The sequence below is a fragment of the Aplidium turbinatum genome, chromosome 9, assembly GCF_918807975.1.
Source record: "Aplidium turbinatum chromosome 9, kaAplTurb1.1, whole genome shotgun sequence".
NCBI classification, from domain to species: Eukaryota; Metazoa; Chordata; class Ascidiacea; order Aplousobranchia; family Polyclinidae; genus Aplidium; species Aplidium turbinatum.
Genome location: NC_137480.1, coordinates 18,146,703 through 18,262,118, shown reverse-complemented (window position 1 = coordinate 18,262,118; position 115,416 = coordinate 18,146,703). Strand labels below are relative to the sequence as shown.

Sequence of the window (115,416 nt, the reverse complement as noted above, 5' to 3'; positions counted from 1 at the left end):
AAAAGAACAGTTGACCTATACTACCACATTCTAAAAAGCTGCAATTGTTAAAAATGTTGTTGATGTGACTCAACATCGGATTTGGTTTTATGTCGAAGGTTTTTCGTCTTATAGGATAGCTGCTATCCTATAGGACGAAAAAGCTTCAACACAAAAGCCGATAGCTGGTGTTTATGTGAGCAAGCTTACGAAAGAAGTGTTGAAACGTAAATAGACAAAATTGAATTTAAGACCTTCTGTTTGGTTTGGGTTAGTTTTCCGGTTAAATTGAGCATTTTATATTCTAAATAGATTCATTAGCCTAACCTACTGTACAGTTGAAGGTGTAGGGAGGGCCGCAACAATTTTTCTAAATATTCAATAAGGGCGCAAATTGTGCTAGTGTAAACCAGTAAATTTTATTGTCGTGGGTTCAAGACCTAGTAAGTTATCATATGAAAAATAATGATGGTAAGCTACTGCGTAAGGTAGCCTACCATAAAATAAAGCGAAATGAGAGAACCAGCTTTCACGCTTTGATGGTAGCAATTTCTTCCTGGGTGAAGAACAAGGGTGTATTGCTGCAGCAACAAATCAACTCCATGCTTTTCCGCATGTTTTCGATATTCTTTCTTGGAAACTAATAATTAAAACATTTTTGGTAAAGATGTGATTTTCTTGAACCATAGACAAATAAAACCTAACAACCACACAGCATTTAACATTACAATAACGTAAACAAATGAAAAAAACTTGCAAACGTTTTCGGCCATACTTATGTTAGCCCTTATAAAGTAACCAATTGGCTGATGTTATTACCCAGGTTATTACATAAATTCAATTGATGTAACTGTTTTATTTGTCTATAATAAATGAAAACAACAAAGTAAGTTGTTTCGAAGCTCTAAATAACGGTGCTTCTGGAATTTTGTGGGCTATTAACTTAATGTTTTTTTTTACCTTTCTAGTGGATTAACACTTGGCTTAGCAAACAAAGTAAGTTAGCTGTAAAATTAAGCAAAGATGACCCAACTTTGGGAATGAGTGCAGTTATGCAAGGTATTTCAAGGACAACTGTGTATTGAGTGTTCATCACTAACTGGTGGCTGGACCCTAGGAAGAATTTATAGGCAGCAACAATAAACGAAAATTTTATATTCCCAGTATTGACGACTGATAATGAGCTTCAAAGCTTTTTCAGTTAAAAAATAATCAGAATTCAGCAACCAAAAATATTTTTTAGTCCGAGAATGAAGATTCCTCTGATGAATCAGTTAGCCTATACATCTACAGGCAAATCTTTTAAGGTTTTAAAGAATTACATAATGCAAAGAACGTTTTGTGTTCATGAAACAGCGTTCTTACCACCGACTAATAATATTGGTGCCGGTAGGCTATCTTTCAAAAAAAATGTAATAAGAAGGTAGTTTCAAAGTTAACCTACCTAAAAGATGCAAAGGTTTGCCACTGTCTTTGTGAATGTGGTGGGCAGCATTCCAAATGTATTCTCGTTGGTGATCCTTCCATTTCTCCTCAGCTTTTATTGTACATTGTATTTACAAGTAAACAAGCATCAGTTAGTTTATTAAAATTATCTTATCATGATGTATTTTTAGATTAATATTTAATCATGCGCCAAAGAAGATTGGCGTTTCATATAAAGAAAACCACTTTACTGTGTTGATCATACACTATGTGAGCCCGTATTTTGAGATTGGATACGGATTTTCAATCGTACAAGATGAGAATCAGTGTCCTATTTTCAAATTTAGTGACTGCAGCCTCGCATTTACCATTTTTCACATTAACAAACAATATTTTTTGGCTGTTCGTCGTCGTCGTCGTTTGAGCTTCTGGGGCCGAGGGTCTATCCTTTTACCACCCCAGATTCTCGAAGTTCCCGGTCTACACTGGAAGGCTGCTAGAGAGCAGCCAGTATTTAGTTTCATCATCCATGACGCGCAGACCTTCCACTCCGTTAGGTGGCTGGCTTGAAGGCGGCTTGAAGATGGTACAGGTTTGGCTGTTAATTTGCGCCAATAATAGAAAGAACGGTGAAAATAACGGACACCTCAACTATTTACTGGTTAGATTCTAGCCAGTTAAGTCAACGCAAAATATCAGTTCAGCTTACCACTTTTATCGGCTTTGTGCTTCTCACTTTGGTGATGAATATTGTAATCTTTATGATGATGTACCTTGTCATGAGGAACATGATGAAGATCATAATTACTTTTGTCTTGATGATCGTGATGTGTCTTGTCCACATTATCATGATGATTTTGATCATGAAAATCTTTGTTAAAATGGCGAGGATGGTCATGCTGATCGAAATGATGATGCGCATCGTTGTTATTGTGAAAATCATGATTGTGAGAAGGAGGATGATGAGTTTTTTCGAGTTCACTGCTTTTGTGATGTAATCTGTTATTCTCTTCATGTCCAGCGTGTGACTCGCTCAAGGAAACTTTATGTTGTGTTGAGTGATCATCTGAAAAACAATAAGTTTTTTGCTAGGCGTCAATCGAACTTAACAACACAAATAAAAAAAAAAAAAATCATAAAAGTGTTTAAAAACATTTTAGAACAGGCTGTAAACTATTGCGTTGTAGATATACAATAAATATAGGCTAATATCGTCGCATTATTACGCAGTAAAATTGTAAAAACAAAGCTAATGGGGCTACATTTTGATGGAAGATAAAATATAGCTTACCTTCTTTCTGTGTGGAATTTGTGTTATGAGTTTCGTTTTTGTTGTGGTGGTCTTTTGCGTAAAATATATGATGTTTCACAGGTTCGTTGTGATACAAATGATGATGTGGTACTCCTCCACCGTGAAGCTCATCATAATAATCATCTTCATGGTCAATATGATGATGATGATGTAGTTTGTCAACATGACCGAGAACCTTGTGGTCGTCTTTTTCACGTTCATGTAAATGTTTATGAACGTGATTCCAGTGTGAGTGATCATGATGTGGATTCCAATCATGATGCATGTTTTGATGGCCATGATGGCGTTCATAATCTTCCAGTTTGATATGTTCCAACGTTTGTACAGTTTCGTGAAGTAGTTTTTCAAGTTTTTCTGCACGTTCACGATCAGACAATTTGTCTTGTTTCTTAGACAGTAACTGTTCTTTATGGGTTATTTTAGTATGTTCTGGTTTATGTTCGTGATTGTGTAGGTGATTGCTTCCATCATGTTTATTGTTTTCATTCTGATTATATTTGTGGTCATGGTTATCATGATAATGCTCATCGTAATGTTGACTCTCATGAACATGTTTATCATGGTCTTGAAGATGTTCACTGTGATGCCTGTTGTCATGAACAGGTTCATTATGATGTTGAAAGTGTTCATCATAATGCTTGCTATCATGTGCATGTATATTATGATCATGAAGATGTTCATCATAATGCTTGTCATCATGTTGATGGTTATGATATTTGTGATCATGTGAATGTTTATCGTTGTCATGGAAATTATGAACCGTTTTACCAAAATGATCGTGATAATGCTCATCGTGATTGACGTCATGGTGGTCAATGTGATGTTCATTGTGTTGCCAATTCTTTTCGTGATTATGATAGTCATGGCCGTGATGCTCAACGTGCGTATGTTCATGGCCATCGTCATGAGAGTATTTGTGATGATGGCTATCCATTAGAACACCGGAAATACAGAAAAAGAACAAAATATAAGACTTTGTTTTAAAACAATAACAATTCATGTTTTAATATTGAAATACGATTCGTGTGTAAGTTATTTTGAACAACGAAGTTTCGCCTCAATTACAATTTTAGACCTAGAGTCTGTTGAAATACCATGTTACGTTATTGTACTTTTGCTTTTCATATGATACAAAAATATCACATAGCCTATGTCATTAACTATAGCCTAAATGCAATATGACGATTTTGACACCCTCCGCGACATCATTTCAATTTGAGCCTAAACCAGGGGTCTCCAAACTACGGACCGCGAACTGATTTCATCCGGCCCGCCGCATGCTGCGGAAATAACAGCTGCATTTCAACTGTTCAGGAAAAAAGTTACCAAACTTTTTGTAAAGGACTGGCGTTGCTGTTGAGCTACACGCACAGGCAACCAGGGCCGGATTAAGGGTTTATGGGGCCCTGGGCTGAGCTGAAAGTGGGGGCCCTTATCAAGTGACATTTTTCGGTAAAAATGAATGGTGGAGTGGGGTTACGACACGGGCCCAGTTGCATGTATTCTGTGGCACCGAGCCCCAAATAGCGGACCAGTGGCGTAGCCAGAAAAAATTTTTGGGGGAGGCAAATATTTGATGAATTGAAGAGAACAACAAAGTGTTTGATTTAAAGCCATTGTCACTTGATGTGCAGTGGCGTATTCTGGTGGGTTGAAGCAATAAAAGTGGTAGGGGGGTTAGAGCGTGCCGAAGGCACGCGTATTCTAGGGGGGTCTGGGGGCATGCTCCCCCGGAAAAATTTTAAAAAATTACACTCAAATAATGGATTATAGCGCTTTCTGAAAACACTTTTAGGGTAATATTTGCATGAAATTTATTAGCAAATAAACAGCTATTAACTTATTAAAGATAGCTCTTACACACGAACGGGCAAAAACTGCGGCTAAAATTAGAGAACACTAAAAACTCAGCTACACAAAAACTCAATAACTACACAAAAACCCAACAGAGTAAGCCATTCTGAAATTGCTTCAACAAATTAGTTCAAAGAAACGTAAATCGCGTAAATTTTGCGCGATGTACAATTTGAAAAATTTATGGGCATGGCCTCTTTCGCCCCCCCCCCCCCCCTGGCTACGCCTATGCAGCGGATCACCTTCTTGTTTGCCCTCGGCTTGCCACCCGGTGCAGTAGGTGGGACCTGCTAGTGTAAACTCCGTGGCGGAAGAATGTGTCAACTTGTGGTGTATCAACGAACTTTATAGAAGACTTGATAGAAGAAGAACTGCATCATATCTAACTGACCATCTTGTATCAGATAATGTCTTCATAACAGGCAAACCATCTAAGAATTTTCGATGGACTTGCCAACGATGAGTAGACGAGACGAGCCATGAATAAAGGCTTTGCAACAATTCAAAAAGCTCAGCGGTAGAACGGCATGTTTCTACAGGACATTTAGGCTACCGATTAAATTAAGTGAATGTGCTGTGCAAGGGACATAATGAGCTACACTACATTTCTCGCGCAGAAGAGCTTGAAGACCGTTATACTTGCCACTCATATTGGCAGCATTATCATAACTTTGACCCGTAATCCGTACCATTTTCGGATATGAAAGTATCAAATAAATATGTTTTTTGTGAAAAAAAACGAAGAAGAATTGAATAACTGGGGTTGGGCAGGGGTGCTGCAGCACCGCAGCACAAATGGGTGAGCCGCCCTTGCTTGTTTGAGATACGAATTAAAGCAGTAATCTCCAGCAGTGCAACTAAAAAAATTAGTAGATTTTTTTCTTTGAGGTGGGGGTCCCCAAAAGTCGGGGCCCTGGGCTTCAGCCCAGTCCGCCCCCCCCCCCTTAATCCGGCACTGCAGGCAACCTACATATTAGGCCACCACAAATGGGGACAGCCTAGGCCAAATTTGGAAAGATGTAATTTTTTTTCAAGAGCACGATGCCCTGTAGTGTATCACAGCAGGGGATAACTTTTCCAGCAACCTTTCGATTTTCATCACAACTTTGCTATTCCACCGTTGACTTTGTTATTTATTGTGCTCAATTCAGGTCAATGGAGATTCTAAATAGTGGTATATCTTTTCGTAATTTGCATCTGCCCCGCAGCTGTTAATCTCGCAGCAATCCGGCCCTCAAAGAAAAAAGTTTGGTGACCCCTGGTCTAAACAAAGGCTATAGATATGACTGAAGTAGATGTAACTAGGCTAATAATCTCATTCAAAAAAGCTCTAGTCGCCAAAAGTAGCCTGTCGTTAATCGAAGCAAATCTAATTAAAAAAATCCACTATTTTAGAGCTTTATTTGCAACAAATCAAAATTCTCTGTCCTGGTAAATATTGCTGATGCTATCTTCAAATCTATTTATTATTTTTTCATTTAGGCCTAATTTTGCACAAATGCCACATAACCTACCTATCCGAATAGGTAAGCTATGTACATTCTCCTTAAATTTTCCTTGCCGGACCTTAGCCTACTATCAATTATATTCATGCAGCAGTTAAGCTATGGTAGCCTACTACATAATACTTTTTAAATTACAGAAGGTTATGTTGCTGCGCTGATTTGCCACATTCTGGCTTGTCGCTTGCAACGTGGTTTGTTTTTACAATGCAAACGAATCGCTTGACTTTTCATCTTCACCAAGCAACTGACTTTGGAGTTGTATTAGCAACATCTATTCTCTTACTCTTCCTTGAAACAGTAGGAGTGAGACTTCATTTTTTGCTCTTGTAAGTATTCATTTAATCATTTTAAGCAATGAATACTGCTAATGTCTTATGTAGCCTACGGTGACTTGTCTTTACAGTCAGCAAAATTGAGCTATTTTGATAACGCAGCTTCTCATTGTTTTTACAGGAAGGTTTTAAGTGTCAGAATCATGCCTAAAGCACACGTGGCACAATTTGCTCATTACAGCTCATGGTAGTTTCAGCTTGAACTACCTTTTTGTGAACTGCAGAGATTTTGTTACATTTGAGGTTTTATCATGCAGTTAGAATCAAGGTAACTATATGAGCAAATTGTGTCTCACATAGGGTTTTGATAAGGCTAGAAATGTAATTTTACGTGGCTATAGCCTACGTTTACGCAGCTCGGAGTTTACTTAAAATGATTGAAGTTATTCGAATAAGTAGATTTTGTTTTAGTAGCTGCGCAACATAATTGAAAGTGTAGCTTAGAATAGAAAATAAAGTTGTAGAGAAGTTAACTGTGGATCCAGAAATGAAGTTTGAGGGTAACCGTAGCCTACATAAGTTTCTTTGAACCAATATAACTTAGATGAGAAAGAGTGACCAATTCAAATAACTGAAACTTCAATTTCCAAAAACGTGGCCTAAATATTTACGTGAATGATTTTAGAGAGTTTGCTTCCTTAAAAAGATTACTTTTTGCATAACTTAACATGATATAGGCTATACGTTCTTCTGGTGTAAGTTAAGCCGAACTATCACAAGATGAAGATGTTTATGTAATTAAGAAAAAGGTGATAATCTGCTTTTATTCCGACGTTTCATTAATCAGACACGGCTGACTTCTCCAGGGAGCTATAGGCCAGGTAGTGACTATAGGTCTACCTGTCTAGCATGGCAAAACACAGAACCATGTTGCTGTAAACCAACCACACATGCAAAATGAAATTCAATTTTCCAAGCAATAAACTGCCATGTGACTTTATAGCCTACAGACTAACCGAATTGTCATATATGGTTTCTTATATAGGCTAGATTATAAAATTATTCTATAAAATGAACATAAAACACTTCAAAATATGTTTGGTAATGATGTTCTGTCTTGTAGCTCTGTCTCGTGGTGAGATAAAGCCGCCCGAGCCAGAACCTGAAGATGAAAACAAAGCTTCTGCAAAACCCCATGTAAGAAAAGTATTAATTTTTTATCTGAATTTTTATGCAAAAACTGTTTTTTAATGTTGTGCATTGTAAATTTGTTGAAAAACCTATTAGTTATTTTGATGTTGTTATTTTTTTAGGACTACACAAAAGAAGAACTCGCGTTCATAGAACAGATGCACAAAGACATGCCAGAGCTTCATCCTGATACTTTCAGTAATTTAATAGATGAAACTCCAACAACAGCAGCTAGTTACATTTAACAATTTTTTTGTGCAGATTTGTATAGTCCTACTGTGCAGTGTTTTCTGTTTATATTTGGTGTTTGGTCCAATCGTTTTTTTGGTGTCCAGTTAAAATAGGTTTCACAAATAATACACGTAGTCTACTGTTGCTTATAAAAAAAGTTTGTAGGCTAAATTATTTTAACTTTAACGACCAATTAGCGTTGTTCAAAACTTATTTTTTTCCCTAAATGTCTATCAAATTTCATGAAACTGCTGTGACATCTCTAATTTGACAAAAATGTAAAGGTGGTGAACAATGGTAAGATAAAACACTTTTTCATCCCCGGATTTCACTGTTTATTGTTTTCACTTTGTTTTTCTAGAGGTCGTAGAAACAAGTTTCCGAAAGAAGCTTACTGATGAAGAAAAAGCAGAACAAAAGCGTAAATGGGGTAAGCTATATTGACTGCTTAGCTAACAATTTAGGCTACCGAGGAAAGTGTTTCTTCCTCAAACAGAATATTGCAAGATTTTGAAAATGACGAATTTTCAGTGGCAAGCATATTTTATAGACAATCGTTGGCTAGGCCAACTCATTGGTGTCCAGATATTATGCGATAAGGTTTAGATTTCAATACAAATAAACTGAAATGGAGAAAAGGGATTAAGACAATTGCTGCGCGGAAACAATCGGCCACCCCCACTAGTGGGGAACAAACCGACGATGGATTATGATGATGATATGGAGTGCCCGATGTCCAGCAGCAGTCCCAATAAGCTTTAAAAAAAGTAACGTTTAAATTATTCTGTTAGCAAACATTTTGCAATGTTAACCCAACACTCCCTAGCCTACAGCTTCTTCTCCGGGATTTTGCTACGGGACGAAAAGCTCAATTTTTCCGCCCGGCGTAAGCAGGGTTATCCATGCTTTTTGTTTAGCTTAGTTGACGAAATAAAAAGTCCCGATTCTTCTTGCTGGCATATTAAAGTTTCTTTGAAAGTTTCAGTGCTGAAGTTATGAATATCTGTTGTCGTTCCGATATGGAATCGAACTAAAATCAAAATGGATCTAAAACTCTGGGCAACCGCAATGAGAAATATAGGCTACCGATGGAGTTGACATTGAGCATCTTTAGGCTATTTTTCATGATACATTGTATTAATGAAACCTTTCATGAATAAATTTTGTAAAGAAAACTTTGTTTATAATTTTAGAACTAAAAGAGGCATATGAAAAAAAGCGATTGGAACGTCAAGCAGAGGAACAGCAAGAACAATCTGAAAATTATCAGGAAAAATTAAGTAAGATTACAAACAGATTCATCCATGACTTGCTGATTGGTTAAGATTGTGTTTTTTGTAATCAGTTAATGAAGAATTTAGTTTTGTATTGTTTCGAAATAAAAGCAATGTCGTGGATAAAAAAAAAAAAAAAATTCACGGGAACCTTCAAATCTAGAAAAGACGTTGAAATTGAGAGCAGCTGGATTTTGCGGTAGGTTCTTTACAATAATATCACGAATTCCTACTGCTGGAAGTTCTTGAAAACCAAAAATTACGAAAATTTCTTGAAACTAATTAGTTTAATTTTGACACAACATTTCCTTGTCTTGATTTCATTTTAAATAGGTTCTTTGAAGAACTTTATTTGTTTTAAAACAAACATTTTTGTGTCACACATAATTACTACCGAACTGTAGGCTATTGGTTACGGTTGTTGGAAGGCTTACAAGCAGTTGCGTAGCGAGCGCAGAGAGGGGGAGGGCTTTGAGCTATGAATTTAATATTTGCTTCTTTAACAGTGTTATCCAAAACATATTAAATGCCTTAACTTACTCTACTTTTGTTATATTACTAAAACATTTCTTATTAAATCGGGGGTAGGCCTATAGACAAATGCCCCTTCTGCATACAGTAGGCTATATCTAGGCCATTGCTTACAGGTGTTCATTTAGAAATATTTTTCACCATGTTGGGTTTACAGCTAGGCTTCATAATTAAGATTTGTTTTTATCGTCTAAATAAAGTTCGGTTATTAAAGTAAACCGTCCTTGTTATTGTAACTTAGGCTACCAGTCATCGCTTTAGCCTTTTTCTACAATCAATCAACTTTTGTAGATGTTGAATCATCCAAGTGAAAAAAACTGTTTTGTGATTCAGCAACTATGGTCGCAATTTTACACTTGATTGACTACAAAACCATTGTTTTTTTGTTTTTTTTGTTTTTTTATAGAAAACATGACCGCTGAAGAACGTGAGCAACTAATAGGAAATCTTAAAGTTGAATTGGCTGACGTCGAAGAAAAACTGAAAAATAAGCAAGAGCTATGATAGAAGTTGAACTACAAGCAGTAGGCTGAATTGTTTGTGCGATGTTATTGTTTATTCCTCAAGACAATATTGAAGTGGATTCTCGTTACACCAAAATGTTTTTTGTTAATTTGTAGGCTATTTGTACATTTGCATTTATGTCTTGAAATGTGATAGCCTATGAGCAACTAGGCCTACTATAAAAATCCACTAGATCAGTAGAATAATAAAAAAAATGTTTAAGAGTCAAACTTGTTTTGAGAGCATTGATATTTTTCTGTTAAATGCCAAGATCTTTTCAGAAACTTAAGCTGCTAGACAGTATCAATTACGTTAGTAGGCTATAATATCCTAGACTTGAGGTGTTGTGACCGTGTCATATTTTAAACTGACTGTCCTGTTTCTGTATCGTTACATTTAGATATCGTTATACTAGGATAACAAAGCACGTTACAACGTTCGCGTTATGTCGATTCTACTTTTTTCTAGACCTCTGCTATGTTCGGCATGCATTGTCTTTCGTTGTGATGGTCAGAAATAAAAACAATCTGGATTGAACACTTGAACAACTGTCAACTGACGCAAGGCCGTCACTAAAATTAGCAGTTTTAAGTTTCCATCTATAGGCCTACAGTAGAAGTAGCTGATGAAGTTATGTAGCATGTCACTTTGTAGAGCTCGTAGTTGTCCTAAGCCAGGGGTCACCAACCTTTTTTGCATGCGGGCCACTTTGGCACTAAGGAGAGCTGTGGCGGGCCGCACTAATAAAATGATAGGTAGGTTGACTCTTATGCTAGAAAAGAACGCATTTTGTACCCAGTATCCAGCGTTACATGTTGTTCATACTTATGTTCGAATACCGCAGCAACAAAATTAATCGAACAACGCTACTGCCAGGCCAAGCTCCTTTTACAACACTTTTGACTTTTTTAACAATGCCTAATAAACGAGGCCACTTGTTTTGTGCACTTATAGCGAGGCGAGCGGTTTCATCAGAATATTCATCGCCAAGCAAGAGTGGTGTTGTTACTTTACTTCGCAAAAGATATCTTGCAATTAACAGTTTCAGACTTTCAGTGAAAAAGGAAATGTTTGACACATCGCAATACAGGCAACAATAGTGACCTGCAAACATATCAGCGAAAAATAGGCTCCAATAACAGGGAAAAAGAAACCAGGTACCATGAAACAAACGCTTGTAGAAATCACCAAAAAATCGTAATTTTATCGTAATTCATGAACAGTCTTCCCTCTAAAAAAGCAATGAGTTGGTTTTTCATCCTTTTTGTGAGAGTCAATAAAACCGTCTTTATTTTATTATTGACAACTCTCACTTATGGTGCTTATCAGCATGGCAAGAATTGTTGATTAACAACATTTTGCAGTACTTGCTTCGGCAGAACATATACTAAAATTGGAACGATACAGAGAAGATTAGCATGGCCCCGCGCAAGAGTGACACACAAAATCGTGAAACGTTCCATATTTCTTTAAAAAAAAACGTTTTGCAGTACTAAGCTAAATATTTTTATAATACAATCAGAAAAAGTCTTTAAATCTATATATAATATTTTGCCAATTTATTGTAAATTGAGTTGGCACACCGACCTATTTTGCCAACAAAAACTTGCATACAGGGAATACTGCTCATGAAACACAATAACGGTAAAACGCACACTAATGTTTACTGTACATGACATTTGCAAACTTAAAATAAGCAACCCTATGCTCACAGACAATTTCGAAATTCGAAAAGAAACGTTTTAATCAACCACTGGATCAGTGTGGCTGGACATCGCATTGGAATAACTTTAAGCAACCCCCACCTAAAACTTTAATCTGATTGGTCGGTCGGTGGAATCGTATGCAAAGCGAAAATATGCTTCCCGGAAAGTATTTTTTGCCTTCGTGCTCATTAACTCCTCAAGAAAACTATTTTTTGTTATACTTGTACGCTGATACCTTCCGCGGGCCGCAGCGATGCAGCGTGGCACTCCGCATGCGGCCCGCGGGCCGCCATTTGGTGACCCCTGTCCTAAGCTATGAGTTTTGAGGCCGAGAGTTTATTTTAGTTGTATTTAACCTACCGGCTCACCGGCCGCACACGGATAATAGAAGCTTTGAACCACTAACGCAGTCCAGGTCACCGAGCTTTAACAGAGTGAAGTTTCCAATTGTGGAAGTGTTGTAGGCTAGTCTGAATTATTCCACCAACTAGTAGACCTTATGGAGAGCAGTCCTTGGAATAAGATGCTCAAGTAGCCTACAGTATAGCCTATACACCCCGAGAGTCGAATCAGCGCCGCTTAATCTTGCAGTGAAGGATTTCAGCCAGATTTTACTAGCTAACTTGGAATCTTCTCAAAGAGCCATAGTATTGTAGCGGACGTCGAGTAGTCCAAAGCATCCAGTGACGTTCGGTGGCTTAAACCGTTGGGAAAGCAACTTGGAAATATGCTGCAGCAAGGTAGTAGGCACGAAGGGCGTAACCGTCGGGCGAAGCCCGAAGGCGTGTTGCCGAAGGCAACACTTCCAGCGGGGGGTCTGGGGGGCCTCCCCCAGAAATTTTTGAAAAACACTTCCAATGTGGTGCGCTCTGAGAGCATTTCCAAAACAAATCAAAAATAAAAATCTGTCAAATTGTGCTTCGCCTATGTCGTGATCATACATCCATTTAATGTTTAGAAGTCATGAACAATCTTAATTTTAACGTTGCAGGACCAAAATCCTGTGTTAGACATGGAATAATAGTTGTCTAAATGTTTAATTCGTCATGAATGTTCATTCTCAGATATTCAGTTAAGCCTACACTACAAAACTAACACTTAGGCCTAAACATTACAACCGCAAGCAATTTGTACAAAAAGCTGGATAAGTTTGCCTCCTGCGTATAGAAGCTTAACAAACTAAATATTGCACCCGCACCTGAACGTTCATTGGCGAAGTAACGTATATCAACGCTGTAAAAAGGGCAAAGACATGACTATGAAAGCTAGTACAGTAGGCTAAAGTAGGCTACATGGCGAGGAGACATCAAAAAACAGCAACAAGCTTTTTGGCATTATGATGCTGTGCGTTTACCGTGACGAGATACCATTCTGACGAGTTAGTCTAGTCGCTTTAGCGAATGTACGCATTGACGTCACTGGGAAAGCACAACTAACCTACCATAACCATAACACATCTGATTGGCTAAACAGCTGGTGACGTTTTGCAAAACGGGTGAGGATTGGTTAAAACGAAGGCGTTTTTTGACATTTTTGAATCTGGAAAAGCAAGTTTGATAGTTGCTTACCTGGAGCCTCAGTGATTGTTTCTGACAGAAGCGTTTGCGTCAATTGGCATTTATAGGCAAGACATGCGGTTTGGTGAGGACTTAGACTACTCACAAGCGTTACGAGTAATTCTAGTCACAAATACAGTAATTTTCAAGTTAAAATAGACGTGATAAAAATAATAAGTTAAACCTAGAATTCAGTCATTATATTTTGCATCGTTTTTGCTAAGGTAAGCACTGCTTTCCTTGCTTTCCCTCACCGATCGTCACTGAAAGCATCATACCTAGCTTTCAATTATTGTAGCAACATCTCGAGCACATTGGTGGTGGAGATGATCCGAGAATGATGTCTAGATGTCTACATGTATGAGTTTATTGCAGAAAACCATCAGGACGCAATGACTCAAAAGGTTGCAACCGAAAAATGCCTAAAAGAACGTGGTGAACTGAATCAAATCATGACTCGTAACATAAATTAAACTGACACCACAACTGAACTGGTACCATAACTGCAAAGTGCAAACAAAGCGTGGTGAACTGACTGAAAGATGCCACGACTAAATGATTGAAGAAATCGTAATAGCCTAAATGAAATTCAACGCTAGACGAGTTGGTTTTAAGAGAAAACCCAGTGTACGGTAGTTAATTGGAATGCTTCAAGCGATGCACTTAATCACGACACACAAACGCACTGTGGCATGCAGCAGATGGACAACGCTAAACAGACGTAAAACTATGTGTAGCTTATTGCAAGAATGCGCTCAAATTATTAGTTAGCGTTCCAAATTCCTAAGAAGCACACAAGGGAATACAATAATGCCGCAAAGAAAAACCCGTAGGAGCTACAGTAGGCCTATCATCCAAAAAATTAACTTTTAAGGCGTTTTATCAATTATAAAAGGTAGAAAAGTTATGAATTTATCGGCTATTGATTTCTTAATGTCCCAGATCTAACTGAAACAAATGTTGCTCCCTTGCTCTGTTGCAAAGTAAAAGTTAGGACATGACCAATGATCATCGATTTAGCAAAGAAGAAAACGAAGCAAAAACTGTTGAAAAAAAAGAGTGTGGTTTACGAAGCAAGAAAATAACAGGAAACTAATGTTTAAGAAAGAGAAGAAGAAGCAGCAAGAAAAAACCACACTCTTTTTTTTTCCGTGCAGCTTGTATGCCTATCTTTCTTGTTTGTTACATCTATGTATTTAGTCATAGTTGAGGTTGTAGGGTTCTGCTTGGTTTTGCGAGGTGTTGCAACCACGCCATAGATTAAACTGATTGTCCTGCTTTGGTATCATGCACGTTATAACGTCCGCGTTTTGTCGCTTCTACCCTTTTCTAGACCTCTGCTATATTTGGCATAGTATTTTTTGTTGTGATGGTCAGAAATAAAAACAAACCGAACTGTCAGGGGCTAACCTTTACCCTATTGCAAATTTAAATAAATTTTCATGACACATCAAAGATTGTATCCTGGAGCTGATTCACTATTTACGTGTTACTGATCATATCGCTGCAGCGAAATGCAATACCCGGTAACATGGATTGTAAGCAGGTCCTCTTGTATTTTGTTTCACTGTTATTATCTTGTCTATTTGAACTTGCATTTTGTGAAAAAGATTTCAGGTTGAAATATGAATACAAATACAGTTTCAAAGGACCAAATTTATCTCAGGCTGATCATGGGATTCCTTTTTGGAACATTTCATCAGGTTAGTAAGGCCTAAGGGGCTAGGCCTATAGCTTAGTGGTGTGTGCTACCATAGCTAAACTTCAAAGGTTTTGTCATGTTACTCCTCAATTTAGAAAAAATGAGATCACGTTGAACACCATCGGTTTTATGCAAGATATTATTTGTATTTCAAAAGAAAAGATTAGGCTAATAATAATAGACGAGCACTTTTAAACATACTTTGTTGGCAACTTTTCATTAAATCAACTACGGTAGATTATGCAAAGTATCAGTTCTCATAGAAATAATAATAAATATTATGAAAATTGACCACCGTAGAAAGTCTTACACTTAGCCTGGAAACTTAGTTGCAAGATTTTCTTTGTGTTTAGCTGATATTTTTCATTTTATTTTTTGGAGCTGGTATACAAGTCCCCCCTTGGTAGCTCATGACAAAGACAAGACTCCACCAAACATATAGGGTGAAACTACTTTACCTTTGCTTTACTGTTCACACACTTCAATCCACATGTTTTGGTCAATTCCTCTTTGTCATACTCGTGAGTTACCGTACTAAGGGGGGTGGGGGGACTTGTATACCAGCTCCCATTTTTTGTATGTTTACCGTACCATATAAATCAAATATAATATAGTTATTACTATCTGAATCCTTAACAGCCTGTTTCACCTTTAACGGATCATCAGAAGGGTCTTACTATATATATAAATTGTGATTTGTAAATATAGCCTCTGAGGCTATACTTCCCTGTTTACTTAAGCCAGACGATAACCTCAATTATGCACTCAGGCATATTATTATGTAGGCTCCATATCTTTTTGTGCATCCATAGCTTCAAGTGTGAAATGTGAAGTCGCGCATGCTTTAATGAAAGTGGCAGCATTAAGAAAGTGGCAAAACTAAAACTTTTAAATACTACATGTGATAGGACTATTTTCTTGAAATAACATACTAATAGTATTTTATCTCAAGATGCTGTTGCTGGAGCAGACCAAGTTCGAGTGGTTCCTTCTTTAAGAGCAAAAAATGGTGCTGTTTGGTCTAACAATCCGTTCCCATATGAAAATTGGCAAGTTAATATATCGTTTCGGGTCCATGGGCGTGGACGAATAGGAGCTGATGGTTTTGTAAGTGATTTTTAGCACTTTGTTAAATGCTGAAATTTAAGTGTTGGTGTCAAAGATTCATCTCAAACTTTTTGATAGGTTTTCTGGTATACTGAAGTGCCGAATGCAAATGGGCCTGTTTTTGGGTCCATGGATAATTGGAATGGTTTAGGAGTCTTCTTTGATTCGTTCGATAATGATGGAAAGAAGAATAACCCCTTTGTGTCAGTTATTCTTAATGATGGAACACTATCATACCATCATTCAGAGTATGTTGATTAGAAATACATTTCTCCCTTGAAACCTACTGTTATTTAAGTTGATTAGCATGTTTTTTGTCTTTTGGTACTGTATATATATACTGGGAAATTAGAATAATAAAATTTGAATGTTTTCATTGCAATTTGTAGAAGTTGTTAAGCACAAATCCGATTTGTGATTGCTGAGTTTTGTCTATACTTTTACTAACAATGTGAAAGCTAAAGTGCTATTGTAGTATAATTTACAACGTCAAGTGTTCGGCTGATAGCAAACTGTCAGTACTCACTACCCAGTTATGTTGAAAACAAATTTCTCTCTATGAACATAATTATGTGCTGCTTTTGTGCAATGCTTAAAGTTGCATATAAAAAAGAATGTGCAAAAGTAACGAACTAGCAATGAGGGTTGTGGAAGGAAAATAGCTTAACTTTCTTAAGGATTTGTAAAAGTTAATTGCAAGGTGGAAGGTTTTATTTACATTTAATTTTGATATTTACAGCGACGGCGCAGAGCAACTCCGAGGTGGCTGTCAAAAAGATTTTCGAAATCGTCCTTACCCTGTCAAGGCGTTGATTACTTATTATAATAAAAGTTTAAAGGTGAATCAAGCAACATTCTTCAGCAGTCGTAGTGGAAAGTAGCTAAGCTGCATTTTGGAATATTGTCAAAAAAATATGAACTCCGTACATATTGCACCAAACATGGTTTGCTTTCTACTTCATCACTTGTTTTTGCAGGTTTCTATAACATCTGGAAATACCCATGTAGATGATTTTGAAACTTGTACAGAAGTAAGCAACATTGAACTACCAAAAGGATACTATTTTGGTGTATCAGCTGCAACTGGCGGCTTGGCAGGTAAATATTTTAATGCTAACAAATTTCATTGAAGATGAATGTTTCAATTTATTGATATTTTATATTGTTTCAATAAATGAGCATTATTTCTCCTGCAGACTAATCTTCCGATATTTTTCAGATGACCATGACATACTCAAATTTTTAACTTCCAGCTTGCTTCCAATAACACCGGTAAGATGATAGCTATTCACACACCCTAGGTCTGTAACCAATTTTAAAACAAAACATTTATTTTAAGGAATCTAATGATGTTTTTACGAAATCAGGAAGACCCAGTGGAAACCATCGACGATGCGAAGCAGCGAGAGTTGGAGGAACAAAGAAGACTTGAAGAAGAGTATGAAAAGAACCTTCAAGAATTTTATTCTGATCAGGAGAAATTCAAAGAAGAGCACCCTGACAAAGTGAAGTCTCCTGAAGTTGATCCAGACGACTTGGTAAGTTGGTTTGGCGCATGTTAGGGATCACTTAGGCTCAATGTTACAACTCACTGTGTATTATGTATAAAGTTGGCAGTAGAGTTTATATTTGCTTTTTTTCTAAAAAATAATGGTGTAGCACTGTAGCTATTTACTGTCACGACTTATTCCACAATCCAAGTAGTTAATTTCAGAAACTCGATGTTTCTCTCTCAAACACGTAACTTTATTTAGCCTGTTAAAAACATTTGATAACGTTGGGTTGAAAAGGTGTTATCATGTGGTCTTTATGGATTGTAAAAAAAGTTACATTTTTATTGATATTTTTGTCGTAGTCAGGCTATTGCTGTAAAAGTTTCACATGAGATTGATAGAAAGGCAACAAAGCCGTTACTGCGTCCCAACGGATATAAGATATTAAAACAGACTCAATTATTAGCCTTGAACTGCTGAGTGACAATTTTACCGGATCAGAAAACCTATTACACCGGCAACACTGAAATCTGCTTGTTTTTCAGTATCAAGGAGATTCGAGTGATGAACTGCGAGCCGTGTTTGAAGTTCAGAGCAAAATAAGCAAGCAGCTGAAGTAATCATCAAAATCTACCTTTTTAATCTGCTAATGCTGATTTTTTTAGCCGCTCTTGAAAAACTAAAAGTTGAATTGCTTATGTTGGACGGTTAGAATCAGATGATGAAATTATCGTTCTGAAAAAAAAAAATACATGAGAGCTTTGTTGATTGAAAGTTTTCATTTGTTCTTTTTCAGTGACTTGGCGTCAACAGTAATAATGGTGAAAGAGAAACAAGACACATTGGTTTCCAAGTTGGAAGACACCCGTCCACCAGAAGCGGAGCTTGCGAAATCTCACGAGATCGAAAACGTTGTTAAGATTCAAAAGACCACCTACGATTCCATAGTTGAACTGCAGTAAGTTGTTCGGCACCCATTGTAAAGTCATAATGGATATTCCGGTAGATTTTGTAAAACTGCTGATTCGCTACGTTAATTGACTATCTTTCGTGACAAAACTTCGATAACGACTGGATGGCTTGGTGTGTCCGCTTCTGCATTGGGAGAAGTGGGTTCGATGCCCTATCGGATCGTATCGAAGACTTTTTAAAAGTGGTGCTGAATCTTGTTGCTGCTTGGCATCCAGTAAATGAATGGCTTCAGGATATTAACGTACTCGGCTGCACCTCTATGGGGGCTGCATTGACACTATCCGCTTTCTAACGCGCTGAGGAGCAACACAATATTGATGGATGCAGCATTATAACTTGGCGAAACGTATTCTGGCTATCGAATTTGACAACTCTTCACTGCCATTGTACCAATAGTATCATTTTTCATCACCAGAAATCACTTAAACATCTTAAAATCGACGGCACTGACACTTTCTGAAAACATTGCGCAACTGGGTACCACTGGTGGCGCTGGGAAAAACGACGCTGGTATAGCGAGCAAGCAATACGAGTCACAAAAGCAGATGCTTAACGTGCAAGAAAAACTGGAGCGAGTACATCAAAGTGTGAGCAACTTGGAAAGCAAAGCGGTGAGTTGCGCATTAAATTCCGTTTGCAAGTTAGTTCTGGAAAAAAAGCATTAAAAGTTATCGAATTTTCTAATAACTGTTTCGGAATTTTATTTTAGTTCAGAAGATCATTTGTCATGCCTACTCGAAACACCAGGTCAAACATGTAAAGAAAAATCGACGTATATTTGCAACATATTTGCGGCATTATTGTTACAATGTTGATTGTATTGTTTTTGATAGAAACAGCCCCCAATATTAACCTGTCCCGAGCCAGACGTGCCATCATGTGTCCCACTTTCAGGGCTTATCGTTGTAGCCATCTTACAAGTCGTTATCCTCGTTGCATTCCATTCATACCAGTAAGTCCACTTTGGTTGCAATCGTTTTAAACACGATTGCCTTGTACTTTTACAGCTGCTCACACGAAACATTTGGTTTTCATTCTGAATTACAGGGATTTCTCGACTACAACGGTCATTTTTCTTTTTTCGGAAAGTAACCGAGACTATAAAACAGTACCGTAGCATTTTTGTAACTTTATGGTGCCGGTATTATTATTATTGCTTAAAACTATGTACTTGAACTAATATGGACTTTTGAGTCCACCCCAAAGTTTACAGATCAGTCGTCTGGTCAAGATTGCTTTGCCTGAGCTATTGCCAGGGATTTAGAAAAGTACGTAAAACCATTTCTTTTTTCAGGCAATCCCGATCGGACGCCGCCGCAAAGAAATTCTTTTAATTCTTGCCAAAACTAAAGAATATTTATTTGTCAACTGCCAGTTTGAAGCAATCGTTTCCATGGGTGTCATGCAGGCTTGGTCTTAGCCAATGCTTTAAGTCAGAGTTGTGCAAACTCGCATCATAACCTCGTTGGTCTGGACTCTGGAGGCACATACTTCTCACAACGAATCATGCGGTTTTATATCTATCACCAAGCAACCTTCCTGGCAGCATAGCTCGGGATTGTTGAACTTGTCGGGTTATCAAAAAAATGAAGTTACCCAGACGTTACATAAAAAAAAATAAAAATCGTCGCGGCACTCGAGTCATTTCTGGGGCGACGTTCTATTTCAAATCCCCAACTTTGGCCATAAAATTTTGGATTAAGGCCGGCAGTTTGCACACCCCTGCTTTAGTTTCATCACATCACGGTGTTGGGAAGGAGAACGTTCGTACTTAATTATTTGCTGTTGTGTTATGCTCGACCGTAAAAAGACGTCAGTGGCGTGTGTGGGTTTCGATTCAACCGTACAACATCACATCTAGTCATCTTTTTATGGTCGTATTTTAGTCAATGTTAAACTTTTTCGTGCGCAGGATGCAGCCAACTTTGTCCTTGAAGCAACAACTTTATTTTGTGCCAGTTAGCAAGGTGTCTGCCTTAGATTGAAACACACCATTCGCTTTGGCTGTTAACTTAATCGTTTTTTTTTTTCTACGACTCAAACATTGCGCTTTATTCAAGACAGTATTCACTAGCAGAATGAAGTGAACTTAAAACTGAACGAGAACGGTCTTGTTTGTATTCATGCTTTACTCTATTCAGATAACCGAGACAGCCAAATGCGTCATTTTATCATCAAGATGACGGATTTTGCTACAAATCAGTTTCCCGCTGAAACATTTGATCCACCTCGATATTCGTTCAATCAGTGTTTTGCAATACAAATCGTTATTTTATGTCGTGGGCGAAGGAGTTTTCTCATTGCGCGTATGAAGAGCTATCTGGCCTCTAGACAGTTCCTTGCGTGTGAAACATCCACACCTTAGCAGCTGTTGATCTATCCCACAAGACCGAAGTGACGTCGAGGGGCAGCCTAGCGAAGTTCTCCACAATTCCTACAAGCTTTCCCTGTCATGTTGTAATGGCAGGAATAATAGTAGTAGAGGCACCGCGAGCGAAAGTAGCACAGATTTCTGAATTGAAAGCCATGGAGTAGCAGCCCAATGCCATCGACAGAAAGATAAACGAGGCAACTTTATTAAGAAAAAATATAAATATTGCATTTACGATTTGTGTTTTTTCTTCTTCCTTTTGTGATCGTGCTTTTTATGCTGCAAAACAAAAACGCGCATTTTAAAGATTACAATGCAAACCATATCTCAACCACCACAGCATTAGGTAATCAAAATGCTTCTTTTCACGAACTTTTCCCCGTACTTTAGGTGGAGATGCTTTCACGTTTGGTACTGACAAGACACGTAAATTATATCGCATATCTACGTGCATGACATAACGTAGCCCACGCTCTAAACTCACTTTCACACACAACGAGGCAGAATTTTCCCAATTATGCCCGTTCTTTTACGCGTTGATCAGTTTTTTTTTTGTGATACTGTATTGGAAAGCAGCAAAATAATAACACTTTGAAGAAACGCACAAGCCTGTATCAGCAAACAAAAGCTTAGTTTGAACTGGTGAGAACCTAGCCGGTGCTGCAATCACATAATTTTAAATGTGATTGAACAGTACATTGCAATGAAAGCTGAGAGTCCACAAACCTTTTTGTGCTTGGAATGGGATTTGTGACGATTGCACTGGGATTCAGAATTATAAGTTTGATCTGAAACGTAAGTCAACCATGAGATCACGTGATTTCAACGAAAGCAATCACAAACTATAGATTTGGGACCAACATCAAAAATTCGCTTATGGCTCCCGAAATACTCACTTTCAGACAGAAAATCAGTCGTTTTTTTTGCACCGATTCAACGTATGTAGACGTTGAATCAACGTAAAAAACGACTGATTTGATGTCTGGTTTGCTTACTTGAAAGTTTCACTGGAGGTAAAACAGGTCCAAAACACTCTTCATCCACTTTATTTTCCTGTACATTGTTCTGTGATTGGTTCGAGGGTGGGCTCATTTCATTTGATTTGTTATCATCGGGCTCTGAACGATTTAAGGTCATGGTTAGAACACAGCTGGAGATGCCGATCACTGAATCTGTTTGCAAGTTTATTCTGGAACCGTCACTAACCAAATTCGTCATTTTTACATCGATTCAAGGTCTGCAAATGTTGAATCAATGTAAAAACGACAGATTTGGTTGTGTGGGATACGCGCGAATAACCGCACCTGGTTGGGGGATCGCTTCGTCTCGGGTTATTGGGATCGGTTTCATGAAAACTTCGGCTGCCGACTTTCTTTCCTCTGACGAACCTGCAAAAATGTTTTGTAAGTTCTGGTTAAAAATTGAAATTCTGGTTGCATCAGTTTATTGAAACTTGTCCAAATGCGAGCGACACATACCTCCCGATATCGTTTTGCGAGGCCATTAAAACAACATATGTAGTAATATGGCTAGTCCTTTGAAAGCATAACAACGTACAGATAGGAATAGAATTCTTGCAGTTATGTTGGTTTATTTCTCGTTTTTAAGAAGAACAAGTGGCTATCGTTACATCATGCCTCTTCAAAACTTCATTGCGCCCTTCATGAGAAGGTTGAACGAAGAATTTAACTTGTTTTTCGGTGCTTTAGTAGGCAAACGTTCTCACTTCTGACACGCACGATACTTACAATTTATAAAAATGCCCATAATTCTGAAACTGTTCAGTGTTCAAGTTACGAGTCTATTGAGCTTGATAAAGCTCCGATAAACGAACACATGCGCAAAGAAAGTGCTCGGTCATCAACGGATTAGAGGAAAACCTTACCAACAACAGCGAAGAAAACTGCTGTAAAACAAAGACATTTCACCAAAGGAGGTTCCCAACTGACCTGAAATGCCAGCTTGAGATTCTCGAGAATTTGCGGCTTCTGTGACGTCATCATCTTCATCGGACGACGACTCTTCTTCACTTGAAGCAAAAATTGACTTAAAAAGTTCCATGGGAGGCCGTTCAGTAGGCTCGTTTGTATCCTGAAGTCGTTGAGCATAATAAATCGGTACAAGTAACGTTAAATCGACGTAAAACTGTACCAGAAACAGAAAGTAGATTTTGAACAAATTCTGATATAAAGTAGCTTTAGTTGCCGATTTGCTTTGCTGTAACGTAAACACAAACAACACAAGGTGAAGTAGGATATGAAGAACTTATTTTTCGCTTTTAAGAAAGCTGCCTATTTTAAACTTCAAATAGTGTACAAGTGTTCCGGTTAAAAAAAGAGCATCCCAGACAGCATATCAACCAAAAAAGCGGTTGATTTGCTCTCTGCGGAGCGTTGCTGCTTCCAGAATTCAACTTAAATCTTTTACTGTTGGCTGCTTGGTCAAGATATTGCGCAATCACAGCGGTTTACAATACAAAATTGCCGATGGGAGTTACCGCTTTGGACTGGGCCATTTCTTGGTTTGCTGTCGAGTTTGAATCAGCGTTGTCATCTGGCATTCTGTCAAGCGGCCCAACAAAATCGGGTTCTTTGTCCCATCTTCGCTTCGTGAAGGGGCGTGACTTTTCGAACATTGGAGGTCGCACTGTGTCGCTTATTATTCCACTATTATTCTGCGCAATACAACAAATGTTGCACACAAAAAAAGCGATGGTAATCAGCAATCTCCAATTGCCGTAATTATTTGAAGAATCTATTACCGCGTAAGACTGCACATGAAACGTTACCCTTACTTTGCAAACTAGAAAAGAAAACCCTCAATACAATAAACAAGATATAACCTTACCGACACTAAATCACCGGTGACAATAACTTCATTGGAATCAAAAACTTGGAGAGAAAAATTAACCAATTTGCAGTTAACAATCGTTATCACATGATATATGAGCACCAATTCCCAACCATTACGAATGAAAGATAGAAACAAACCGATATGAACGCAGGAGCTACCTTCAATTCTTGAACTCTTGCCTTGTCACCGTCTTTTGTGGGTTTCGAACTCGCTTCATGCGTAAGAGGCAAATAGGAAAGATATTTCGAGCCGGATGGCACTGAACTCCCAACATGTTCGGAACTGCACAGTAAGAAAATGTCAGAATGAGAGCTAGTTGACAATGAAGTTATGATGAAAATATACACTCATGAATATTTCAGACAAGAAAATCCGTCATTCTTTCATGATTGAACGTCTGCAGACGTTGAATCATGAAAAAAAAATGATAGCCTACATGACACAGTTGTAAAAGAGAACAAAATTATATGTAGAAAATATTACGGCAAGAAATGGGAAAAATTTAGGCTAACAGTTTAAAACCATTTACAAAGTGTTGTGTTGCTTGCATGATCTTACTCGGGATATGGGTCCGGCACGTTGAACCTCTTACATAAGAGCGGGTCCGGATGCCACTCCCCAACACTGTGCGTCATGATCCCAAACATCTTCATCTTGGCAGCAGGTTCCGCGTCACGATCGGTGGAGACCTGAAGTTACAAATATTATCGTTACACGCTGCAACAAAAAGTTAAAACTGAAAAAAAAACGAATCACTTTCTTGGTATGTATGGTAATCCAGTTTGAAAGGTTGACACAGGAATTCACTTTGTTTTCTCGCCTCGCGCATGCTCGCACGTATGAAATTTTACAAAGTAACCGTGTGCGCACGTTAGACACAAGTTAAAAAGTGTTTTATGATCAAATTGTTAAAAACACGTTATAAAAGTTAGCTCTCATCAAAAGCACTATTACTATGAAAAGCTAAATTTAAACATCAATACATCTTGAAATCGGACACACTTCTATCTTATGGAGTTAGATTTAAGCTAAGCATGGAGTCATGTTTAAAATCAACCTCCACCTCTTCCGATGTGTCTTCAGTACTTTTAGTAAACTTGGAATTGATATTGTTGGATAGGTGAAGATAAACTTGAGCCATCCTCGCAAACTCGTCCCGTTCATGCTTCCGTTCCCATTCTGTTAAGTTGCTTTGGATGGACGAGTATGGGTCTGCACAAGCGAGTGGTCATGTACATCTGGTAATTTCGTGGCTTTATCAGCATAACATGTGGGAGTGCACCTCATGGAGCACAAGATTGTAGATAAAGTATAAAAACCTTGAAGAGGTACTAAAGCCATAGGTTGATGTAAAAACATGAATGATTCAGCTTGGGTCAAAGTAAGAACTTATAGTTTTCGGTCAGGTAAAATGGAAGTGTAATTAACCGGATTTTTTAAAAGTATATTTCAAATTTTTTAAACCATTTTCAAAGTACTGTACCTTACTCCGTCATTTCGTTTCGAAAAAGATTTGTTTGTACAACTTTGTTTTGACCAAAGATAGTTTGACGCAACCAAAACTACGAAAAATTGTATTGTGCTTACAACCATAAAGTTGCAACAAGGTTTAAAGCCAGACCTTTCTTCCTTTGCTTGACAGCTTCTTCGTATTGATTGTAGCGCCGAAACTTTTCCGGATTGTTAGAGAAAGGCCTTAAAGTTTGAGGCTTGCAAAGAGGGCTACTTTTGTCAATCTGAATGAAAGAAAGAAACGCACTGATTGTAGAAACAAGGAATTTGTTTGATTCTTTTAAATTTGAAGTACTGCGGGAAGAGCAGAAAAATGCGAGTCCGGGGTGTTAGTGTTATGAAGTCAGTTTGCTGGTCAGGGTCTCAAAGAGTTCATGATAAATAGCGAATAGAGCACACTGGTAACAATCGGGTTTATTTTCTAGTGATAGCAGCTTCAATTTTTTCAAACAACGCACAAAAGCAATTTCAATTTGACCAATAGCTATATAACTGTTTTTTGCTTAGTGAACTTATTAAAACTACAAACGCTGTATTCAATAACAAAGAAAGGTGTAACAAGTGAGCTACAATGGTATATTTACTTAATTACATGGGTTTCTGGCGGAATTTCTTGAATAGTTTCAGATTTGTCTTTGTGGCCGAGTTCAACGGGTTTCTGTTTGGCAGCTTCCATCTTCTGACGATCCTCGAACGATATGAAATCAAAGACAGACTGAGACTTTTTCGACGAGCCATCATCGAGCTTGCCACCATCCAGTAAGACAGCACGATCTTGGGAGGTAAGGTGATGAGGAGGAGCAACTGCTGCTGGAGGCAAACTCTGGCTTGGCATCTGTTGAGACACGAAACATATCCTTGAGGATGTTTCTCAACTCCAAACACACAGTAGCTGCTTAAATAGCACATTTCAACAGCGTAAAGTAAATTACCGATTCTGGCAATGCCATGCCAAGCACAAGAAAGCAATGTTGACAGAAAGCAAGGTAATGACGTTTCTTAGTGAAAGTCGCGGTTGATCAATCATGCGTTAAAGAAAAAGCTGATTACTTGTTTCGGTAAATTCATTTCCTTGATTTTCTGCGTACCCGTTCTCAGTCGTAGCCTCCGATTAGGGTCAAAGTCTGCAGGTAGGTTGGGAGCCGGGTAGACTTTCGGGTAAAGTTTACTTTGCTTTTTTGCGGCAACGAAAAAAACCTTTGTGGTTTCTCCGAATCCAATGGCTTCCATCGTGTTTCCGCCTAGCAAAAAAGAAACGAAATAACCATGCACGAAGTCGAGAAACCGGTTGCTTAACCGAAGATAAATTTATAGCCTACCTGTGATAGCACGAGGTCTTGTCCATCCGTATGTACTGTCCGGGTTTCTCTCTTCCCCCATGATGGAATCATAGTTACTCATGCTGTCCTGCGCGTAGATGTCATCGTCTTCCTCCTCGTAAGCACCGACTCCGAACGCCTAAACAAAACTTGTACTTAAGTTGCAAGTCCTTTTGAATTTGCATTCGAAATAAAATGTGTCACAACTTCTGCCGCACTGCATGTCGAAAAAACATAACTTTTGAAAATCTGCTACATTTTATGTACTAGACTAGTAGAGTACCGCTCAGTTTTCCTAAACCAAAATCTCACGTTTACGAATTTAGAAATTTAAAAATAAACAAATATGTTTAGTTGCAGTTTGGAGCTAGGTAAATTATAAATTTTGGATCTTTATTCCCTGGATAGGTCATGGTCCTAATGGTAGGTGATAGACAGAGTCAATCACTTTTTAAGCGGTTTTACGACAAAAGCCTTTGAAATACACAAAATCAAACTAGGCCAAACAAGAACAATGGTTGTAAAGTGAGATACACATGAGGTGTGTAATGTGTATCCAGTGTTTGCAACTTTAAAATCTAATACATTCTAAATTAGAAAGCTTTTAAACCGTACTTGTCCAAAAAATGATAATTTGCTTCCAGATTTAGTCTTTGCTTTGACCGCACTGGATTTCTTCACTTTCTTATGCAAGGCCGCAGTGGGGTCCAGGCCACTATAACCAATCCCGTGATGATCATCTTTTACATTGATGGATATTGGCATCAAATCCTTTGGGGCAAATTTAAAGTCTTCAGGAACATATTCGTTCTGTAAAAGGAATTGAGATCTAAATAATAATGGGACAAGATTTTGATCAAAAAAAGTTAGAAATTCAAAACAAGAATAAAGTTAGGAAAAAAACTGACTGTTCCAGTCGGGAAAAAATGTTTTTATATCTTTTCAACGTCAATCTTTTTTTTTGCTGGTTTGGTTGATCACTGCATCACCAGTGCTAACTGGCAACACTTGTAAAGCACGTGACTAACATTGTTCATTCAACCAAGATAATGATAGTTGTTATTATCACATTAGATTAATGTTGCTAAACCTTGAAATAATCCAAAATGACATCTTTATAAGTTTTCTACATAAACTTGACCTTGCAAGGAATGCCGCTATTTGGGGTACGATTGGAGTGAGGATAACCCAGACAACAAGATCTGTCATTTTTATGGATGCTGCTGTCTGGGGGTCATCTGCATGTCACAAACGATCGAAGAACAAGCACAACTTGAAGCCGTAAGCCTCGGTGAGTGAGCAGAATACGATGGTTCGAAACTTCTATCGTGCACCTACAAGTATGCGAAACTGCTACAGTGTAACTTTCGAAGTGATTTTACAAACATGAAAATAAACGTACTCGAACATTCGATTACCAAGCTTAACGTTTCAACATACAATGGGTGGATAGGGCAACAAAGAATAATGCAAAAACCCTTGCACTCAGTGGCGCCATTGCCAACAGTAAGACAGACCACAGAATGATGAAAATCTATTTTGAGGAAAAAGAAATAAACTTTCGGACGTGACATTACAGGACATGTAGCTCGGTTTTTGTGACCATAGAAGAATCACTTCTCAATTTTTCACGGCTCGTTACAATCTTGTCTTCAACAAACAAAAAATTAAATCACTGTAAAACTAACTTCACTATTCTTATTAGTTATAAAAAATACAATGCTATATAAGTCCACAAAGTACGCTAACCCTTCTGGCGCGACGGATAAGCCAAAAACGGATATGTTTTGGCATCCTTTTGATCTAAAATCCCTACTTCGACTCTACAATAGCTTACGTCACTATCAGAATCTCCAGCTTTTCTCGGCAAGCTGCACCCGTATGTCTTTGTGGCAGGTGGTGACTTTATGTCTGTTTTCTTTTTCTTCTTTTTCTTGACGTGGGGACCAAGGCCTTGACCTTCCCTCCAACCCATATTGCGCAACAGTTTCACTCCAATGTTACTTCTACGTAAAGAAACATTGAACAATCCACTTTTACAACATCTTTCAAATCGCATCAAATTTCAAAGTTCACGCAAGGAAAAAATAATACGCAATTTATCAATGATGAATGAACTTGCCTCACTGGAACAACAAGTGATTCGATGACATCATTTCCGAGCGGGAAAGCCAGTTTGTCTTCTTGGAGTTTCTTTTGTTTCTCCTGAATCGCATTTCTCTTCCTCTCAGATGTGAAGTCAGCTTTGGTGGAAAGCATTCGCGGTGCAATTCCAAAATCACCCAAATCCTACATCGTCAAAAAACAACAACGCTGAACCAAGCAAGAAGATTAGGCTCTAAGTATGAAAATTGAATAACAATGCGCTTTGTTTCTTGGCAGTCGAGTGTAGCAAGATGTGACAGAGATAGACATGTGTTTCGCCCATGAGGCTGGGGCGTCAGCATCGCTCCATTAATTCATGTCAGAGAGTTATCCACCGCTGCATTCGCCAGTCAATTGAATTCTATTGTTTTGCTAATACTGGCCCTTTGACCAGAGAGAGTCATGCCTTGTATATTTGGCACTAGCCAACACTGCTTTCGTAACGATTCGAATCTCTGCTGTTGTTGCATAAAACATACTTTTTTAATTGCAAGTAACAATAGATTCTTAAAATCCCGCCACAAAGAAACGAGTCAGTGCAAGAACGGAATGTAGACAGCAGGTTTGCGACACATTGCACAAAAATTTATTTAAGTCAAACATAAAAGCTATGAACGAAAGTTTTCCTGACATTCAAGGCACATTCATTTACCTCTTCATCCATGAAATCTTCCGCTTTGAACGACTTTCTGTCGGATTTGGTGGATCGAGAAGACTTAAATTCAGAAGGTTTCCAGCCTTCTTTTGTCCCGACAGTGTTGTAATAACCCGCTGAAAAACCTCCAGTAAAAGCCCCATGGAATCTGGAAAAATGGTAAAAAACATTAAATGAGATGATTTTCATACCGCAAAATGATAAACCAATTTTCTTGACTGATAAAAGTAGTATAATATATATCACATACATAGGCGTCGATTTTTTCTTAGAAGAGAGGAATTCTGGGTGGGCAAGAGTTTTCAAACAGATTTCATTGAATGTGTGTTTGCAAATTCGCAATGATTCAGTCTTCGAAATTAGCATATTTTTACTTCGGCAAAAACGTTGCCGAGGCCAAACGGCAAAATTTGAAATTGCCTCGGCAATTACTGTGAATATTTATTAGGAAAAGATTGTACTAAAACACGTAAAACGAGAAGCGAAAAATATACTAGAGTAGTCTATTACAAATGAATTGTTTGATTTGTTGTGATGTAATAATACCAAAAGTAGTGATAAAGCGAGCAACGCGATACGCACGCTGTTACGGTAATTCACGTTAAAAAACTCACCGGGAGGGGAAAGTAAGTTAATTTTGGGTTGATTCAACGTTCGAGTCAACACAAATCGATTTAATTTTTCCGGCGGGTTATATTGCGTAACAACAATGCCCAATAAGAAATTTACGTTTGTTTTACATTAATTCGACATCTAGCAACGTTGAATTATCATAAAATAACGTTAATTGCTTAACCAGGTACAGGTAACATATTAATAGCTCCCTGCGAGAAGATCGCCTCGATTTACGTAAGCTTAGGCTATAAGCCAACATAATTTCAACAAGGAGTAGATGCTTAGAATAATTTGACGTCTACTGGAGTTAAATCAATGCAAATAGCAGGCCTTGAAACAACTTTTTTTTCCGGCGGCCAAACGTGTCCGACTGAAGCAAGCTGTTCGGCGGCCAATCACAAGCACATGGCGGCCATCGGAACTTCGACACGCATCAACATACAGTCTTCGAAATTAGCACATTTTTACTTCGGCAGAAGCGAAAAATATACTAGAGTAGTCTATCACGACCTCACTGTTTGATTTGTTGTGATGTAATAATGCCAAAAGTAGCGATAAAGCGAGCTACAAGATACGCACGTGGCACGCTGTTGCAGTAATTCACGTTAAATAACTCACGGGGAAAAGTAAGTTAATTTTGGGTTGATTCAACGTTCGAGTCAGCACAAATCGATTTAATTTTTCCTGTCGGTTATATTGCGTAACAACAATGCCCAATATGAAATTTACGTTTCTTTTACATTAATTCGATATCTAGCAACGTTGAATTATCATAAAATAACGTCAATTGCTCAACCAGGTACCGGTAACAAATTAATAGCTCCCTGCGAGAAGATTGCCTCGATTTACGTTTACACTAACATAATTTCGGCACAATTGGGATACTGCGAACAACACAAAGTCTGTTTGATAAAGAACTAGCTGTCAGAATCGGAATCATCAGATGCTGTATCGGAGCACGAGGTTGTCGCGTCATCACTGGAATCAGACACATCAAGAGGCTCATCGCTTGGCTGTAAATCTATACCGTCTTTGCCGTTCGCAATGAAGCATCCACGTTTTGCGGCTTTCGGGCTTTGATACCACTCCACAGGCCTCTTTCTTTTTCATAGAGGTTCATCAGGGTGTTGACTAGGGAATAAATCTATGGCTGTGCCATAACGACTGGGAGGAATGTCTAACCTTAACGTTACAAGCGCTCGTGTGGCCTCGACATTTTTATTGCCGACGCTAATGCGCCATTTGCCGACGCTAATTTCGAAGACTGAATATATCGCATCAATAAAGTGTATTGTGGTGTCACTTGCATCCAGCTAATCGTCAGACATCAGCTGCTTGATCACTCAATAATGTTAACAATTCAAGCATAGACAGGGTGTATTGTGATTTATCGAGTGCTTTCACTCTTTTCTAGTCCTTTGTGATTATAAGTGGCAAAGTAGGCCTACTTTATTCACAAGGCCGCTTGTGTAAAATTTTCTCGGAACTTCACGGCAAACAAATGCGGCCGACGGAAGGGCGAGACCCGGCGGACAAAATGTCGGTTTTTGTAGGTTAATCGCCGCGATGGCCGCCTTCAGTTTCGAGGCCTGCAAATAGGATATTTTTATAAAAGATTCTCCCAGCTGGGCACGTGTCTAAGCGCCGGCGAAGTAGGAAGTAACCCAAATAAAACATCCAGCAATAGTAAGATTGAATCAACACTCTAGTCTGGTGTAGTCTAAGAAAATTAGTTTTTTCTTGTAATCTTGTTGTCCTTACAATCACCTCGGCAATTGCCGACGCTAATTTCGAAAAGTGTGGTTAGTCTTTCTCACAAAGACTGCGTTTAGCGTCGCTGCAGCAATTAAGCATTAATAAGAGAATGTTTTCTTTCTTGCATCTTGCGATCTTATGAGCGCTGCTAAACTAAGCAAACTTCTTTTATGTTTTCCTTTGCGACCTAAAAAGCGCGTGACTCGTGACCTGTTAGTGTTATCTTTAAAGTGGCGCCTTCGGATTTGCTGCATTTGTAAAAGCGATTGCTTTAGTAGGTCTTTAGTTTGTATCGGTTATTTTATTGTCATGTTCATTATGATGTCATATTCACATTCCCTTACGCTGACCGGGAACTGAAGTTTGATTGTGACGTAACGAAAGTGAGACCATTCGGAGAAAAGATCAAATTGCCGACGCAAATTTGGAGAAAAGATCAAACGTGGCTTTCTCTCACCAGGAATTGCCAGCTGTGGCATTTGCCGTAGCAACAACAATGCAGTGAGTAACGCCTTTTTTTCCACGCAGCGTTGTTGCGGAATTGCTTTGTTCTGTCGGATACCTAGCGAGAGACATAGCGTAAAACAAGAAGTTGCGCTGCAGTTGGTTGGATAGTCCAGCGTTTAAGAAAAACGGAAATAATTGTAACGAACACTTCATAAGTGTCATGAAAACAGGGTGGGCGAACCATATTTTGCCCACCCTCGTTTCACGGCAGGGTGGGCGTCGCCCACCCTGCCCACCCTATTTCGACGCCTATGATCACATATGTCATTTGGTTTTCTTACGTATGCTATCATTTTTTAACTTTCAATATTAATTTAAACCATACAAAAATCTATTGAACTATTTTATATGCTGGAAAATAAAAGGCAAATTGTCTTTAAAGCTTAAAAATTGCGTATCACCACATGAATGAAAAATTCAAAACATGGAAACGACACCAAAGAGGCTTTCTTCATCCGAGGATAGAGATTTGATCAGTCAAACCAACCTTCTTCTTCCTTCCTCATCAGTGACCACTTGTTCAAATACAGGAACACCGCTTTTGAGTGACGATGGTTTGATGGAAAGTTCTGCCATAAGTATTGTAATTTAGATTGTATGATCAGGTAATGAACATTTTATTCAGTGCAAAAACTTGGTGTTTCCTAAGTTGAAAGCATTTAACACTCAATTTGAAAAACTACTTTTTTGCTTTGAAGTTTGCGCAATTGAATTATTTTATTTTAACTACTGTCAACCGTGTGTCAACAAGAATGTGTCAACTCAAGTGAGTTTGTAGGGATTTTACGTGTCTGAAGCCCCTAGTGTAGGGATTTGTCCAGGGATATCTATAACTACGGGATTGGAAACTCTGTGGAACTGAAAACCATTTTATACACCAGTAGGGTCACTTTTCTTTGTGCGCTGCTGTGATAAATATTCACATAAATTGACCTCAAAGGGAAGCAAATAGTAGGCTAAACGAACAACCAAAAGTGTAATCATCAATTCACCTGTAAATTGTAAGGTCTATGCTTGCCTGGTTTGTTTATTTGTTTGTATTCCATTAGTGCAGCTATGTTGTATTTTCTTTGTTGCTTAAAAAATTTCTAGAATGACTATTGGTTTTAGTTCTGATGACATCGTAAACGTATTGGTTTCGTATTGGATCGATCAGTGAACAAGTTGATGATACAACAGCATATTTCACTGATTGCTGAACACTCCTCATTTACTTCTGATCCGATTTGCAGTACGCAAAATGCGAAAGAACAACAGTAGGCTGTTTTTGGAGTTGTTGCATTCATTCATATTTTGGATTCATTGTATTTTTTTCTAGCAGCGTAAATGTACTTCTATACATCAATTAAGTTTCATGTGAGTGTACATTTTGTATTATTATTGCAAAATCTAACTTTGTATATCTTATAGTCGGTAATTTATTTTGTTAATCTTTCTGTAGTCCTAGTAATGCGATGACCCTACTGATGTATAGCACTGGATAGAGTTTCCAATCCCGTAGTTATAGATATCCCTGGATTTGTCTAACTTAAGTCCCCAGCGTAGGGTTTGGCTGTCTAATTATTGTCGTAAATTTTTTTAATAAAAAGAAAATAAAAAGGATACTTTAAAAGGATATTTTAGGCTTCTGGCTGTCTAGTCTATTTTCGAATGCCAAGTCTGAGTGTTTGCATTTTTCAATTCCCCGTTTATATCATAATATCCCGGTAGAGCCTTTTCATCAATAATAGCTATCGTAAGAATCAAGGGAAACGCTATACCGGTTTCATAGTTATGTCGCATTAGAAATACAGATGTGTTGAGCTAGATTCTGTGTGAGTGGCGTTTGTTAACAGGAAGCGTGACTTATGTTCTGTGAGAACGTTAGGTTTTGAATTTGCAGCATTGAAATGCATTTTGCAATAATGATAAATTTCGGTCAAATGTTAAAATATAAATTTGTTAATTAAAAACATGGTACATGTTACACACTTCCCTCCTTACGGCAAAATAACAGGTAATTCATATCACAATAAGCGGTTATACAAGATGCAAACTATGTACAAATGTACAGATGTGTGGTTATAAGTAGAGATGTACCGATATATCGGTATCGGCATCGGTATCGGTGATATCGGCCATTTTTTGAGTATCGGTATCGGCATCGGTATCGGCAAAATTTGGCCGATACTGTGGCCGATACTAAACGTGTAAAAAAAGGCGTTTTTTGCGGATTTTCTGCAGAAGCAAAGATATAGATTTTTTAAAGTAGTAACTAATGTCATCACATTGAAGTAGAAAAATAACAACCTGATCAAATTTTTGATACCTTACACTCCCATGACTTCATGGGCGCACCTTTTGGCATTGTTTGCTTACAGTGATTCTTTCACTCAAACAAAACGTTTTGTTTCAGCAGTTTTGCGTTGTTCGATTCTTAAGTTGTGAAGGAGACTCAATTTCTCCAATGTTTATCATTTGCGTTTCTTTTTTACTCTCAGCAGAGGATAAAACCAGGCCAAGACTACCCAGTAGGCCTACCCAGGTGGCGGGAATGTGTAGTTTTGCATCGTTTTTGCATTGCTGGACGTTTGAGGGACCCGTGTGGCTTGGTTATTTTTGGTGGGCTGGTTCTGTCAGTTTGTGATTTGGTTTCCGCCTTTCGTTGTGGTGGACTCACCAGGCTTGAACAATGTCGTGGCGGATTGGGTGGGCTCGGGGTGGGGGCGGTGGTACTGCAAATCCTCACTGAACTAATCAATAAGTGGTCTTGTTGCGCTTGGGATGGCGGCCTCATTGTGGGGGGAAGTGTCTTTCCCTGCTGTCGGCACGGGGCTGGGCGCTTACTGGTGCGGCGGGCTGTTGCGATTCGCTGGCCATAATGGTGTGGCTTCCACACTAGCCATTTAGACCATCCAATCAACTATAATATATGTTTGTCGGCAGCCGTTTTGTAGCAAGAACTGACATCGACAAGAATTGAAATGGCTAGTGTCGAAGCTGCACCGTTGTGGTTGGCGGGTCGCGGCAACTCGCTGTGCTGGTGAGTGCTCAGCCTTGTGCTGGTGGCCGGGGGGGACGCTCCTTTCTTCGCAATGAGGTTGTCATCTTGGGCGCAACGGGACCATTTTGATTGTTTTTTTGAGGATTTGTGGCCCCATTGCTTTCTTTTTGGGCCTACTTATTCTGCTGTGACATTGTTTGGGCTTGGTGATTTTGTTGCGGCTAAGGGTGCAAGTTGAATTGCCGACTGGTGGAGCCGGCTTGCTGGGGGCAGCCGAGTTGCACAGGATTTTTGAGCGTTTGGCGGGGTGGGAGCGATGCAGAATTGTGCATTTTTGCTACCTGGGTAGTCTTGGCATGGCAAAAGCTTTTCAACCAAACGACAAGCGCCCTTAGGTTGCACATTACTTGTCGAGTAGTTTTTGTACGACTACACAAATCACTTGGTTTACATTTTACATCTTATTATCAATTATGATAGCCTTATTTGGAGAGTTTGCGCAAACATTTTATTAATTTTTCAGAAACCCCAATTATGATGTAATGTTTCTTCCCTTATACCCCAATCCTCAATTACGGTGGCCTTTTATTACTAAAACCTACTATTATGACACAACAATGTGGTTGAGATTGGATTCTTGAATCTTTAATAAATTATGCCAATCCAAAGTTTTTTTTAATAGTTTTATGCAAATAAGGTAAAACTTAGCATTTGATATATTTCCTTGCAAATACCAAAATTGCTTCTTTTTGTAACACCAAAGTATCGGCCAAAATATCGGTATCAGTATCGGTATCGGCCTAAAAAAGTGATATCGGTATCGGGATCGGCCAAAATATTGGTATCGGTACATCTCTAGTTATAAGATACTTTACAACAAAATTGACAATTTTAGTCTAACAATTGCTAGGGGAAGACACATGACCCCCCTCCTTTCGTGGGTACATATTACAAGTTTCTCGCCTACCATCTGAAAGATTTGCGTACCAATGGTGGTACGCGACTAGCCGACTACGCGTACCACAGTTTGGAAACCACTGATTCATTTGGTTGAAATTGTTCTATTTAACATTGAGAGCTCTCATTGTGACACTACTACCCATCAGTGCCACTGAAAATTTTGAGAGGTCCCAGTCGTCCCACTTTCCCAACAAAACCCCACTGAGCAGTTGATTAAATCACGAAATTATATAGAAAACCGTTTTCCACTTACCATCAAGCTCTTGCAAAGGCGTGCCATATTTAACATAAGGGTGATCTTCATCAGATGAATCTGACATGTTAGCAGAAATGCCACAGCTTTAAGCCTCTTAATATGTTAGTCGTCTCCGAAACTATATTACCATCATAAGAAGAACCTACAAGGCATAATACAAATCGTAAATCGTTTTTATTTACACTTGCCAAAGCATAACTTTAACTGCAGATAAGCTAATGAAATGTTGATTATAGCAAACAGTTGTACTTATCACCAACTTGACATAAATTTTACATTTTCAATATTCAAAGAACAAAATTGCAGAAACCGATTTAAAGCAGAAAATTCCAAATTATTAAGGCAGTCATTTATTTGTTTTAACCGAGCTGTAGCAACAATGCACAGAGCAGATTTACCGGTATCTGTTCAAACATGTTGAAATTCTACATATTATTTATATGTAAGATTTAAATTAACCAACTATTATCTTTGTAAATTTAGGTAATTGCCTACTTCACCAAAATGTTTTCCGTATACAGTTCACAATGTGATGGTAGTCAACAAAGTCAAGTTATCATAATTTCTCACAAAAATGTGACAATTCAAGCAGTTGTTGAAATCTAAACTTTGTTTACATGTACAATGTACATCAACTTAAACAAATTCTAAGAACACAAATGTGTGCAGTTGATCAATTTCTATTGTTCACGTACAATAGAACACCAGTGACATGATGTAATATATATTACTTGGAATACTCAAGCTTTGGAAACAACAATATGAAGTATCAGAAATGCTTCTCTTTATGATTTTTAAACATAACCATTAACCAAATTTTAGAATGCAATGGTGCGGCAGACACCAAACACTCAGTCATCATGCTTAAGAAAATTTATGCTTTGATTTGGTGCAATGACGTTGAGATCTTTAGTGTGACACGGTTATCAACACAAATGAAATACATGTACATTGTACAAAACCACTGCGGTTTGAGTCAACATAAAGTGTTTTAAGTATAAACAATTTAAACATCGTATGTACAAACTTAGGGCTATGCTTTGGCTTAGCATTCTCTAGTAGTCTAGTCCAATGTTCATTGTTCAATGTTCAGTTTATCCTTGTAAAAGAAATGCGATAAGTTTTTTTCTACAGTCCCACAAACGTTGCAATTTAAGAGTTGTGGTGTAGCTCTCTTCGATGTTAAGAGTCAATACAATTGGCAAGCAACCAGATTTTGTTGTTGCATACCAAATTAGTGCCTTCTTTCTCTGCGTTCTTTTGAACCACCTCTTCTGCTTCTTGTGGGAGGAGAGCGTGATCGACGCTTTTTCTCCTTTCTTCCATATAGTCTTCTCCGCAAATCTCTTGAAATCGGTTTCAAATGCATGAAATTGCAAAACCCTCCTCTCGTACATTCGCCCATTTCATACTGACGACAACATGCTTCACGAAAGTCAGTGACTGTGCTGAGCTCAGCGATTATTGGCTGGCCATTGAACCAACGATTGTTGCAATCATTCACAGCAGCTTCTGCATTTTCTTCTTTGTGAAACTTAACATACACATTCCCCACCAGATGATCACCAAGATTATCGCACACGTTCATTTCTTCTATTGAACCATACTTTTCTTCAAGTTCGACAAAGATTTCTTCAAAAAAATTATCATAATGTTCTTGCATTTCAACATCACTGAAAGTCCCAGCTGCAGTATTGTTGATTTGCGGATTTTGATATAAACCTTGCAGAACGATAGTTTGGCTGAATGTTGGTTTGTTATGCAATCTTGAGCAACGTTCACCGTGGCGACAGGCTCCAATTTTAAAATAAAAAGAACAATTAACCTTATCTTTTTCAGTACCAAAGATTGAAGCTAGATATTCTGCCATTTTAAAATTATTTGAGTAACTCTCTAAAAGATAAAAAGAACATCAAAGTGACTGCCCGTACAATCTTCAATTCTTATGTACAATAAGCCTTGGGACTGAGTAACAAGATTACATAAACAAGTTTTTATAAAAACAAGCCTAGAAACTTCCAATCCATACCTACTACCTAGTGTTGCTGAAAGTAAAAATACCAATCCATGCAATGCATTAGTACTAATTGACAAAAGATCCTACAGAATAACTCACAAAGGTGCTTCTGTTAAGTGGCAATTTATAAAAATAGGCTACTTTAAAGCAAGATTACCTATTACAAGGACGGCATAAAATTACCAAACTGACTTTCAGCAAAAACGAAACTATCATTTGTCCAGCAAACACAGTACATGATATGCATGTCTGAGAGTAGCCGCTTAGTGTAGTCCAAGCCAGAATTGACCATCTGGACAGGCAAAAATTTTAACCCTTGACCCTATAGCCTGAGGGTTAATGTTAAGTTTCACAAATAATGTAAAACCAAAAACATAAGGGGAATGGATGTTAAGACTCTCTGGCATCATGCAACAATTTATTTCTCAAGCACAAGCTGGTCAATATAACTAGGCAATAGACATTTGCCAAATGACACTGGCTTGAAAGTTGCTACAATGCCGAGAGACTGTGCTGAACTAAAAGCGGCATCTGTTTCAGATTCAAGTTCACATAATTACTTGAACCATTGAAGACTTTGCCTGAGAAAAACAGGGTGTGGCGGATAACACCTTCAACCCATTTCATTGTTAGATATCTTATTTATGCCTAAACCAGAATCTACTAAAAGTCCATTATCACTGATGCACAATGGTACGTTAGCTTCAAAAAGTGGTTCTTTTTGCAAAAAAGCAATGTGGTTTGATCTCAAAAATTGACTATTTGCATGACTGCTTCACATTGACAACAGCAATGGGCACAAAAAAGTGCTAATAAAATCTATCACCAGATTATGATGAAAATGGCTTAGCACTTACCAACTAGCCCTTGCAAAGGAGTTCCATATTTAACATAGGGAAAATCTTCATTCGACGAATCTGATGAGAAATGCCAGAGCTTTAAACCTCTCAAAATATTAAAGTCCTCTTGCAGACAGTAATATCCATTGAAAGATCCTATAAGGCATAACACAAATCATGAATTGTTTATTTACACTTACCGAAGCATTATGTAAAAAATGGTAATACATTAGAATTTGACTAACAGTGACATTTTAGGTGTCACAAAAGGGGAATTCTACCGTAATAGCAAAGAATCATGTCAAAAACCAATTTGAAATATCACACTTCAAAAATTTAAAACCGATTGATAACAGCACAATGCACAAAATGATCAACCAGTGTATGATTAAATTTTATGTTTTAAGATTACAATTAACATGTTACTTTTGTAAACTCAGGTAACACTTAGTTGAAGTGTTCACTGTCTGTATATATTTCACCAGTAAACACTAAATACCAAAGCCAAGTTTTTATAATGTCTCATGAGAAACTTAACTTGTGACAAAACAGATTGTTGAAAACTAAACTTAGCCTGGAAGGATACATTTACAGAATACATTTCAATACTAAAATTGTGCAGTTGCATTTGTTACAACAATAGTCCACTTTGGTTCTTTATATATATAGCCTATATGAGACAAAACACCAATTTTGTGATTTAAATATAACTTGCTGGCAATGTACAAGTGTTTTGTTTATGATTCTTGACAAAAATTTAACAAGCAATGGCAGCATGAGTCATGGATTTACAAATTTTACATCTGTAACTTTAACAAGATTCTACTTTAATTCAATGGTTTGAAATAGTATCCAATAGATATCGGATGTCAACACAAGTAAACAAAGTTTGGATTTAATTTTAAATCATAAATTGTAAAAACACACTGTCTAAGTCATTGTTTCAACTACAAACGTGTATGTACACATGTATAGGCATGCTTTGGCTTAACATGACATCTTCTAATGTTCATGCCATAGAAAAAGAAATGTAATCAATCTCTTCAGTCTTCACCAGCCTCATACACTATGCAGGTTTAAAAGTTGGGATGTAGGCTTGACAGGCAACCAGATTTTGTTGTTGCATGCCATACTAGTGCCTTCTTTCTTTGCTTCTACGACGTTCTCTTGATCCACCTCTTCTGCTTCTTGTGGGAGGAGAGCGTGATCGGCGCTTTTTCTCCTTTCTTCCATATAGCTTTCTCCGCAACTCCCTTGAAATCGGTTTCAAATGCATGAAGTTGCAAAACCCTCCTCTCGTACATTCGCCCATTTCATACTGACGACAACATGCTTCACGAAAGTCAGTGACTGTGCTGAGCTCAGCGATTATTGGCTGGCCATTGAACCAACGATTGTTGCAATCATTCACAGCAGCTTCTGCATTTTCTTCTTTGTGAAACTTAACATACACATTCCCCACCAGATGATCACCAAGATTATCGCACACGTTCATTTCTTCTATTGAACCATACTTTTCTTCAAGTTCGACAAAAACTTCTTCAAAAAAGTTATCATAATGTTCTTGCATTTCAACATCACTGAATGTCCCAGCTGCAGTATTGTTGATTTGCGGATTTTGATATAAACCTTGCAGAACAATTGTCTGGCTGAATGTTGGTTTGTTATGCAATCTTGAGCAACGTTCACCGTGGCGACAAGCTCCAATCTTGAAATAAAAAGAACAATTAACCTTATCTTTTTCAGTACCAAAAATTGAAGCAAGATACTCTGCCATTTTTCAAAATTATCAAAGTAGGCTAGCCTCCTAAAAGGCAAAATAACCACATGAATGGTTGCAATATTTAAAATTATGAGATTGATTATATTGAATCAAGTAACACAACATACCTATATAGAAATTTCTTTATTTTAAAACTTGCTAGCTTTTAATATGCTGAAAATCATCAAATTATATTGCTTTCAATATCATATGCAAAATAGTATCAATAAAAAGTCTCAATAATTGATGATTTTCAGCCAACTGTCGCTGGTCGCAGCTAATCTGGGCTGTGCTCAGTAAGGGATCGCACTCTTCACATGATAGTTTTACTTTATTTGTTGTTTTAAGAATATGAACTTGTAACTCTAGATCACTTTTAAATTGCCGAAAATTTTTTTAATAGAAAAAAATTGCATTTTAAAGTTTTTTTGAACGATTTTGTTTTGAAAATGTACACGAGCAGCAGTTGTTAATGTATTGGTAAAGCAATTGCTGCTCTTGTACATTTCCATGACAAATTTAATGGTTTCAGATTATATATGGACCTAGCCAGCCTTCGGCCTAGTGATTCAACATATATACGCCCCCTACAGATCTGAGACCCTCCAATTAACATACAACCATGTCCAAGAAATGCATCAAAATAGTTGACGCTGTCCTGACTAGTATGAATTAACTAACCAATTAAAAGTTTAACAGGCATTTTTGAGGTTTTGGTGGGTGACTTGTGGCTGCACGACTTGGATGCCATCGTTGTTACAATTGTAATATATTTTCAAAAATGGTATTTACCCTTGATTATTGTACACTTTTTGTCTACACATGGTTTCACTAATTTGGAATGAAAAAAAAAAAGATTTCTTCAAGTAGATAACTTTTTAGATTATGAAAAAGTCCAGGTTATAGCAATACTGCACAATTACAAATTGCGTGACAATTGATTAAAGAAGTCAGTGTACTTGGGTGCAACCTAGTTCGTACCCTGAAAAGATCGAGAGAAAAAATTAAAAAAAGCCGAAGTCGCTGATCCCAGTTTAATAGCACAAAGCCGAAGTTTCTGATCGGAGTTTCCGCTAACAAACTCGAGGGTTAGGGTTAGCGGAAAAATATTTGGGGAAACTGCAATCAGCGAGGGTTAGGGTTAGAGAGTATAGATTACTCGATGGTTAGAGTTAGAGGAAACTGCGGTTAGCGGAAACTGCAAAACTGCGGAAAAATGTTTGCGGAAACTACGGTCAATGAGGGTTAGAGCATAGATTACTCTATGGTTAGAGTTAGGATAAAGGTTAGCGGAAATTGCGGAAAAATGTTTGCGGAAACTGTGATCAGCGAGGGTTAGGGTTAGAGCATAAATTACTCTATGGTTAGGGTTAGCAGAAACTGCAGTTAGCGGAAAATACGGAAAAATGTTTGCGGAAACTGCGATGAGCGAGGGTTAGCGTTAGGGTACGGTAAGGGTTACGATTAGCGGAAACTGCAATCAGCGACTTCGGCTTTGTGCTATCTTTCTCTCGATCTTTTCAGGGGTAAATTTTAAAATGTTTGCGGAAACTGCGATCAGCGACTTCCGCTTTTTTAATTTTTTCTCTTGATCTTTTCAGGGTACGAACTGTTCAGGGTACGAACTAGGTTGCATCCAGTGAACTTCACTAGTAAAGTATTACCTTCACTACTAAAATCTTGGCTAATAACATACCGGTATAATACAATAAACTCTAAATAAATAAAGAAATGCAAGTCAGTTTAATGTTGTGCTGAGCTAAGCATTCTGACACAATCCTTAAGTCAACTAAGAATACCGTAGGCTACGGTATTATATATCTGAGCAAAAGTTAAAAAAGTAGTTTTCATACTTTTATAAGTACCGGTAACAAACATGAAGGAATGAGAAGATAATATTCTCATTACATCAAACTTCAGCATTACGGAGAATCGGATATATTTCCTTGAGCCATCTTTTCTTCAGCAACTGTTTGTATAATTATTATTAAATCGCAGGCGGCTTAAAACCTACCAACCCCTGAAACCTATCTCTATTTTAGTTCCACCTTTCTTAGAAGTAGTTCTGTCATTAAATACATGTGCAAAAAATTCAAAGCGTTTCATCTGATCATAATATAACTTTGTTGTACTGTCACTCTGACTGTCATATCATACAATACACTGGTCATTTAACATCACTGTCAAAAACATAAAGTCTGTGAGAAAAACTAGCCTACCCGGCACTCGCATGCACAATTTACTTAAAAACAGAATTTCTAGCAACTGCTTTGCTGACATGTATTGTTTTTGTTGCGATGGTCGAAAACAAAAAACAACAGAACTTTAAATAAAGACGATCTTTTATAAAAGACTGACCATTGATTGAGCAACAGCTCAGAAAAGATGTTTCAGAATTCAGATTCAGAAGCATATTGCATTTCCAATCAGAGGAAAACCCAGAGTTTCCAACATGTCTTGATAAAAAAAAAGAAAAGGGAGTTAATGAAAAAAAAAAACTTGCGAGAAGTTTGGTTTGGTTTCTGAATCTTTAAACATTTCCAAAAAGTAAATATTAAACATGTGAGTATAAATTATGCAATATAGTTGATTTTAGAACTTCGGTAGAGAGTTTGTCTTGTTGAACCATAGGCATACGAAGCCGAGCAACGTGATCAAGTTTAACATCTTCAAGTTTATTACATTTACATAAACATAAAACTACGCAACAAATTAAGTATCGAGCGTTTTCGACATCACAAGATGTTCTCTTCAGGAATAATATACATACGACTTAACTACATCTGAAAAAATACAATGGTCAACTAAATCTATAAACAGAAAAAGACAAAAACTGCACAGTACTTCTGACTAACTCAAACTCAACGATATAGGCACCACGAGAATCAAATGTAATTGCATCAAAAGGTGTTAAACAGATCACATGATATGGTAGAAAGGCAAGGTGCGAAAAAACTAATTTTAAAATACAGCGAGCATGAAAGACGAGCCGCAGGCATACAATTGTCTGTTCAAAAGTGGATTGTGACGTTTTATGTACAAGGCTTCCAAGATCTTAGTTTGATACTCAAACCTGCCTCTGGACATGATCTCAAACTGCTTGATAGAAACGTTATTTTGGCATTCTGTACATGAGAAAATGTGATCTTTAATTGCGCTTTTCTGTATAGAATAGTTGATCTTTAATTGCGCTTTTCTGTATAGAATAGTTGATTTTTCTCGATGCAAAAAAATGTAAAAAGTGTAAGTTTGGCAGTCACGATTCCAGAAAACCATGTTGGCAACTCTTTATATGGCGGGACATTCTTTTAGCAATGGCAGTCACTGGTCGGTGAGGGTAGGCCTACACCAGGGACACACGAGCAAAAAATCATGAAACTTTGAAACTGGGAACAAAAATACAGTGGAAGAAAAAGCAATTTTAAATAATCGAAAACAGTTTTCTTGCAGACCTCCAGTAAGTTTCGAGCCAGCCAGGCGAGACATAAATCTGGTTCGTTTAATTTCTGATCAGTAGGCTATGCTAAACATTTTTTCCGTAAAAAGTTACAGGTAGCCTAACTTTTTATGGCTGTAACACAAAAACAGTTTCAGCGCAAAAAAAATAACAACTATATCGTAGCAGAAAACATCCCATAAATAAACTAAAATGTAGGCTAGAATGAAAATTGTTGTGCTGTGAGATACTTGGCTGATCACTGCATGATAGGCTATATAGCTAGCCTAAAAACACATTCAAATACAAATTAAAACCAAATTTAACACAAATTAGTCTACTTTTATTATATGAACGTATTTCATAAAAAATATTAATAAATGAAAACCGTTGATGTTTTCGGATGAAAATGGTGTCGCAAGGTTTTCCTAGCCCCATCTACCATCAGGGCTGTTGAGAGATTAATTTGGGTCCGCAGTAGGGGACCAATGGCAATGAGATCCTTTGGCCCTTAGGCTACTCAAGACATTTCGAAGAATTGATTGATTTATAAGTTTATTGTTGAGCAATATTATGAGAGCAACAATTAAATGTCACAGCACGCATAACAATGGAAACAATATCTTAAGTGATGACTTCTTTAATTTTTGGGATTCAAAAGAAGGGGAAAGTGGGGCAATGCAGAATATCTTTTTAACATCCCATGTAACTTTCGCTATAACTTATGATATGAATGATAGGCTACGGACATTATTTAAAATGGCAGTCGTTACACTTCAAGTCTAGTAGGCTTTCACACATCATCTCATATTTCTTGTTTGTATATAGACCTAACTAATTTCTCAACATAATTTTAAAATATTTGTTGTGCTTCGCCCCACCATTTGGGACAAAACCAAAACGTATGTTTCTGGTAGGCCTATGTAATAAACTTCCGTCGCTCGAAAACAGTGATTCTTGTATTTTATACCTTGTAAAGCAGCTTGCAATTTATTTACTAACGCCCAGCATTTGCAGTTTTACGCTGATTACATAAACCCATTTTTTTCTAAACTGTATCATGAAATAGACTAGGCCTATATCAGTAACACATCGATAGATGACGTCCGTTTTGCCCAAAGTATGCTATGATTTTAAATAAAAGTGAAAAAAATAAAAATTCTAAATACACAAAACTTGCACTCAACCTGCATTCAGGTGCTCTTTATAAACACTTCAAAATCAACTTTGATAGCTCAACTACTCGGTTTAAAACAAACTGATGCATATTCGAACAGGTCTCGTCTCCGTATAGATCAGCATCCTAAGGCAAAATTTCTACTTAACTCAGCACACCTAACTAACTAAATGCTCAACAAATTTTGGCGCGGAAATGTGTCGCATGATTATTCCAAAAGTGACCGATAATAATGGTAGCGGTGTTTATATCAGCCCATGAGAAATTCAATTATTAAGTTATTATTATTTATCTGTGTCAGACAAGAATGTCCACATTCAAATCACACAAAAAAAGAAAGGCATAGGCTACAGTAGTATAGGCTACACGCAGCTGTGGTGAAAAACGCAATTGAAATGAAATTACAAGCTTATTTTGTTCATACAACCAACCAGTAAGATTTAATTATGCAAACGATGACTGTTGATATCTTTGTGCCATGGCAGCCATCAAGGGTAAATTACAGCATGTATGGTCTTATTGTAATGAAGACAGAAGTTCGATTTGCGATAGCAGTCAGACCTCATAATGTTCCACTTTGTCTTACTTTCTCCAACCCTAGCTTTTGAGCCCCCTTATCAATGCTAGGTTACTGTCCCGCAATTGAATATGGGCTGGCGGTTGAAAACCAACAACTTTGCATGTTTTTAAATCATGTTTCAATCAGCAGTCAAGTAGCCTAGCCTTAATAGCCTGTCAGGTGTCATACGTATTGTCAAAAACGTACGCTATAGCCAAGTAGTCCCACTCCATGCATATGAGCCGACAGAGTAGCATAGGTTCCTGCAGCCTAATAACAGTGTAGCTCCAAAACTAAGTTTAACATTACAAAACTCAAATGATTGGCTATGATCTCTTCATTTGGTCATAATTCTCAGTTATATTAACTAATGTGTCTAAAGCTTCAACAAAGTCTTTTTCATAAGTTCCATTTCGGGAATACCAGTGCAAGTAAGCTTTACTGTCCAGCATCAGTTGAGACTTTGTTATAATTCTTTGCATGATCTTTTTCACAGAACTATTATTCATGCACATGGTTATGGACTTGGGAGGTTGCCTGTAAAAATATAGCAACTTTAGACCGTTAAAAAAAAATTATTCCTTATGTTAGTGAGTTTAAGAAACGTTAGCTACCATATCAATTAATAAATTAATTACTGTAACTTTCATTCCTCAGCCAGAGCAGAATAGACCAAAGGTAACCACGTTAGACCGGTCTGATAAAAGGCTTTAAGTTAGCGCAATTTGCTTCTACCTTTTTCTCGACCTTTGCTATGTTGACATGTATTGTTTTTGATATGATGGTCAGAAATAAAAAACAACTGAACTGAATTTGGGCAATATCCTAAGCTTATTAGACTAAAATTGCATGCATTTTAAGTAGGTCTCAACACAAGCATATTACTGTAATTAGTCATCTACCGTTTCGAGTTAGTTTTCGGTTCGTGAAGCCACACATCTACTGGATACGGATTCCAACTAGAACAGTGAAGAGCAGACTGAAAAACACCGAAAAACAAATTTTAACCCCGAATGAAAAGCTTCCGTGACTTTAGTTGATCAAAAAAACGTAGACTTGACATGGATTAATGACCAAAACGTCATCGAAGAAATGGAACAATCAGTCGAATAATTTATTCAACGCATTTTTCAGTACGAAACAAAAAGGTAACATGGCATTCGCGGCGTACAGTTGAGCTTTGTAGGCTACTGTAAGAACGTATGCGTAACGAAGCCACGACCAGACCACCCGGTCAGGGGGGGCAACAAAAAAAAGAACGTCCAAACATAAATTTAAAACATTTTATAGGGGTAGCTAATTTCAAGGAGGCTTTACCAACTTAGTTACGGCCATGGGGGGCTTATCCAATCACACGGGTGGGGAAAGTGTGAAGAATACAACTTCAATATGAATAGTCTAATATCACACAGCCAATAGCTGGACTGTATGCTACAAGTGAGAGTGTTAAGCTTTAGGGGAGGAAGAAAAGGTGAGTCTGAAAATACTATTTCAATTACCAAATGCTTTAAGGCAACTACATTATAAAAAAAGTAAGTTCTACAGCTTACTTTTAATTTTTTTGATACATGTGTTGCATCAGGACAAGAACTTTTCTCCAAACCCCGACAGACACACAAAGCGGCTATGCATGATTCGTTGACACTCGATTCGTTAGTATTGCGAGTTCGACTGCAGGCCTTCCTCAAAAGTTTATCCCAAATATCTGTCGAAGATTCTCTTGAACCAGCGTGACTAAAGATTAAAGTGGTAAATGAACGCGCGTCACTTGAGGTCAGAATCACAAGCAATAACTACTGTAGGTTATTAAAAACAAGAGGTAGCCTAAACCCAAGTAATGAGATCGATTAATATATGAAATGGCAAAAAAAATCTTCAAAACACCACGATATATTTAAAAAATCAACTTCCACAAAATCTTCAGCAAGTGTTTTAGCAACGTTGAACACTTTCTTCTCAAAAATACTGTATTTAAAACAATAGAAAATTTAATACAGAATCAAATAGGAAATTAGGTAAGCCTTGAATTATTCGATTCTGCCAAGTTGAAACAGGCAATGTGGTACTCACTGTTTAGTACAATCTAGACTTTCACGCATTCTTAATTCACATCATCATTACAATATTACCAAAAGGTGTTCATAACCAAATAGACTACGCACCTTGTTTGTAAAAATTTTAAAGTTGGCATTGGTGCTACAGACCGTATCAACTCCCACGGTTCAACGCCTATGGACAAGCCAAAAGTAGGCGGCGACAAAGCGGACACCGGCAGATATAGAGACAGCATCGTATCCGCAATCAGTTTGTTCATGTCAGCTATGGAGACGCTTGAATCGGTGTGAGGTTTCGACAAGCAGTTTAAGATGTGGTCATTTTCGAATAGCACTATCGCGTCGGAATTGTCTTGAAGTTTTGCTAAGCTCAATAGTTGGTTGTAATGTTGAGTCGGAGATTCGCCCATCGAATGTGGAACCACGACATTCCATAGTCTGAAACACACCGCTTGAGTTTATCATTATAAAGCTCATTTTAGTTGTGTCCCAACGCATGATGATCGAGAATTCGGACTGAGAAGGAAGGCAATCAAGGCATGAGTCGTTTTCCTACCGAAGCATGTAGTCTGAGTGGACGAACAATGAAAGCAACAACAAAGAAAGGTTCGGCAGCCATTAAAAACAAGCGGCTGTGTCTTAAAAAAATCAGGAAAGCTTAGTGAAATTAAACTTAGAAATTAAAGTGAAAAAAAAAACTTAGTGAAATTATAATTGTTTAAGTAGTTCCCCCACATCAAACATCAACATGTTTCATATAAAGCTTTGTCGTATGTGTACGTGGCTGATGTGCCAGCAAGATTATCAAGTGAAATATAGCAACAGTTAAAATAAGTTTAACGATTACTGCCGAAATGGAAACTTGCCTATAAGCTGTCGGGTACATATCGTTCAATTCTTCACACAATTTTGCTCCCAAGCCGGAGCCAGTGCCACCTCCTAAACTGTTCATGCATACAAAGCCAGAGAAGCTATCACAAGCTTCAACTTTGACGCGAATTCCTTCTTTGCAAATTTGCAGCATATTAGAATCTTCATCGACCATGTATTTGCCATATCCAGCTTTGATGCGAGGAAGGTCTTTGCCCAATACTGTATTGCCGAGCCCATGAAAACCCATAGCCCAGTTCGATCCACAGCCTTTCCTGCAACGAATTGAGTTTCCCAAGACGTTTAAGCTTGGTTTGATCTGCAACATGTACGAAATACTTCATTTAATCCTAATCCTGAGAAACCATGGCACATATGATGTGTTACAAAGAAATAATTTGAAGCAAATTGTGATTTCTTGTGCAAGTGCAGACTGTGAAATATACACTGAAAGCGGTGTTTAAAAACATGTCAACATAAAAAATGCAACTGATGAGACCTAATAAGCCGAGGCAGTTGCCTGTGACTCCTTAACTTGTCTACAGGGATATGCAATACCCGTGGCAATGGAAAGCACAGTAGAGAAGTAGCGGTAGTAGCAACTGTAAAAACGTTTTGTGTTATGGTGTTATATATTGTCGCTGTGCAACAGCCAATGTATTTTATCGAGAGAGCACATTTTTAAAATTATTGCAGGTTTACAATAATGTCATCACACTATTACCCGACTTATTCTCACTGCGCATGCAAGAAGAACACAGTTGGTACTGTTTTCAAAGTCTTCGGTTTGACCAATGACCAGACCTGAAATCGATCTCAGATTTACCATCTCCAGAGTCGAAAGTGATAACCACTCCGCCACAGAGCAGGTTAACAACTGTGCTACAAATCGTCCTCTGGTCTCACACAACTAGAGAGCATAACCAGTTGCATTTACGTTAATTCAATATTTTCAGAAAAAAAAAACGAAAAATAACAACGGTTTTCCTAGTTAGAAACCCCATGCAGCAACCTTACTTGATTAGCGATTAACAAAGCAAATTATCCTTTGGAGTGAACATACCTTTGATTTCTTTGTTTCATTTGCTAATTTTTGAATGACTTTACGTTCGGAATCTATAAAAAGACACAAGGGGTCACCACTGGCGGACCACATGGTGTGCTTGACATCATCTTCGTGTGGGGTTTTGGAGACAACTTCGTTCCAAAACTCTTGGCCTATTTGAACACCGCACTGTCCAACATGCAAATACACCGAAGACATGTAAGCTAATTACCAAACGTTAGTGAACGCTGAAAAAACATTAGCAACAGTAACAACAATATAAAAACGGCGGCCGAAAATATTACCAATTTTTTCGAAACACGTTTGTAATTTACAGTTCACATAGACAGATAACGCTATAACCAAATATTCTAGTGTGGAAAGGCAGTAGGCAACAGAGACTAACTTCAAGTTTATGTCAAAAAATTGAAAAACAAAAGCTGACAGAGGCGAGTGATCGCCCTTTTGTGGAAAAACAAAAGAAACAATATTATATTTTTACTAAATATAAATTATATTATGATGTTAACTATAAGCAAAAGAAAATAGTTTCTGAATTTTGCTTGCCGGAGGAGGAACATCTCTTAGTCGGTCACGTTCCTGAATGGAAACATCACGTAACTTCATAAATGATCGAAAGATGAATTGTACAAATGTTAGTCTTGTAATCACGACATGAATTAATTGCATGAATGAAAATGCGTAAGCTATATCTCACATGCAGTGGAAAGGTTGAAATCTATCAACCACACATTTTGGTGTTGAACTCAACAAGAAGTAAGTTTATGAGGTATTTAAATACAAGGGTCAATGAATCTTGATAAAACGGTTTCTGAAATACATCACCAAAGCGGCAGTGCACAAAAAATGATACAAACATTTCTTTGCAAAACAATTCTTTTTTTTCTAAAGTCTTTGCAATCATTGTGTAAATTGACAACGTCAAGTTCATCATTTCTTGGCTACTGATAAAAGACAGTACATTCAAGAAAATAATGGTGCACAGATCTTGAGCGGTCAACTAGCAAGGCGTGGAGCTAAGTTACCAAAATTGCAATGGTAATAAAACATGGTCAAAGCAGTAGTTTCTTTAGTGATGTAAAAAAAGATCAACCATAACAACTATCAGTGGTAAACTCCCATGCTTGGCCAATAACAACATGATAAGCACTGATCCACCGAGCCATTGATAGACTATAATGAGAAGAATGCTATCACTTCTTCACAGACAGCTTTTCTTTGTGCTTAATTCGCTGAATGTCTCTTAGAGCTTTTTTCGAAGGTTCTAAAGTGTTTGTAACTCCATGACGCTTTCTCTTGACCACAGGTGGTCCATCGCCAGAGTGGTCATGATCATGTGTTGGTGCAGAAAAATCATCACTGATGGTAGGATTTGAAACGAAAAACTCTTTTCCTTCTACATAAAAACAAAAACAAGAGTTAAAGTTGTGTTTCAAAACTTGCTACAGTGTTAGAAAAGTGTCATATTTCAGGACAACGTTTCATGTGATAGTGATAACACACATCCACTATCTATTCACATAATTAGCCTTATCAATGACATCAAGCAACAGTCGTTCAACTCGTTGCATGTATTGTATACTTAGCTAATTGTATGTACAATTTAGAGCAAAGCAAATAAACTAGCTCATATTCAATGGTAGGTCATGAACAAAATAGTACACAGGCAACAATACTTCGGGTCTGCTACTATTGGGAGAATCCGATTCGGAGAAATCCCTATTCGGAGACAGCCCTTTTCGGAGAATTGTAAAATCACAGTGGCATATGTATATTGAAAGGAATTAATGTAAAACCATCAGAGCTAAACTTTAGCAAATCTTCTTCCACTATTCTAACAATCAAATATTATAACTTCTTCTCTGGTGCTGTCGCTAATTATCAGGGTACGGTACTGTACTATTGAGTAACATTAAAAAAACTACTATATATATATTTAGAGAACACTTTTTCGTTGTGATGACAAATAACTAATTAATCACATGCACCTCTAAGTGCTGCTTCCCGAAGATCACTGTCATGAAACATCTTGCACCTTTTGCCAAACCTGCATTTTCCTTTTCGATACATCCAACAGACCTTAAAACAGAACAGTCAACACCTTCTTTTACAAAAACTTCAAATAAAACACATGCTTTTGAAAATTATTTCATATGCTAACAATATATCAAGGTATTCTATGGCAATGTCCGCACATAAGTGTGAGTATTAGAAACTATTATTACGTTGAAGGCAGCAACAGTATAAAAAAGTTGCAAAGCTGAAAAAAATTTTTATATACCTGTTTTCCATTAACTTCAGTAATATCATTTTTATTTTCCACCATTTTAACATGTTTCTCTAATGTAGCCATCACTTGCTCTTTTTTACTGCAAAGAGATGGCATAATTTTTTTTATGTAAATATAAAATAATGTATATATAATAAATTTCATTGCAAATGATGGACTAAAATCATCACTAAACACAAAGCAAACAAGCAATTAGATAGAACAATCAACTACGAAGTAAAATCATATCAAAATAAAATAAACTATGCTGCACAAGACAGCTCACTGGGTGTAGAAACCACAGACACTACTTTCATTGCAAAAAGTTTCCCAAAACAGAAGTTGAGGTTTGTTGAGTCTGGCCCAATAAAGATGTCACTACTAACCTCTCATATTGGTTTTGAAATACCGATGATGAGGAAGGGTTTTTCAACACTTCGTCAGCAGATGGCAAGTGCAGCATCTTTTTCACTGTTCAACAAACCCTACTTGTGAATAAACCTTTCAACAGCTGGAATATCACTGACATAAGATTGTGCTTTATGAATTACGTAGTTCAACAATGATATAGCAAAAAAAGCTTGTTGGCCAAAAAGCATGAGGAAGGAAAACTTAGGCACACTGCTTTTTGTAGAAAGATCAAAAGAAAATGAGTTTGTGAAAAACAGCATTTCACTTTCTTCAATAACCTCAAGGATCATCTTTACATTACAACCACAACAATTTGTATACAGTCAAATATCAGGATAAATGAAAATATCTATGCATAAACAGTAAAAACACCAAGTCTGGAACCTGCATGGTACACATTTGAAGAAGTTCAACAATAGATAAAATTGTATATACCTGTAACTGCTTCTTCAACATCTTCGTCATCGGAATCATAACTAGCTAAAAGATCCATCAAGTTACAGAAAATTACACTCAATGCATTTACAATGAATATACAATATCTTTATTAGTTCATTACAATAAAAGCATGATAGAAATAAATAATTCAAACAAAAGACATCATTAAAAAACATGTTTTTCAAAATATTATAGTTGCTGTTCAATTAAAAGTCTTCAGCAAAGTAGTTGCAAAAAAATGACTAGTCTATAAGCTAACTCCTAAATGGGAAAGATTTAAAGTAAATGGATGGACAAGCAAAGAAGCCAATATTCATCTTCGCCATCAAGCATGCCTTTAAAATGTGCTTGAAAAAACACGTTCCACGTTTAAGTGCTGCAGTGGAGAGACTTTTCTCCGTTGGAAAAGATGTGCTAAAGCCAAAGCAGGCAGGACTCAGCAACTCTCCTTTTGAAATGCTTTGATGTGACAGAGTGCTTCCTGTGTCATTGAAAAAAGTAGTGGGTAGAGCACTACTATTATCGATTGGTAGTAGTAAAACGCACTACTTCATCCTAAGTAGCGGCAGCGGGTGGCATGTTACGTTGGGGATACCCACCCTACATCTGGCTATACGTTTCTTTTTTGGTAGTCTAGTTTTTAATTTTATTGACTGAACAGTCAGCTGTTACCTTGTTGCAAGAAAAGAATGAAATTATACAATTGAAACTGATAACTGCAAGAGTGACCTAAGTTATGTCTCTGATTAAAGAGGCAAAACCACAACAAGAGGTAGGCTACTGGTATGTTAACTATTTTACTCTGAGATTTGATTTTAATTATTTGAATAAGTTGAAAAACCTAAATACATTTACCTTACAGTAGAGCCATTCCAACCATGCAATCCTGATTCAACTCAGAATAAACTAGTTGTTCAAAAAACACCACTCACCTGCAGCCTTCCCAGGGTGTAATAAACTGGGTGAGGTTACGAAATGAAAGGTGGCTAAGAAAAGGAAACTGACCACTCTACTTTCATTGGTACCAAAGGCTTAGAAAAATAATAACATTATCGTCTTTGCAACAATAGGAACCATCTTTACTTTTTATCTTTCTACATTTCCGTATAGTTTCTACATTTCTGTGTAATTTTATGTTTGTAGATATTAATAGCAAATGTAACACTCCATAACCAACACGACACTGTCACAAAAGGGGATCAGAGCTTTATCAACACCATCAGGATATCATTAATCATCATCTTATCTACCAGATCATCCATTCCACCCACCAGGACAAGAAACAATAACTTAAACTGGATTTCAAACCTCAATAGTCATAGGCTACTGTGTGATGTGCAGTCTGATCATACAGAGAGCTCAACACTTTTCTCTCCTGGACCACATGGAAACGGGCTTTTGCCTAAGGATGGGTTTCTTTCATGTCCGGTTTTCTTTCTCCATCCTATTATTATTATGATGACTGCTCATCCACATCAATATTGGAACTGGCAAATTTAACCCACAAAAGTTTTCGGAGCTGGTATACAAGTCTCCCCCCCCCCCTGGTAACTCATGACAAAGACAGGACTCGACCAAACATATAGGGTGAAACTACTTTACCTTTGCTTTACTGTTCACACACTTTCATCCACATGTTTTGGTCAATTCCTCTTTGTCATGAGTTACCGTACTGGTACCAGGGGCCCAGGGGGGGGACTTGTATACCAGCTCCGCCGTGCTAATTACCAACATATACCGGCAGCTTACTCGATAATTTTTAGGCTACCATTCAGGCACGTTTTAAACCTTTCACCTGTTGTGCTGATAGACACTCATTTTGTATGTCCTTTTTGTTTGTTTATCACCAACAAAACAATAAACTGAACTTTCAAGGTTTTGCAACCCTTTCCTGTTCATTCACATGCTGGTAAGTCTATATCGATTTTTGCAGTTAGTATCTTTTTCGTCCCGGACGCCCTAATGACGAAAAATAAAATGAATAAATGAATAGAATTAGCCTACAGCAGAGTCATCGTTTTTGCAAAAACAAAATCACATTGGAGCAAACGTTTATGTGGGTAGGGAAAGTCCCATAAACATTACAACAATTATAAATTAAAAACATTACAACAATTATAACACAAAGTCAGGAAAAGGGGAGAATGATTTTTTAGAAAAAGTATTTCTAAATCCGATTCTGAAAAAAATATCTACAGTACTTTTCCAACTATGTCGACTCGGAACAAAACAAAATTCACCCACAAAAAATTACAAAAAGCAGTAATTTATTTATTTTTGAGTTACGGCTAGCCAGAATCAGTCAATATTTAAACAGAAAAAAAATTTTTTGCTGATTTTTCTGTTTAAATGCTTCAACGCTTTTTTCATTTATTGATTTAATATTTGTGAAACTGTGCTGTAGCCTGTGGTAACGCCTAGAACATCACACAACTAAGGCGAAAGAGAAAATTGAATTAGCCTATGTCCTGTCTTTGTCATGAGTTAACAAGGGGGGTGGGGGGACTTGTATACCTGGAACTGGTATATAAGTCCCCCCCAGCCCCCTTGGTAACTCATGACAAAGACAGGACTCAATTCAAAGTCAGTGGTCAGATCACTTCAGATTTATAAGCAGCTTGGTGTTTTCAGAGAAAAATTCTTTGTTGAAGTAGTTTGACCAAACCATTACAGGCTATATTGTTGCAGCATTCTAACCTCTAAGATTGTTGGTTGAGCAGCAGCTTTGCTTGTTTTTCTATTTGTGCATTTGCAATTAAATAGGCAAATCAATGTAGCTTTGTCTCATGCAGGGGCGCCGGAAGCGGGGGGCTTCAATTTTTCTGTGGGTGGGGGGCAATGGTGCCCTTTTAAGGTCATGTAAGCTACCGTACTGCACATTTTGCAACACGATATAACAATTTCAGCTTTAGCCTAATTATAATCTTTCATTTCTGCCTCAAAATAATATTCATGACACAAAATTCTGTATCACAGTATGTTAGCTTACATCATTATAACATAGCATGATGCCCTTCTGTGCCACTGTTCTTTGTATACCGGACACTTGCACATTACGCGATAATGAGCATTATCGCTAGAGTATATCTTATCTTGAAAATGAGTGCGCTTTACGCCTACGGTGTTGCACAGATTACATAGATTCAAGAATTATAAAATGAAACAAGAGTGACTGACGTCAGAGAAAGCTTGCGGGAGCTACATGTATGCCAAGTATCTTCCATCCACTGTGCGGTGTTACTATAAGTTATTGTCACAATCAAAAGAAAACGTGACAGTTATTAAGATCCAGCAAGCAAGTGTAGAACTATAATGGCTCTGTTTTAGGAGACTTCAGTAGGTAGGATACTTGTAAAGCTGAAGGTATTATAATCATCCCATTATACATAGTACGGTATGGTCAATTATACATTTATAGACTTATAGTTATGTAGTAGAGGTTTGTTTTAGTGATGTATAAAAAACATTACAGCACCTAGTTTAAACAGCTTCAAAGCAAGACTGGATCACCACTGGCAAAATAGAGAAGTTAAATTTGACCCACTTGGGTAGTCATATTTTGCAAGTAGGCTACTGGCCGCCTCCACTAACGTTGACATTTACTACATCTTGTAACTTGTACAGTATATAACGTATGTAGCCCACTATTGTATACCTATCTCTACTGACAGTTATATTGTATCTTGTATAATTATGGTGTCTCTAGCCCCAGGTGTTTTTTGTTTGATTTTTAGTGTTATGCTGTGCCTTTATAAGATATGTATGCTCTAGGTAGTATTGACTCGTTTTTCTTGGTGTTTTGTCTCTTGTTTATGACTTCCTTGTCGGTATTCTATTTTGTTTTTTTTATTTATTTCATATTGCTACGTAAATTATGAAGGTGAAAAGCACTGCTGTGCTTGCAACGCCATTATTATTATTATTACATAATTCACATTGCTTGTTTTTGTTACATAGAAGCAAGTATTGTCTCACATTGTCAAGAATTGTTGACTGGATAATTCCTAGCAATTCTTAGCAAAACCAGACAATCAATGTTAGCCCACATAATCTGCTTAAGAATATACCCTGGTGTAGAACTAATTAAGAAATGACCTATTCAGAGTGATGGTTTAAATTGTGTTTTGATTTCTGTAACCAGGTCACTCAAATACAGTAGCCTAGGTGTTAAGTACAATAGTATTGGACTTGTGAATTTGTTGGTATGACATCAAGTATAATCTGTTGAAATAATATGTGAAACTGTTCTATTAATCCACATTGTACATCATTTTCTAGACAAACCTAATTCAATGAGAATACCATATTTGTCTGTGCAATATGGGTGAAAGAACACCCTTGCTTAAGGATGAATTGCCACCAGATCAGTTTTCACCTAAAGTGGCACACCAGGTTCGGCAGTAAACTAAAATAAGATTACAAGTTAATCATTAGCATGTGAGTGATTATGATATAGTTGCAAGTCAATCATTGCATGCTATTGTTGGGCATAATCCTTGTTTATTTATTCATTTTTGTCCTTACATTTAAATCATGACTGTTTATTTACTGACATGGTTGCCTTGTTTAGTTTGGTTGATTTTACTAAACTCCACTGAATATGCTTGAATGAGATTACTGTATTTATAGAGAGTCAATGTATTACAGGCTCTTAGCAACAACAACAAAAGCATTGGATGTGAAACTTCATCTGAAAACAACAGTGAATCTGAACCTAAAACTCAGCGCTATGCCACCTACTGGTACCGTTGGTATATTTGTTTAGTATTCTCTATGTTGGGCATGCTTCAAGGTGCAATTTGGAACACATGGGCACCAATTGATGATTCTGCAGAAGTATCTTATGGTTTTACAGAATGTAGGTGTTTATTATACTTATACTCAGACGTGGGCAGTCTACTTTTTTGGTAGCATTAGCGCCACTACTTTTTTGTTGGAGTAGCAGCTGCAATAGCAGCAACTTTTTAATGTATCAAAGAGACACTACATTTATTTTGGTCACATTCCTGCTACCAGTTACTTTCCAACATAAAGTGAAAAAAATATTTCTTTTTGGAGATTTTTCATTAAAACAATGCATGAAACAATCAAAGCAAAAATCATTCAATTATTATGGAAAACATCAAGCCAACACCTGTCACAACACAGAAGATGAAATTTTTGACAGTGTGTTGGACTGGTGCCATTGCATGAAACGTGGGTAGCTATGGAAAGAAAAGTCAATTGCAGAGGCTTTTTTTAGACAGAAACAAGTTTCCTGTTGCCGATTTATATATAATATCTCTTTATTAAATAGTACAACACCCCCATTCCTTCCCGGAATGGCCCGATTCGGTGAGTCCGATTCGGTGAGTCCGATCCCTTAATGGGGGATTTTTTCAATTTTTTTTTTTAATTATTGGGTACCGTGGCCTAATTATCATTGCCGTTTTAGGGTTAGGGATTAGGAGTTAGGGTTAGAGGTTAGGAACTCACCGAATCAGACTCACCGAATCGGACTCACCGAATAGTAGCAGACCCATTCCTTCCAGTGCTGCGGTGGAGAGATTTTCCTTCATTGGAAAAGTGGGCAGAACTCGGCGACGTACATTTTGAAGTGCTCGCGTTTTTGAAAGATGCGTAACAATAAATTTCCCTTAGATTCCTAGAACGTGTTTTCTATAGTGACGTTGAAGTGGCACTGTAAACCAGGGATGTACAAAGTCCGGCCCGCAATACATTTTTGTGTGACCTTTTGCATTGTCATATACATATATTTGTTCTGCCTGGAGAAAAGTTTGGACACCCCTGGTGTAAACAAATTATATTATTCTCTTCAACTTTTTTTTGAAATCACAAAGTGTTTCTTGTGTCAGTTTTATTAAGACAAAAGAGTATGTTACTTTAAGCCCAAGTAGCATGCTACTTTTATAGATTAGTAGTGCACTCTACTTTAGCTCAAGTAGCGGGGCATGCTATTTTTAAAGTAGTGGTCGATGCCCCCCTCTGCTTGTACTGTAGTTTATATTATTCTTTTAACAGTATGAGTATACTATACCTATACGGCACGCATATCCATTACTGTTCAACCATAGTGATAGAGTATGGTTGAATGTTGGTGCTAGTATTCTAGTATATAAATATAGGTCCTACCAAATTATGTTGCAACGATTTGGTATACTTCATGGCTCCTGTGATTAAATTTCACGGTGTTTGTAAATTATATTGCCCAATTCTCTTTTTATCACTTTTGTGAACACAATCTCTAATCAAAATAGCTGACCTTAATATGGTTACTGAATATTTACCATTGCTTTCCATTCTGTGGCACCTAGTGGATGGAATAATTAACCGACCACAACACTTTAAGCATCGAAATGTTCATTCTCTCAAACTGGGTGACAGGGCCTGCTTTACTGGTTCAAAATATTTGAAAAAAACTGCATTGATGCATGGAACTTCTCAGAGTTAACGTTTTCAAAATGAGATGATCGGCAGAGGCATGTGGCTACTGCTATTAATCTTCCTACACATAGCTTCCAAACACAATAGATGCCAACCTTATGCAGCTCAACTATCAGACATTTCAATTGACAATGTCAACAGAAAATACGATGATTATTTCTTTATGTAAATCAATATAACGATCAATGAAACAATCCAATTCATATCATTCTGTTTTGGTAACACATACAAAACATCTAAGAGAGCAGACATTACGAGTGGTGACAATGCTTTGATTTCTATTATATCTCTAATATGTTTATAAACACTATGATATTATTTGATTTGTTTCTATATGTATGTCATAATTGGATAAGCATTAAAAGGCTTCTTATTGATTTTTCAGCGGACATTGAACTGCTCACCAATTGGGGTCCTATATCTTTCATTATTTTTATGCCTATCTTTATGTGGGTGCTGGACAATAAAGGACTTCGTGTTTCGGTGGTCACCACTGCTTTTTTCATCAGTTTAGGAACAGCTCTTCGCTGCTTGCCTTTGGATGTATCTGTACTTCATTAGTAAGTTAGTTTTGTATTAAATTTTGTTAGTTTTCTGTATTTTGCTTTGTTGCACACATGACCGGGGAAAACTCATCTGTACATGCCTCATCTAATGAGATAAATTTTATACATGTTCTGTTCTAAGGGTCTCAAACACGCAGGCCACATGCGGCTCACGAAGACTTTTTGTGCGGCCCGTGATACATTTTTAAACTTTGAAATGATTAATAATTGCAGTACTTTATTTTTTCTATAGATTTAGAAAGATAAAATTCAATCTAAAATTGCTTAAAAAGTCTAAAAATGCTCAACAAACTTCACACGACTTTTTAGCGCTACTGTCGCGCCATTTTATTGCGTGTGAGAAACTCGTATTGTTACATCACAATCACATTGCCTATTCACTCATTGTGTCATTATTGCAATAGTTTCCTTGGTATTTGTTGAAGTCAGTTCTTCAAGGGTTTAGTTTTTTTATGCGCCTTTGAAAGTTGATTGCAAGATTTTTACTCTCCAGGTCCGTCGTTTCGTTTTCGTTTTTTTTTTTGCGTTTATACAGTGTTTTTTCAAATTTCCATATCTTTGCTCTTACTACGTTTCTTGCAATATTTTTGGTGTGTTCTTACTACCTTTTTTTTATTGTGTTTTATCTTTTAATTGTGTTATTTTGTTTTATGAATTCTTATTGTGTATTGCGGCTTTCGGGTTAATGTACAGGAATACAAGTGTTCATTTGGCCCTTAGAGCAATTTGAGTCTTGAGAGCCGTGCTGTAGAGGTGATTACATAATTAGTAACTGTATAAAAGTGTATATATATATTTGATGATTTCCAATATACGTATAAATTATCTTGTCTTTTATAACTTCTGAACCAGTACCCCTAGCTTAAACAAACGTTTACATTTATTTTAAAACATTGTTGTGTTTTTAACTATAGTGTTCATAAACTCAAAAAAACATTGTTATCGATGTAGAAATACTATTTTTTCTGCTTAAATAGTTTTATATGCTGCAGAAAATTGTGTAGTGGCTCGGCACGTTTTCAATTGTAGTATAATTCTCGAATATATTGTATAGCTTATATGTATACTTCACATTATTCTGACTACCGTTTCTGACTTTTGCTTATAGTTTCATTCATATTGGACAATTTTTCAATGGAATCGCTGGCTGTGTTGTCATGGCTGCTCCCCCTTTGCTTTCCAATACTTGGTTCCCTTTGAAAGAGAGAATTACTGCAACTGGGGTCGCAACTTTGTTCAATTACATGGGTAAATCATATGCTTGAACAATTGTATATTTTTCAATTTTTTGTTATTGTAAGTTACTCTGTACTTTTGTGTGCTTGTCGCATGTCTTATAGCATGGAAACTTTTTGGCTCAGGAAATCTTTTCAAATGCTCAAATTAAAATGTTTATTTAAAAGCATGTGCTGTGTAAGCAATTAACGCGTTATCATTTTTTTTTTTTTTTTGCAAAACTTCTTTCAACCTGACTTAGCCTACACGCAGGAAAGTCATTCAACCAACCTATAATTTTTTACACTTACAATCCATATTTATAATTGCTCAGGTACCGGTGTTGCTTATGTTGTTGGAATGGTCGTGCAAGATCCTTCAAATGACGCCAAGAATGCATCTAAAAGCTGTCTTCATGTTCTTCCCGACGACATTAACAGCACCTGCCACGAAGTCTTTATGATTCGGTAATAAGATTTACTTGTGCTTTAATTCTCATGTATGTCGGGCGAAGGAGACGTTTTGTTGCTTTTTGACAATAGAGTTTTACCGAGTAGGAAATTGAATAGAAAGGAGTATAACGTTTTTTTCTATGTATACTAACGTTTTGTGTTGTGCACTCATAGCCTTCAGATTTTTAAAATTGTCCAAGTTCTGTTCAAAGTTAACCTTCCAAATCAGACGACTTTAGTCCAAATTTGGGAGAATTTTTAGTTCATTATTTCTACTTTTTTTTGTTATGTAAGATAACAATAATTTCTGACACAAGAAGTTAGTTTTTATCACATTTGTTTATTTATTTTCATGTATGCATTTCTTAATTTGTTAAATTTTTTCCCAGTCAAGAAATAAAAAACATCCTCTACATTGAGTGTGGATTGAGCGTGTTTGTCTTCGTTTCAATGTTGGTATTTTTCCCCAAGCGGCCTCCTTTACCACCAAGTGTATCTGCTGCTATTCCCAGAGTTAGCTTGAAGGTACACTAGATACTTGCTGTGTCAATCCCGCTTAATCGGACCACACTTGAACCAACTCAACTTGGTTCGATTAAGAGGGTAGTCCAATTTAGCAAAGAGAACTATTTTTTTTTGAGATTAATTATTTATTTTAAATGCTTTTAACTTTAAAGTGTATTTCTCAAACTGGGAGATATCTTGGTCTAGTGCGTCGTTTTCATGTTCAAAGGGCATCACACATCAGTGCAATATACTTATGCTTATATTTGTTGAAGATCGGGCTGAGTAGATGCAACTTTTGTCATGTCTGTTAATTTGTTATCGCTGTTGCGTTGCAAGTTCAAAGAGTTTTACTTGGTACGTCGTACCAAATAATGCATGATAACCGCAACTATCAATACAACGTAAGAACGGTTATATGAATACAAACACGCTACAGTTTTGATCAATAAAAGTCTCTAGTCATGTGCAAGTGACGAGTTGGAGTGAGAGACTGCTCGTCATGACACTACTTGTCATTTGCGCATGGCTATTGGCTAGAGAACTGTGTTCCGGAAGCTCTGTGAAAAACCGCTATCACTACAGCCAACTCGCAACATTCGGCTAAAAAAGAACGTACAATCTACACTTGTGAAATAATTTTAATTGATATGTACCCTACTCTAACGTTGTTATACTGTATTGTGATCGTAAAATCATCAATACATTAAACCCACTATGGCCTGCATGACAAACCTGTGTACCAGGCTGTGGGGCTGCATGTGCAAATAAATACAATAAAGAACAATTGATGAAAGTAGTTAAGGCGAACTTTCTAGGATATGGCTGTAACCCAATCAACAAATCAGGCCTTCCATTGTTTCAACCTCCGCTAACGTTAAATCAAGGCAAGAATGACTTGATTCGCTGGCTATAGGAGGTCACCGTCTCTAATTTCATTACAGGAAGGGTTAAAGCAACTTCTTCACCATAGGCAGTACTGGGTGGTAACTGCAGTTATGGCACTTGTCATCGGCACCTGGTCAGCATGGACTGGTGTCATGCCTATTATCATCAAGCCCATTGGCGTCCAACAAGTGAGTCTGTTTAAAAGTTGATTTTTATCAATTATCTTACACAACAAATCAGTCGTTTCTTTACAACGTCTGCAGACGTTGAATCAATGTAAAAACCGACTGGTCTGCTGTCTGAGTATGACAGGAAAGGCCAAAAAGTTCAAATTTTGAATTTTTTTTCGATTTCCCAATATTTAGCATATGACTTTAGAATAACTTTATCTTTTTAGTCAATCAGGAATTAAATTCACATTGAACTACATGCATTCTCGGTGCAAAACTGGTAATCTGTATGCGAAAGCAAAAACCGTATGGCAATCTTTTAAGCGTTGTTAGATCTTTTTAACCGTTACTTTGCTACACAGAAAGAAGCCGGGATGATTGGATTTGTCATGAGCATGGTTGGTTGTTTAGTAGGAATGCTTGTTGGATGGTAAGTAAAGCACACTTATGCAAAATATTAACTAGTTTATCTAGTCTGCACGCGTCAGTCGTCACATGATGTTTTGTTTATTTTTTCAAAACTTAATCGTACTCAAAATAATTATCAGCACATTGACCTTTTTTTCCATTTGGTTGATTTGCATTGGGTTGATTTTTTAAAAATCGGTTGATTTGCTGTCGAATGTTGAGCAAATCTGCTTTCGACATTTTGTTGTCTCCTTCAGTCCTTCCCTGAGAGTAAAATGCGCTTTGGTTTTCCTCTGTCAATGCAGTTAGTGGGCAAGTCAATAAAACTTTGTTTTGTTTAAATAAGAGCATCCGACCTTTGTGCGAGAATGAATGCAAGTGATTTCTGAAGGTAGTTTTTGTTGCTGTTTCAGGATCACAGATCGCTTGAAAGGAAGGATGAAGCTTGTTCTCACTGTTTTATTCTCTTTTTGTATCATTTTGTTTCTTTATTTTATCATCATCGCCAACAAGTGGCTTAATTTCACTCCATTTTTGCCTCAATCCGGTGAGCCACTTGCTAAAAATATATTATGCTAACACATTCACCGCTATTCTACGATACCACAATGTAAAAGGGAAATTTTTCTAGCTAAACGCGCAGTGATTGCCGCACTTACAAAGATAACATTTTTTCGTAACATATGTATATTTTTCTGATTGGCCCACTAACTAACTTCGTAAATTTATCTGTTAAAAGCTAGTCAGTGTATTCAGGCCTCTAAGCTCCTCTATTTTTCCGGCGACCAAGCATGGCCTACCAGAGCTTCCCGGCGGCCAAATACTCGCGCTTGGCAGCCTTGGCAAGTAAAAAATCCGTTAAAAATTTGTGTATTTGGAAATCCGTTAATAAATATCGTGCTGTCGTTCATTCAGGTAACAACGCAAACAAGGCCCTATAACATATTTGCAGTTGTATTTAATTGTACTGCTTCCCAAGTAGGTGTAAAGCTATCGTTGGAGTTTTAATGCAGTCAGTCGACGCGCAGCCTTTTTGCAAAACCTGTATCAGCAATATTTCTTGTCGGACTTTGCCTTGTTTATGTACAGGTTGCGAATGCCGGTGAGGGAAAAAGTTTCACGATTAAACGCGAGTAGAGAATAAAATTTCAAATACCAACAGAGTGAAGAAAGGCTAGCTTGTGGAAGCCGGCGACTATACGTCGCCTACCGGCGCGGTAGTTTCGGAGGCCATTTTACGACTTTTCGGCGGCCGCGGCCGCCGGGTACTTGGAGGCCTTGTATTCTATATGTTTTATACTATGTTTTATACTGCTATTAGTTAATCACGTTGCATTATCAGTTGGAAGCTACTAATGCTTGGAAAGACCAAAATAGTGATATCTGGCGAATTCACACTTCAGTCCTAGTCTTTCTCTTTTTTTTTACAGAGGCGACTGGTAATACGAAATTTAAAGGTGGCAAAGAGAAGGTGATTCAATAAGTACCAGTAGTAACCTGCCATGAATCACTTTCTCCTTGCCCAATTTCTTATAGTTATACGTGTCAGTTTCATAGACAACATTTTCTCATTGTACATTGTGTCAGCTGAGGTGTGGACTGTATGCGTGCTCCTCGGTACTGTGATGAACGCGGCCGTGCCAGTAGGCATGGAGATGGCCGCTGACGCAGGCTATCCAACATGCGAAGGAACATCTACCTCTATCGTGGTGTGGCTGTTCAACGTCTTCTCGTTCATTTTTCTGCTTCTCCTAGGCCTTGCGTCAAGTAAGACTGAATTTGAAGTATTTTTTGTATCACTAACGTCTTAACTGCTAAAGTACAAAACAGTGCTAATGTTTCTTTCAAGTGAAAACAGTGAAAAGAGATAGAGTTCTGCCTGGTTGTCAGCGTCAGGCTGGGTGTTCACTCGGCTAAGTAACGAGAAATATTTTGTTGACTGAAAACGTCGTTTCTACGCAAAACAGCCTTGCATTCAAGTTATTTTTTTCTACTTTGAAAAACAATGCTAAACGTTTTGTCCGCGTAATTTATTCGAATGCTGTTCTGAGAACACTATTATTATTTTACATTGCTCTATCACAAACTGCACTTTCAACCTCCCTTTGCGCTTCAGACCCGCTCTTTGCTAATTATGTGATGCTGGGTTGCGTGTGCGTTGGTGTTCCCATGCTGGTGTTCTTCACGACTGAGCAAAACCGGCGTTTTCAACTTGACGTCCACATCAGCATCGATGGATCCACTGATGGAAGCGAATATGGTTCGATGGACAGGGAAGTTGATCTCTCAGGAGGAGAAAGTCATGCTTAGCTACTGCATCAACTTCTGCATCGATTTTAGTGACACAAAGTCATTGTATTTTAGCTTCGTGCAAGTGAGAATCCGTTTTTGGTTTCGATAGCTAAGAAAAAAAAAAAAAAACAGTTTTACATTATCTTTCCTTTTTGTCTTGCTCAAGTATTATTATTATTTATCTTCTAATTGTGACTTAAAAATCTGAAGTAGTTTAATGTGCTTTCGAGCAATTTTCTATTGCATGAGCACATTGAGGAGTAACAGTCGTCAAAGATGCAGTTTATCAAAGCACGTAGGCTAAGATATGTGCTCCATACTACACTGCACTGATGCTGTTGTACTTTGAGCTGTGTGGTATGGATTATTGGATATATGTAGCTTCATTTGTCGCGAGAATTTCGAAAGTCTCAATGTCAATATGCAATTATTTTATGTTAAGTTGCTATTCTCAATCAGGACTGTGGCGTCGAGCAAAAAATATACGACTCCGACTTCTCGGCTTATAACTGACCGACCGGACTTTGGATGTGATCCGGACCCGCCAAAATCCCTCCGACTCCACAGCCCTGTTCTCAACACTCTAGTGCTTGCAGTCTTGTTATGCTTGTTGTTACTTGTAAACTTTTCTAATGATGACCGTTTTTTTGTAAACTGTGTTTCCGATTGCAATTTCTGTGCTTTCTGCATTAGTTGCTTGCGTTCAGCAGAATCTACGGTAGCCGATAGTAAGTTAAATTGTATTTTTTGTGTAATTTTCTAATGTTATAAGCTGTGTATTTACATCTAGTTTATTTTTTTGACTTTTTTTTGGAAAAAAACTACATCTTGTCTCATGATTGTGTGTTTTGGCCACATTTTCTATGGATGAATGAGAACCTATGCAGTACAATGCAAAGACGTCCAGAATAATAAAACAAATCGTTTTTGTTGATATTATCACTGATTTTGACAGTGTTGCTCGGTTGCTACAGAAGTTGCATTTATTTGTGTTTTACCGGATGCGATGTTTATTTCATTTTTAATCATTTCAAGCAACTTGCTGTGTTCCAACAGAACACGAAAATCTTACATTACGTTTTTGCCTTTTGCAGCATTATGCCAACAAGTGTGCTAAGGCACCCTCACCAGCATAAATGTTGAGCCCAATCTTGTGACGTGACCGTTTCATTTTCACCTAGCTCGCAAATCAAAAAAAGTGTTCAGACGTTGGATTAATGCAAAAAGATGTTACGACGAAGGTTTTTGCTCGGTAGCCTAGTTGAAGGTTTTCATTAAACGGACAGGAACACAAGAAAGCTAGCATTCATATCCACTTCAAGCATGTAGTTTAGTAACTCACGTATTTTGCCAGACACAACAGCATTGGGTAGGTTTCGAACCGTTGTTGTTCTTAACATCGTGCAGGTGCTCTTACCACTCGACAATTTTACTGGTGTCCAATAATGACTGCTGACGCGAACTCTATATTTTATTTAGAGTCTTTAGACCAATCGTTGTGTTTGTTGAAGGTTTAAGAAAAAGTGCATCAATTTTATCGATTGCTTTTTCAACATGGATATTTACATTGTCATACATTCGGAATTTAATCATATATCTAATTTGAAATAACTCAAGACTTGTCTTCTTTTACATGCATTGCATTTAAGTTATTATTGAGAAATGTAGGCTATGCTATAAAATGTGAATTTGCTGTGAAACTAAAGTGTTTTCGACTGATTATTTTCGTGCAATTATTGGGGTCTGCACGTTGTCGCAATACAAGTTGTTTATGTGCAATTTACATTATTGTCAAGTGGCAGTGCTGGTGCAGTATTTGTGTGTAAGCCAGAAAATGCGTGGCACTGTTTGATTCAATTAAACAGATGATATATTTTTGACGCAAAAAAGTAAAAAATAATCTTTTGCCTTCTGTTCGGCAGAGGAGCATTTGGCCACTCCCTCTCCCACCCCTAAAGAAAAAAATGACGTAACTTACCCTGTAAAATGCAGATAAATAATAATCATCTGCGGCAAAGGAAAAAATTATCATAGCCTTCTGTGAACATCACCCTGAAAAACCTAAAGTTAGACTTCTCTATAGACCAGGGATAGGCGAGCTTTTTGGACCACGTACCAAAAACTTTTCAATTTTTGACAAGCGGGCCCATGCAAGTATATGGAATGGACAAGAGTGCTAAGTTTAGCCGAATCTTTGGTCCCAGAATCTTCAAACAGCTGTCCTCATTCAGCTGACACGAATTTTATCGTTCTGGTTGGATGAGTTCGTCTTGTGGATGTCTGCAGGGTTGCCAACTGGTATATTTATATACCAAATTCCAGAAATCTGGTATATTTCAAACCTGTTTGGTATGCGATTTTTTAGTTTGGTATATTTTGGAAAACTGGTATATTCTTGGTATATTTTTGAAATTAAAAAAACTGTTTCTGAATTTCTACCAGATATTTACTTTACAATCTGGCAATCCTTTACAGTAACAGTAGAGCAGTAGTTCTCAAACTGTGCGTCGCGACGCCCTGGTGCGTCGTTTCAATTTTCCAAGGGCGTCGCAGAAGAGTTTCGTTTCGTAGCTGGATTCAGTTTATCTTATAAAGATGAGGTTAATCCTTTGATTAGCAGTTTCAGTTGTCACCAAAGTTGTTAACTTCATTAAAACAAGCCCACTGAAGTCAAGAGTTTTCAAAAAACTTTGTGGAGAAATGAATGCAGCGCATCGGAGTTTGCTCTTTTAATTTTCATTCGAGTGGCTTTCGTTTAGAAAATTCTTTGAACCCTTCTGCGAATTGGTGGATGAACTTCAGGCTTTTTTGCAGCAAGAAAATAATCCACTTGCAGAGTGTTTAGCTCAGAACAATTTCTTATTGAAATTGACTTACTTTACTTGTGTGATATCTTCGCCAAACTGAACATTTCTATGCAAGGGCCGAATAAAAATGACATTTCAGATAAAATTGCAGCATTCGTTAAAAAGCTGCTATTGTGTAAGGAAGATATAGCAAACCTGTCTGGAAGCTCTCGATACTTCACTTTCTTGTTCAATTTGCTTGAAAAGAAAAGTATGACGCTGCCTTCAAATTTGTGAAGCATATTTGGGCAACATTTGTCCAAGCTCGAGTCGAAATTTGCAAAATACTTCCCGAGAAATTTATCAAACTACGAATGGATTCGTGATCCTTTCGTTCAACCTACTCCACTGTCTTTTACTGCACAAGAAAAAGAAGCCTACTTTGACCTTTCTTGTGACAATTCTCTGAAAAGGATGTTTAATTCAGGAAATCCGGCAAATTTCTGGATTTCAATGAATGGCGATTATCCAGCTTTGGTGAAGAAAGCACTACGAATTATTATCCCATATGTCACGTCATATTTATGTGAAGCAGGATTTTCTGCCTTGGCGGTGATAAAAAGCAAATTTCGATCACCAATAAACACAGAAAGAAAAATGCGGGTGGCAGTTTCAAAAATTCTCCCAAGATTTAATGAACTTTGTAAAAACAAACAAGCCCACACGTTACATTAAATAATATGCATTGCTTTTTGTTGTTGTATCAACAAACAAAACTTTAATAATAAGTTTCCTCATTAACTTTTATTTGCTGGTGCGTCGCAAGTCCAGAAAACTTTTCCAGAGGCGTCGCAAAAAAAAAAGTTTGAGAACCACTGCAGTAGAGTATAGGAAATTCAAAATTGATTAATAATGGCATCAAAGAAATGGAAACCACGTTATGATGGTCAACGAAAATTTCGTTCAGAATGGTCTGATGAATTTCCTTGGATCTCTAAATCTAGTGATGGAGGAGATGCACCTTATTGCAAACTTTGCAGAAAAGTGCTTGCGGTACGAAAAGCAGCCATCATCCAGCATTACAAAACAGAGGAACACAAGAAAAGAGAAAATGCAACTAACAATTCAAGAAAAATAACATTTCAAAGCGTGTCACCTTCACTGGAAGTTAAAAAAGTGGAAATGGAGCTTGCTGCTTCGGTATGTTGTCATTGTTCTGTATCAACTGTGGATCATTTAAGTGAGATAGTAAAAAAGCATGGCACAGGCAGTGCTTTAGCCAATATTCGCTTGCACAGAACGAAGTGCTCCAAAATAATTCACAACGTTTTGTCCAAATCATTATTTGAAGAATTCATGGAAGATATAAAAAACAAGCCCTTTTCTTTGATTTGTGATGAATCTACTGACATTTCCTCTGACAAACATATGTGTGCTCTTGTGATTTACTTCAATGAAAGGCTTGAAAAGATTGATGTTGGGTTACTTGGATTAGTTCCCGTCACCAGAGCTACAGGAGAAGCTTTGTTTTGTTTGCTGAAACAAACTCTTGCAGATGCTGGTATGGATTTTAAGAACTGCATCGGATTTGGAAGTGATGGAGCAGCAAACATGGTGGGAGAGCAAAACTCATTGTTTTCAAGGATTTTGAAGGAATCGCCCAACTGTGTTTTGTTTAAGTGCATTTGCCACAGTCTTTCTCTGTGTGTAGAGAAAGGCTTTGAAAAGCTTCCTTCAGCTTTAGGCTTTCTTTTGGCTGAAATTCCATCTTGGTTTAGTAAGAGTGCACTTAGGAGAGACGAGTACAAGACTTTATTTAAGGCCTTGGATACTGCTGAGGAGAGCAGTTCAGCTTCTCTTCCTTTCCAAAAAATGAGTGCAACAAGGTGGTTGGTACGCGGAAAGTTGATTACCAATCTATTGGAAAATTGGAAAGTTTTAAAAGAATACTTTGCAGCAGCAGAGCTAATTGGAACTCAAGCTGTCAGATACAAGGCTGCAACTCTACGTAATATCTTGTGTGATGACATAACTTACTTGTATTTAATTATGGTTGCTCCAGTGATCCAAGAATTTGAAAAGGTTAATGCATTCTTTCAAGCCTCTAAGGCTGACCCAGAGAAAATGGTTAGTGAGTTGAATGTGCATCACAAAACCCTGAAGCAAAGACTCTATGACACTCGGGGATATCAAAAACCAATTTCACTTATTGATTTTGGTTCAAGATTTCAGTCTGAATTGTTACGCTGCAAACGAGAGAATGCTGGAAACCCACAATTTATAGTTTCGGTGGAGCTTCTACTTGAGCGATGCATGCAGTTTTTAATGGAATTGTTGATTCAAGTTGAGAAAAGGCTCCCTTCGTCTAAGCAAATTTTTCAAGGTCTCAGTGGCCTTCATCCAAATGTAGTTCTTTCACAGATGTCACGTTTACCGTTTTCGCAACTTCCATTTCAGCACCTTCTATCACGTAACCCAGATCTTGAAAGCCAGTACAGAAAGTTAATTTGTCACATATGGGAAGAAGAAAAGTCTGCTTTTCCTGACGGATTACCAAAAGAAACTGTTCCATTTTGGCTTGGTATCCGAAACTTTGAAACTGTTGATAGTTGTAAACCCTACAAAGAGTTAGCACATTATGCTCTTGCTTGTTTGGCTACTCCAGTCAGTAACGCTATTGTTGAGAGAATGTTTAGCCAGGTCACTTGTGTAAAAACTAAATTCCGAAATAGGCTTAAACTTCCAATGCTAGAAGCAATTCTGAGGGTAAGGCATTGTTTAATTATGAAAGGAGAATGCTGTAAGAAATTTGATGTTACCCAACGCATGTTCGCAAACTTTAATTCACATAATATGTATGATCTAGAAAATGAGAATGGAAATGAGTTTGAATTGCTTGACTAAACTTTTCCATTCATACAGTAGAATTCGCCTATAGTGACTTTGGCTATAGTGACACTTCGCCTATAGTGACACTGACACCTGTTGCAAAGTCCCGTTTGCAAACCATATGTTTTGCATAGAAATGACTTCGCCTATAGTGACTTCGTGTATAAGAACACTTTGCTTAGCCTACAGTGACACCACATTTCTGTCCCTTGGGCTCAAAAATTTTCGTATAAGGACACTTTACGGTGTATTTCCAGTTTAAGTTGGAATCATATTTTGTCCTTATCAGCATTCGCCAGTTCCTAGCCAGCAAATCCATCTTTTTAGGTTGATTTAACGTATGCAGAGATTGAACCATAAAGGATTGATTTGCTGACTGGGTTTGAATTAAACCAACATGGGATGCGCATGCGCAGATACTGCACAAGTGACGTTATTAACGGCGTCATCATTCGTCTATAGTGACACTTCGCTTATAGTGACACTTTTTCCGTGGTCTCTTCAGGTGTCACTATAGGCGAATTCTACTGTATTATCAATGCATTGTCAAACATTTATTTTTCAAGGTTCTTAATGAAAAATGGCCGTTAAGTTTTGTTAACATGTATTGTTTGTATATGTGCTTCTAATTGCTCATAGTTTGTTTGTTTTTTTCAGGTAAAAATAAGTTTGGTATATATTTGGTATATTTTAATCCAAAGTTTGGTATATTGTTGCCTTTACAATCTGGCAACCCTGGATGTCTGTTCTGCCAGTGCTCAACCAGATTCCAGAAATGCAAAATTTGAAGTTGTAAGGTTTTGCCTATACTATCAAGTTTTATCATCTATACTTTTATCTGGCTACAGCTGAATGAATTTCTGCTTTAGTAGCCTACAGCAGAATATTAATTTATGAACCGTCAATGTTAAGTTAGCAACCGTGTAGCACGGCCTGCATGTTTTTATATTTTTAATGTGATCGTACCTGCATTTCTGCAAGAGTGGGCTAGCAGAATAGGCTATTGGTCTGCTCAAGGAATTAAAAGCAAAACGTGTAGCACTATATTATAATACCACTACCTATCAGGCCTTCACTGCAGAAATCGTATTTTTCCCCATTTCTTTGACTCAATGCAACATCCAAGACTATCTAATTCTAATCTATATTGATATAAGCACATTTTACGCAAAGTTACATAAAAGATAGGCCTTAAAGACATAATATCTTTTGCAATAAATTTGTTTTGAACCAAAAGCAAGTGGGACCATACAAAAGACTTAATACAGTATTTGTCATAAACCATGAGTTTGGCCTTTAAAATGCAAAGTTGGGCAAAATAAAAAGTATTTCAAAAATGAGGATATTGATAGACCATTACCATACATAATTTTACCTACAAGCCCCATAGTCTACTTTTAACAATAAGCTATAAAATTTGAAAGCGGTTGATTTTTAAGAGAAGACGCATAGCCTGTTTTCTTTTTTACTTCATATCTATGGTCATTCTTTATAGGCTAGAACAGAGGTCACCAAACTTTTTTTGGAAACGGCTGGGTGACTGTGTAAGAAGAAATGCTCTCAGACCAGATAACCATTTTTTCCAGCACAGTTTGCGATCTGTGGTGGTGATTCAACAGAGTGGGTATACTTTATTCCGCTCTGCACCAATTAATACGTTCAGTTGAGTGCAGGTAAATGGGTTGTGATGAGAAACCTCATTATTTTATCACAAAGTCATACATACATATTACTACATACTAGCCTATCTAAGCTTTCAGAAACAGCTGTTTGAAGATAAGAAACAACAAATTAAATATTTCACACTGCGTTATCTTTTCATAGGAAGTCTGCTCTGCCCTGATAGGTTAGTTAGTTAGTTAGCATGACTTGAACGAAGACGTCAGGATCAAGCAGCTCTGGTTCGACTCTTGGGGTATACGCTTGAGCAATGCACTATAAGGTCTGCTCTCCATTCAGTTCCACCTAGTGGATAGAATAGGCTAATTCCCTGACAACAACAATTGGAAACTTAACTTTGTCAATTTTGGTAACTGGCCCTGTGTCAAAAGCCTTTACAAGTATGCGAAACTACCAGAAATAACCTATCCAGGCTTTGTCAATCCGAGCATAAGGATTCTAAAACCAATTTAATTTGCTTATTACATTGTTTGCACGGTTTAGCAGACAAACCTCATGTGCCGTAGTTTGGGGACCTCTGGTATGTTTGGGCCGTAGTTTGGTAACATGTTATGAAACTGCTAAAAGCAGCAAAAGCAAATTTTTGCTTGAGCTCAACAAATCATAGGCTAAATCAAGGGTCACCAAACTTTTTTCTCTGAGGGCCGGATTGCTGCGAGATTAACAGCTGCGGCCGGATGCGAATTGCGAAAAGATATACAACTATTTAGAATCTCCATTGACTTGAATTGCCCAAATTCTTCTGCTTATGATGTCTAGTCTGGCTGGTATGATTTGCCTAACAGAGATATCGCACTGATGAAACATTGGTGTTTTGAACAACAAAGTTTGTGATGTCATAAAAAGAAACAATATGGAAAAATCATTAGCAGGTTGCGTGTAGCTCAACAGCAACGTCCTTTACAAAAAGTTTGGTAACTTTTTTTCTTAACAGTTGTAGTGCAGCTGTTATTTCCGCAGCACGTGGCGGGCCGGATGAAATCAGTTCGCGGGCCGGTTTCGGCCCGCGTGCCATAGTTTGGTGACCCCTGGGCTAGATCACCAGGTGTATCTTAAAAGTAACTTCCTTAACAGAGCTTCTGCATGATTGTAGATTTCATTGCTGGATACCATTGCTATGATATGAAGTTAGAATTGTGTATCTGGTAATTATAATAACAAATTTTTGTAGCTATTAGTAGATTCTAAATGGCTCAGTGTACAGATATTGCAATTCAAACAACCTGTGATGATGCGTCAATGTGTAAAAAGTAAGTTAGTCAAACTAAGCTATTAAATGAGTTTGTACAGAACTAAATCGAGTGATTTTGCTCAAAATTATTGATTGCTGTTTTCTTGCCATAAGCTTCTGTGACAATTTTTTAGTTAATACCATATAATACACAGAATGATGATATGATTCATTTAATTGATTTTAGTCTGTCTTTAATTGTTTTCAGCTAAATTCATATCATGACTGCTAATTTTGACAATGTAATCTTATTGCAAAGGCTTTGTATAAATATTGGTTTGGAACTTTAAACCATTTCAGTTTTATTATAAACTAATTAATATCCATTTTTAGATATGCTGTTTTAAAAGGCTATTGGAATGACCATTTTGTTAAAGATATGGTACAGGGGACTGGGCAAAGAAAGCAGCCGGAAATTAGCAGAGGTTGGTCGTTTTTTGCGTGATTATCAATTTGAATGATATAATGTCATTTGCATTGTGCCACCCCACATACATAGTAAAAAATATAAATCAATAATGAAAACTATCAATACTACAAAAAAGTGCTCAATGCTAAAATTTGCTCTGCTTTGCTTTTTTGCTTAGCATTGAGCACTTTTTTGTAGTATTGATAGTTTTCATTGTTTTAGTAAAAAATATATATATGCTTCAAGACACTGTACATGACAATAGTACATAAAATGCATATATATTATACTACAAGGGTCTCAAACACGCGATCCGCATGCGGCCCTCGAGGACTTTTGGTGCGGCCCGCGATGCATTTTTAAGCTTTGAAATAATTCATAATCACAGTACATATTTTTCTATATAGAAAGATAAAATGCCCATCAAACTTCAGACGACTTTTTAACACTACTGTCTCACCATTTTTGAGTACTGTACGGTAAACTTGTATTGTTACATCGCAATCACATTGCTTATTCACTCATTGTGTCATAATTGCAATAGTAACTTTGGCACTTGCTGAAGTCAATTCTTCAACAGTTTAGTTTTTCCGCGTTTTTGAAAGTTGATTGCAAGATTTTAGCTCTCCAAGTCCGTCGTTTCGTTTACGTGTTTTTTGTTTTTTTGCGTTGGTACAGTGTTTTACCATCTCTTTGTTCTTACTAATTTTTCTTGCTATCTAACGTTCTTGGTGTGTTCTTACTACTGTATATACATACAGTATCTTTTTTATTGCGTTTTCACTGTGTTATTTTGTTTATTGGTTTGTTTTAAATCTTTACCCTCGGACTAACAAAGCCTTGATAGGTTATTCCTGGTAGTTTCACGTACTTATAGAGGCTTTTGACGCAAGCCCGGGTTGCTGAGATTGGCAGAGTGAAGTTTTTCCATTGTTGAAGTGTTGTTGTCGGGAATTATTCCATCCATTAGGTACCGCTGAATGGAGAGCAGTCCTGAAATGTGTGGCTCAAGTGCACACTAAGGTGCAGCAAACCCCCCAATGTCGATGAATTGTCATGTAGATCGGTACCAATGTTCCATTTAGGCCTAAAACAAAGTTTGTGAAATTTGGTTGGAATCTGCACCTGCCTATGTGGGCAACCATTAATTTTTCTTTTCAGGGTTGCCATTTTGTAAATACTATCTATAATTAAATGAAGTTTCGCATTTAACTTTAGTAAAGTTTATGATTTCAGGGGGAAAGTGCACCACTGCACCATAGCATACCTTATTTATTATTACATCGTTTCCTACATTTTCAGGTTTGGAATCCAGCAATTAGGCTTTGGTTTTACTTTCTCTTTTACAAATTTTTGTAAATAAACGTAATTTTGGGCAAAATTCTATCTTTTCAGATTTCTGATTGTAGTCGTACGTTAACATGACAACTAATAGACACAAAATATTTGGCTTAGGTGATGCTGTCACTAAATGCGATGGCGAAATAACAGGAAGCCGTCTTCCAACCGCGCTACAGATATTGAGATCTATTATCTTTCACTTAGAGAACGGATATAGTGAAAATCGCACAAAATATGAGACTGCCAAGATAGTGTACATGAAAACTATTCCATTTTTTGAAAAAGGAGGCATACCCATGTTAGCTGAGCAGACATGTTGTCAAAAAATCATAAAACTGTTACAGGAGAATGAGAAACTGAGGAGAATACCGAAGGCACGAAGAACAACTCCTGCTGTAATTGCTAAGGTTGAACAGTACCAAAATGACCTGTCGAAAACATTCCCTTTATGGACTCCAAATTCCGAGCAAATAATACAAAACCCAAGACAAAAAATTTCTAAAATCGATGAAGACTGATAGAATGGCTACTATAGCTGGTTTCGATGTGAAATCATTTTCAAAACTGAAAAGGAAACAGGAGAGAATTGTAAGTGCAGAGAAACGGCATGAGAAGTCTGCTAGAGAAACTGAAACTTTATTTTCTACTGTTGGATTCGAAAGCAGCTCTAGCGAGGATGAAACGCCGCTATCATCATTTATACCACAACAAGCTCCAAAATCTCACAAAAGGACTGTGCGCACAGGGACTAAAGCTTTCATTCCACATGACACTGTCAAATCTCCAAAATTAGTAGCATTAGCTACTAGAATAAAAATGACAGCAGCACAACTAGCTGCGTTCACGGAGGCTTTCGTAGAAGAAGCTGGAGGAGATGCTTCAAAAATTACAAAATCCTACTCACAAGCTGACAAGGCCAGGCGTCAAGTTAACCAAGAAATAGCACAGGAATGTAGAGAACTGTGGATGCCACCGAAGTTTATGTCGCTACATTGGGATGGCAAAGGGCTCCCAACCCTCGTCAATAAGTACGAACACGAAGAGAGATTGGCGGTTGCCGTAGGTGACTCGAAAGAACTGAAATTACTAGGAATCCCAGCTTACAAAACAGGAACTGATCAACGGGCTGGACATATCATCTCAAACTTAAGTTGTGGATTGTTGCATAGCTGGCAGTGGTCGGAGAATGTAGTCAATATGGTATTTGATACTACATCGACTAATACAGGTCAAATGACAGCAGCATGTATAATTGTATAAGTATTCAGTAACAACTTGATCGAGCGTTGCTATGGTCAGCATGCCAACACCACATCGGCGAAATCATAGTGTCTCATGTGTTTGAAGACTTGAACATTGAGCCATCAAACTCTCCGGAGATCACTGTTTTTACCAGGCTCAGGACAAGCTGGAATCATCTTCCCCACGATGGGGATCAAGGACTGAGCCACTTGGATTTACAAAGCTTTTCTGTAGAGGCACGTCCCCTTATTCAAGAATGGATAGATGAAATTCTCGAACTTGCAAGAACTCAGCTAGAGTATAGGCGTGACGACTACAAAGAAATGATGAGTTTATGCGTGGCCTATTTAAGTTCTGATACTGTGAACTTTAGCTTCCAAAAACCAGGTGCCATCCACAAGGCCCGATGGATGGCCAAGATCATATATGCCATAAAGATTGTACTGCTAGAAAGGCAAACATCTGAGCTGCCAAAGGGGACAATAACTACCAGTTCTCAAATACAGAAGCTAAAACGATTCGTGACATTCATTTCTCTGGTGTATTGTCAATGGTGGTTTTGTTGCACAGTAGCTGTCGACGCCCCATGAAACAGCTTAACTTTATATCACAAGATTCTAAAATACAGAACAGTGAACGAACTGATATCAAACAGTGCAGCGAAGAGTTTCAAACGACATCTATGGTATCTTTCTGCTGATATGGTACCATTGGCTCTCTTTAGTTCAAAAGTTCCGAATGCTGAAAAGAGACGAATAGCCGATAAGCTCAGCAATATGAAGCCAGCAAATCCACTTGTATCACCGCTAGATCGCACTGGTTCCGGATACGGAAAATCCAATTTCCCAAATGAAATTACTCTCGTATCATGTCTGACAGATTTCATCAAAGTTGACTCGTGGTTTTTCTTCCATATCTTGGAAATAGACGATAGTTTTCTCGCTTTGCCTGTGGGCGAATGGTCGCAATCTGCTGCTTATCAGTCAGCGCTTCTCTACGTTGGTTCAGTAAATGTAGTCAACGATGTCGCTGAGCGTGGTGTACAATTGGGTACTGATTACTTACGCAGCGCTAGGAGTGAGAAACATTTTCAAAACACTATTCAAGTTGTTGAAAGTAACAGGAAGCACATTCCAAACTTACGCAAGAGAAAATCTGTGCCTGCAGAAACCGTAACCAAGTGATATTAAATGACTATTGCTTTTTCTAAGACTGAGAGTACCGGACACCGGTACGTTTAAGCATATTGGAAGACATGCTACACAATTTTACACGGTCGGATTTTCCACTAGCATGATCTTGAATAAAGTTATGTTCAAATACTTGTGAGTTTATATCAATATCACTTCATGCCATTCAAATTGTGCTTAGACTAATATTATAGCATATATATATATCTCATTTTTGTTTTTTTTTGAGAGATTTTCAAGCTGCCGGTTGCCCACATAAACGCTATCCAATTTCAATGATCTTTGAACACAGTAACTAACTTGGTTAGTCTAACAACAGGTGGGATCTACAAATTAATTTCTCAAAAAACATAAAAATGTTGGGGAGACGATGCGCCCTAGTGCACACCCCGAGAGCCCAACCAACGCCGCTTGATCTTAAGTGGAGCGCGTAACCACTGAGCTAATGGAGAGACAATTGACTTCTTATTGTGTGGTGCGGCCCTCGAGTCGATTTACAAGTGTTCATTTGGCCCTCAGATAGGGATGGGCAATTCAGAATAATTCACTATTCTAGAATTATTCCAGAATACTAAACCGAATCCAGAATCGAATCCAGAATACTGAATCCTATTAACTTCCAGGCTCCAGCAACACAAAAAGTAAAAAATTTCAGACACAAAAGCTACACAATCAAAGTAAATGTTTGTTGCAATGCAACACATTAAGGCATTCTAAATGACTTCCAGCCAAATGGGAGCAGTGTTGCCAGATGATGGAAGCCGCTTGGCAACAAAAAGTAACTAAAATTTCACCAGATATTTAAAACACCCTAAACAAGCCCGTAGCCAGCCGAGGGCCAGGGGGGGCATCGCCCCCCGCCCGGAAAAAATTCCGCCCCCCCCTGGAAAAATCCCAACATTCTCGAGCAACAGCTATAGCAACATCATCGAGCAACATTCTCAAGCAACAGCAATTATAATGATTTTGCCCAAAAAAAATTGTCGGCCCCCCCTAAAAAAAATTTCCCCCCCCCTTGCTCTGCGGTCTGGCTACGGCCCTGACCCTAAATAAAGCAATCTCACTTAAATACAAATAGTTTTTAAGACTTAAGACACTGCCATCATCCATATGCAGACCGCTTGCAAAACGTTTTCTATACGAGCAGGGATTATTTGCTAAAAAGTTTAAAAAAATTGAAAAAACTTTCTTGAAAAAAATTGAGTAGGAAAAATTTCACCAAAAAGTTATCTGGTTCCAAGGTCAAAAAGCTTGGCAAGAAAAACCTCTAAATTTCACCAGAATTTTTTAATTTGATATTCTATTTCCCCATCTGGCAACGCTGAACGGGAGCGCAGCTTAGTTTCCGTCAAGCCGCAGTCGAAAAGAATCGCTCGAAAGATGCTGAGGTGTTTCAGAGCCAACTCCTTTAGCAAGGGGCATCTGCTCAATGTTGTTACGCCCACCAGTCAAACTATCGCAGAGTCGCATACGCATGTGAATTGAAAAAAAGCATTGCACGATTGTGCATATTGTGTACAAAGCGTGAAGAAAATTGCGCGCTTAGTTTCTTTGGTTGCTCGTGCGAGCGAGTGACGTAGAGTTGCATGAGCCGTGCGCGCACAACGCGTGCACAATGTTTTTGAAAGTGCGAAACTGCGGATGGTGTCAGTGCAAAGAAAAAAGGGAGTAAACCACACTTTTTTTCAGTTCACTGTCTCCAGCTGACAGCTCGCACAAGACTTATGTATATCTTTAAAACCGAATCTTATTACCCGGTTTTATTGCCGTTTTGGATTCGGATAGTTTAGGATCCGAATCCTTCTGGATTCGGTATTCTGAATTGCCCATCCCTACCCTCAGAGCAATTTGACTTTGAGACCCTTGTTATAATATATTACTGATAGTGACATGCAGAATAGTACGTTTTCAGGTGAGCTCTAAATTTGGTAAATTTACTGAGCCCTCTACATGGGCTCAGTAAGGTAGATGGGCTCAGACAAGTAGCCTAGATGATTCCAACAACTAGCAGCAACAGCAGATAGGGACATTACATTACGGGACATGGAGCTCTACTTTTTCGGGCACATTTTTATAAAGGTCAATTGCCAATTTGACAAATTTTAACCTCGTGCTACAAGATTGTTTTCAACAAAAAAAACTTAAATTACTTAAAAAAGCATTCGGTGAGTTTTATTCATTTACTATTCGGTGAGTCCGATTCGGTGAGTCCGATTTGGTGAGTCCGATTTGGTGAGTTCCTAACCTCTAACCCCTAATCCCTAACCCTAAAACGGCAATGATAATTAGGCTACGGTACCTGATAATTTAAAAAAAAAATTGAAAAAATCCCTTATTAAGGGATCGGACTCACCGAAACGGGTCATTCCGCTTACGATATACATATAATCCAGAAAAAAGAACAATAATTAGTAAATCAGAAAAAAAACGTAATTCTAGTGTGGTAAATACGTAAGCCAAAAGTGGATGTAGTTTCGCATGCCCATGAGCTAAAATCTTTTGATATCAGGAAAGCTGCAGCTATCGCAGGGCGTTTTTTATAAGAGTTATATAACAGCAGTTGGTGTTGAAACTGCAAGTTCTGGCATGCTTGCTTATGATGCATAGCAATGTTTTTATACAAAGATTCATTTTACTTCAAATTATATTTTTGCTGCCACATTTGTATGGTAGTGACAAATTTTACTTGAATAACATCATTATAATACGGTCAGGGTTGATCGGTGTAAACCGAAAACTGGTTTAAACCGGGCAGTTTTGACCACCTATTACTGGTCAAAACTGGTTAAAACCCCTTTAGTGTATGAATCAAGTTGCTTTTCAGTTGAATTAAAAGTATTACCCTCCATGTTATTAGTAATGATGTTCAACTATATTTTGTTTTGATCAACAATAACCTAAATGCTGGATTTGGAACAAAAAATATTCAATTTCTCTGTTTATTTTTGATATTTCAATCAGTTGGTTACCGTATTTTACGGACCATAAAGCGCATCCGATTGTAAGGCGCACTGTCAATCAATTGCTTTGATTAGTTTTTTGTTCAGACATAAGGTGCGCTGGGCTATAGAACGCAACGTATTTTAAGGAGTATGGGTTACCGCATAAAGCTCGTTAAACAAAAATGCATAATAAATTTAAGCAAGTCACAATAGTACAAAAGAAAAAATGGGCCTAGTGAATATCACAGTTGCTAGTTTCTTTTACCGTAGTTTATTGTGTAAGACGGTGGTTTATTTATATAATATTAATAGTATCGGTACTGGTTTTGAGTGTAGGCAATAAAGCACTACTTGATCCATACATTAGGCGCACCGGCTTATAATGCTCACGATCAATTTATGAGAAAAAAGGATTTAAATTGCGCCTTATGGTCCGTAAAATACAGGTATTTTAATTATTGAGAAAATTCAAATTCTAAAAATAAGTTTCTGATGAACCAAAAAATGCTTGGTAGAATGATGAACAATTTGCACAGCCAACTGAAGTACAAGAATTTATTCCAACAAATTTTTTTTTTTTTATGAAAACATTAGAAAGTTCAGGCGGCCATGGCCGCCAGCTATTTCGAGGCCTGCATATCACAATGGTCACAACTGCTTTTATATTTCCTAAATAGCCCATAGCCGACCACGACCATTCACTACATAAAAATATTTTTCTGGGTTTTGACCAGTTTTGACCGGTTAAAACCAGGTTTAAACCGCTTAGTGGTAAAAACCAGTTTTGACCACTTAGAGATCAACCCTGAATACGGTATATGTTGTGACTACTCAAGTAATCACCTGTTTAAAAAAACTAACCTTTTGCACTTGTAGGTTATTATGCACGAACGGAAGGGATTTGGCAGCTTCTCCGAAAATTTATTGCCATCAATCAACAAAACTGTCAAATTGTCAGTCTTGGTGCTGGCCTTGATACAACATATTGGAGGCTAGCCAGTGAAGACTGTCAGCCAAAGCGATATGTGGAAGTTGATTTTCCAGATGTTATTCGTCGTAAAATCTACTGCATTGGGTAAACGGGCATCGATTGCGTGCTATATTTTAGTTAGAAGCAGTTGTTTTTTTGTAATTAATGGATTAATGAAATGATTAATGAAGAATGATACGACTTAATGAATTTATTTTATCACTTATCTATGCTCCATACCATGCAGAATTATGATTGAATGTTGTTATGTTTCAGCCATAAAACTTCACTTAATTCACACCTTCAAGACTTTTCTCTTCAACAAGGTAATGAAAAGAAAGTTCAATCTTTCCACTTTTTTTAATTACTGTAGTGCAATTTTTATCAGTAAATTGCAAGCACAGTATTTTTTGTAGTTTGCATGCATCAATATTGTAGTACTTTAATTTTAAAAGTATTGATTGTAAAATATACCTTGTCTTTGTAACGTATATATATATACCGTATACGATTAGAATTAAATATATTGTTTCTTATACTTGCATCCACGTTAATTAAAACTTTTGCATGGATAAAAGTCCAAACAATAGTTTCTATACTGGACACTGGTCTTCTGAAGGCTGAAACTAAGAGCCGGAGAGTGGGACGAGAAATATTCTAGTCTTCTACAATGTTTTGACAACATTCTTGAAACGGTGAACTATCTTCCGATCCCACTTCTCTGGTGAAGTCCATGGTTACAGATTAGATTTGCATCAATTGATGAGCGATCAAATTGCCTTATGTTTGGATGCATTCATCAGATACGACTTGTCTGCATTGTGGACCTTACCACCTCATCAATGCTGATTTAAGAAATTTAACGGAATTAGAAGAAAATCTTAATAAATGTGACTTGAATTTTAAGTAAGTACTTCTTGTTGACTGAACCGACTTTTTCAAAACGGTACCCGATCATCTGGTCGACAGATATTTGGTCGACAGGACGTTTGGTCGACAGACCTTTGATCGACAGACATTTGGTCGACAAGACATTTGGTCGACAGGATGTTAGGTCGACAGAACGATTCATTTTAGGGTTAGGGCTAGTTAACTAACCTTAACCCTAATTTTAACTCTAACCCTAACGCAAAAGTCCTGTCGACCAAATGTCTTGTCGACCAAATGTTCTATCGACCAAATGTCTTGTCGACCAAATGTCTGTCGACCAAATGTCCTGTCGACCAAATGTCTGTCGACCAAATGACTGTCGACCAAATGACTGTCGACCAAATGTCTGCCGACCAAACGACTGGTTACGTTTCAAAAGGGTCTGCTACTATTCGGTGAGTCCGATTCGGTGAGTTCCTAACCTCTAACCCCTAACCCTAAAACGGCAATGATAATTAGGCTACGGTACCCGATAATTAAAAAAAAAAAAATTCAAAAAATCACTGAATAGGGATCGGACTCACCAAATCGGACTCGCCGAATCGGACTCACCGAAACGGGCCATTCCGTTTCAAAACGACAGGCACGTAAGTGGTTTGTGTATTATAAGTTTAGTTTTTTTAACGTTTCGAACCGTATGATATGTAAAGTATCATATAAATTGCAAATTTTCATATTTTTGTCCACTTAATTTTGCAATTATCAGAATTGAGGTTAACTCAATTGAGTGGGTGTTGCCAGATGGTATTTGCGATGCTTTATGACTGTTGAGTGTCTATTCTGTGTATAGATGAGATAGAATTAGCTACGGACTACGGTACCTATTTTTGTTGTTCATATACTTGTTGTACAGTCACGCTTGTAAGGCCTGATGCATGAAAAAAGTGGCAGTGAGTTTTAGAAAAGTGTAACAAGAAAAAATGAGTCCCTTCTCTGAGCGATTTTTAACATCGTTCTTTGATAGTGATTTTGCATTCCCAGTCTTCCAACCTTATTTCTGACGGAGTGCGTCTTAATTTACATGCAACCGGAAAATTCTCAAGCGATCATGCGTTGGGTACCCGAAAAGTTTAACGACGCGGTGTTTATTAATTATGAACAACTCCATATGGATGATTCATTTGGTCAAGTCATGATCTCAAATCTTAAGGTATCAGTGGTTATTGCTATGTCCATTACTAATTGATTTTGTAAAATTTGCATATCATATCATAGATTTGCATATCATGTTTCCGAATGCCTTTTTAACGAACTTGGTAATCATTTTATGCTTACGTTTTAGCTTCAAAGAAGGGTTTGTGTAAAATATCTCTTGATTTGACGTATTTGCCGTTTTGTGGTTAAAATCATGTGTGTTAGGGGAGTGAGTGAAGTGGTTAAGCCACAAGTTATGCTACTGATTTCAGTTATAAACAGTTTGAGCCATTAACTTCAATGTTGAATGTTGATATCTTTTTTTTGCCAACTGAAGTAAAAAGACAGCAATCAACAGTAATGTGTAGGCCTAATTATTTTGAATGGTAAAGAATAGAATTCTATGGAAAAGCATTGCTGTTTGTTTGTGCTTTGAGTACTATATCATGCCACTTGCCAAGAATCCAAGACGTTTGCATGTTCTCGCAGGCAAGGCAGTGCTGGCTTGCTGGCGCTACCGCGTGTACGAGTCTCGAAGCACAAGAAGCAAGATTTCTGAGCAGCGGGTGGCAGCAAGTGTCGTGTAAGGACATGTGGATGATATACAATAGCCTGCCAGATAGACGGGTTCGTTCCTTTACACCAGGGGTCGGCAACCTACGGCCCGCGGGCCGGATCCGGCCCGCCAAGCAAAATTATCCGGCCCGCAGCATTTTTGCAAATTGTAGTTGGCGGGCCAAAACGAACATCCCATTATTTTATGCTGCCATTTGGTTTTACATAACAGAATTAAGATTACTAAATGTTATGTAAAACTTTCGCAATTTTTACTTTTCCATATTTATCCGTAACGCTCACTTGTAATCACGTAGCCTGTGTACTTATGCCGCAACAATGCTTAGTTATGGCATTGTCGCCATTTTGAATTTCCTTGATATTCTTTCTCTGCGAACTGCATTTTAGAGAGAGCGACGTTGCAGGCCTGACAGATAGTTTGATAGATTTGAAGTTTTAAGAATTAGTTTGTTTGAAGGTTGATAATTTAGAAATATGTGTAGCTTAGGAAGCAGGAATTGGCCTTTTTAGTGACAGCCGGTCCAGACTTTTGAATTACGTTATTTTTTAGAGTTATAATTTACTCCCAGTTCCATTTTTCCGTTTTTTTCAACAAGTGATTCTTGTCTTTGAAGAATTTGCTGCTTGTTAGAATCCACCAAGCATAGGAAATTATCACAAAGCGCCTTTGTACCCGCGACCTATCGATCACGGGTCGCTTTGTTATAGTAAACTAGGTTTGGGGCAAAATTTAGCTTAAGCTTGCAGAAGGTAGCATCAAGGTACTTGGCAGTTTCACCTTGAAGTCCGGTTATATTAGCCTATTTACTGCATGCTAGTTGCAGGCTACATGAGTTGCGTTAGTAATAGTCAATTAACTGTATATTTAACCAAATTTTTAGCAATCTTACAATGTTGGCAAAACGTAGAAAAGTTGATGCTGAGTGCCGAGGTTTTAATGAAGCATGGGAGAACAAGTACTTTTTCGCTAACCATTTTGGTAGACCCACGTGTTTGATTTGCCACGTTTCAGTTGCTGTACACAAGGAATTCAACATAAAGCGCCATTATAACTCAAAGCATGCCAATTATTCCAAGTTCACAGGTCAATTGAGGAAAGACGAACTTGAGCGACTAAAAAAGAGCTTAAAACAGCAGAGTTCTGTATTCCAAAAACAAAATATTGAATCAGAAAAGAATACTCTTGCTAGCTACAAGGTAGCAAAATTAATAGCAGAAGACAAGAGACCGTTTACTGATGGCGAATTTGTGAAAAAATGTATGATGGCTGTTGTTGAAACCGTATGTCCGGAAAAGAAAAAACTATTTTCAGATGTCAGTCTTTCAGGAAGAACCGCAACCAGACGAATAGAAGAGATGTCTGAGAACGTGAGGTCTAGCCAAAAAGATTGCTTTGAAGATCTACAGTTCTTCTCAATAGCGATAGATGAGAGCACAGATACGACAGATACAGCTCAGCTGGCAGTATTTGTGCGTGGAGTAACCAAAGATTTTCACGTTGTTGAGGACTTTGTTCAACTGTTACCTATCAAAGGTACTACTACAGGAGCCGATATTTTGAAGACATTACTTCAATGCCTTGAAGTCATGAATCTGAATCTCGCAAAACTGGTGTCAATAACAACGGATGGAGCCCCTTCAATGGTGGGAAAAAATAAAGGTGTTGTGGCTTTGCTTCAAAAACACATGGAAGACCAAGGAATTAATAACAACATTGTAACATTACACTGTCTCATTCATCAGGAAGCATTGTGTGCAAAGGTACTAAGCTTAAAGAACGTCATGGACGTAGTGGTGAAGGCTGTAAATTTTATTTTGTCTCGAGGGTTGAACCATCGTCAATTTCGCCAATTACTTTTAGAAGCAGAGAATCAGTATGGTGACTTGCTCTATTTCTGCGATGTCCGCTGGCTCAGTCGAGGCGATATGCTACAAAGAGTGTACGCGCTGAGAGAAGAAATAGCAACCTTTCTTGAAAATAAAAACAAGAAAGCGGCAGAATTTCGCGATCCCCAATGGGTCTCCATTTTGGCATTTCTCGTCGACTTAACATCGCATTTGAACAAGTTGAACTTGCAGCTTCAGGGAAAGCACCAATTGATACACGAGATGTGGAGTTATGTACGTGCATTCGAAACAAAACTACAACTCTGGGAAAGTCAGCTGCAAACTACAAATTATGCTCACTTTGCTACACTGCGAGAGAATAAACCTACAAGCAATAATTTATTTGCTTCTGTGATACGACATTTAAAAACTGAATTTTCGTCTCGCTTTGGTGATATTCGTTCTCTCGAGAATGATATTAAGTTATTCAGTACTCCATTTGATGTACAGGTGGATGCAGTACAAGAGAAGTATCAAATGGAACTAGTTGAGCTGCAGTGCAATAACGAGTTAAAATCAAAATTTCACGCTGAAGGTGTATCACTGCTTGACTTTTACAATAAATATCTCGAATACAAGCGATATCCCACCTTGGTTAATCATGCCAAAAAGATGGCATCAATATTTGGTAGCACTTACACGTGCGAACAACTCTTTTCGTCAATGAAACTCGCCAAGAGCAAGTTGAGGACACAACTTACTGATGACCACTTGCAAGATGTTATGATTCTTGCCTCATCCAACCTATCACCTGACCTTCAGAAACTTTCTAGCAGGAAACAACATCAAATATCACATTAATGTTGTGCTGTCAATAAATAAAGTACTTGGTGTTTTTCGTTACCAATTGTTACTATTTTTCTTTATATTAATCTATATAAGCCTATAGTAGCTAAATATGGAGATACTCTGATAAGAACGCCAATTTTAACAATATTATGAAAAGTAAAGAAAACGGAAGTGCAAATGGAAAACTTGTACGGCCCGTTGACATCTGCGCAGTTTTGTTTTGGCCCGCGACTGAAGAAAGGTTGCCGACCCCTGCTTTACACAGTATAACAAACCAGTTTCTCAATCTTTACAATATTCTAAACGTTTGTTTCCAGGGTATCATGACTGCTGTAAATAAGCAGCCAGGCTAAGAACATTGAAATGTTTTAGAGTCGCCACCGGAACGACTTTGTCAAGAAGCTTGTTGAAACTAAAATCAAGTCGATCTCATTCCAATGATTCTATTTGAATTAAATCTTTCATTGCAATTTGATATAAAACGTTTTCTACACTTGGCTGGTTTGAATTTACCAATCGTTCAATTCCATCCTATATTATACCTTATATTTTGCATGAAACGAAATATCGCAATAGAGATAAAGGTATACCAGATCAGTAACTTTATTATTTGGTATTGTAAGTTCTTAAATGTTTTTACCACCCATATCTCACAGCAAATCGTTTCACAAATGTTTTTAATCAACGCGTATGATGATTTGCAGAGAATAGAACGAATAGAAATGCTTGATGAAGCGGAATTGCTGCAGCAGTTAATGGAACATTACTGTTTGTGTGTCGCAATAAAGGAAACGTCTGACTTGGGTAGCTATCTGTGTTCGCTGAATGTTCGTTGTGCTTAGTGGCTCGCCAGTAATCAGACAACAAATCAGTCATTTTTTACATTGATATGTCTAGCTTCCAGATCCATACATACAGGGCTGCGATTTTTGCCTTTTTCGGTGACGAGGTCACTCGACACGCGCCATCACTATTCGACAAACGCCGTGCCTTACGAAAAAAAAACGAAAAAAAAAAGGAAAATAAAAAGGAAAAAAAAAAACTGAGAAAGGACTAAACGTCGTCAGGTCGAGGAACAATCGGGGGGCATCACGTGATGCAATCATAAAAGTGCTGATTTACGTAAACTTTCTTGCGCCAGGTACTTCAAAGCAAGGTCTAAACGCGTCGCTTCACACGAGAAACTCCCAAGGCGTCAGCGCCGCCATTTTGAACACTGCAGGAGAATGCTTTGATCGAAGTTCCAACGCCTGGCATCAAACATTTCGCCACACACGTTTTGTGCTATTCGACACAACGGGTTTCTTTTATAGTCAAAATAACCGAAGTAGGCTACTTTAATTGTCAACGTGTTTGCAAGTTTGGATTTATGTCTGACTTATGCACTTGTTGTTCCAAGATTGCAGAAATGTTTTGCAATGTGAATAAAGAATAGTAGACAGATAAACACGGCTGCAACTTGACTTCCATCCACTAAAAGGGTTTCTGTGATTACGTAATGGGCGATTTTGCATTTGCATTCACAAAAGCACACAACCCAGCTGGCAAAACCCGTCGTTTTTACATTGATACAACGTCTGCAGACGTTGAATCGAAAAATCGAGAAGCGAAAAATATACTAGAGTAGTCTATCACGAGTCACAACTGCACTGTTTGATTTGTAGTGATGTAATAATACCAAAATTAGCGATACGCACGCTGTTACGTTGAATAACTCAGGGGGAAAAGTAAGTTAATTTTGGGTTGATTCAACGTTCGAGTCAGCACAAATCTATTCAATTTTCCTGGCGGGTTACATTGCGTACCCAGACAGCAAAAATCATCATTTTTACATTGATTCAACGTCTACAGACGTGAAGTCAATGCAAAAATAACGAATTTTCCTGCCTGCGTAACAATGCCCAAGAAGAAATTTACGTTTGTTTTACGTTAATTCGACATCTAGCGACTTTGAATTATCATAAAATAACGTTAATTGTTCAACCAGGTACCGGTAACAAATTAATATTTCACTGCGAGATGATTGCCTCAATTTACGTTTACACTAACATAATTTCGGCACAATTGAGATACTGCGAGCAAACACGAGTCTGTTTGATAAAGAACTAGCTGTCAGAATCGGAATCATAAGACGCTGTATGGGAGGATGAAGCTGTCGCATCGTCACTGGAATACTTGAAGACGCAAAACTGCCCGTTCATGAACGCGCAATGCCATATGATCAGAAGCATTATTTTTCTTTTCTGCCGAAGAACCGTTTATCCAATTTTGTACTACTTTTTTAACTTGACCCCGTAGCTTTTCTAATTCCGATTTGTTTCCGTCATAATATTCTTTACAAATTTTGCAAAATACCACACTAACTTTTCCTTCTGTTTGATAATCTATAGCAGGTAAATTCCACTTTTTAACTGTATCTTCTTTCACGATGATTTATATTCGCAACGACACCGGTAAACAATAAGCATTCGATGAAAGAATAACTTTTGCGTAACAATAAGCCGGTATTTATAAGGTTGCAAACTTTTTACAGTTCACAAGAGCATTGTCAGCGCATAAAATAGCTTGCGTGATGCTCTGGGCTACCGCCGTGTGACACGCGATGAAGAAGCGCATAAAATTTCGTTTGAGAAAACATTAAAGCATACGGCAATTGTCGCAGCAATCCAAGGTGTGTTGATTTGGCGACGGCAATGTTTTTGCCGTCGTAGATGGAATCACTTAACCAGCGTGCGATTAAAAACTTAAAGTAAGTGACTCTGATACCACACGACTTGTGCGGTAACTCGCGGCCAAACGCTTACAATCTGACTCTTGTGACGTCATATTACTATTCGACAAACAAGCGTAGAATTTTTGGTCGTTCGACAAGAAAGAAAAAATCGCAGCCCTGCATACATATATGCGAAGTCAGGGTGTTCGAAATGTGGAACTTGCGATTCAGCTTAAATTACATTTGTTAGTTTGAGTCTTAGTAGACTGTTGTTTCAGATTCTGGTAATAGCGATTTAAGTATTTGCTTAATTGTATTGAATGTTACGTTAAAAGAACGTTCCGCTCGGTATCATTGACATTTAAATCTGTGCAGGTTTGCAAGCTCTCCTGGGGTAATGACGGTAAAGATCGTGTTAGTGATCTAACGCATCGGATTATCACTGGTCGTTCTTGGAACTATAGATCAACCAATGAAGTCAATCCTGACGAACATGATAGCCAACTTTTGAGCAAATATAAACAAAATGCTCTTTGAAGATTATAGAGCTTTTGTAGAGACTTCTTTTTAGATGTGATTTCAGCTTGCCTATTTGCTAGTGAAGAGAAGAAAAACTAGTTGAGAAACCACTAGCTCTGGGCCAAAGCAAATTGTTATCCTTTGATGAACCCATGCTTCACTCGCTGTACTTGTTTTTTTAATCCGGTATCCGTGATCGCTACAGCGATGTGTGAAAATATCATGTGCTGAAAAAGACATCACTGTGACAAAACGTGACTTAGTCACGATTGCTTAGTCAAGTTCCCATTGTACTAGGCCTATTGATTTCGAACTCTTATTATTGCCAGCAAATCAGTTCTTTTTTACGGTGATGCAACGTTAGCAATGTAATAAAAGACTGATTTGTTGAGACTTGAATGGCGATTTCTTGAAATTTTGGGTTTGAGATCGAATCTTTTTAGCGTTTGCATTCTTATTCAATCTAATATAATGGTTGTTCGTTTGAAATTATTCCCTGCTTTAGTTTCTCGTCGATCATCTGTCAGCCACACTGTGTTCCAGAAGCTTTGTGCGATTTCTTCCAAACTGAGCCATCCATTTTGATTTATGTAGTGCAGAGTCTAAAAAATGATAGGATAATTAGAGACATAGAATTTGAACAACTTTGAAAGTTTTTTTTCTTTTTTTATTTCAGATTTTTTTTTATTATGGTACTGTGTTTAAAAAGCTCTAATAATCATTTAGCGATCCTTTTGATAATTTTTGTTTTTTATTTCGTGATTTTTTGCAACCATGTTGGGACATATTTTTCTGTCCGCAATATTTCGGCAGTCGTAAAGCAACCCTTTCATTTACGTTTGGTGCAAGTTGAAAGAGTTCTGACGCCACACAACGCGAAACAAAGTGCTGGTCACTGCGTTCGTCTGCTATGCTGGAGACTCGAGTTCGATTTTGTTTGTGGACAACGTTTCAAACTTACAAGCTTTAAAAGTTATGAGTGTGCAGGGAGTGAAACATTGATATATATTGACTCATGTTGGTTTTTAAAGTTGTAGGGCACTGGCCTGGTGCAATCCTCTAATGTCAGCAGATTCCCCTAAATATTTTTGTGTACGATAAATTTGAGATGTATGCCGAATTCAATGGAAGACGATTAATTTTTTGATGAAAGTTATTCTAGAATTGGTTATCGCTCTGTGAACATTACCAATTTCTGAAAACACATCGTTGTCATTTCATTATCTGTTTTTGCCACGTGTTCATTTTTTATTAGGAACTATGTGATTTTTAGTCTCCTCCTATTTTCGTAGGTCACGGATGTGACCCTTTTGGTGATTACTTGGGTGTGTCACACCAATAACTGAACATACAGTAGATGTCAAAATCCTGCAATTTGCATATTAATTTGTGTTTCTAGGTTTGAAAACTTACACTAGGTAGGCAAGTGTCAGTTTATTTTGTAATCAAAATGTCGTTTAAAGATCTTATGAATTTTGTCATGACAGACCAATGTTATGACAAGATATTCTTGGAACTCGATTTCTTTGAAGGTGAGCGTCATATTTAGGCCTATGCTCCTACTGAAGGAAACCATTTTTTCCACATAATTTGCGAAGTTGCGTTCTTAAAAAATATGAAGCTATCTGTGTAACTTAAGCGGATAAAGTTTTTTGTTTTTCATTGCTTCCTTAAGCTATGCGTAGGTCAACATTCAAACAAGGGTCACTCACAGTAGTTTTGAGTACGGTACATGTGTGGCATATTTACTCTGTACAGCAAGCTCCTCTTCATAATGTAACAAGTTCAATCATACTAAAGCTTTGTATTTGATTTTCAGTGAATTGTTTCAAGGCTATTCTCAGTAAATTGTTGGGTTATGGAATAATAATGGGAGCTGTTCTTGGTGAGTGCACGATATTATATGTTTTCCTTGTTGATTATAATGAAAGAACCGATTAAATTACAAACGTTTATTCTTACTGTAAAAAACGGTTTTCACTAAAGGTGATATACGATTTACAAGGTTCTTTACTGACCACTCGCAAGGTGGGAAAGCAAGCTCAACATTCAGCGTTCTTTCTTAATGAAACTCAGGGATATGATGAAACTTCTATTATTAACACTGCTATAGCCTACTTCCATTGGTTCTGAAAAATGAAAATTTGTGTGGTAATTCTAAACTTCCTCTTTTTTGAAGTCATCATCAATCCTCTCATCGTTGATGATCTTATGGACTTTTCTCTTCTGAGCAACTTAGAAACTTACTTTTCTTGCAATAGAATGGCTAAGTATCCTACCGTTCTGCACTACTTTCATCCTTCTATCATAACTTATTTCATAGTCATTTAGGTTCGAATATAGCCTATATATATATAAGTTTTCAATGCTTATTGCTTAGTCCTATGGCATGAGAGTCATAGAGATGCATTTTTAAAGATTGTAAACTTGCTTGTTTTGCAAAATCTAGTTCACTCTTCAAAGAAAGATATTCTAAAGTAAACCATGAGTACCATCATGAATGGTGACTCTCGCTTATCAAAATTCGGTTTATAAAGTTATTTATAAATTCATGATTTTGCAGTCAAAGTTCCTCAAATCCAAAAGGTTGTGTCCGCCAAAAGCGCCCAAGGGTTGAGCTTCACTGCGCTGATGCTAGAAATGTATGCGGTTACTTCAATGCTCAGTTACAGCTACGCGAAAAGCTTCCCGTTCAGGTATGTGTGCATCTTTGCTTGGGTCGTTCGAAGTTTTTTTGTTTTTGTTGCAGTTTACGCATTTCACTTCAAACTCAAAGCTTTTTAACATTGCATGCTGAAGTGAAAGTGAGTTTGGAAGGCATGTCAAAAGTATTGATCAATTCATTTTTGTTTCAGCTCGTGGGGCGACAGTTTTTTCTTGATGCTACAAAACGTCGTGCTTGGATATCTCATTCAAGTAATTCCTCTTTTGATCATTCATAAACTACTGCACCATTAACACGCACGGTTACGTTGAAGTACATTGCATTGAAGTGTTTGGAATGCCATGTTAAATAACCTGTGAAAAGAAACTGTGATGTAATTATTTGCTTAATGTGTGAAACAATATTTTATTGGGTTGTTGTCAAGAAGCCTAAAGTTACGCATATTCTGTATTCATTTGGAAAGATACCTATTTATGTTGTTTTTTTTTTTCTTTCACACATGCGCGAATTTGTAACTGCATGTGCAATTGTAGCGTGAAAATTCAGAGCCAACGTCACTAGACGTAGAAACGATATAAAAATGGCAACTTTAGCTGAAAATCATTTGTCATTACAGTACTACAACGGAAACACAGGTCTTGGAGTCGCATTCGTTATCATATTCAGCTCCATTTTGTTCGTTCTCACATCCGGGCTCACTACTGTGTCTATGCTGGCTGCGTTACAAGCAAGCAATCTACCTGCTGTAGCCATATCGAAGGTGTGTGAAGATAGCATGTTCGATTTTGACTATTTATAACTCCGCCAAACAAGAGTTACTTTTTCCTCCCGGTGCAGTCCGTACAAATATTGACAGCCTGGCTGGTGAAAGGATACTCTACAGATAATCTCGTTCATAGAATTTCGAAAGCAACTTCTCGTGTAAAGGTTGAAGTGACCCACCCATGCACATCTCCACTTTACGAGTGTGTGGCTTTGTGAAAATAATCACTAAATGGCGCTGTGGAGCAATATACAGTTGCTCCATGCGATATACCAGCGGCTTGTTTGCAATATTGTTCACCGTTCATGCCGACTTTTTCAGAACAAAAAAATCAATTTATTTTAAAGCAAAATTATTTCTCTCAATTTTGTTTCAAAATAAAGACAATTTGGTTTCATTGTAAAACGAAACTGGCATTAAACACCCATCAAACTATTAAAGTCCATAAAGTCAGTGTTGGAACAAAAGTATTATGAAGTGTTTGTTTGTTATAAAAGAAATTTCGTTTCGAACAACCCTACTGGCCAATGCCATTAGTATACGTTCGATTTCAATAGCCTCGTTCAATTTTTTCGAATGATCTTGTTAAGATACTATTGATTGTGTTAAAGCATAATTAAAATTACATGCAAACATAATTTGTTGGAAATTGATTTTGTGGAATACAGTATTGGTATTCGTGGCAGATCTTACACATTTTACATTACTTTCGAAAGTGAATTATTTGTTTGAAACTTTGTTCCTAGTATATTTCTGTGCGATATTCCGCACATGAAATGTAGTTTAGCGAGTGAACGTCCCATCCAAAATGAAGTTACTTGTGATTATCAGCATTCTTCTTTTCCCTGACCCAAAAGATGCATCAACATCCACCCAGCCCAACCTCTCACATACGTCGGACCTTCTCTAGGGGAGAGCCCAGACAGCAAAATCCGTCATTTTTACATTAATTCAACGTCTGCAGACGTTGAATTAATGTAAAAACGACGGATTTTGCTACCTGGGAGGTTCTGTTCAAACTAACCGAAAAACTTAAACTCATAGGCAGGTGTCGTCTAGCGTAAGTTAGGATCAGCAGCTTACAAAAGGTTTTGTCGTATTTTCGACTTGTCCGTTTAAGTTGGAAGCATTGATTGATCGGCCAAACACTTGATCTACGACTTGTAGGCCACTCAGATATTAAATTTCTGATTTAAATCAATTCTTTGATTCTTCCACAGAGACAGATGCAGGAACTAACGAGTGTTTTTTTCGATTGCAATCGTAACACGACTCGGTTAAAATCAACGCTTACCGCATATTAAGAATTTGTACACACCTCACGAGAGCAACAACCAATCCTACAATGGCAGCTATTTATCCCGCGCGTCCAAATCTGCCTGCGAACGTAGTCGATAAAAATTTTCCCAGGGTCAAATCCATTGTCTTCCCGCCGAATGCTTAACCCCGGCCAGGGTCGAATTCGCCGGAAGTGAGTAGCACAAGATTTTGATTAACCGTCATTTGAAGAGCGACCGTTTACCGACGTTTAGACGACGTCAGAGTTCATTGAATCAGTGTAGACCTAGCAACGCTTGGCTATAGGGACGTCAACCGAATATTTGCAATTTCAAAGGCAACAGTTCGCATGCGATTGAATTAAATTCAGATTTGTTTGGACAACCTGGTGTCATTGAATACCGATGGCGTGTTGCTTTGCAACAAAGACAAGCATTTCAACAAGACAACAAGCTCAAGATTTCGGACGAAATCAATTTTTTTTTCTTTGTTCAAAATTTAATTCCATTCAGAATCAAGTGCAGTCGCACGAATGGAAACTAAAGTCGAAATTAATCATCACTGGACAATCAAATGCTTTGTCATACAAAGAAATTTAGTGAAACATTACTTTCTAGCTGAGAAAAGTTGACTGTTTTTGTGTCTGGATACGTTGAAACGATGCAAAAAGGGCATTTTTTTCTGGAAAAGTGACTTATCAGAATTATATTGACTGGGATTTTTCAAATTGAACTGAGTGTAGCATTTTTAATATTGTAGATCTTCAAAAAGTTTTTAAGTCATTTTCATACACTTGTGCGTGTCAGGAGAAAGGTTTGTTACGTATAAGAACGGATCCTAAATATAGTCGTCACGTGCAGCGAATGTTTGTTTTACTTTTTAGTGAAAAATGTTGAAAAAAATAGTCATCAGTATTTGCTCAACTTCTCTACGTGTGGGGTCTTGTCACTTTCGGCACGTCTGCCGTCCCCATTGACCCACTAAAACATATTTAAACCCTTTTTATATGTCAAACTGCCTTTCCTGTTTCACTACGACTGGCGAAATTAGCAGCTTGAACTTTAATACTCGCCCTTTAGTTAAACTAATGAAAAAAAAATATTTGAATTGAGTTCACTATATGCAGACTTGTTGATTATAGCTTTTTTGTTGGTACTACTTGGAGTATTAATTTTGATTACAATAATGTTTATATTAATTTTTTTAATGTAGATATATTGATAGAACATGTCACAACTTAATGCCAGCTAGAAACTTTTTTTGTAAAAGGACCTGCCTCTTGATCAGGGCGTAGCCTTGGGGGGGGGGGGGAGTCAAACGCTGCTCAAAACTTTATCGTGCTCCCAAAAATAGTATAACATATTACTATGAAAACGCTCGTCGTCGTCGTGTGAGCCTCTGGGGCCGAGGGTCTATCCTTTTAATATCTTTAATACCAACGCTTTAATACCATCATTCGTGTTAAATGACGTTTACCCCCCAACAGTTGCTTTTACCCCCCAACAGTTGCTTTTACCCCCCAACAGTTGCTTTTGCCCCCCTACAGTTGCTTTTGCCCCCCTACAGTTTTCTTTCTAGCTACGTTACTTCTCTTATTTGTTTCTATTTTTCTTGGACTTTTTATTTGCCGCCTTGATCAAATTTGGTTGCGTCATGTTTGGTCATGATGTCGCATTGAAAAACTTGATAACGTTTGACCGATCGCAGTTCAACGTCTACCCTCCATTGCTTTGGGAGCCGTGGCCCAGCCTTGTGCATTGGTGCGTGTCTTGTATTGTTGTTGTTATGGCGACTCTTCTTTTCACGACCTTGTTGGCTTGCGACGACATTGCCAACACAGCTTGTTATTCACTAGTTTCAACGCTCCATTCATTGCATCTCTACCGTAGATCCCTCTCTTTTGTTCTGTTCCTTCTCTGCTAACTAAAGTTGATGTTTTTACAAAGGTTCAACGTCTAGCGACGTTAAAACAATGTGATAGGGCAACTTTTGTGCGAGCTGAATTCTGCTGTCAGAGCCATCACCAACTATGATCGCACGTGCCGGAAAGCCGAAGCTTGGTCGCCGTTTTCAAATTTTCTACATTTTTATCAATGCGCCGTTATGGTGCATAAAACAGACGTCAATTTTTTTTTATTTCCTGGGAGCATAAATCGGCATTGGTTTCTTTTGTAACCTCACGCTTTGCTCTCATAATTTTTCCCGTTTAGTTTCCCCATTGTAACATAGTGGACAATTGACCATTCATTCTAACATGTGGACCGCATGTGTACTTTCTAGAAGACTCGACTTTTTAAAAAATCAAAACTACCTTGTGAAAATGCACCTTTCCTGTTGCACGAGTGTGATTGAAGTTCAATCGTTTTCACTGAAAAGTTTTGAAAAACTTTGCTTGCTGCATGATGCGAGTTGAAATAACCTTCGGTAATTCTATATGGCTTTCTTGTACGGATGGCAGCCTTTGTAAGTAGCGGAATAATGGCTATACGCTGGCGTATGGGAACCCCTTGTGTTAAGGTGGGAATTACTTTCTGCTTGAACTTATAGGGACCTTTGAAGTATTCGCATATCATAGTGTGCTTTCGGTTCATTCGGTCTCGAGCACTAATGATTTTTAAGGCCACCGTCTTCGAACGGCTGTTTTCCACTCTGAATCATGTATGGCAGCCCTGAGCTTGATGTGCTCAAGAAGTTTTTTTATTCTTGTTTCATGCATTTTAAATCGAACGTCAGCGTTGTTTGGTTGGGACTTGGGAGCCCGTTGCGCATTAAGCTTTAACTCACTCGAACACAGTAATTATCTTTCCAGACTCACGCAACCTAATCTCCGTACTGCGGTAAGAAGGTGGGGTTGGTGGTAATTTCTTCTTGCAAGGCCTTTTTAATTTCACTAAGAGTGTAGTTCCATGTGCAGACTCATCAAACATTAGGCTATAGCATAGCGAGTGGTGACTGAGGAGATGTAAAAAGTATCTCATCTTTTCCGTACTGCAGTTAGTACTGTTACTTGGGGGTAGGTGCGATGCCTGGTGGCAAAAGATTGTTAACTTACAATTTTTGAAAAATCGTCGAGTATCTTGAAGTAAAATTACATTTTGGACAGTGATAATCCCTGAGTTGTAACCGTCAACTAATTTGGCGGAATAAACGAGCCAGCGGCTTGTTTAAGCTTGCTCCGGTTCGAGTGGTAATTTGTTGTAATTTGGATCAAACTACCCAATTTGTAACTTGTTGCAATTTTTTCTAACTGCTGGTTTACGCACATTTTCCCATGGCCTGTCTTAAGCCTAAGTTTACAGCATACCGTAATAATACTCATGAGATCCTCACAGTGTCATATTTAACCACATCATTGCATGACGTTACGTATATTTAATGGACGGTGTGATTTTTTTTGTGGGAGCTGGCTAAAATGGCAGGGCAATGAGACGAAAATATTTTCGAGGAATTGCGAGTTCTCACGCTGGCATAACCAAAATAGTATCATGTTAAGCATATCAGCTTCCCTTTCTCGCCACTGCATCATTTTTCTGTTACATCGCCCACCGGTCGTGTGTGTGAATACCAGTTTCGTGAACCTAGTTTAGTCTACCGTGAATGGCAGATGTGCATGGCTCGTTTTGACTATGATATCACTTTTTTTCTTTTTGCATTGCAATACATATACGACCACGCTATAACTTCAGCAATATTCCTTAACATCGTGTGGGGTGTCACAAAACTGCAAAACCCTTAAAAAGACTCAAAGATTGCTTTGTGCTTTTATTTGTCACCATGTTCCAAAACTGGTAGCATCACATATTATTACATACTTGCACAAAACATATACCGATCGTAACAGGCGTCGTTGAGTGAAAATTTGCTTGCACTAAACATTCACCTTGCGCTGAAGCCTATCTACGAAAAACTCCACTCTCGTCAATGCACACGATCCGTCTATCAGACTTGACGTAGAAGGCACATAGTGGTGTGGGAACATAGGGTCCGTGTCAAGTGCAATTGCCGAGCTGTACCAACCTGTACTTTTTTCTTTAAATCGAATGACTTTACCAATGACGAAACCCCGGTATTCTTCAGCCTTTCATCTGTTTATTTTTCTTTGCATAAACTTCGCAAAGAAACTGAAAGGTTTTGCGTTAAAAGCGACAACGCAAACACGATCTAAATTTTGCTCTGCGTGAGTCAAACAAAACAAAAATGTCGCTTACCAAATTGTCGGCATCTCGCTGTTTTATCTCATCATGCGACAACCGATCTATCCTGTATAAAAACAACACTATGGACATCATAAAAGCAGCCAGTGCGTCTTCTGTGCACCAGGGTTTATGTAGTCGCATTACCTGACTGCTTGGCTGATGACATAGCACATCTAAGCCTGATTATTGTTATCCTTTTGCGTCATGTAGTGTATTTATTTTTGTTTGATATTTAACAACGTCTAAGTAACATAAATCAACAAAAATTGCAAACAAAATTACACAATTACGATGGTTGTTTGATGTTATCTTGTAGGTTTAATTCCATTCGATTTTATGACATTTCTTGTTTTTGTTTGTTGTACAAATATTCAATATGCGGCAGTTTGCAAGTTAAAGGCATTTTTTGTCACATACACTTTCCATACTTGACACCCAGTTGGCGTCTGATGTTATTAAAACGCTCCAAGGCAGGCGTTCAGACACAACCAAAGACATGTCACCGACCATACTCATCTTAATCTGTGAACAAATCTGGAAAGGGGTTTGATCCTTTTTACGAACATAAGTATAAATATCTACACAAGCGACTGACTTCACGCTCACTTTGCATTGTGGATTGTTTCGCCCCCCATTCGGAAGTTCGTCCATACAGATGCGCTGGGCCTTCACGTGTTGGGGCAAGGTGTGTTTTTTTAATTATTTCCTAATTTTGGTGAAAGTGTTGCGTTTTGCCGTGCACGAAAAATACTTTTGACAGGTAATATGTTGACACAATCGCACAACATTCGAACTTTTTACACTTCGGTACACTTCAGTTATCACACAAGATAGAACTGAAGAAGTTGAGTGAATGTCATTGATATATTCAATATCACTGCAAGACATCCATAGAATGGGATCAGTGTCTTAGTTACACACCACTGGTGTCTTTGGCAGGACACTTTAAGGCATGCTTGAAGGTGGACACGAAGATTGGCTTCCTTGCCTTCCCGTCCACTTAATCTAAATCTTCAACCACCAGGTCTAAGCCTGGATACGACAACAACAACCACTGGTGTATTTTTCCCGCTGATGAGCCATCGTGGCCAGCAGAGCCTATTTGACTCGATCTTGTCGTCTTCTTTGCTCTGTTTGGCAGTCTCTTGATCAATCTTAGCATCGACAATTAAGGAAACTGTGGTTTAGCGCAACCGTGATGAGACGTTTCCTGGTCCAAAGCTATATACGGTATAAAAGCACAATACACAATACAATGCACGTCAACTAGAACAACATAACATCAACAGCCCAAAATTCTGCCCACTGTCTGTATTGGGTATTGATTGTTGCAGAACACAATTCAATCTTCAGGTTGTGAGATGTAACTTTTATAGTGTTAATAACCCAACAAAATGTAACGTGAACTTCCTTATTTGACAATTGAGGTGATGTTAGAACTTTCACGTGCCAGACACCTCACAACAGTAAATGATAGCACTCCGTGTTGCCTTTCTTCACAATAAATAACATTTCCACCCGCACATTTTAGTGACTCAACGAATTTAATTCGTCATCGTCATCCGACTACCGTGTGTTGTCCCGATCTTGTCAAGAACAGCAAATCCTCTTCACTCCTGCTCAAAGACTCGATAATCTGAATTTGACTAACGCACAATGCCACAAGGCTTCAGTGCTTTGCCAGCTTTTGAATCGCGTGTCATCGAAAGTGAGCTGTTATTGCAACAAATCCTAGAGGGATTTTAGGGGTGAATGAAAGCGGGATTAAACGACCTAGATAGTGTTTGTTTAATATATCTGTAGGCATCGATAATTTGCTGACAATGAGTCCAAACATTTTCCAATTTTCCACACAGCAACCCACGAGACTTTGACAATGCCCTGATTTTGAATGGAGAAATGCAACATTATTAAAGTTGTGTGTGGATATCGTGGGAGCAGTGGTCATTAACTCAACCTTTGGAGCTACAACCTAATGCAATACTTAAGATGCGATGAACTGCACCACATTTGCAACAGGAAAACTTAAGTAGATCCAAATCCACTTTCACGGTTTCTTCATATTTGAAAGCCTTGGTTAGCGACCGAATCATTTTCGTCGTCGAAGTCTCCTAACTATCCGGATTAAATGGCGACGGCGCCACAACATCTTCACTTAACGTGGGCGATGGTGAAGTGTGACGTTGCAGTTATTACAATGTCACGTGTCTTGCTGTTTTTGAATGCCTGATAAGGTCGCTCTATACATCACTTTTCGGCAAAGAACGAACAACTTGTCAGATAACACCATGGGAAAAACGTCTAGTTTGTTTTACTGAGAGCGTTGAGGCTGACTGGCGCCCTAAATCGACAAATTTTTTTTTAAAAATGTCCCTTTCTTATTCGACGCATACTATTTTGAAATCTAATGATGAGAAACCTGAAATACATAAATTTTATCAAAAATCTTGTCTTGGGTATAGAAGGCGCGATACCATCGGTTGTCTGTGCTTACCACCTTCATGATGGCATCATCTTTTGTTCCTATCCATTAACAGCAGGGTCAGCAGAAACAATTATTTTGGATACTACAAGTAGTTGAACTTTAGAATAACGGAAATTATTTTTTGAAGCGACGTTAATGGTTCCACGAAAGGCAACGCTTATTAAATGATGAATCAACGACAAAATTTCAATTTCTAGGTTCTTGGTTACAATTTTCCGACATTCGTGCGAACCAGTTCAGTGACGCACTTGAACAAGCTGACACGTCAACTGAGGCGTAACGTAACATTATACCAAGCACGTGGGCGCTGACGTCATGTCAAATACTTTTTCCAGTGAAGGCGTTGGGGTTGCAAATAGTAAGAAATAAGCAATCGTCTTTTCCGGAGGCAGAGTTGCCACATGCCAGAAATCAACAATCGCATTTTGAAATGTTTCACTATTGTACGATTGTTGGGGGGTTCAGAAGACATAAACAATTTCCTTCAATTTTTAGGTGATGCAAGCTTTGGATAACTATAAGAACGGACATACTGGCCAGCTCTCTGCCATCACCGTCTTCCTCATCTTCGCAGGATCTCTCACCCGCATTTTCACCTCCATCCAGGAGACCGGAGACCAACTTGTCATTCTCAACTACGTTGTATCCACAGCTTGCAATGGAATCTTGGCTGCTCAGGTTTGACTCTTGAAAAATAATATCACTTCGAGATTATTATCACAAATTTATTCTTATCAACCTCAAACATATATCCCAGCTAGCAAAATAGCTCGTTTTCCATCCTTTGGTGACGTTGAAATAACTTGAAAAGGGCAACTTTGATAGCTGAGATTGGCGAAGCGCATGCTTTACGGGTTGTCAATTGTGATACGCATCCACCAACTTTGTCAAAGCATGTGTTGGAGGAAAACAGGGAACGTTTGTGCTCTTAACGTACCAAAAATTAGCCGTACGTACCAGATATGTACGTACCGTACTGCATCAAGGACCGAATTAGGTTGCCCAGATAAGAAGTTTCAGTTAAACGACTCTGCATCTGATTCTTGTTAGATGCAGCAGAGCAACAACAACCTGTTTCAGATTTCAAAGCAATATTTACAAAGCTTGTTGTTGCTGCTTTTGTTGAATGAAATCATCAGGAAACATGAAACTTTGTTTGAAGAGGTAACGCATCAAATTGTAGCATCAACGTCTTTTAATTTCGATCATTTTTCAGATGCTCTGGTACTGGAACGTAAATGTGAAGAAAACGAAGAAAGAATGAGAGACTTTGAAACGACAAAAATTTGTCGACGTTTTGTACGAGAAGTAATTTTTGCTGATTTGAAGCCTGGTTATTCCACGTATGCATCAGTTATGTGGACAGTTTAGAAGTTTTTAATCATTCCAATGCAGTAGTCGATTAACAAACACCCGGCCAGTAAACCCCTTGATTTTTCATTTGATTTAGCAGCTTGAAAGCGATAAATGCGCATAAATTATTTGGTTTTGCTGGTTGCAATAAGCATCGATTGCTTTATGAAAACCAAAGAAAATCCACCACCTCCCGCATTAACACTGATTCCATGAATTCTTGCTTTAGGCTATGCATCAGAACAAAAATCTGTGGTTTGCGGGACCATGCGAGTTACGAGTTGCTTTTCCTAATTGTGCTTTAAGCGGTATACAACGTATGAACTTAATAAGTTTGAAATTTATACCCCAAAAGAATGACATGCGTTTGCTGAGAAAACGGCCTACAGGGTTGGATTTGCCATGAACGGTTATTTATATTTTGCTGTTTTTGCTTCGCCGACAACTGCCAAATCATCGCTTTTGAAAGTTTGTTACGCCGCTCTGCCGTGGGGACTTAATTTCCTACGCTCTCTTATTTTTCCTTCCACTAATTGATTTTGTATTTTTGGAGAGTCGGTTAGGAAAGACATTTGTGACTTTATATCGTTAGGAAAGTTTGATCTTTTTTTTGTGTCATTTATTTCTCAGCAACTTTTAAAAACATAACTTCTTCTTATTTACGTTTTAACATTTAGGAAATTTAACTCTGCCTGTGTGTTTTACTGAATTGTAATTATTAGCGGGTCTAGTGTGGAAAGCGTTTTGATGGGATCCCTACGGTTTAGTGTTTAAGTAAGTATTGTATGAAAACGTAAGAGGTAGAACTAGCCTCAGGGTACTAAAGTTTAGTTGGGTTAGTCTGAGGAGCTAACCTTTTAGAAAACTTGTATTGTCACAACATGTGACGTCTTTTTTAATAGACCAAGTCACCAAGTTCCCCACTAGATCTGCTACTTATTCCAGCTCGCTTAGCTTTATCACTTACAACTGTAATTTGTTCATTGCAATTATTATGATTTCTCGATTAGAACAAATTTTAACAACCTACTTTCATTAGGGACTGTTTAAATATCATATGATGCACTCGGAGAGTGCCAGAACTCATATTTCCCCACATAGGTTGACAAAAAATCATATTCAACGTCGTTTCGGGAGGGAATCGGTGTCATCTCGGGATGGAAACAAAAAATGGCACCTTAATAAGCCTCTGAACCGCAAGATGTATTTTAACACCCGAGGTTGATTTGACTTGGGACATTGCCCGATAACGTAGAAAATTGCGCATAGATACCGTAGTCGGTTTCAAGCCGCTGTTAATAACAGTATCGACATTGTGACAATGCTCTGCGGTAGCTTAGACATGGGCTGGGACTACAAAATGGCGTCATAGGTAGTTGAACAGCTCTCGTATTGCTTGGCGGTTGTTTACAATCAAAAGATGATTTGGTGCCTGATGCATAGAAAATTATCTTACGTAGGCTGTGTTGTAGCAAAGCAGAAAAGATTTTTTTCATATACAGTGATCTTGTGACTTTTATTTTATATCATACATCATGTTTATCATTGGCTAATATATCCTGCAATGTAAGTGTTGTCTGGTTTTGTCTACTTCTAGATAGAAATTACTAAATTAGTTCGAATCATGTCGTCTGCGATAGATCAGTAGCTTACAGAAATATCTAATTCCAAATTCCCTACCACAGTGTAGAAACTGCCTTGTTTAACTGTTTGTATAAGTAAGTTCCCAAACAGCAAAACCTCTCTGCAAAAGTTGAATCAATATAAAAAATTATAGGTTTTGATGTCTGAGCTATTCTCCTTGAATAAAGCAAGCCTTGAAAGTTTAATCCTGAAAGTATTTATATACTTGCAGAGTCCTTAAACCATTGATACATACCCAATCCACCCACAAGTGAAAAGTTTTCTATTTTAGTAGAATGTTGTTTGTAAATTAGTTTTCCCACCAGGTGCCGCTGATAGGAGAGCTGTTCTTGAAGTGCGTTACTTCAATGAGAAGTCAAACCATCGGGACTTGATCTTGCTCTTTCTTAGCGCTATCGGAGCGGACTGCTTCTATAGACTGTACGCCAAAACATGGCAATTACATCGGATGTATCTATAATCTCAAAGTGGAGTGTTTTCGGCAACATAGGCTAGCTAACTCATTGCACGAGAGAATTTGGACCAAATTGTTAACTTGAAGTGAAGGTAGGCTACTACAAGTCGGTTTTCTTCACAGCTTTAACTGGTAGTTTTCTAGGATGTTTGCTGTAGCCACTTGTGCGTGAGCTCAAAGTTGATTGAATGAATCATTCTTTGTCATGAAATGCCCAACCAACTCGACGGCACAACTGCGTTAGTGATTGAATGGAATCTCGGTACCGTACCTGCTTAGCAAATAAATTTTTAGTATGATTGAGAGGATCGGCAAAAGGTAATTGCGTTGTAAAACAATCATTATTAATAGATCCTTCTTAAACAAAACACTTTGGCCAACCTGCAAAGAATGGATCATCAGTGGCCTGACTAGGGTTTACGGTAGTTTGTAACAGAAAAGCAAGTGCAGCTCATACAAGTCACAACCTTGATGTAAAGGTTTTGAAGCATCATGCGGTGAGTTTTTACATTTTACAGTTCAGTAGAATGGTCTGGTCTAAGCTACAAGCCTACTTCTGTGCTCTGTAAAGATCATATGGCTGTGTTCATAATAAAAATACAATTTTTTTTTGTTGCACAATGACTTGCATGCAGATGGTTAGGCACCAATTTCTCTTATAAGGGAACGTTCAAATATTACGTAACGCCTTCGAGGGGGAGGGGGGGGGGTTATGCAAAGCGTTACGTTAGCGTCACATCGGGGGGGAGGGGGTTCAAGCAAACGTTACGTAACGCTGTCGAGTACGGAATGGTAGTTTTTTGTACTGAATTCGTAGTGAAAAAGCGTTACATGGGGGAGGGGGGGATTGAAAAAAGCGTTACGTTGGCGCTACATGGGGGAGGGGGGTCAAAAATTCGGAAAAAAAGCGTTACGTAATATTTGAACGTTCCCTAAGGTGTTAGATGAAAATCAAAACGTTTGTAATGAAATTTTTTGTATGTCTTTCATTCACCGGTAGCCTACTTAAACATTACTGAAAATATCCCTTTTCCTCAAGCTTATCGTCATCAGATGTAGGCCTGTGCATTGGTCCATATTCCAAAAGAAAAAAATATATGGGATAATATGCCTATTAAAACAATATTTTTGACCAATTAAGTATACAAACTAACACCTAACCTTGTTGATGTAGTCTCAGAATTTTGTGAAAGAGCTATTAATTTACCGTAACTATTACTTTGTTAACAAGGTCGCATCTTATTTGCGCCCCTACCGGTAGCCTACTGCCAAAGAAGCACGTGGTTGCGTAAAAACAACATTTCTTGCATAATTCCGGTGAGGACAAAGCGTTTGTTGATCGAAATCCAAGAGGACACATCCACGTGTTTGAGTGTTGCCTCATAAAGAAATGATTGTGCTTGTGGTCAAATCAAAAGAATTGCGACCAAGCAAGGAAAGTGTGATTTGATTTCACCTTTCTTGCCACTTTAGCTCGCGACCAAACTGTCTATTTAGATCAGCCCATTGTAAGCGAATTAATTCTATCTGTTCCGTTCTTTTTGCTTTTGTCCAGATACTCGTAAAAGGCTCTCTGCATTGTGTGGTGGTCTTTTGTGTTGAGAAGTCAATGCAGTCAATGGAATCCTATGCACAATACCGATTCCCAGGCTGTCACAACAAGACTTGATGGAACAATAGATGAATAAAAAAAATGACAGTGACAGTCTCGTTTGAATCTCTTTTGTGATCGTCCTTCTCTTCGTAGCAAGATCTTATTCATCAAAGCGTTTACAACCACTCATTATACCATCAAATGCTCAATTAACTTTTTTGAGCATTTGCCTGTATGATAAAAAGCTCTTCCGAGCTTTTGCATATTGTTGAAAGAGCAGAATAGTAAAGAAACCGCAGTTGTAGGCTTCATATCCAGTTGACAAAATCTGTCGTTTTTAAGTTGATCTAACGTCTACAAACGCCGACTTAATGTAAAAGATGCAACTTTATTAGCTGGGTTCCTGGTAGGTCTTCATAAACATGAAACTTATAAAAATTTTGAGCAACTAAAGTCCTTGCTTTGTGCATGAATGTGGAGCAATCAAAAGGATGGATCAATTAACCTAAATTTTAAAGGAGGATCGGCTCATACAGTTCATTTGGAGCTAGTGCTGATCCATGCCTCCTGTCAGATGTTTTGCTAAATGTCATCCATGGAGAACATCTTTGCAAAAAGTCGTGAGTGTAGTCTACAACTCTACATCAGAAAAAGGTATTCATGATGAAATGAGGTTAGCAAAACCGATCAACTAATTTTTGTTATGAATGATTTCAAAACGTGTGCACCTAAAATACAAAGCTGTTAAACGATTCTTAATCATATACATAGCTGACTATAATCATATACAATTTTAAATAAGATATGGACGAATCTGCCTTTTCTTTGCCAAAACTTTATAAGTAATTTTTTATACAAATTATGGTGCCTGATTGATTGTCTGTTTTCTTTATATAGCCTACTACACTACTCACGTATGAATGGACTGCAAATCGCAATTCGTGTAAGTCATAAAAAGTTACGTCCAACTTTTAAACAACTTATCTGAATTTAGTTTTGTTCAACGTAGTGTTTGAATGATTTTGTTGACGATTTAAAAAAAAATTCTAACTGTAGACCTATATCTTAATTGTCAAGTTTTTGTTGTTGTTTACTTATGTTTTACAACAGCGTTTCATTTTATTTTTTATTATTACAAGGACAAATTGCTTATTAATCAAACAACCAACATATCACGTGATTGTTGCATGGCAATCCTTTTTATTCTTCCATTGAAAAAATTATAACAAAGTATAAGTTACTGTGTTGCAGGAGACCAATTTACGCTCCACAGTCTTCACATCAAAGCAAGCAACGAATGCACATCTGAAACCAGTAGCGTAGCCAGGAATTGTGAAAGGGGGGGGTTTTGACCACCCAACGGCGGAGGGTCTGGGGGGCCTCCCCCAGAAAATTTTGAAAAATTATTTTGAATTTGGTACATTCTGAGATCATTTTCAACAAAAATGTGGGTACAAATATTTCTGTAAAATGGTGCTGTCCGGTAGCATAGCAAAAGGATAAGATCATGTTTTCTTCGGCATTTTTCGGGAAAAAAAGCTAAGTCTCTGTGTTTTCTTGTTGCTAATTCCTGGCTGAGATGTTTGAATGTTTGGTATTGGCAAAACTCGCTCTTTTAATGCAATTTTGTTTAAAATTAGGCAATTTTTTTTTAGATTGAAAGCATCATTCTCAATATCGTGACGTCACACGCGTGCCAAAGGGGGGTTGTAACTTGTAACCCCCAAAACCCCCCCTTGGCTACGCCACTGTCTGAAACAACGGATATTTCTGGTTAATTTCATCTTTTGTAAAGTACACTAAGAGGTTAGACAGTTGTGCAAATGCCAGGATTTGATAAATGCAAAATAGCAGTAAGTTACCATCTTTTGTGAATGAATAGATTACATTGCTGGGACTCTAGGAGTCGTTGCTTCATACGATTCTACTTTACATAGTAGCCTACACCTATATGCCCTATAGGTATCAAAACTATGTAGGCTACTTGTTCCAAAACCTTTTCCGGCTGTTCTGTTTTTATTTTTGAAACATGTCCAGTCTTGACTTGGCATTGTTTTCGAATTTCGTTTTGCATTGCATCCGTACCAGATTTGAATAAGATCAATAGCGGCGCTGGTTCGACTCTCGGGGTGTGCGCTTGAGCAACGCACGTTAAGGACTGATCTCCATTCAGCGGCATCAAATGGATGGAATAATTCTCTGGCAACAAGACTTCAACTATCGGAAATTTCACTCTGTCAATCTCGGTGACCGGCCTGCGTCAGTGATTCAAAGCCTCTACAAGTATGCGAAGCTGCCAGGATTAAGCTCTGCAAGAAGCTTTCCCAGTCCGAGGATAAAGATTCAATCAATCACTCAATCAATCAATCAAGCTCTGAGACAATTTTTGTTGAAGAAGCACATATTTTGTAACCGTTTGATTTTCTAAAAACTGTAATCAGTGTCACCAAAAATACAGTTAAGAGTAAAAAAGTGGGTTACCAAACTCATAACTAAGCTTATAGTGATTACATAGTATTCATTTTAAGCAAATAGTTCACAGATAACAAATACAGCCGTGCAGGTCGGTGATTGCATAGCGCTTACGCGTAGTTTACACTTCAGGTGAAGTTTATGCTAAGGTTACTCAATGTACTGAACTACCGTACTCTATTTGCTGTCATGAAGCCAAGTTACTTCGATTTGCTTTGGTTTAAAAACATTTGATCACTCGTTTACAAAATCTAACCACAGGGGTCAGTTTTTAACAAAGGCTTACCAAACAGCCGGAGATTCGTATACAGTTTCTCGTACACAAATTTTAGGTTTTGAAAACCATTGCTCCGTTTAAAGCTCTCGTGCTAAACAAGTGTATTGTAACTTGTACAGATACCTGAAAGACTACTTCTATTTGAATTTTATTTGATTTAATATAATTTTATATTAATTGATTCTATTTAATAGAGCTTCGGTAGAGAGTTTGTCTTGTTGAACCATAGGCATACGAAGCCGAGTAACGTGATCAAGTTTAACATCTTCAAGTTTATTACATATAGTAACACAAAACTACGCAACAAATTAAGTATCGAACGTTTTCGACATCACAAGATGTCCTCTTCAGGAATAATATACAGTAGAATTCGCCTATAGTGACTTTGGCTATAGTGACACTTCGCCTATAGTGACACCTGTTGCAAAGTCCGTTTGCATACGCAACAATTGAGTAGAATTCGGCTATAATGACACTTCGGTTATGGTAACACTTTTTCCTCGGTCCCTTTAGGTGTCACTATAGGCGAATTCTACTGTACATACAACTTAACTACATCTGAATAAAAATACCATGGTTAACTAAATTTATAAACAGGAAAAGACAAAAACTGCACAGTACTTCTGACTAGCTCAAACTCAACGATAGGCTCCACGAGAATTAAAGGTAACTGCATCAAAAGGTGTTAAACAGATCACATGATATGGTAGAAAGGCAAGGTTGGAAAAAACTAATTTTTAAAATACAGAGAGCAAGAAAGGCGAGCCGCAAGCATACAATTGTCTGTTCAAAAGTGGATTGTGACGTTTTATGTACAAGGCTTCCGAGATCTCAGTTTGATACTCATACCTGCCTCTGCTGGACATGATTTCAAGTTGCTTGATAGATTCTATTTAGATAAGGACCTTCTCAGGGCCGGATTTAGCTGATGGGGGGCCCAGGGCACTTTTAGACCGGGGGGCCCCCGTGCAAAAAATTTTTTCGTGCCTACGGCGCGAAAAACCACCTCTACGTCTACAGTAGCATCAGTCCAGTACTGCACAGCATTTTGCAGAAACTTTAAAGGCCAAAAGGAAAAAAATAACACAAAATCACATTTTTTTCCACATAGGGGGGGCCTTCAAAAGTCGGGGGGCCCGGGGCAACTGCCCCCTCTGCCCCCCCTAAATCCGGGCCTGGACCTTCTGATGATTCCCCTTTTAGGGTGAAACAGGTCGTAAACGTAAAGGTTTTAAAGAGTAACAACTATATTTGATGTAAAAGACTACTTCTTTATTTTACAATACCCAATATTGAAAACTAAACTAAGTTCCATCGATATGCATCGGCTTACTATCACAGCAGACTGTACCTTGTTAGGAGAAGTAACCAATCACCTAATGACAATTAGCAATATCAACTTTTCAGCTATGAGCACATTTTGCTTCAAGTCATAACAATTTATATCTATCAATCTTTAATCTGATTGATTTTTTTCAACACAGCCAGAAAATCACTTCTTTTTTAATTTGATTAAACGTTTGCACCCGTTGGATCTATCTGATTTAAAAAAAGGATTCGATTTTCTGACCGGAATTATGTTGTACTTTCTTGCAAGCCATTTATGAGTCAAGAATAAATTTCACCATTTAGCGCAGAAAAACGTAGATCAATCAGTTGGAAGAGAAAGATAAAATCTAAGAGAAAATACAGATGTCGTTTAATATAAAATTAGAACGGCAACACCTTGTCAGCATATTGATACGTCACAATACCGGAAATATTGAAATCGTGTATTTGTATTTGCGGGTGAAGCCAAATCGGATTGTAGATTTAAGTTCGATCAAACGCTCCGCCGGACTATTTGCTCAATATCATAACATACAAAAAATAATAATTAAAGTCTTGAACTGGATAAAAGATCTAGATCATTTTACGTTGTTTTTCTGTAGCACGATTATAACCTCCGTTTAGAAATTGAAGAAAAGTTTTTGGAAATAAACGGAAAAATTACCAGTTTACTTCCACACGAGAACACGAGAAAAAATTCAGGGGATCGCCTGCGATCTGTCATTCTTGTTTGAAGAGTGCCTTATTATTAAGACAAGCACTTTCAAACTTGCATCTTGGTGTAAGTGGCACTCCTTTCTATTCAAACGAACATAGCTCTTGCATCCTAACAACTATCCTGGCCGATTTTTCAATCAATCATACCGCTGTGTACACACTTGAAGTGAATAAATAATGTCTAAAAATTTAAACGTTAATTTGCGCAATCAGAAACGGCTTGAAGCACCCTATCCAAACCGTTTGCCTTTCTATGTCCACAGAAACATAAAAAAAATCATAATTTTCTTGCACTGCCTTTTCTTTTCAAATGTGTTTGCTGTTGATTGCGGCCTCATTGGAACAAAACTAGCAAATAAAGTAACTTTCTTTGATATTTTAAGTCTCTTTAGCAACGTTTTTCAATAATTTTATGCAAAGTGTTTTTACGCGCGGATTGAAAGACATATACAGTAGCCTATAGGCCAGTTTGATAGAGATTTTTTTTTTATTGTTCTGCACTCTTGACGTTTTTAAAGGTAAACATGAAGACACGATAATCAACCATATAGAGAAAATATTTATCTCCATAGGAAAACCTTTTGTAAACCTCAACCTTGGCAGGCACCTTCACTCTACTTGTAGACAATTTTTAGTCTTGAGTCTTGTAGCGTTGTTGGTTGCTCGGCCAACGTCATCGAAGCAATCCAAGCTCGTAGTCTGCTATGTTCGAGTGGAAATGTTCAAATACCAAATTCAGAATTTTTCTGATAAACAGAAATCGTCAGCTCCATCTGTTGTCTTTGATAAAAAAAAATCATCTGTTCAAGCGCATTCAAACGGCCGAAAAAGGAAGTTGTGGCCACATTGTGCGTTAGGTCAAAACAAGGGTCTGTCTCTCTCTCGCCAAGGGCCTGTAAATAATAGCGTTGACAGAGAGGTTTAGGGAGTACTTTTGGACCCGGGCTCGAGATAATTATAGAGACCCGGAACCTTTTCAAGGGGCCTGGAAAAAACCACAACGTATTTTTAGATGCAGTGCGTTTTCTTAAAAATGTCAATTTGAGGCCCAAAAACCCCATTGGTACCGGGCAAAAACATCCTTTCAACGGCCCTGTCTGTAAATGTACTGTAATTCAAATAATAAATTTTGCGAATTTGTATTTAAATGACATTGTATGCTAACGACATTAAAATTCCACTTCGTCCTATGATCAGACGCTTTCTGCTTTATAGCTTTTGTTTTATTGCACTTTAGAAGAACTTGAATCACTGTGTGTAACTTCAAAGCCTCAAGGCCGTTAAATTTTTATGCTTGTGAACTCTGACGATATCAAAAATATGTTAGAGATTTGAAAAGCATAAACTATTATTGACATGTTAAGTAAATAGAAAATATTTTAGTATAACAGGAATTGATTGGGAAAACAAATAAAAAAAACACTCAAACAAACATGCGTCCGACAAATTTAATCATCGCCTCGTGCATCGGGTGTCATAGTCTTTGCAGAATCTGCTGTTTACAGACTTCAACTTTCGCTCAAATGTTCCATCTATGATGCTACTCATCTGCTAAGGTGAAGAAAAGTTCATTCCGCAAATGACGTTTGAATGATTGATAATATTTGTAGGGTAATTAGGTCTAAGATGATCCAACGTTTTCGAAAATTGATCATTAATACATGGGGCTCAGTCTGAAAGATATTACAAATTCACTCTTTTGGTATGCTGCAGTTATACACTTGATACTAAAATCGGAAATCTGTTGTCTGGACTGCCAGCAAATCCATCAACAACAAATTGTCATTTTGGTCGCAATTTGATTTTAGATAAGTTGTAGTGCTGGCAGTAAGTTTGTGTTGGAATAAGGAATAAATATTTGCACAGCAGCTAAACTGCTCGATAGCCAACCTGAGTAAACTGCATTTTTGACTGATTTTTGCATTTACAAAATTTTTATCCGGAATAAAAGAAAAATAATTTTATGTGAATCTATCAAAATCCATAGGAATAGCATAAAAGTCACATCGAAACAGACTAAATTTTAACTTGAAAATTTAAAACATTTTTGCTATCTGACTAGATGAAAAATTTATAAAGTCATATTTCAAACGTTTGGTGCGTAAGCGAATAAGACAAGGCCAGAGTGATAGAAAGACCCAGGTTCGAAACCAATGACGGGTATCAGTCCCTTGGCACGCCACTTTAATGTAAACCATCCTGAACGGTTCACAACAATTTTTTTTCTTGTTTTTCTATCCTTGCAATACGAATCTTCCCCCATGACCTACGTTTGGAAGTGTTAGAAAACTTAATCAGTTAACAACATTTTAATTCACGCAGAGCAAGCCACGTCGGGGGAGAATTGGCAGAAAGGCTTTTTATGTCCAAGATTTTTGTTTTTTTGCGGCGGTGGTCAAATTTATCAAGCTAGATAAACTAAAAAAAGTTTTGACTTACTACACACAGGGCGTGAGCGATAGCAATAGCCTACTTCTATTTGAGCGGAAGCTCTAATTTCGCAGACATTCGACGTTGTTACTTGTATGCATTCTCACAAGTGCAATATATGTTTTTAGAAAACGAAACCAGGACAAATT

General features: G+C 37.7%; 10 protein-coding genes, 1 non-coding gene and 1 pseudogene across 12 annotated transcripts; 7 read left to right on the top strand and 5 right to left on the bottom strand.

The window, feature by feature from the left end:
* The first annotated feature begins 7,410 nt into the window (after positions 1 to 7,410).
* Positions 7,411 to 10,552, top strand: LOC145777760 (uncharacterized). The gene is made up of 5 exons (XM_082589205.1): positions 7,411 to 7,544; positions 7,661 to 7,736; positions 8,131 to 8,199; positions 8,963 to 9,049; positions 9,981 to 10,552. Exons 1-5 carry the CDS (start codon positions 7,419 to 7,421, stop codon positions 10,076 to 10,078), a joined length of 456 nt encoding a protein of 151 aa, XP_082445331.1. The 5' UTR covers positions 7,411 to 7,418; the 3' UTR covers positions 10,079 to 10,552.
* An 889-nt stretch (positions 10,553 to 11,441) lies between these two features.
* Positions 11,442 to 11,547, top strand: LOC145777799 (U6 spliceosomal RNA). Its single transcript, XR_014290374.1, has one exon. It is a non-coding gene; the product is annotated as a U6 spliceosomal RNA (small nuclear RNA).
* A 3,323-nt stretch (positions 11,548 to 14,870) lies between these two features.
* On the top strand, positions 14,871 to 20,883 carry LOC145777164 (protein ERGIC-53-like). Its single transcript, XM_082588472.1, has 12 exons — positions 14,871 to 15,043; positions 15,995 to 16,149; positions 16,228 to 16,397; positions 16,889 to 16,988; positions 17,127 to 17,247; positions 17,369 to 17,421; positions 17,517 to 17,687; positions 18,188 to 18,258; positions 18,439 to 18,600; positions 19,030 to 19,225; positions 19,448 to 19,566; positions 19,909 to 20,883. The coding sequence occupies exons 1-12, from the start codon at positions 14,872 to 14,874 to the stop codon at positions 19,946 to 19,948; spliced, it is 1,530 nt and encodes a 509-aa protein (XP_082444598.1). The 5' UTR covers position 14,871; the 3' UTR covers positions 19,949 to 20,883.
* A 284-nt stretch (positions 20,884 to 21,167) lies between these two features.
* LOC145777769 (G patch domain-containing protein 1-like) lies at positions 21,168 to 39,557 on the bottom strand. Its single transcript, XM_082589214.1, has 20 exons — positions 39,420 to 39,557; positions 36,543 to 36,687; positions 32,834 to 32,915; positions 29,467 to 29,617; positions 28,792 to 28,958; positions 28,507 to 28,675; positions 27,285 to 27,479; positions 26,670 to 26,808; positions 26,401 to 26,591; positions 25,943 to 26,185; positions 25,460 to 25,574; positions 24,902 to 25,050; positions 24,397 to 24,527; positions 23,997 to 24,120; positions 23,483 to 23,659; positions 22,935 to 23,076; positions 22,290 to 22,373; positions 21,981 to 22,103; positions 21,712 to 21,773; positions 21,168 to 21,264 (listed from the first exon to the last, which is right to left on the bottom strand). Exons 2-20 carry the CDS (start codon positions 36,607 to 36,609, stop codon positions 21,217 to 21,219), a joined length of 2,559 nt encoding a protein of 852 aa, XP_082445340.1. The 5' UTR covers positions 36,610 to 36,687; positions 39,420 to 39,557; the 3' UTR covers positions 21,168 to 21,216.
* LOC145777771 (splicing factor U2AF 35 kDa subunit-like) lies at positions 36,694 to 38,459 on the bottom strand. The gene has a single exon (XM_082589215.1). The coding sequence runs from the start codon at positions 38,413 to 38,415 to the stop codon at positions 37,780 to 37,782; it is 636 nt and encodes a 211-aa protein (XP_082445341.1). The 5' UTR covers positions 38,416 to 38,459; the 3' UTR covers positions 36,694 to 37,779.
* Positions 39,558 to 39,658: 101 nt separating the features above from the next.
* Positions 39,659 to 41,204, bottom strand: LOC145777770 (splicing factor U2AF 35 kDa subunit pseudogene; annotated as a pseudogene).
* A 3,981-nt stretch (positions 41,205 to 45,185) lies between these two features.
* LOC145777109 (tubulin delta chain-like) lies at positions 45,186 to 50,553 on the bottom strand. 2 transcript variants are annotated; one of them, XM_082588401.1, is made up of 6 exons: positions 50,323 to 50,553; positions 49,256 to 49,578; positions 48,498 to 48,827; positions 47,886 to 48,069; positions 47,238 to 47,314; positions 45,186 to 46,872 (listed from the first exon to the last, which is right to left on the bottom strand). In XM_082588401.1, the coding sequence occupies exons 1-6, from the start codon at positions 50,521 to 50,523 to the stop codon at positions 46,662 to 46,664; spliced, it is 1,326 nt and encodes a 441-aa protein (XP_082444527.1). In that variant the 5' UTR covers positions 50,524 to 50,553; the 3' UTR covers positions 45,186 to 46,661. The 2 variants fall into 2 exon arrangements, with proteins under 2 accessions (XP_082444527.1, XP_082444528.1); XM_082588402.1 differs by lacking the exon at positions 50,323 to 50,553 and adding an exon at positions 49,984 to 50,009.
* LOC145777110 (uncharacterized) lies at positions 50,553 to 53,576 on the bottom strand. The gene is made up of 5 exons (XM_082588403.1): positions 53,441 to 53,576; positions 52,981 to 53,065; positions 52,607 to 52,694; positions 52,314 to 52,404; positions 50,553 to 51,721 (listed from the first exon to the last, which is right to left on the bottom strand). Exons 1-5 carry the CDS (start codon positions 53,496 to 53,498, stop codon positions 51,519 to 51,521), a joined length of 525 nt encoding a protein of 174 aa, XP_082444529.1. The 5' UTR covers positions 53,499 to 53,576; the 3' UTR covers positions 50,553 to 51,518.
* Positions 53,577 to 57,763: 4,187 nt separating this feature from the next.
* LOC145776750 (solute carrier family 49 member 4 homolog) lies at positions 57,764 to 68,146 on the top strand. The gene is made up of 11 exons (XM_082587977.1): positions 57,764 to 57,835; positions 58,091 to 58,301; positions 60,273 to 60,447; positions 61,562 to 61,701; positions 62,003 to 62,135; positions 62,510 to 62,645; positions 63,569 to 63,700; positions 64,045 to 64,112; positions 64,504 to 64,637; positions 65,678 to 65,857; positions 66,207 to 68,146. The coding sequence occupies exons 1-11, from the start codon at positions 57,764 to 57,766 to the stop codon at positions 66,398 to 66,400; spliced, it is 1,575 nt and encodes a 524-aa protein (XP_082444103.1). The 3' UTR covers positions 66,401 to 68,146.
* A 1,934-nt stretch (positions 68,147 to 70,080) lies between these two features.
* Positions 70,081 to 72,072, top strand: LOC145776749 (protein FAM200A-like). The gene has a single exon (XM_082587975.1). It carries the CDS (start codon positions 70,081 to 70,083, stop codon positions 72,070 to 72,072), a length of 1,992 nt encoding a protein of 663 aa, XP_082444101.1.
* Positions 72,073 to 74,834: 2,762 nt separating this feature from the next.
* Positions 74,835 to 93,009, top strand: LOC145776612 (leucine carboxyl methyltransferase 1-like). Its single transcript, XM_082587843.1, has 9 exons — positions 74,835 to 74,987; positions 75,302 to 75,393; positions 82,969 to 83,167; positions 83,339 to 83,388; positions 83,866 to 83,968; positions 84,974 to 85,142; positions 85,616 to 85,753; positions 89,083 to 89,182; positions 91,467 to 93,009. The coding sequence occupies exons 1-9, from the start codon at positions 74,926 to 74,928 to the stop codon at positions 91,487 to 91,489; spliced, it is 936 nt and encodes a 311-aa protein (XP_082443969.1). The 5' UTR covers positions 74,835 to 74,925; the 3' UTR covers positions 91,490 to 93,009.
* LOC145776613 (mannose-P-dolichol utilization defect 1 protein-like) lies at positions 93,008 to 105,914 on the top strand. The gene is made up of 7 exons (XM_082587844.1): positions 93,008 to 93,142; positions 93,430 to 93,495; positions 94,174 to 94,306; positions 94,466 to 94,526; positions 94,892 to 95,035; positions 103,493 to 103,675; positions 104,214 to 105,914. Exons 1-7 carry the CDS (start codon positions 93,061 to 93,063, stop codon positions 104,259 to 104,261), a joined length of 717 nt encoding a protein of 238 aa, XP_082443970.1. The 5' UTR covers positions 93,008 to 93,060; the 3' UTR covers positions 104,262 to 105,914.
* Positions 105,915 to 115,416: the final 9,502 nt, after the last annotated feature.

Bases quoted from the DNA above. Each gene is read 5' to 3' on its own strand.
- LOC145777110 (XM_082588403.1), bottom strand. From the start codon at position 53,498: ATGGATCTTTTAGCTAGTTATGATTCCGATGACGAAGATGTTGAAGAA. The intron at 53,066-53,440 runs GTATATACAATT...TTTGTTGAACAG, and splicing joins TGTTGAAGAAGCAGTTACAG to TGAAAAAGATGCTGCACTTG. The intron at 51,722-52,313 runs GTGCATGTGATT...GTTTTTATGTAG, and splicing joins TCGGGAAGCAGCACTTAGAG to AAGGAAAAGAGTTTTTCGTT.
- LOC145777771 (XM_082589215.1), bottom strand. From the start codon at position 38,415: ATGGCAGAATATCTAGCTTCAATCTTTGGTACTGAAAAAGATAAGGTT.
- LOC145777760 (XM_082589205.1), top strand. From the start codon at position 7,419: ATGAACATAAAACACTTCAAAATATGTTTGGTAATGATGTTCTGTCTT. The intron at 7,737-8,130 runs GTAATTTAATAG...TTGTTTTTCTAG, and splicing joins GCTTCATCCTGATACTTTCA to AGGTCGTAGAAACAAGTTTC. The intron at 8,200-8,962 runs GTAAGCTATATT...TTATAATTTTAG, and splicing joins AGAACAAAAGCGTAAATGGG to AACTAAAAGAGGCATATGAA.
- LOC145777164 (XM_082588472.1), top strand. From the start codon at position 14,872: ATGGATTGTAAGCAGGTCCTCTTGTATTTTGTTTCACTGTTATTATCT. The intron at 17,248-17,368 runs GTAAATATTTTA...GATATTTTTCAG, and splicing joins TGCAACTGGCGGCTTGGCAG to ATGACCATGACATACTCAAA. The intron at 19,567-19,908 runs GTAAGTCCACTT...TTCTTTTTTCAG, and splicing joins GTTGCATTCCATTCATACCA to GCAATCCCGATCGGACGCCG.
- LOC145776612 (XM_082587843.1), top strand. From the start codon at position 74,926: ATGGCTCAGTGTACAGATATTGCAATTCAAACAACCTGTGATGATGCG. The intron at 85,143-85,615 runs GTATCAGTGGTT...ATGTTCTCGCAG, and splicing joins TCATGATCTCAAATCTTAAG to GCAAGGCAGTGCTGGCTTGC. The intron at 89,183-91,466 runs GTAGCTATCTGT...AAATCTGTGCAG, and splicing joins AAAGGAAACGTCTGACTTGG to GTTTGCAAGCTCTCCTGGGG.
- LOC145777109 (XM_082588401.1), bottom strand. From the start codon at position 50,523: ATGTCTTCGGTGTATTTGCATGTTGGACAGTGCGGTGTTCAAATAGGC. The intron at 49,579-50,322 runs GTATGTTCACTC...TACATGTTGCAG, and splicing joins ATGAAACAAAGAAATCAAAG to ATCAAACCAAGCTTAAACGT. The intron at 46,873-47,237 runs GTAGATGACTAA...ATATTTTTACAG, and splicing joins CCGAAAACTAACTCGAAACG to GCAACCTCCCAAGTCCATAA.
- LOC145776750 (XM_082587977.1), top strand. From the start codon at position 57,764: ATGGGTGAAAGAACACCCTTGCTTAAGGATGAATTGCCACCAGATCAG. The intron at 61,702-62,002 runs GTAAATCATATG...ATAATTGCTCAG, and splicing joins AACTTTGTTCAATTACATGG to GTACCGGTGTTGCTTATGTT. The intron at 65,858-66,206 runs GTAAGACTGAAT...TTTGCGCTTCAG, and splicing joins TCTCCTAGGCCTTGCGTCAA to ACCCGCTCTTTGCTAATTAT.
- LOC145776749 (XM_082587975.1), top strand. From the start codon at position 70,081: ATGGCATCAAAGAAATGGAAACCACGTTATGATGGTCAACGAAAATTT.
- LOC145777769 (XM_082589214.1), bottom strand. From the start codon at position 36,609: ATGTCAGATTCATCTGATGAAGATCACCCTTATGTTAAATATGGCACG. The intron at 32,916-36,542 runs GTAAGTGGAAAA...TACTTATGGCAG, and splicing joins GCCTTTGCAAGAGCTTGATG to AACTTTCCATCAAACCATCG. The intron at 22,104-22,289 runs GTGCGGTTATTC...TAAATCGTTCAG, and splicing joins CGAAGCGATCCCCCAACCAG to AGCCCGATGATAACAAATCA.
- LOC145776613 (XM_082587844.1), top strand. From the start codon at position 93,061: ATGTCGTTTAAAGATCTTATGAATTTTGTCATGACAGACCAATGTTAT. The intron at 94,527-94,891 runs GTAATTCCTCTT...TTGTCATTACAG, and splicing joins TGCTTGGATATCTCATTCAA to TACTACAACGGAAACACAGG. The intron at 95,036-103,492 runs GTGTGTGAAGAT...TTCAATTTTTAG, and splicing joins CTGCTGTAGCCATATCGAAG to GTGATGCAAGCTTTGGATAA.